This window comes from Pleurodeles waltl, chromosome 9 (assembly GCF_031143425.1).
Source record: "Pleurodeles waltl isolate 20211129_DDA chromosome 9, aPleWal1.hap1.20221129, whole genome shotgun sequence".
Taxonomy (NCBI): domain Eukaryota; kingdom Metazoa; phylum Chordata; class Amphibia; order Caudata; family Salamandridae; genus Pleurodeles; species Pleurodeles waltl.
In genome coordinates, this window is record NC_090448.1 from 992,532,318 (window position 1) to 992,652,465 (window position 120,148).

At 44.9% G+C, this 120,148-nt stretch overlaps 1 protein-coding gene across 1 annotated transcript; it reads left to right on the forward strand.

Moving 5' to 3' along the window:
• The first annotated feature begins 621 nt into the window (after positions 1 to 621).
• Positions 622 to 81,412, forward strand: ALDH6A1 (aldehyde dehydrogenase 6 family member A1). The gene is made up of 12 exons (XM_069208504.1): positions 622 to 725; positions 12,095 to 12,157; positions 15,915 to 15,989; positions 19,421 to 19,582; positions 19,699 to 19,777; positions 28,125 to 28,427; positions 29,134 to 29,255; positions 29,646 to 29,835; positions 30,484 to 30,665; positions 60,666 to 60,845; positions 77,196 to 77,294; positions 79,631 to 81,412. The coding sequence occupies exons 1-12, from the start codon at positions 702 to 704 to the stop codon at positions 79,733 to 79,735; spliced, it is 1,584 nt and encodes a 527-aa protein (XP_069064605.1). The 5' UTR covers positions 622 to 701; the 3' UTR covers positions 79,736 to 81,412.
• Positions 81,413 to 120,148: the final 38,736 nt, after the last annotated feature.

A 120,148-nucleotide genomic window follows, 5' to 3' on the forward strand; every position in this document is an offset into this window, starting at 1 on the left:
ACAGATAAATTACTTTTAATTATTTCATACTTTACTTATGCTTCCCTACATGATCTGACATTTGTCCCAAAAACCAAGACATTTATTTAACGATCATTTGTTTAAAATTAAGAGAAGCGTCGGGACACCGGGCAGTCTGCTAAAAACCTGGACTGTCCGGGGAAATCCAGGACGTCGGGTCACCCTAAATGGAGCCACTTTTATCTGGGTGCCCGTGTCCTATCTCCTGCCTGGTCCGACGCTATTCCTTGCCGTGCTCCCCTTAACAGAAAAAAACGGCTCAACCGACTTCGAGTAGAACGGCACTACTATCGAATTCGACAGAAACGTATACCCCGCCCTCTTTCTTCTTCTTCAACAAGCCCCGCTGCACTGCAAACATTTGCTGCGAGTCATACTGTTACGGTCACGTGGTCATTCCTGTAAGTCTCTCCTTTGCCTTTCTCAGGCTTGTGACAGTACGTCACACCTAAAAACCAATCGAAGTTTGGGAAAGGGAGGCGGTGGCTGATTTACCCAATGAAGACATAGGAAGTGCTACGCAGCTCCTTATACCCGGTCAGGATTGGGTCAAAGCTGTTTTGTTTTAGACCAATAGTAAGGGTTCAGTTCTGGTAAAGACTTCAAGTGTCCAATAGGAAGGAAGCAAGTCGGGTCAACCCGATGAAAGGTTGAATTGAAGATTAGAGTCTGGAAGCAAGATGAGGGCAGCGCAAGCACTGAGGGTAACTATGCTCAACTCCATATAGGAGGTGGCTGCTTTTGGCCGGTTCACATCGGATAGTGGGGGAATATACCAGTCTTTGTAATGCAGCTATAAACTGGGCTTAAAGTGAGGGGGGCGGTGAAGACAGGGTGCACGGCGGGACGCAACATACTCTTTCACTATTTATACACGTGTAAAGTTTCAGACACGGTCGTTCATGTAGGTGAAAAGGCTGGGCCGATTGTAAAGAGATACTCATCTATGTATAGACCACATGTATCACATGGGTTTGAGGGCTGGGGAGGTTTGTACGGAGTTGATTATAAAACGACTACCGACGTCGAATGGTTAGGGGCATGCAAGGTGGTTATAACTGCCAAGCGGCCCATGTCCTGCATGCAGCCACTCTTAGCTTTGTAACGCATAGCACATTGCACTCTGTCTCCTACATGCACAAAATGCTACTGGATAAAAACTGCATAAGGGGTCGCATATGAAATAGTGCCAGCTGGCAGCACTGTTAGTGACATATACGGTTCTTATATCAGAGAAGATTGAGAGTAAATTTTAACGCTGGTTGTCTTATGCACAAGAACCCACATCACAGAGGGACCAGATTTTGAAAAACAAACCAAGGATGTTCCACAGACATTGGGTAGGACTACAATTTTGCATTCACATCCCCCCATCGAATGACTTTACTGACAACATTTACCGGCATAGAAAACACAATGAGGCACTAAGTGGAACGAAATGCATCTTTAATATACAGTATCATCGGTGTTACTTAAAATGTTTTCTGCTCGGGCTGCTGATTAATTCAGATTTTAATATATTTACTCTTGCCTCTATTTGTGTTCAGTGGAACTGATGGCCTTTTGCCAGTTCCAAGAAAACCTGCAAAACAGTGGCCTGCTCAAGCCAGAAACTCGCATTTCTGCTGGGCTTCGAGGAAGCTGTCAGAACCAACACAGAAAGAAGTTTCAGGGCGGGCATGCCTCATTTTTAGTGCCACCCTACAACGGTGGCTTAGAAAAATAAGCATCTATACTTCACAGTAGAATACTGGAGAGTAACTTCACCCTAGCAAGGTACATTACCTCTAGGCCCATCTGACTGAAGCTGACCATGAAGGGAAAGAAGCTGCAGGAAACGTTCCAGAGCTACAGGTACTCTTTCGGACGTTTTGGTTCCTTTTATGTTCTGTTACAGTCAGTGAGGATTTCCCCCTTTGCCACTCTAGTTTAATCGGGGTTCCAGTGGTTAAAGTTGGTTACCAGTACACCAGTTGAAAAGGTGCTTCTGGATATCCGTTTTAAATCCAAGTTCCCATCGGCAGCTGGCTGGGAGGGTGCCTGGAGACTCCCAAGCACCCGTTCTGTATTTGCATTTGAACCAGTTGTAGCTCTGGCTACACCCGCCCATATCTAAAGAATGACCAGTGCAATAGAACCTGTCTAACAGATCAAAGACTGTAGCTTTAATCTGGACACAACGTCTTTGACATTTTCATAGGTACACTTTAATACTTTGGAACTTGATTGGCTCATGTAACAGTTTAGGCAGGGGTTACTTAAATTGTTCTGTGTTTTTATTTCAATGTGTTTCCAGGAAACTTGACCACAAAAGTATAAACCTATTAGGTGGTCCTACACTTTCACAAAATTGACCAAGAAATCAGAGCAGAGAGAACATACATCTCGTCCAAACTTGATGAATTGTATTTCTGGTACCTCGATCCCTTTGATAGGTTGGACATACATTATAGAAAATCCAACCTTCCCAAATGTTATTCAGCTACACCCGGGCCTGTCTCTCATAGCTCAAGTTGGCCATACAAACCTACAATATTGACATCTACTGCATAAGTGATGTATAAGTGTTTTGGGGAAGACGTGTCCTACCTCAGTCCAGTGCCTGCTTTAACGCTAGTGGCTCCCGGTGTGACAATGTTTGTTGGGACCCCCAAAGACCTCCTTCTCCAGAGATGTCCCTCACTCCCACCCTTTAACAGTGCCCATCAAGTCTTCATAATGACTCAGCATCACATGCATTTCTTTTGTTTTATATAGCCACTCATACCAGTGTAGGGTGTCAAAGCACTTTACATCACACCCACATTACACCGAGACAATCATACATGTGTTGGGGCATAGGTAATGTTACATAAGACAGAGGACTACAAGGTGTAGGAGTCACATGTCATCCATACTGGTAGGCACTATAGCTTATGAGTGGCCGGTCTGGTGACACGCAAACTCACAATTTAAAACAACACCATGGTTGGGTGTTGTCTTTACTAATCTAAAAATTGATTTCTATACAGATTAACCCTTTTTGCAACATTAGCATACCGAAAGACTGCAGGAAAAATCATATCACTCTATCTACCCTATAACTTGCAGCTTGCATGCAGCTCTTTGGCAGTCAGTAGCCCACTGTTTTATGTTAGGATTTTAACTTATCAACTGAAAGTAACAAAAGGCGCTCTCAGACAAAATCAGTAATCCACTGAACTACTTACATTATATGTACTTTGTGATCTGCATGGTACACATGCTTTGCAGCAGGCATAGTAACTCTGTGCTACTTTATGAGGAGTCAAAACCTCCACTAGACAAAACTTATTTCTTTCTCTTCAGCAGATCCATTAATCACCAGAGTTATCTTGACATTTTTATTGTTGCTTAAAAATTGCTGAAGGCAAGGAACGGAGCAGCGGATGCCTTTAAAACACAACGCCCCTGAATTCATTATCCGGTGCAGTGGCACCAGTTGCAACCCTAGAGCCTGCTCTGCCTCAGTCAATGCATATAACTTAATTTTAACTGCTCTTATTTACTTGCAAATATAGACCTAAAAATCTTAGCATGGATGGCTCTCTGAAGAAAGTCTGATTTACTTATTGGGGTCGAGCCTGCAATAGCATGCGCATTGCTTACGAGACTCTGTTGTATTTAGAAAAGGGCATGGAGCCCGGCCGTTGCTTATCATTTGTTGGATTGCATGGCACTCTTCTTTACAACTTCGTAACTGGTCACGGCTAGCATATCATCATTTCCGTTCCTGTCTGTGGAGCAGGGACCAAGTACTGATTGATTCAACTTAATCCATGCTGATCGCTGCTCCTGATGTGATTGAGGTTCTATTTTGTTCTTTTTAGCTTCTAGCGCCCTGCAGACAAAAGGCGTGTGACTGGCACAAACGTGTCCAGCAGGACAACAAAATTGCAAAGTTGTATTTTCTATAATTGACTTTTTTTTATTTTGCCAAGTCTTCTTTTCTCACTTTGCACTCTAGTTTTATTTTGTTTTGTTTTTGCTCGTGGGCACTGTTCTCAAAAGATGACTATTGTCTTGATCTAAATATTGCATAGCAACATTGTTTCTTTCTTATGTGTTATATTCATAATTATGCTTTAACACAATTGTACACTACGCCCCAGTACACTCCACTTTAATAACCCCACTCCAATCCTCCCAAGCCACCCCACTCAAATCCAAAACAATGTGCCCCACTGCAATCTACACCACTCCAGTCTGCCCCACTCCAGTCCAAAACAATATGCTGCACTCCAAAACAATCTGCTTCACTCCAATCCGATTCACATCTCTCCATCCAAATTCACCACACTCAAATACTCCCAACCTCCATTCCAATGCTCTCTATGCACCCCACTTCAATCCAAAATAATTGCCCCACTCCAATACAGCAGTCTGCCCCACAGCAATCCGCCTCACTCCAATCCAAAACAGTCTGCCTCGCTGCCATTCCAGTCTGCCTCGCTTCCAATCCCATCTGTCCAAGACAGTCTGCCCCTTGCCAGTCCAAATAGACTGCCACGTGTCAGTCCAAAAGTCTGCCCGCGCCAGTCCAGTCCACCTCAACTAATCCACCTCACTCCAGTCTGCCCCACTCCATTCTGCCCTACTGCAACCCAAAGCAGTCTGCCCCATTCCAGACCACCATGCTCCAATCCAGGCCACCTCACTTTAATCCATCCCAGTTCACCTGACCCCACTCCACTGCACTCCGATCTACCCCAATTCTGCCTAATCCAATCTACCCCAGTTCTCCCAGTGCACCCCACATCAATCCAAAACAATCTGCCCCACTCCAATACTGCAATCCACAGCAATCTGTCTCACTCGAGTCTGCCCCACTCCAATCCACAGCAATCTGCCCCACCTCAATCCAAACCAGCAATCTGCCCCACTCCAAACCACAGCAATCTGCCCCACTTCAGTCTTCCCCCACCCCAATCCAAAACGATCTGCCCCACTCCAATCCAAAACAATCTGCCCCTCTCCAATCTGTCCCACTAAAATCCAAAACAGTCTGCCCTACTCCAAAATAGCAATCTGCATCACTCAAATCTGCCCCACTCCAATCCACAGCAATCTGCCCCAATCCAATCCCGCAATTTGCCGCACCCCACCCCAATCCAGCAATGCTCCCCACTCCAATCCACAGCAATCTGCCCGCCCCACTCCAATCCACAGCAATCTGCCCCACCCCAATCCAATCCACAGCAATCTGCCCCACCCCAATCCAATCCAGCAATCTGCCTCACTCCAGTCCACAGCAATTTGCCCCACCCCATTCCAGCAATCCACAGCAATTTGCCCCACTTCAGTCCACAGCAATCTTCCCCACCCCAATCCTCAGCAATCTGCCCCACCCCAATCCAGCCCAGCAATCACCTCAGAGTGCCATGCCCACAACCCACTGCCTGTGGCATAGGTAAGTCACCCCTCTAGCATGCCTTGCAGCCCTAAGTTAGGGTACACTACCACAGGTGAGGGCATAGTTGCATGAGCACTATGCCTCTACAGTGTCTAAGACAAATCTTAGACCTTATAAGTGCATGGTAGCCATAAAGAGTATATGGTCTGGGAGTTTGTCAAACACGAACTCCACAGTTCCATAATGGCTACACTGAATTCTGGGTAGTTTGGTATCCAACTTCTCAACACAATAAATCCACACTGATACCAGTGTGGGATTTATTGAAAAATGTACACAGAGGGCATCTTAGAGATGCCCCCTGTATACCAGTCCAATTCCTAGAGTTAGACTGACCAGTTTCTGCCAGCCTGCCACATCCAGACGGGTTTCTGGCCACATGGGGTGAGTGTCTTTGTCACTCTGAGGCCAGGAACAAAGCCTGTACTTGGTGGAGGTGCTTCTCACCTCCCCCTGCAGGAACTGTAACACCTGGCAGTGATCCACAAAGGCTCAAGCCTGGTGTTACAGCGCCCCAGGGCACTCCAGCTAGTAGAGATGCCTGCCCCTCAGGACACAGCCCCCACTTTTGGGGGCAAGTCTGGAGAAGACAATGAGAAAAACAAGGAGGAGTCACCCACCAGTCAGAACAGCCCCTAAGGTGTTCGGAGCTGAGGTGACCCCTGCCTTAAGAAATCCTCTATCTTGTTTTGGAGGATTACCCCAATAGGGTTATGGATGTGTCCCCTCCCCACAGGGAGGAGGTACAAAGGGGGTGTAGCCACCCTCCAGAACAGTAGCCATTGGCTACTGCACCCCAGACCTAAACACACCCCTAAATTGAGTATTTAGGGGCGACCCTAAACCCAGGAAATCAGGTTCCTGCAACCTGAAGAAAGGACTGCTGACCTCAAAGCCCCGCAGAGACAACGGAGACGACAACTGACTTGACTCCAGCCCTATCGGCCTATCTCCAGACTCAGAGAACCTTCGCAGCGACGCATCCAGTGAGACCAGTGACCTCTGAGAACTGGCCCGCACCTAAAGGACCACGAAATTCCGGAGGACAGCAGCTCTGTCTAAAACTACAACAAAGAAGCCATCTTTAAAGAAGACTCCAGCGTCACTCAGGAAGAGTGTCTTCACACTCTGCACCCGATGCCCCCGGCTCGTGTTCAGAGGAACCAATACCGCAGAGAGGACCCCCAGGCGGCTCCAACAACGTGGAAACCCTGAGTCTACCTCCCTGCAACCCCACAGCGACGCCTGCAGAGAGGATCCAGAGGCTCCCCCTGAATGTGACTGCCTGGTAACAAAGGAATCTGGCACCTGGACAAAGCACTGCACCTGCAGCCCCCAGGACCGAGAGGAACCAACTACCTGTGCAGAAGTGACCAGCAGGCGGCCCTCATCCAAGCCCAGTCGTGGCTGGCCCGAGAAGCCCCAGAGTGACCCCCGGGTCCCTCATTTCCAACACCTACTTCGCACACTGCACCCGGCTGCCTCTGTGCCGCTGAGGGTGTATTTTGTGTGCCTGTTTGTGACCCCCCCCCCCAGTGCTCTACAAAACCCCCCTGGTCTGCTCCCCGAGGATGCAGGTACTTACCTGCTAGCAGACTGGAACTTGAGCACCCCTGTTCTCCATAGGCGCCTATGTTATTTGGGCCCTACTTTGACCTCTGCACCAGACCGGCCCTGTGTTGCTGGTACTTGGGGTTAACTTGAACCCCCAACGGTGGGCTGCCTATGCCCAGGAGACTGAACTTGTAAGTGCTTTACTTACCCGAGAAACTAACCAAAACTTACCTCCCCCAGGAACTGTTGATTTTTGCAGTGTCCACTTTTAAAATAGCTTATTGCCATTTTTGCCAAAACTGTGTACATTACTGTTATAATTCAAAGTTCCATACTTACCTGTGTGAAGTACCTTACAATCTATGTACATACCTAAATTCTGAATCTTGTGGTTCTAAAATAAATTAAGAAAATAATATTTTCTATATAAAAACATATCGGCCTGGAGTTAAGTCTTTGAGTATGTGTTCTCATTTATTGCCTGTGTGTGTACAACACATGCTTAATACTACCCTCAGATAAGCCTACTGCTCCACCACCCTACCACAAAAATAGAGCATTAGTATTATCTACTTTTGCCACTATCAACCTCTAAGGGGAACCCTTGGACTCAATGCACACTGTCTCTCACTTTGAGATAGTATATACAAAGCCAACTTCCTGCACCACCCCTCTCCACTCCACCCCAGTGTAGTCTAACCCATTCCACCCAACACCAACCCACCTGCCTCACCCAAGTCCACCCCAGTCCAACCCACCTTTATCCACCCGTCCAATCCAGTTCACCTTAATCCACCCCACTTCAATCCAATCAACCTCACCCCAATCCAAATCACCCCACACTAATCCAATCCACCACAATCTACACCAATATCATCTACCCCACTCCAATCCAATTCATCCCAGTCCAGTCCACCTCACTCATTCCTCTTCTCCCCACACAAATTCTCACCACTCAGTACAACTCACCACACTCCAATCCACCCCACCGCAGTGCTTTATACTCCAATCCAAACAGCCCTGTGACACTACACTCCAAATAACCCACACCATGCTAATCCACCCACTCAAATTCTTTCCACCCCACTAAAATCTAATCCAACCCCACTCGAATCCACTCTACTCGAAACCACCCATTTCTGAACTGCCCCACTCTACTCGAAACCACTCTACTCAAATCCAGCCCACCATAGCCCAGTCCAGCCCAATCCAATTCACCTTTACCCACCCCACTCCACTCCAATACAGTCCACCTCACTCCTGTCAATCAACCCACTTCAAACCACCTTAGTCCACCCAAACCAATCCGCCCCACTTCAGTCCAGTCCACCCCACTCCAATCTAGTGCACTCGAGTCACACAGTCCAATCCACCCCAATCCTATCTGCTCCACCCCACTCAATCTAGTTCACCCTGCTTAAATCTAGTGCTCCTCATCCCACGCCAGTACACTCCACCCTACACAGATCCACCCCCCCAATTCAATCGAGTCAACCCCACTTCAATCCACCCCACTTCACTCTAGTCCAGTCCACTCAGTCCCAATCCAATCCACACCACCCCATGCCAATCTACTCCAGTCCAATTCACCTTAAACACACCACTACAGTCCTATATAGTCCACCTTCATCCACCCCTCTCCTGTCAATCCACATCAATCCATTCCACCCCTCTCAGTCCATTCCACCCCACTCCAATCTCCCCCACTCTATCCACTACCTCAGTCCACTCTACTCCAATCCACCGCAATACCTCAGTCCACTCAAACCCACTCTACTCCAGTCCACGCCACAACATTTTCTGCCACCGAATCGGTGAGCTCTACTCTCCTCCACTCAACTCTACAACACTCTACTCCCCCACTCCACTTTACGACACTCCACACCACTTAATGATGTTATTGTTATGTGTCTTTGCTGCAGCTCACACAATGATTTCTGTTTGGAAGGGCCTTAAAGTTTCCTTTTTCTGTTTTTCGTTTTCTCGTTCCTTATGTTCTGCTGAAGAGCACTTTAGCTTTCGAATATAAAGTTGGAGTGATGAGCAGTATAGATAAGAACTATTTGCAAAATCTCATTAGTAACGTAAGACCATTAGCTGGTCCTTGAAATGTTACTGGAGTTGTGTCCTTCACTGGAACAATGCTGCTCGGTGGTATGCTGGGTGTGTTACAGGAATGGATGGACTATGAGCCAGAAATATGTTGGGGAGAGCCCCAAGTCTCTCCCTGTTGTGTGTTGACCATGCACCCATACTTTATCCACACTCCTCAACAGCCTTGTGTTTTAACAGAGAGGATCTTTGACAGGCTGATTGTGTCAGTCTCCCATTTGATATGGTAGAGTTGGTGGTCAGAAAAGGCTGCCCTGTTTGCAGACACCAGTGCACATTACACTTCTTTAGGAACTTAAAAGGAAATTCGACTCCTTGTCCTTTCACAGCTTGGTGTGTGCGCTCAGACACAGCACTTAGTAACTCTGTTCTTGTGAATAGTGCCTTAAGGTGGTGAGAAGTGCTATAGCTTCTCAATCTACCCACCTATGTGCATTACACTTGCTGAGGTTAAGGTCCCATGCCTACTCAACCCAAACCCCTTCTGACAAAATTCAGGCCTCGAAAAATCATAAAAATGTAACTAGACCTGCAAATTGAATAATCTACTCGACCATAACTGTAATGTACTTGACCCTAAATGGGTCTAAAATTCTGTAATCCTAGGCAAATATTTTAGTTTACACAGTCACCTTTTTTATGCTCACATGAGTGCACCTTCAAGTATGTGAGCTCAGCATTTCTGCTGTTAAAAAAAAAAAAAAAAAAAAAAAAAAAAAAAAAAAACCTCTTTAGTTTGATTAGACTACACGTTTGCTCCATGTAAAAAAAAATAAACCAGCCCACATATAGGGGACACATAATCCACAACTTACCTCCTTAGTTTACTAATAGCATTGCTATCTGGGCAGGAAGTATGTCTCAGTTTGTGTTTAAAAACTCACTTAAAAAAATATATTACTAAATCATGATGTGATTGCACACTCATTTACAGAAAGTAAATTTCCAAGGAATGTCCAGAAACCTTCTTACTAATGTGCAGCTTTTCTGATAAAACTATATAGTTTTATTCATAATCTGTGAAGATTGGGTTTAAGAAAACATATTTATTTGTTGCATGTCACAAAGTAAAGTGTTTGATTTGTTTTCATTCAGTTAAAAAAAATAATGTTTTCATCATACAGAAGTACAAACTGTGGGCTTTTAGAGCCACTGAAATATATGATTTTGAAATTATGTACAGTTTAATTAGTTATTTAAATGTTGTGTGTTAGGAAAAACCTGACACCCTACAGCCTTTCATTTCACACTCTTTCTGCAGCAGGTCAGACAGTTCACCTTACAAAATCCTGGAACTCTGCAGTCAGAAGAAAATGTAATTGTAAGACAAACTGCCTTTGACCTCTTTCTGTTAACACAGAGCAAATGTTACAAGACAAACAAGATTTATAGGCATCTTTATTGCTCCTTCACTTTCTGATTGAACAGAACACATGTTCTATGTCAACTCGCCAGAAGGGCTGAGTAGGTCCTAAAAAATAACAAGACCGGATCAAATATGACTTGCCATAGTGAGTGGACGAGTAGATTTTTCAAGGCCTAACTTTCTTACAAAACTAGATTTTATTTGTAATGTGCACACTGCAAAACTTGTTTCCAGGCACAACCACATAGATATGTCACTCATACGGTCAAGACGACGATTGCATTGATTCAACGGCAGTGATTCAACTGCAGTTTTTTTCAAGAAGAGGGTCCGAACTGGCAATAGTCTTGCAGATTGCAGCCATGTCACATAGTTCAGATAAAGTGAATAGGTTACATAGTTTAGGTTCTGCATTAACTAGGTTTCAGTGTGGGAGTGAAGTTCAGGGCGGTAAAGGGTACAATGACTGAATCCTGTATGAAATTGTGTGTTCAAAAAACGCATCTTTCAGACAATACAAAGTTAAACCTGGAATTGTACACTAAACAATGTACAGGTGAAAGAAATTTGAAAAAGAAAAGCCTCTCAAGGTGGATGTAGGACAAAGAAGGCTTGGATCACGTGTTTAGAACAAGTGGGTCTTACATTTCGACCTGAGCTTCTTCATAGATTGGGAGTTTTGGATGTGCCTGGGCAGATTGTTCTGGATTAAGGGGAGATATAAGGAGATGACTCTGAGTTGTCGGTCACCTCTATGCTTCCACCTGGGTGTGGTAGTAATCAGGAGATCTTTGCCAGCTGTGACTAGGTTGCCTGGTTGGGATTCACTTTACAGTTTTACTTTGTAGGTATTTGAGCAAAGAGCCATTGATGCTTTTGTGAAACAGAGACTTTTGAAGGTGGGTCTTAATTTCATTGGAAGTGAGTTTAGGTTTCTGAGGTTAGCTGCTAATCGTTCATGTTTTAGGCCAACTGTTAAACTTCCAGACCCCTTTTGGGCCTTCTGGAGACCTCTGATTTGACAGGCGTTCCATGGTGCAGTGCATTCCCATAATCTAGAACTTAGTTCCATCGGGGATATTAGGGACAGGATGAATGAGAGGGAGTTAACTACAGCTCCCACTTGTGAATCTAGACAGAGGTACGTGTCCTACAACACTCCCCGTTTGTGTGCTTTTCTTTTTATGGCCATTGGTTCAACAAAAATGTTGTTGGGCATCGGAGTATTCAATGTTTTTGGTGTGCGGGGCGGAGGCCAGGATTTCTGTTTTACAGCCCTCATTGAGAAGTAAGCACTTCTAATCCTTAACTCAGTGCTTTGAGACCTTAGTTCATGGTTTCAAGATAGTGGATGAACCTTGTGAATGTTCTAGAAATGTTTCTGAAGACTTACAGAAGTTCACTGATCTCCATTTACTGCTTCTTCTAGAGATTTTCACAACTATCCATTAAAACCTATGTGCAATCTTTCATTTCTTCGATTGATCCCAATTAATTGTTTGAGTGATGGTAATGTGTGGAACAGAGACTTTTCTGGCGAAGTTGTTATATCCTCTAGAAAGAGACAAGTTTGATTGCCTGCTGTCACACCTTTGATCCATCCCTTACAGATTTCGGCTCACGTGAAGCATGCTTGGTATTCTCCTTCAGTGGCTTACTCCTCATCGTCTGTGGTGAGTATAACACTCCATTATGCTCTCCGGTGCTGACGCGCACTCTATTGTCTATGTGCAACAATTTGTACTACTCTCTTCTACCTTAGCGCTCTGTTCCCTTGCACTGACTAATACTCTGTACCGCTGACTGTAGCGAGATCTCGTAGGCTTGCAGAGTGCAGTATGTGAGCTGTTCCTTGTAGGAGGCTGGACTGGCTTGTAGTGAGTACCAAGGGGTACTTGCACCTTGCACCAGGCCCAGTTATCCCTTATTAGTGTATAGGGTGTCTAGCAGCTTAGGCTGATAGATAATGGTAGCTTAGCTGAGCAGCTTAGGCTGAACTAGGAGACGTGTGAAGCTACTACAGTACCACTTAGTGTCATATGCACAATATCATAAGAAAACACAATACACAGTTATACTAAAAATAAAGGTACTTTATTTTTATGACAATATGCCAAAGTATCTTAGAGTGTACCCTCAGTGAGAGGATAGGAAATATACACAAGATATATATACACAATAGCAAAAATATGCAGTATAGTCTTAGAAAACAGTGCAAACAATGTATAGTTACAATAGGATGCAATGGGGAAACATAGGGATAGGGGCAACACAAACCATATACTCCAGAAGTGGAATGCGAACCACGAATGGACCCCAAACCTATGTGACCTTGTAGAGGGTCGCTGGGACTATTAGAAAATAGTGAGAGTTAGAAAAATAACCCTCCCCAAGACCCTGAAAAGTGAGTGCAAAGTGCACTAAAGTTCCCCTAAGGACAAAAGAGTCGTGTTAGAGGAATAATGCAGGAAAGACACAAACCAGCAATGCAACAACTGTGGATTTCCAATCTAGGGTACCTGTGGAACAAGGGGACCAAGTCCAAAAGGCACAAGCAAGTCGGAGATGGGCAGATGCCCAGGAAATGCCAGCTGCGGGTGCAAAGAAGCTTCGACTGGACAGAAGAAGCTGAGGTTTCTGCAGGAACGAAAAGGGCTAGAGACTTCCCCTTTGGTGGACGGATCCCTCTCGCCTTGGAGAGTCGTGCAGAAGTGTTTTCCCGCCGGAAGGACGCCAACAAGCCTTGCTACACGCAAATCGTGCGTTTGGCGTTTTTGGACGCTGCTGGGGCCCAGGAGGGACCAGGAGGTCGCAAATTGGACCTGCAGAGAGAGGGGACGTCGAGCAAGACAAAGAGCCCTCACTGAAGCAGGTAGCACCCGGAGAAGTGCCAGAAACAGGCACTACGAGGATGCGTGAAACGGTGCTCGCCGAAGTTGCACAAAGGAGTCCCACGTCGCCGGAGACCAACTTAAAATCGTGCAATGCAGGTTAGAGTGCCGTGGACCCAGGCTTGGCTGTGCACGAAGGATTTCCGCCGGAAGTGCACAGGGGCCGGAGTAGCTGCAAAGTCGCGGTTCCCAGCAATGCAGCCCAGCGAGGTGAGGCAAGGACTTACCTCCACCAAACTTGGGCTGAAGAGTCACTGGACTGTGGGGGTCACTTGGACAGCGTCGCTGGATTCGAGGGACCTCGCTCGTCTTGCTGAGAGGAGACCCAAGGGACCGGTAATGCAGCTTTTTGGTGCCTGCGGTTGCAGGGGGACGATTCCGTCGACCCACGGGAGATTTCTTCGGAGCTTCTGGTGCAGAGAGGAGGCAGGCTACCCCCACAGCATGCACAAGCAGGAAAACAGTCGAGAAGGCGGCAGGATCAGCGTTACAGAGTTGCAGTAGTCGTCTTTGCTACTATGTTGCAGGTTTGCAGGCTTCCAGCGCGGTCAGCGGTCGTTTCCTTATCAGAAGGTGAAGAGAGAGATGCAGAGGAACTCGGCTGAGCTCATGCATTCGTTATCTAAAGTTTCCCCAGAGACAGAGACCCTAAATAGCCAGAAAAGAGGGTTTGGCTACCTAGGAGAGAGGAAAGGCTACTAACACCTGAAGGAGCCTATCAGCAGGAGTCTCTGACGTCACCTGGTGGCACTGGCCACTCAGAGCAGTCCAGTGTGCCAGCAGCACCTCTGTTTCCAAGATGGCAGAGGTCTGGAGCACACTGGAGGAGCTCTGGACACCTCCCAGGGGAGGTGCAGGTCAGGGGAGTGGTCACTCCCCTTTCCTTTGTCCAGTTTCGCGCCAGAGCAGGGGCTAAGGGGTCCCTGAACCGGTGTAGACTGGCTTATGCAGAATTGGGCACATCTGTGCCCAACAAAGCATTTCCAGAGGCTGGGGGAGGCTACTCCTCCCCTGCCTTCACACCATTTTCCAAAGGGAGAGGGTGTCACACCCTCTCTCAGAGGAAGTTCTTTGTTCTGCCATCCTGGGCCAGGCCTGGCTGGACCCCAGGAGGGCAGCTGCCTGTCTGAGGGGTTGGCAGCAGCAGCAGCTGCAGTGAAACCCCAGGAAGGGCAGTCTGGCAGTACCAGGGTCTGTGCTACAGACCACTGGGATCATGGAATTGTACCAACAATGCCAGGATGGCATAGAGGGGGCAATTCCATGATCATAGACATGTTACATGGCCATATTCGGAGTTACCATGGTGAAGCTACATATAGGTAGTGACCTATATGTAGTGCACGCGTGTAATGGTGTCCCCGCACTCACAAAGTTCAGTGAATTGGCTCTGAACAATGTGGGGGCACCTTGGCTAGTGCCAGGGTGCCCTCACACTAAGTAACTTTGCACCTAACCTTTACCAGGTAAAGGTTAGACATATAGGTGACTTATAAGTTACTTAAGTGCAGTGTAAAATGGCTGTGAAATAACGTGGACGTTCTTTCACTCAGGCTGCAGTGGCAGGCCTGTGTAAGAATTGTCAGAGCTCCCTATGGGTGGCAAAAGAAATGCTGCAGCCCATAGGGATCTCCTGGAACCCCAATACCCTGGGTACCTCAGTACCATATACTAGGGAATTATAAGGGTGTTCCAGTAAGCCAATGTAAATTGGTTAAAATGGTCACTAGCCTGTCAGTGACAATTTGGAAAGAAATGAGAGAGCATAACCACTGAGGTTCTGATTAGCAGAGCCTCAGTGAGACAGTTAGTCACTACACAGGTAACACATTCAGGCACACTTATGAGCACTGGGGCCCTGGGTTACCAGGGTCCCAGTGACACATACAACTAAAACAACATATATACAGTGAAAAATGGGGGTAACATGCCAGGCAAGATGGTACTTTCCTACATTCCTTCTCTCACACAGTCCTCCACTACCAATTGAATCAAAGGCGGCTTTTAAGCACAGTCATAAAATGGTGCTGTCCTGAGAATGAGTATCATCCTGGCACCAGACAAAGCCTACGTGTATAGTTAGGTACCCAGTGTCTGTGCCTGAGACGACAGTCCACAAGATTGAAGCCATTCATCCTGCTGAATCTTGCTTATCGTAGGCACAGACCGTATTTCGCACTCTGGCCTTGTTCGTGTGCTGTTATTCCCTTCATAATCTGCTTTAGGATTACGTTTGTACAAATTATACCCTGCTCTGTTGCTTCTTGTGCATCCCAATCTGTTCTCCAGTTTTTGCTGCTCAGCAGAACTTGCTACATCAAATAATGCACACATCTGATCTTGTACTCGCGCTTGAAGGACACACTGACCCATGAGTTGCTGAAAACATCAGTACGCAGCACAGTGCCGAATGTGCACATCTGACCTTTGTACCCATCCTGAAATACGATTTGATATGAATGTCCATACTTGATAAGGAGCTCCCTCTGCTTTTCACTCTGCACAGAAGAACTGTAACCTTGTTTCACCCTTTCTGTAGCCAACAACAAAGCTGCTGATCGATGGGAAGTTTGTGGACTCCAATACCTCAGAATGGATCAGTATCCACAATCCGGTGAGTGAAGCAAACAAATCTTAGTCATTCAGGTGGTAAAGCTGAGGCCTCGATGTGCAGTGTTACAGCTTACTTTGTCCCTCTTGGTTCTGCGGTGGGAGGGTGTTTGTCTTTGATGGTTTCCTTGTGGTGTGAAGATGGATGTCTCTAGGCTTATTGTGCATTCTGGGAATCGCTTTGCCTCATTAAGCCATGTGCCGCAGGTTAGTCAATTAGTGGTGGGGGCGTGTGCATGTGTGTTGTGCTTGTTTACACCTTGCTTTGTAGCATGAGGTTGTGTTTATGCCCAACTCTGCAGTTTGTAAGTGTCTCCTTGTACCTCACTGTAGTGTGAGGCTTATTTTGTTAACCCAGTGTGTGGTCATGTTATAATTACCATATGTTTCCCTTTTAGGTAACTCCTAGAATTGTATATATTTTTTTTATTTTTATTAAGGCATAAATCTCAAGTTTTAAATGCTTGTTAATTCATGTCATTATTTGTTGCAGCGTAATGTGATAATCAAGTCTGCTTTAATATATTCATGTTTTTCTGTATGATTGAATTCCCTTTTCCAGTGATTTGAAAATGTGTTCACAATTTAGAAACATAGAACATGATCATTTCACTTCATGTTTATTGTTTTTGAACAATAGCCAAGGCTTCACAGAATGTAAGTGAAAGAATGCCGGACCTTTCTACTTACTATTTATTCTGAAATGGTTTATATACATTATTTAAACAAAGAACAGAGTGGAAGGAGATAGAGAAGAGCTTCATACTTGAGACAAAGGCCACACAGATCTGTCAATATCTTCCTTTACTGAAGGCTGAACATAGGCACATCTAGCCTTCTCTCAGTAGGCTTATCTGCCTTTTGCTGACACAGATGAGACTAGCAGATACTTTTACTTTGCTGAACATTGACTGTTGTTCAGAAGCGGTATGAGGGTGTGAACCATCTTTGAAACTGGAAATAGGCTTCTTTAGGTGCTAAATCTTCTCTTAGTCAGCCAAGAGAAATGTTGGTGTGTTGGAAGGCTTTTTGATATTACTACAGTGTTATAATATGTTTTATTATTCACAGTTTTGGGAAACATAGCTGCCACTACTTTGTTGATTTTTATAATAGTTATGATTCACATTGTGTGCACTAGGGTAGATTTTCTATTTTAAAATATATCTTTCCAATATATCCTTGGTTTCCTAGTGTTCTTGAGTGTGCCTTTCCATGATGAAATAGGCCTGGGTTCCTCTAATTATACCTGTCCTATCTCCCAGGATTGAGCATTGCCTAAAACCCTTCTCATTCAGGTAGTGCTCATTGGGTTAGTTGCAGTCCAACTGACTTTCTATCTCTGGTTGGCACAGTGACATAATCCTTGGTGACTGGGCCTAGACAGCCTGTAACCATGCTGTGTTCGGGAAATAAAATCCAGAAAACATATTAGTCCGAGTATGTATTCTGCATATTGTGGCCGTGTGTCTTTCAAATTTGCGTGACAGTGTCAGTGTTTAAGTATCCATGCCTCACTTTAGTTAGACACACCCTTGACTGTGCAAGCAGTAATGAAAGCAATACCTGATCTAGCCACAGGGTACATTCTAGAGACAGATGGCTTGCCCATTGAATTTTAACTTGGGTATGGCGATGTACTGGTACCATGGCCCACTGAAATGAACATGGCGGCAATCATGTAAGGTATGCTCCCCCTCAACTCCCACCCTGCAAATGAAGGAGGCAATGACAGTGTTGCTTTCTAAGCTATGCAGAGGCTCACAGGCTGTAACTTCACATAGGCAGTAGTTGGCACACTGGGTGACCTGTACGAAAATGGTTGGCTCAGAAAATGTGATGAGTCACTACGAAACAACATACCTTCTGGACACTCTGCTGTGAAAAAAGTTGAGCGCCAGCTACATCCACACTGCCCTACAAAACCTTTTGAAGTTGGGTAGCAACGGGAAATATATCACAGTACTATACTGGACACTCATTGAGGTGAGTAGGAATCATCTAGGACGCTTCCAGGTAGCAAGTATTGCAAATATATATGAACGATTTAATGAAGAGGATCAGAAATTGGTGATAAGGTATTGCCTTAGAATATTGAAGAATGCTTCATCTATAGGATTACAATTCAACATATTGCACCGGCGTATCTAACTCCTCATAGAGTGAGCAGGACTTTCCTTAGGAGCACTGACTCGTATCTGTACTGCAGGGAGAGGGAAGTGGGATTTTGCAGGCATGCTTTGGTTGTGTTCTATTATGGCTGAGTGTTAGAGGAAACTATTGATAATTGTGGAAGAAGTGACTGATGGGCAGGGGCTGGAGAGCCCAAAACGTGTGTCTGTTGGGTCTTGGTTCTAGACCTAAAAAGAAAAGCGTTCCTACGAAGGTTATTGATTCGAGATTTGGATCGGCCAAAAAATATATTGCACAATCATTGAAATGCACCACAGTTCACAGAATTATGAAGTTGTGTACGGAGCAGAAATGTAGAGTATAATATTGCAAATGGAATGTTAGAGGCACGACGTTGAAAGTAATATACTAATGGCTTGGGGACACGATTGCTGTAGCTCTGACCCCTCCCACGCCCCACCACCACCACCACCACCACATGAACTAGAAGAAGGTTGCTGCTAAGTTGTATCTCGAAGGAGACAGCCCATACACTTACTACCCAGTCCGTATGAGAGTACTGTACTCTGAAGTATTGAGTAGAATTTAACTGGTTAGGACTAGGAGTTACAGGTTCTGATATTTGCGTGCTTTCAACAGCCGGATCTTTATATTGATGCATAACTTGTCATTTCAAGTTCTTCGACTATGATCTGCTAATGGGACACACTCTCCCTGTGGCATGCCACCATTGACTGCCCCACCCACCTCCGAACAGTAGTTGGTTATAATGTAACACCTAATATAGCCATCCAAACTTAGACCCTAGCTAATTGATAGTGTCAGGTTTTTGAGGGCTAAATAGTTTTCCTTTTCTAATCCTTAGATTGACTTTTGATTTTTGAAGTGTGCTCTGGTTTTTCATCAGTACCAGTGTTTTATTGCTAGCAAGTGTAATCATATAGCTCTGTGATATGTGTAGATACTACCTAGCAGAAATGTATTTTGTGTCGTCAAACTTCCTGATATCTATGCCTCAGTAGGCAGGTGAGGGTATTTATCTCTGCTCTGGGTTGTGAAGATTGTGTATGAAAGCCTTGGTGAAAGGGTACATGTTTGGGTCCCTTTGTGCATTGTCATGGTGTCTGGGGCTGTGCTTTTCCTGTATATACCTTTGCTTTTCTAGGTAACGCCTGTGAGGGTATATATTTCCCTGTAGTATGTACAGTTTGTCTAGACTAGAGTCTGGGCCTTTGACGGTCAAGTTTAAACCTCTGTAACGGTTGCAAACCCTGGGATCATAGCATTTAATTTCTCGCTTAGGCCACAAACGAAGTAATTGGCCGAGTTCCCAAAGCCACGCGCACCGAGATGGAAGCTGCAGTGGACTCCTGCAAGCGAGCATTCGCATCCTGGTCCGAGACTTCCATCCTGAGTCGTCAGCAAATCTTCTTGCGCTATCAGCAGCTCATTAAGGATAACCTGGTAAGAGGAGCAGGTTCCGTTCTTCTTACCACTTGCTCCTTTCTCACCCACTCTTCTACACTCTTCTTTGGTGGAAACATTATTCACTGTTTTATAGACTGTTCATTTATTTGTAGAAAGAAATTTCTAAAATCATAACCTTGGAGCAGGGGAAGACGCTGGCTGATGCAGAAGGTGATGTGTTCCGCGGCTTGCGTAAGTGCTTTCCTCACCCCCTTGGGTTCTTGGATAGGGACAACTCATTTAACAGCCATTGGATAGGGGAGGAGAAACATCAATGCATTGTAACCATATAATTATTCCAATATTACTAGGTGAGTAATGTGATACTGTGCTTGACATGTCGGAGTGTTCCTTTACAAAATTCCTGCCTGCTTCTTGAAATTTGTAACTCTTCTGCTACATAATGCTGGATCCTGGATTTTAACTGAATCTCTCAGATTCAGAGCTTCACGGGGAGCCTCTACACTCACACATTCGGCCAGAATGCTGACGTATCTTTACTTGGCAATGCGCCTGAGCCTTCCATTCATGTACTATCGAGGTGGCACTTCTTCCTTAACAGTAAACCTTGCCAGCCAATAAAGTCCTGCTGCTAGTTAGGCCAAATAGGTGATCAGTGTTACCTTATCATGCACCCCATTGCCTACACTTCTATCTTTTTCTTTTTCTTACTTTTTTGTCTCTTCCCTCCTTTTCTACTTCTCTTCTTTCAATCTTTTTTTTTTTCTCTAGCTCTTTCTTTATATCGCTCTCACTATTTTTTTCCTTTCTCCCTTTTTTCTTTCATTCATATATCTTGCTTTCTTTCTCATTCTTTTTCTTTCTCTGTTTCTCTTCCAATGGATCTGTTGATAAGCGACAAGACTACTACTGTTTTTTACAGAAGCAGAAAAGCCATAGGTTGGATGTATACCTGGATTCCTCCCAGATTGTCTGCTGCCTAGTTTCATTTGGTGCCACTCCCCTCTCTTACATTCATAGTCTGTTTCTTGTGAGTTGTGTGTGTCCCTTTTCTCTTTCATTTGACATTTTCTATGCAAGCTGCTCCGGCACCCTTGTGGATGTGGCCTCTGCCTCAGAAAATGTTATGAATATAAAACAAAGAAGGCTAAATCTAGATTGTTGACTTTGCTGCTGCATTGCCTCTGGTTTTGTCTTTGAGTGGAAGGTGACAAGTTGCATCAAACACTCGTTGGGGTTGATGTCTGCTGCACATGATGCATCTGCTCTAAGTGCTGGTACTTCTGGTATTAAATGTTAGTGGCCTAGTCTCTTTTGATTTTTAGTTGATTGCAGGTCTGTGAGGTAACATTGAGTCAGTCTTGGTATCATGAAGTGGTGTGAACTCTAGTCCTGAAGACTCAATTGGTCTAGGGTTCCACACTTGCTGCATTTATTATGGAGGCATTGAGAGACAACTGTTAAGTAATCTGCTATTTTACAATGATTTTTTTAACTCGAATATTCTGTACATTTTTGCAAGGGTTTTTATTAACTGACGCATATAAAATGTACTTATTTACTGTGGAAGAGGAGAAGTGTCCTCACAGGGAGAAGTTTACATTACAAGAAGGAAACAGGAATATTGGATGGAAGGGATGTCCATTCGAAACCTTTGTACTTCGGCCCTGCTTTTGGCACCCTGATGGCGGCAGAGATACTTAATAGACCAACTTTAAACTTTCTCCTCAGTGCACCACATCCGTTGGATTTCCAGAGAGCTCTCTGAATTACAGGTTGCACTCAGTATCACGTAACCTATATAAGCTCAAAATATTATTGTTTTTATACTTTAGTTATTTTTCTTTGAGATTGTCCTTCTTGCATAGAAAAGTTAAAAAAATTCATGAAATTCGATCCTCTTCAATTAATTTTAATGGTGCTAGTGGTTTTAATAGTCTGGCAGACAGTTTAAGTTATTTCTAGAACGGACGTAAAAACTCACTCTAACTACTATGAAGCAGGCCCAAAGCTAGTCAAACACATTGAAATAACTCACCACGCAGGGCATGCAGTTGACCGAACATCACCACTAGTGAGAAAGCTTACAGAGTGAATGGTTTCAACTGTAGATTCTCTGCTCCAGAACCTAGAGTGGCCATGCTTTGCTAAACTGCAAAGTTCCCCTCTTTGGAAAAATCCGAAGTTTGGTAAAGCAGGGACTGGTACAGTGTGGAATAGCTGCCATTGACACAAGTCTTGGTAGTTTTTAGGCAGCTAGCCCTGTCAAATCACCTGCACACGACCCTCAAAACGAATAATTTGTAATGCTCCCAACTCTTCTGCAATATCATGGCACAAACGCTGTGTAGAAGAGTTAAAACTCCAAATTAATTCTAGTTTTTTTTATTCTGCTTTTATCTTCTAAAGAGTTGCTGCTATTCAACTTCATTTGAATACAGCTCCCATTTTTTTCTACATTTCAACCACACAATAGCATTTCAATTGCTTTTAGCTACGATATCACATAGAGATGTTGGTCCAACTCCTTCCTAACGCAGGTTACACATTGATTGATCATGCTATGATGTCGTGTGCTATTTTCTATGTTAGAACATCGCAAGTCGAAGATTTTGTTGTTCATCTTGAAGTTAGAGTGGAATTCGTAATCAACTAATTTGTAGATAGCAGAAAATTAATAGTTGGCATAAAAGAAGAAATTCATTTTAAGACAGTGTTTAACTTTTGTGTCCTTCCTGAGTGCCAGATGTTGGTGATGGAATCAGAACATTCCAACCTATCTGTTTGTTGCTCCACATAGTGCGCATTGATAGCCACCCAAGCGCTAAATCTGAACATACCAAAGCGACCAGTCATGGAAATATCAAGAGAACATTCCGGCAAAACCCATATCTGAATAAACTCTTGGCAATAATATATCACTAAACACTGGAGGCAACAGGTGAGCACTGCTTGAAAATTCCATCACCTTATACTTCTAAGACATGAAACGCCTGCACCATAGACATGCGTAAGCAGGTTATGTCCAGGAGGGAGATGAACTGGAAGGAGGCAGCTGTGGTAAAAGGTAGACTGACTGCACACCTAGCACCTTATTTTTATGTTTTTAATATATATATATTTTTTATTGGCGTTATAAACCCGTTTATGTAGCGTTACTTTGATTACATTGTTTGCTTCTTGTGGTTTTTCGTTGAATTACATAAGTAGTTGTTTTCCACTCATTATTTGTTTGCTTATCGAGCCATTTTGTATTTTAATGCCTATTTAAAATGCACAATGTTAACCTTTTAATACCTCAGCCGCCACACTAACCATCTGTAAATATAACTGTATGTTTCGATGCTCATCCCATTGCCATCTTAACACCCACGCTCTCTCTCTCGGGCATGAATGGAAAACAATAGTCACATTTCGTTTTTAAGGCATGCACATGTCATAGTACGACCACCACATTCCCCCCAGATCTTCCAGTGTTTGGGTGGGTAGCCTCGTGCTTGATATATCGACTCTTCCAGCTTGGCCTAATAGTTCATGACCACCATCCAGTCGACTAGTAAAGGGGTTCAGTCGGACTTGCAATGTCCCTTCTAGCCACAGTGACACCAATACCCACAAGTGTACATCCCCCTCGGCCCCCCCGGAACCACCCACATCATCAAGGTTGTGCAATGTTTGTAGTGCAGTCGATTGGGTGCTCCACAATTTTGGATAATCTGTCAAAGATTTTGTTCCAGTACTTAGTGATAGTGGGACATTCCCAAACCATATGGAAGAATTAACAGTCTTTAGACAGGCTCATAAGGCAGCTCGTCTTCTTCACCACCCCTATATATAGCAAGCAGCAGGGGGAGGTGTAGGCCATGTGGTGCTATTTAAGCAAAATGAGGCAATGACGTGAGGTGATAACCAGTTGGCACAGAGACATCTTTGCATCTCGCCGGCCCATCCAGCTCTCCCAACGATCTCTAAGGGGACCAAAGTGGTCAGGTGCATTAGCTGCCACGGATCTGTAGAGGGTGGAAATAGTGCCACGTCCCAGTGGTCTGAAGGTGATTTTGGGCTCCTAAGGGCTTCTGTTCTGGCAGATCAGTCAGTGTGGATTGGTGTGCCATCAGGGCATGATGTAGGGATAGGTACTTGCAGAACTGAGATGTGTGTAATGTGAAGTCTGCCTGGAGGTCTGTGAAGGATTTCATGTGTGAGCCTACCTACACATTGCCCAGTTTGTAAATGCCAATGAAGTCCCAAAAGGTGAGGACTTGTAGTCCGGCAGGATGTGCAAACCATTTACTGTGCCACAAGGGGGTTCAATATCAGTTTGTGATTCCATTGGATCCAGCAGAGAGCTGCTGTGCAGCATAGGAGAGTCTCTTGTTTTATCTCTGGAAGTGATCTGGGGAGGGGGGTTTACGTACAGCAGCCCCTCTATATGTTGACGACTGATCATGGACACCTCAAGCTGGAAATCCGGATCCTCATGGCCTTTAAAGATCCACTCATTAATTCCTTGGATCTGGGATGCCTAGAAATAGTGACACAAGTTGGCCATGGCCATCCTGCCGCCATTTGTTTGCACATTTCAGAGTTTTGTTTTTCCACAGAAACGTCAGTATCTCCCCAGCAAGCTGTGTAAACCACGTTTGGGGGATGAAGAGAGGGACATTTTGTATTGTATATAGAAACCTAGGTAGGCGCATCTTTTTAAAAAGGGTCACCTGTCCAAGGACATTGAGAGGTAGGATCATCCATCTGGTCATGTTGCGAGTGGCGCAAGTTACTAGGAGGTGAAGATTCTGACTCCAGGTCAGACCCAGCTGCATGGCAATGTGGACACCGAGGTCCTGAAAGCTTAGACGGTGCACTGGGATCCGGGACTGCTAGGCAGTCGTGGAGCTGTCACCTTTAAGAGGTATCAGGAGTGATTTTGTCCAGTTGACCTGTAGCCTGGAAGCCCCACCATAACTCCATATCTGAAGCAGCTGATGGCCCTATGTCTCCAATATTGACGAAGAAATGGGGCAATAGGAGGAGCAGTCCTCCAGCGGTTTTCCGCCCTTATGGATGACAACAATGGTGGGTATATCCAGCTCGGGAACTAACCTCCCTCCCTTCACAGCATCTTGATACAGATTGAGAAGATGTGGGGCAAGCATATTCTTAAACCTGGAGTAGTACTCTGCTGGGAACTGTCCAGTTCCGGCATCTTGCCTGGTTGTATATCTGCTCTTGCAGTAGTGAATTTCTCCAGTGTAAGTGGCTGATCCAGCAAAGCCCTGGTTGCAGCTGACAGAGTAGCCAGGGGGGAAGTCATCGATGAGAGTGTGTGTGTGTGTGTGTGTGCTCTCAGGCTGGGGGCGAGGGTGCTGTGCATACAGTCCGCTGTGGTATGAGGCAAATGTGCACACAGTCTCCGCCGATGAAGTAAATGTGCCTCCCTCTACTCCCCAAATCATTGAAATCAGTTGGGTCAAGGCCTCCTGGGTTGCGAGCCAGTGGAGGAATTTCATGGTTTTATCACCCCATTGACATGCCTGCAGCGAAGAGGCTAAGAACTCAAGCACAGAGTTGATGCAAGGAGGCTTGATGTTGCAAGCCGCCGTTTGGAATGTTCATCCTGTTTCCTGTGATGCTAATGCTCAAGGTGCAGCAAAGTGGTCTCAAGGTTCACTATCTTCTGTCTGACTATGGATTGTCCACTCATGTATGCTTTCGCTTTACCCCACCTAACTGTCTTCTGGGCAGTTCACAGAGTTCCTAGAGTGTCCACAAAGCCCTGATTTAACTCCGTGAGTTTTCAAGCGGTTTGGAACCATCCCAGTGTGGGGCCCTTGCGAATGGAGTCAGTGCACCGCGGGATGTCCGCAGGTCCCAGTCGTTCACCTCTGCGGCCGGAGCAAATCCTTGCAATCCCCAGGTGTCACGCACAGCTCCAGGTGTCACGCACAGCTCCAGGTGTCACTTCAGGAGCTGGGCAACTGTAATCTTGAAATCCTTGCGGTTTCTTCAGGATGCTGTGTACTTTCTGCAGGGTTACCAATGGTCCTGGCAAAACCAGCAGATCCCTCTCCAGTGCCCTTGTAATCGCAATCGCTATGAGATCTGGTGTTTGGTTCCTTCCAGCAGACAAGCGGATCACAGCAGCAAGGCCGGTCGAGGATCTCTCTAGTGAGCCTCCTCGATCTTGCTCAGTCAGGCCACGCTCCCTCACATTAGGAAGTATTTCTTAAAGTATTTTCCTAAAAGAGAAGACGTGTCTGTCAGGGAGAGTTTAGTAAGGGTATTCATTGTATTTGAGCACCTCCTACATAGTATCCCAACTATGGGCAATAACAATTTTTCCTTGGTTCAGGTACATTCTTCTTTTGCAAGTGGCCATTTTCGGTTTCTATCCATTCAACAGCTATCAAGTGCCATCTACTGATAGAAGGGGGATTATAGTGTTTTTCCAGTTTATGGTAATATTTCGACACGCTAATAATAAAGCTTAAGTCATTGAGTTTCCCCGTGGCTTTGTCTTGCCTAGGGTGTGAGGAGAGACCGATTATACATATCCGAGTGTATTATTTACTCCCCCCCCCCCCCCCCCCCACCCCCCAAATAGCCTGTATCAGTGCAGAGGTGATCCAACCTCAATTTAACTGTAGTGAGGTAAGGACCACATCGTATGAGGAATATCCGCCTTAGTTGAACTACATCGAGGACAGATATTGGAAGCTCCAGGATAAATCTTATTCATTCTTTTGGGTGTTAAAAAAAGCCCTGTTTATTACATTAAACTGAAGCAGTTTAAATTTCGCACTATTTTGTGTTGATATGCAAGGATCTTCTCCTAGCACCTTAATATATTCAAGTTCTGAAACATTTACACATTCAAATATGAGTTTCCAACTTAAACATCTGCTGCCTCTGGACGTCAAAAAGAGAGGCACACACTGTGAGCCTGCAAGCACCTCACCCTTCATTTAAATAACACAAAGAATCCCATTCAAACATCGAATTGTGTTAATCATTTCCTTTATATGTTCACCTGCACATTTCTATTACACAGCTTGTCATAGTCCCCAGATATCACAGCCAACGTGTTTCATACTCTGAACTTTATCGAGGCTGGAAAATGAATGTATACATAACTCCCCATGACTCATAGTGTGATACTTGTTCTACAAATTATTGGGCAGTAGACCATATGTACAAATGCAGATTTTTAAATTGGCTACAAAAATTACACAGTCCATTGCAAGAGCACTTGTGAGATCAACATCCATGTTTCTTTGCGGTGGCATATAATTTGATTAAGGTTAGGAGGAATTAGAAAACCTCATTATAGTCAAATACACAATTTAAAAAAGTTATTTAATTTTCTTATTTCAATACATGATATTTATATAGCCTCTCATCATTTACTTGGGTATGGAACAAGTTCCAGAGCGTGAGCTGCTACCCCCAATTCAACATCAAGCCTCCGTGCATAAACTGTGTATCAATAAATGAGTGCAATAAGCTTTTCCATCAGTGAGGTTAGTTGTGCTAAATTTGTAACTTTAAACCATCCTCGTTCAGTGGTAAAATGTTCCACATGTATCATCAAATTGTTACTTTTCAGGCCCGCATTATGAGGGGCCCCGAAAATGGGCCATATTTTCCCCATCTTTGGTGTTACCAATACCATGAGTACCGGTAACTACTGGAGAAAATCCAAACCATTATGAGTTGGACCTTAAGGGTTCACTAAGAAACTAAGTTACCTTGGAATCCATAATTCTGGGTCTGATCGCTCAATCCACCCCATTACCCCCCCCCCCCCCCCCCCGCCCCCCCCATGTAATTCCTCTTGTTTTCAGACCTTCACACAGATTTTTGCTGTTTTCAAACTAAAAAAAATATATTATTTTGATAGGGGCTTGTAACTGCTGTTACTTCCGTCTTCACTGAGTCACATATATATTATGTGCTTATTCCAATAAAATCAGGCTGCAAGAGAATCGCCAATCATAGGGGTTCCATTTTAACTTTATTAAATAGATATACTCCATGAACAATATACCTTGTTAAAGTAATAGGAATATTGTAAAAGAATTGTAATAGTAAATGAAATTCACCTACTAATATCCTGTTCCAAAAAATTGTAGCCTCTAGTTGTCATCCATTGATTAGGTCATCTTAATTTAAGTTTACCTCTCATTGCAGATTATAATGTTAGTTATCTGTTCTGACGCTGGTTGCGATGCCGAGCTTCTAACTGGTAGTATACGTGGATTGAAAACTCTACAATGAAATGATTGATAACAGTGTGTGCTCCTGTTTTATATGCCCTGTGGAGTGGCTCCACACCCTGCCCTTGATGGACTCTCTCCGCTTCTCGGATTGGCCTTGTTCCTTGTGGGTGTGTTGGCACATATGGTGCGCTTACCTCAGGGCTGTCTTAATTTGGACCTCAACCACTCAACTAGGCCTGCATTATAATATATTTGGTATTTACATGCCAAGGTCACAAACAGGGGACACAAATGTGGCTGAAGGTATATGCATTAAACAAAGCATTTGTCTATGTTCACGGGATCTCTTCCTCTTACAGAGGTGGTGGAGCACGCCTGCAGTATTACATCTTTGATGCTAGGAGAAACCTTGCCCTCTATCACAAAGGACATGGACACCTGCACTTACCGCCTGCCACTTGGCGTATGCGCTGGCATCGCTCCCTTCAACTTCCCTGCCATGATCCCTCTCTGGATGTTCCCTATGGCCATGGTGTGTGGAAACACCTACCTGATGAAGCCGTCGGAACGTGTGCCTGGAGCCACCATGCTACTGGCCAAACTCCTCCAAGACTCTGGAGCTCCTGATGGCACCTTGAATATCATCCATGGGCAACATGCAGGTAGGGTGCTCAACACGCATGTGTGCCGGAGGTGGAGTTTCAGTATAGGTGAGATAGCACAGCTGTTGTGTCCTCCTGGGACTTTAAAATGCGGTTACTTGAAAGAAGAGGGCTTAGGCAGGAGGAAACTCTGAGAATGAATTGAGATTGGGGTTATATTGTCAGGACACTGTTGCCAACTACATTAGTGAAGAATGATGGCAGACGTAGAAAGAAGTTGTGGTGTTATGGAGAATGGTGGAAGATGGCACGGTGAACTTGCCTCAAATAGAGAAGGAGATTAGGGGTTGGGATTGTGAGGGTTGGGGGTGGGGGTGTAGGGGACACCAAGTCTATGGTTGGTAAAAGTAGTTTGAAAGTGAGGATTGGGCATTGGTGGCCAAGGTTGGTGGGGGAGGGTGGATGGTATCATTGCTACCAGGGAAGAAGGCAGATGAGGGTGGATTACCACTAGTGAATTGTGATAAAGGAGTTTTGGGGGAGGTTGGTGGATTTTGGTTGAAGCGAAAGCTAAGGTTGCCAAAGTGTTAAGGGGGCATTGTGAGCAGCTGAGTTGGAATGGTTATTACTACATGAAGGAATCGGATGGTTTGTTTTGGGGGGTGGGGGTGTTGGGAGGGGAATGGGACGGATATGTGTTTATTATTACTGGTGAGGTATGAACACTAAGGCAGACATGTAGTAAGTGCTTTGTCTTTTTTCCAAGCTGTGGACTTCATTTGCGATCATCCAGCTATCAAGGCAATCAGCTTCGTGGGGTCTAACCAGGCTGGAGAGCACATCTATGAACGAGGATCCAAGAACGGCAAGAGGGTCCAGTCCAACATGGTATGACATTCTAATTTCTCACTAAATCAGCCTCACCTCCCCAGTACAATTGCAGTACAATTAATGTAAATAAAGTGCTGAGTTGAGTATGGAGCCAGCAGGGTGGAAAGTAGCTAAAGCTGCTTGCTAGATGTTGCAAAATCAGGTACACTCTAGTAATTACTTTAATGTGGATCTAGTTGTAGTTAGTGTGTGTGCTGCTGGCTGGCTGTGGGTAATTCTGCAGTGTGGGCAAGCAGTGTGGCCATGAGTAGTGTTTCAGTGAGCATAGCTGTAGCTGGCTGATCTCTGGGTGAGCTGAAGTGTCTGCACGTGGCCTAGCTTTGGGATCAGCTGCTGTTGTGCTGGCATTTATTAAATCTCGTGATTCAACTGACATTTTTTCCCCAGGGGGCAAAGAACCATGGTGTGGTGATGCCCGATGCCAATAAAGAGAACACTCTGAACCAGCTGGTGGGAGCAGCTTTTGGGGCAGCTGGGCAGCGTTGCATGGCTCTGTCCACTGCTGTCTTGGTTGGGGAAGCCCGGTCCTGGCTCCCAGAGCTGGTAGAAAGATCCAAGAAGCTTCGTGTGAATGCTGGTGAGAATCATCTTGTTGTCATCCTGTCCTGTGCTCACACCTTGTGTCTGATGGTGTAAAAGTTTCACTCAATATTGAAATCCCCATTATTGTGTGGGTTTTTGAGCCTGTAACTTATCTTTGTGTTCAAGCAAACCTGTTTCTTTGGGGGTTGGGATTTTGGGGATTTCGGAGTTACTTTTCCCTGTAAGTAAGACTACCTGGTTGTTTGTAGCTGCCAGGGCATGTAACACGTGGAAAGGCTGGAATGATAAACTAAAGTTGAAACAGAAAGGCTGGGTTTTTAGATCTTCTCAAAAAGGGTGCACAGGTATGGGCCATTAGAGAGGAGAAAGTGAGCAGCAGTTAGTAGTAAGAATGCCTTGCAGTAATTTGTTGATAGCAAAGAGGGTAAGGAACGTTAAAGGCGGTGATGAACTGACAGGGTGCAGTTGGCAAGAGTAGCTCAAGAGAGGAAGGTGGTCGGGGTGGGTGTTTGGATTGAAGGAGATCCTCTAGGTTTTGTTCGAGATTACTGTGGGCATGGTAGCAAAGGTAGACGTAAGTTGGTGAATAGCCATGCTTTTCCTCACAATAATACCTGAAGTGCCTTGGCTCTGTAATAGCTACTGATTTTCGTTTTTGAAGCCTAACCCCTTCTGTTTGTAGGAGACCAGCCAGGGGCTGACTTGGGGCCCTTGATCAGCAAAAGTGCCCAAGAGCGAGTCTGCAGCCTGGTTGAAAGTGGAGTGAAGGAGGGTGCAAGTCTTCTCCTGGATGGGCGCAACATCAAAGTGAAAGGTTACGAAAATGGGAACTTTGTGGGCCCTACGATTTTGGCTAAAGTGCAGGTGAGCAAGAAATAATGAGCATGATGGGAAATGACTTGGTGATCAGGGGACATATTCTTCATATTGAAAAGTTAAAATGCAGAGGTTTCTTGTTTGTCCTCTTCTGCCCCTCTGAATATGATGGAGTGCAGAATTCCCAAGGGAAAAAGTGTAAATGTGAAAGGACTAATGAAAATGTAGGACCCCAGTAGGGGGTCTCAGTTCTGAAGGGGGGACATAGTGCTGGACTTGTGATAGCATACCCAGGCACACGCTGGTGTACTAAATTTTAAGAGCCTGTTTGTAAAAAAAAAAAATGGTGTTGTCAATGGTTGTGCTTGGCTGCCACAACCACAGGACTATGGGGACACAATGGACTGTTCAGTTCCACCAGCATTCAGAGTAGATATGAAGGCAACCACGACATTAAATGCTAACTGTATGCAAAAATGTAGGGGTTAGAGACTTGAGTCTAGTCGTTTTGCACCCTTAGTGATTGGCCCCAGTGAAGGGGGAAGAACTTCAACATCTTCAGCGACGAAGACAAACTTCTGTCTCTCTAGAACTAGATGGGAAGCATTGAAAACTCCCTGTGGCTATAAACTCCACTCCAATAGTACGGGTATAAAGTTCTGCATCACCAGGCCCACGTGGCTGCCTTTTTCCTCTTATCTGGTCATTCACTCAGTTCTGTGGTGCAACTGTATTATGCATTCTGTACCTCTGCTCACTCTTGGTTAGGTTGTTCTGCACCCATTCTGTAACTCTGTCCTCTTTTCTCAAGTCTCCTGTAGTTTTTTTTTTTTAAGTGTGGGGGGCGTGGATTACTTTTCATTTTTATATGCAGGCAGAATACATCATGACGGGTACAACGTATCCCTCCTCTGAAACTCACATTGGTTACCCCTCATTGAACATCTTCATACTGTGTTCATGCCCATCATACTTCGGTTTATCGACTACAGACATTTTTTATTATTATGTAACTGCACTGAGCAACTTCTATAAGGAGTGGCCCAGAGAATTAGCAAATCAGAGGGGTGAAGAAGCAGGAAGAGGCACAGGAGGTCATTGAATAAAGAGAAAAGAGAGAGGGCATCGTGGGGAATGCCAGAAAGGGAGAGATGCACATCATCGAGGTGCCAGTAGTATCAAACACTAGCACTTTAGGAACCAGCTCCCAATCCCTTTTACATCTTACAGTTAGGCTACAAGAACTACAGTTTCACTAAATTAAAACCAGTTGATGCCGTTACATGCACCATCTCCTGTCTAGATAGAACACTTGCCCAGTTTTGCCAAACCATCAACTTTGTAGGATTCTACACACAGGCTTTGACTCTCATATTGCAAAGTTCTTTACGGAGGACCTGAAACTGCTGGCAACTGCATTAAGTCTGCTCAGTAAAGTTTAGGAAGAGGAGCTCTCTATTCCTGTCTAATTGAAGACACTTCTCTAGGGAAGCTGCTTTCTGCATGATGGACTCCCTGAGATCTGGGTCAAGGGGAACAACCATAATCGTGCCCCCATGAGCCTGTGTATCTGGCCTAGTAGAAGTTGATGGAAGACTGAACCCCTTCCCCACCTCTCCACTCTGCCATTCTAGGGTGCATCCTAGTGGTCATCACGACTCAAATACTGGATACTCTTTCACTGCTTTCCACAGCCTCCACCCTATTCTCCCATATAATCATGGTATTCACTGCGGTCTCCTTAAAGCCAATGTGATTCCACTGCTATTATTCAAGATCACCTGTTTAATTCTCCAATTGCAAAACTCTGACATCCATAGTATTCTCTGCTTTCTCTGTCTTGATTACCTTGGGTCCCATCGCTCCCAGATGTAACTCCATTGCTAGATTTTTCAGCCTTGTCTATTTTCTTAGGTCGGAGTCTGTGTGAGCAGCATGCTCAAGCAAGACACTGTATTCTTTACAAAAAGGGCTTGGAGCCTGCCTATTGCTTACCATTCGTTGAGCTTCAGTGTCACTCTTCTTTGCTGCCTTCTAATTGGACGGTGCAGGCCAGGCATCTGTTCCTGTTTCTTCTGACGCATGGACCAAGCACAGATTATTATTATTAAGTGTCTCCCCACTGCTTGCTGTGTGATTTTTTTTTTTTTTTTTTTTTTTTTTTTTTTTTTTTTCTTTAACCGGTGCGGCTTCGTTCTCTCCCCACCACCACTTCTGTGTTGCTGCCCCTCTCCCACTACCCCTTCCCACCATCTTTGCTTGTTTATTTTGTCAAAGGCAATTGCAGACAGAAGGAGAATCTTCCGCCCATGTTTGTGGAAAAGGTTTCATCCAAATACTTCCCTTTTTTTTATTTTTTTTATTTAAATGGCTATAGCCCACCACTTGTCCGCAAGCACCGTGTAGAGGGTGCGTGGAAAAAAACGCCATAAGATATGAGTTTTAAAGATGGGTGTGATTTCTGACAGTGGTGGCTGTCTGGGCAGAGGGCCAACAAGCAATCACGATGGGCATGTTAGCTTGTTGAGAGGGAGCCCTGCATTCACTTCCGCCTTAGTAACGCATTGGACAGTGACAACTTCTGTGTGTTGGGGGCTTCTAAAAGTTCCAATCATGTCCTGGTTTCAATTACCGACTTAGCATTTTTTTTTATTACAGGTGTTTCGCTAATATTCCAATAATGTGAGGGCTGTTAAACTAATACGCCAAAAAGATCCAGACTAAAAGCTGTACCTAATATGACACTTATATGGATAGTGGTCTATGGCAGTGGTTCCCAACCTGTGGTCCGGGGACCCCGGGGGTCCGCAAAGCCTTCTAAGGGGGTCCGCGACTGCTTTGAAAATTAAAAAATATTGACAAATTAGGTCCCATACTTCCATTAATGACTCAGTGGGGGTCCCTGGGTTCCATTAATGATAAAGTGGGGGTCCACAGAAGTCAAAAGGTTGGGAACCTCTGGTCTATGGAGTTTTCAGCACGTTGATGTTTTATCACCAAACAGTACTATTTGGCATATTTATCATAATTTTGTATAGACCTACTCTTCCTAAATGCTGAACTGCAAAACAGTTTTAACCACAAGGCGATTCTTCTTCTTTTTTTTTTTAACTGATGCCTTATAATAACCGTAGCGTGCTCCCTGCAGGCATGGTTGATGCTAGGTGCTTTCATCACCTGTTATTTTGCAGCAGAATGGTGCGCATTTTGTCACTTCTTAGGGTGAGAGTTACAGATGATGCAACCTGATCTTACTAGAATTTTGGTACTGGAGTTAGATCAATAGTGTTTTATTTTATTTTTTAATTTGGGATATTTTTAAGCATGGATTAGTTCCAAAGGGCCCTCAAAGAAACACTAGAACCACCTTCATTTCATCTTGCCACTGCAAAGATATTTCTCCTTTCTGCCAAACTATAGTGGTCACAATCTTTTGGCAACCGCTGACAGAGGTTTGCTTTTGCTTTGAGTTAGGACTAACGTCTAGAAACGTATATTTATTTTCTTGAGCTACCTATCCTGCGAGTAATCAGAGCCTCTCCATTCCATTACTTGTTGGTTATCTTTCTTTTACTTTTTTGGACGACGTTTCACAATTTTCGCACACATGTTGACTCCATGAAATTTCCTTCGCCCTGGTGAGCCCCTTTGGACACTTTGCCTTCATAGGATTGAAAGGTTGCCATCCGGTACTGAGCTGTATATTGGAAAGTAATGTTCAATTAAAACAAACGCAGGCGTCTCTTCCCCCCCCCCCCCCCCTCTCTGACTTTACTTGTACTTTGTATCCAAGTGCATCTTCTTTGGATGCACTGTATATATGTGTATTCACTTTCACACTACTATGCTATCAACACTTCCTGCTTCTTTGTTACAGCCCCCTTTGGAATCAGGATATATTTTGAAATATCCAATGTGTTTCAGAAGGTTCTGAAACTTTACATAGAGGTAATTAAACTCTAACTTTTTTTTATTTTTTATTAAACAAATATTTAATAAAACAAGAATTGGACAACTAAGGTAAGTTAAATCTCGCCAACCAACTAGTTCTCGTTAGTACATGTTGCCCACCTCCATGGATTAGCTGCTCGAGGCAGAGAAACTCAAAAATAATTACAAAACCAGGAAGAGGGCAACAGATTCATCAACGTGAAATAAATCTGTTTATTGAAGAAGTACTCCATAGATTTTGAGTTCGTAGTAAAAATATATTTTTTTATTGCTCTTAAGTTGCTTGATAATAAAGCACATTTGAACAGCCTGCATATTCCGCTCACAGACACAAAAGAGCTTCTTGGGGGCTCTGTATTTCACATTCGCTGTCCAGGTAAGTCCTTCCTTCTCACGCAGATTCCTCATCTATCCGATACTGTTGATGCAACATTCTCAGTCTCAAGTAGCACATTCAGTTTGTCAACTTGATGAACTGCTTTATTTCATGTTAAGAAATATGTTGCCTCTCTTGTTCGGTAATTTAATAAAACATAAGTTTGAGGCTCATTCGTTAAATCATCTTGTTGTAACAGTTCATATGGAGATGGTGGCACAGGAGATCTTCACAGTGGGGTGAAGAGGGGAGTAAATGGTTACAACCTAGTATGGTCTGTCCTGCTGCATGGCAGCCATGCCGCAGAACAACATGGCAAAACGTTGGCAAAGCCAATAGGTCTCATTGCGTAGTTGAGACCTTTTGGCTTTGCTTGTTTTAATAAGGTCTCCAAGGTGCCCATCTTTCTCCGGCCTCTTGCCAGTCTTCCAAGTAACCCTACTTCCACCTTCTTCTTATTGCCAGGAGTACCTTTTCCATGGGAGCTGAAGAAATCTTGTTTCCCTTGTTTCACATGTGTTCTCGTCATATTTTAGCTCTTATTATCCACCGTCGTCCTTCAACAGAGGAACTCTTTCTTTCGAAGCCATTGGGAAAGGCTGCTGCTTCCTTGGGACCTCTTCCCTGCCAAGGCCATCTTCAGACCTAAGCTGGCCCAAGCCAGTTAATTATGCACTGGTCTCTGTTCATCCAGCACCTTCTCCTGCCACTGTATTATCTCCTGGTCTCACAGCAGCCCGTCCATCCCCAGAGCAACCAGGTTGTTCTGCTCTCACTAGAGATGCCACTTCCAGCCACACCGCGCTTCCTGCCTCACTCTTTGGATAACTGTTGAGCGAAAAAAAATAAAGGGATGAGGGATCGGAGTTCCAATCACCCCCTGGAGGTCCCAGCCTCTTGCAGACGGTTGTACAGAGGTTACAACATGGACTCCGTACTTGGGGCCTCAACAGTACAGCCATTTTCTCCCAACTCTCTAGCTCCAGCTTGTGGTTTTATTTTTTTTTGACGCAAGGAAATCATACCCCTGATACTCTGGTTAAAATTAGTCTTAGGCTTTCATGTCCCAGAACGTGCATCTGTTGCCTCCTGTTGTGCTTCATTGTACACAATACAAACAGCAAAAACCCATGTAAAGTAAACGTATTAAAAAAAAAAAAAAAAAAAAAAAAAAAATCCTATCATTTTAACCATCTTCTCTGTACTCTAGTAAGTAAAGGGATTCTGTAGATACCCCAGGGTTTTTTTTTTTCTTAATCATCTTTGGAGCCTTTTTTGCCATTATAATTTTTTGAAAACCCCAAGGATGAAGCATGGCATCTGGCTGGGCATGTATGGGCTTACCTGACATTTAAAAAAATATATATTCACTCTACATGGAAGATGCGCACAGGACTTATAGGCTGTACTCCTTCCACGGGTGATTCCCTTTTGGGCACAGCAGTGATCTATTGTTGTCCCCCCTCCCACCGCTTTTTTTGTATTACGGCTTGGAGGTGGCCATTCCTAATGCCTCACGCCCTCTTGCTTCTTCCCTCAGAATTTCTGAGGGTTCGTGGTACAGTGTGCTTCATTGGTCACCTAGAGGCTAGTTAGTGCCAGGTCCATGGTGTGCTGCTATCTGCTATGCTTAACACAACTATGTATTTATTGCAGACCTCAGTAGTCATGTTCCAATTCCTCACTGAAATATGGCTCTCTAACACAAGCAAGTTCTACCTGACCTTAGCCCCTCCAGATTGCTTTATTGAATGTGTGGACAGGGTTTAAAATGTGTGCCTGGGGCAGGTCAGGGGACATTTGCCATTCATTTTAAGAACCATCTGTCTTTTAGTATTTGCTCATTTCTTTTTAATTATGCTTACTAATCCGTGATCATTAAATGGCTTCTGTCATTAAATGTTGCACCTTACTGTTGCTTGAAATGCAGAGGACAGTTTGCTGCTCAACCTTGTGATCAAATCGTGCCTGTGTCACCTAATTCAGCATGCTCTAGCTCTGGGATGGCCTCGCAACTTTTAAATGTACTTCACCTTCCTGTGTTTGTACAATATATCATATACTTACTTGCACAGTGTTAGGTTGGGTGTAGTCTTGTTAAGATCAAAAATATTAAAATGGTTCCTCCTGATTAGCCAGTCTGTCGTTTTCAAGTTCTGCTTCCCATGTGTTCAACTAGCATGATTTCCTTGTCCACAGGGTTTGGAGCAAACATAACTGCAAACCTGAAGCTTATTGAATTGCTCACCTCTTTGGTTGTGACTTAGACGGTGTCTGATATATTTCCAGCAGTTTGCTCCATTACTCTTGCAGCCCTCTCTCTGGTGCAAAAACAACAAATTCAGGTTCATTTGGACTGCTGTGTTGTGTGTTTTTTTTTTTTTTTTTTTTTTTTGCCTGAGCTGAAATCTTTTGAGAACGCGTGCTGCAGGTTGGATAGGAAATGGCACTAAAATTCTATTGTATTGGTGCTGCCGTTATAAAACCCTCGGAGCGTTATCAAGCAATAAAATTCCACAAGTGCCATTATTAGCGAGATAGGGTAAGACAGTTTTCTGAGTCTCCAGGTTTGTGGAGACATTATATAACTTGGTTAAGATATAGAAAAATTGCTCTTCATTCGTCCAACCTGGTCTTCTTGTTTCCTTCCCAACCCAATAGTTTTGTGATGGCCTCTTTCTTTCATCTGTCTCCAGAGATTGTAGACCAATTGCTGGTATTCCATTTAGCAGTCTTTCACAGCTGCCTTCATGCTCTCCTTGATTGTTTAATTGATGGATAAATTGCACGCTTGCCTTCACACTGTGCACAACAGAGACAGTCCTGTTGAAAATGATAAATCTTCTATAAACCTTTACTGAGGAGAGGAAGGGTTCAGTCCACCTTTGGTTGCTTCCGTAGCCTATGACCCTGTCCACCATGATCTAATAGTTGAGCACTTCAAGCTCATTGTGAGAGTCGGATGTTCCCCTCTCACTTCACTTGGTTTCTTGATTCTTAAGCCAGTGGAAGCAGCTCACCTATTTGGATGTCACAAGTGGAGTCCCTCTAGGCTCTCTTCCATCTCCACCCATTTTTAACAACTACACGAAACCCTTACTGGATCTCACTGCTAAGTCCTGAATGAGATCTTGATCATTCTGTTCTAGAAGACCATTGGCATCCCTCACAGATACATTTCTTTGCCATTAACGAAAACCAAAAATATCCTGACTATGCTTCCATGTAGCTGCACCCAAGGTTAAGACGTCTGGAAGGTAATGTCATACAACCAAGTGGTAGATTTGGACTGAGGGTCAGATCTGCCATTTTATTGATCCACAGACGGGAGAATGGCAGGCAAGTGTTTGCTGGATTCTCAGTGAAAGGTACTGAACAAAGGCAAATTCCCAACAACCCTGAAGGACAACCAGTATATACCTGGATCTAAGATGATCCAGGAATGCACAAGGTAGTCCGTTCAGTCGGACTGGCTGTCAAGCAACCAATCAGATTGACTATGGAACAGGGAAGGACTGGGTACAGTACTAAAAGCTGCCAGTAACAATGGCTTACACAGCTTGGTGTTTTATCTAATGTGATGGGTCTCCTTTCAGCCTGCCACCGTTGGGCCCTCTCTTTAAATTATTCAGATTGACGGCTGGAGAGGCCCTTCATGATATTTGCTAATTGCTGTGAGCATGTTTAGCTTGACTGTGTATTTGCGGAGATACAGGGCATGCAAACATTTCCAGCAGACCAAAAGTAAACGTGGAACAATTAGCATAATGAAAAACTGATGAATACTGCTAATTACTGTTTTGAAAATAACCATTAACAACAAAGATCCCTGAAACATTGTGAATCTTTACAAATTGGCTGACATCTCTACATAAAACATGTCCACATAAAAATAGAAACATACGCTTTCCATGAAGCTGATAAGCAAAGTCACCACTGGACCCTCCAAGATGTAACGAAGGCCAGGGATGGCAAAACATTCATTAAAAGTGTTTTTTCAGTTTCTATTTCAATGGTCCCATTGGACAAGAAATGTAGCAATGCTGTATTTATAGGCTGGAAGGATGTCCTTATTCTAATTGATTAGTTTCGGAAATGTCAATTTCCTTCATACTATTTTTCAGTTTTGATGCAGCGGGCCTGGGGTAAACTAGTACCTTGGTATTACAGTGGCTGATGAGGCAAGAAGTTGCACTAAACTTCATATGAAAAAGGTTACCTACCTGTAACAATTTTACACCTTGAGGTAGTTCTAGCTTCTCTTACTATGGCTCATACTGTTGTTTACTGGCTGAACATGGAAAAACATACGATTTACCTGACTAAAGGAGGATGTCAACCAAACCACAAGCAGAAATAAGCTGTTCCACTCGAGCAGGAGCAAGGGAAAGAAGCCAGCTCTACTGGCACCTGATGTGGGTGCTGGCTCGGGAGCCAGTAGAGGCAGCGGGGCTTGGGGCTCCCCCTGCAGCCCCCAAAAAAGTGTCTGGAGCCATTCGTTATTAGTCTTTGCTACGTGCATGGATTGTCCCATAATGCCCTAGGGCTTTCATAATTATATACAAGGTTGGGCAATTTATATCGCCCGGCGCCCAAGACAAATTGATTAATGCCAGGAGCAAGAAGATTTTGGCCCTCATTATGAACATGGCGGTAAACACCGCACTGCCGGCGTTGACTGTAACTACCACCAACAGGCTGGCGGTCCGGACCGCCAAATAATGAAGCACATGAGAAACAGCCAGTGTGAAATCCACACACCCCCAGCATAGGAGTGCCAACTGTGACGGAAGAGGCTACCCACAGGCCGACGGAAAGGCCCCACCCGCCCAACAAATAATGAAGCACAAGACCGCCGTCAGTTCCGGGGCGGGAACCATGGAAACAAACCAAATAAAAGGAAACCCTCACCGTAGGGATATACACCGAAGCAGACATGGAGAGAGAATTGGAAATCATGCCAGTGCTGCTCCTTGCCATACACCTCCACGACCGTGACCGCCGACGAAGACGACGATGGTAAGTACCGCAACATACGAAACAAGGGAAGAAAGGGCACAGCTACACCCCCACCCCACTTACCCTGCAACACACCCTCAACCCCTTACACCATCACAAGCCATACACACCAGAACAAGAGGTACTTACCTGACACAAGGCCAATACCACCTGGCCAAAGTACACACATGTGCACACCACACCCCACAATGAAACGATGAACCACGTCTCCCGATTGTGCCAACAGCAACACTGGGCACACAAACCTTAATAAAGAACGAAAAATGCGATGTCAAAATAGGGCCATAGGTCAGTCCAACTGTAAAAGGCTGAAGGGCCCAAATAGCCCGAACTTGACTCCCACATGTGCACATGGTACTCCACCATAAAGGGACATCAATGAGGCAGCCAGGCACCTGAGGGAATGGGGGGGGTCGGACTTATGTCTGGGAAGGGGGGGCTTGTGTTTGGGAGGTGGAGGGGGTTTGGCTTTGCTCTTGGAAGGTGGGAGAGTGGGCTTGGACCGGGGGTGGCAGATGGACCTGGGACAGCAGGGGGCTTCTTCATTTCTTGGGAAGGAGCATGGGAATGGGAAGGGTGGACTGGGGCGGACTTTGACGTGGAAGGGGTGGACAGGGCAAGGAGATGGGCATGTTTAGGGATGAGACGGGGTGTGCCAGTGGGTTCGAACAAGTCAACACAGGACAGGAAAAGTGTTGTTGTTTTTTTTTTTTTTTTTAGGGGCAGTTGGGGTGGACATGGAGGAAGGTGTGGGAGTGGAGATAGAGGGAGTGCTTGTAACTGGTGTAGGTGTGCTGGACGTGGATGCAGGTGCCTGTACAGTATGCAGAGGTGTGGTGGATGTGTGTTGGGTGGGTGTCTGGGAACGTTTGAGTGTTTTGGGAGGAGGAGGTGTGGACACAGTGGGACAAGACAGGCTGCCAGTGTACATGGATGTTGTCTGGGTGTCCCAGGTCTGGTGAGTGTGCTGCATGTGTCAGTCAATGTCGTTGTGGTGAGTGCAGGTGTGGTGTCTGGGGTGGATGACTGGATGTCTGATGTTGTGGTGACTGCAAGAATGGGACCAGCAGCAGTGAATGAGGATGCAGTGCTTGTGGGTGTGCCTGTTGAGGTGACAGACAGGGAGGCGGGAGAGGTGGACACACTGGGGGAAGTGGATGTTGTTGTGTGTGCCTTTGTATGTTGGCTGTGTATGCTTTTGGTGGGAAGTGTGATGCTTGTGTTTCTGTGTGTGCTTCTTGTGTGTTGAGGTGTGTGCATGGCTCTCTGAACGTGTGCTTGGGAAGGTGGGGGAACGGAAAGACCAGGGACACTGGCTGCCGTCAAAGAGGAGTCCAGAGCCTGAAAAGATCTCTGTAGGCCAGACATGGCACAGTGAATGCCTTCCAGGTATGCATTGCATTGCTGCATCTGGGATGCCAGCCCCTGGATCGCATTCACAATGGTTGTCTGCCCTACAGAGATAGTCCTCAGGAGGTCAATAGCCTCCTCCGTGAGGGCAGCAGGGCTAACTGGGGCAGGGGATGAGGTGCCTGGGGTGGAGACGCCCACCCTTCTGGGTGAGCGGGCACGAGCAACTGGGTGGGGAGCAACTGGGAGGGCGGTGATGGTATGGGGGAGTGGCGGAAGATGACACAGAATTGGTGGGCCCACTAGGGTCCGCCACCACCAGGGAGCTCCCATCGAAGGAGGTAGTTGCCTCCCCCGTGGTACTCCCCTCGCTCTCCAACCTACTGGTCCCCTTGGTGTCGGTAGACTCTGTCTCCTTGGAACCGTGGGCCACTGCATCCCCACTCGCCAGTGCCACTGCTCCCTCACCAGATGATGCTGATGTACACATACAACACAAGAGTACAGGGGTGGGGAGACAAAACACGAGAGAAAATTGTAAATACCTGGATGTATCTACATACTTGGTGCACACACACTCCCACCCAGCTTACACACCTACACGCAGCACCTACAATGATAGTCATGACTATGCCCTGACTAGTGGCCACTTCCCCAGCATACAACTCATTTCCCACATGACACAAGGACCTGATGAACTGTGAGACCTGCCTCTAATCATCTCCGTGCACATGGGAGGCAGGACTGTTGGTAGACACCTGTCGGATTACCTGGCACTAGACATCATACATACAACAGCACCCAAACACATTCATCAAACAGGCATGAAACGGTGTTGGTACTCACCCCCTTGTGGCTACTGTGCAGCCTTCAAGCACCCATCCAAATCTGGAAATGCCACTGCCATAATGTGGCACATTAAGGGAGGTCAGGGTCCGACGGGCACCCCTTCCTCGTAGGGTCCTCCCACCACTTCCTGCAGTGGGTGCTCTGCTGGTTGTAGACCCCCCCGCCCCCCCCCCCCCCCCCCCCCCCCCCAGGGTCCACACCTCCCTGGTGATGGCCTGCCAGAGTGCCCGCTCCTGATGGGTGTTGACCTGTATGGGGCACAAAGAATAGAAAAACAGAGTTCAGGATATGGCCATGTGATACCGCTGACTATATGTCCCTATGGGACAGATACTTCACAAGATCATTTCACCACCTCACTCGCAGTACTTGACACAAAATCTACGCCTGTGCAGGTACATACCGACCACACATGCATACAGGCATCTGCCACCATCACACACATCCATGCATGTCAACCACCTACTCACCTGCACTTCTGGTCACCCATATATACCTTGGCATACAGGGGTAAGACCCTGTCCACCAGTTTCTCCAGCTCCTTCGTGGTGAAGGCCAGGGCCCTTTCCCCTGTGACTCGTGCCATTTGAGTAACCAGAGTCAGGACACAGCAGCACACTCAGTGGAGTACTTCCATGCAGGGGATCCAGGAGTCAAGTGAATTTGGGGTGACGACATGGTGTACGTTCCACGGCAGTGTGCACCGTCACCGCCGATCCTGATAGGCCCAGGTTCCCCATTGACAACCATGTTAACCAATGAATGGGTGCACGGCGGTAAACACCGCCTTACACCATGACAACAACTGCCAGCTGAATGAGGTCACTTCCACTTCTACATATCTGGATGGCAGGAGGCTGCCATTTTGCTCGATGTAAATATTTCCTGGTCGTGGGCCCAATTCAGGCCCTATGAATCCGAGCCCTTAGTCGCATGCCCACATTAGTGTCTGTTACTCACATCAGTCCACAGTCACTGCATACATGTCCCTACAGTTGTACATCATACAACGATTGTGTGTGTGTAAGCTACATACTGTACAGCATTTATTCTTTCACAACATGTTTTGCATGTGTATGTGTGTCCTCATATGTGTTCTCTCCTCCCCATAGGTACAGACCTATGTGGCGAGGGAGGGCCCCATCTGCACAGACCTCTTGTTGATTTGGAGACCATGGTGGAACGTAGCATCATTGTCACCTACAGACTCAATCGTACAACCATCCGTGAGCTATTGTGCATTAATGGATCCTGAACTGCCCCCACAATCCTATTTTGCAAGCATATTTTGCCGCCTTTAGCAGGCTGATAGTACCAATGCACAAAATGGAGGGCCATAAACCAGCAGGAAACGGAGGCCTGTAATGAAGCTGAGTTTGGATCAAGTTACTTCTCGATTCAGACAGCAGAGTAGAAATATCCTGTAAGTGCGCGTCTATCCATCCTTTTAAAATGTTGCGTTTTGCTGCTCTGTACTGTTTACACAGCATTTTTTAACTGTTCTAAGCTGCCATTCGTCATTCGTTCTGTGAAAAAGAGGCGGTACTGAAAGGACGTGTTGGACTCCGTAAGACTTTTTTTTTTTTTTTTTTTTGCAAACACAGCAAAAAAAAAAAAAAAAAAAGCAAGCAGTGCAAGGTCTCAAGTACATAGTATGAAGAGTACCACATCGACATGTTATGTTATTTCAATATTAAGCAAAATCAAACATAGAAAATGGGTGCCCGAAAGAAGACCCCATGAGTAACAGTATTATACCCAATTCAAGTCCTCGAATCAAGTACATTGTAAGAGATACATCAATATCTCACTTGGCTGTCATATCAATAAAACGTTAACTCGGAGTTTATCAAGTTCATACCACATCATTCGAGCGATCATTTGAAGTGGAAAAACCCTCATCATTAAAGTTATCAAGGAAGAGCCCCCATACCATAATCTTGTCTGTAGCACCTTCATGAGTACGAGTAAGACGCATGTGTGTCTCCTCTGCCACTCCCCATTCAAGTAGATCCTGCAGCCATGTGGATGTCAGTGATACCCTGGAGCAGCTTTTAAGGAATCTTCGGCCCTCTGGGTCTCGTCACCACCCCCAAGAGACAAGTCATTGAGGGTTAGAGGGTTCACTATTCCCGTTACCCTTGCAATTTTAGGTACCACTTCCTCTGAGACCCCTGGATCCCAACACAGACCCAAGCCAGATACCAGAAAGTTGCCCCCAACTCTCCACATCTTGACTGTTTGGAAGGATAGTTCCTATTCATCTGACTGGGGGTCACGTAGGTGCGATTAAGAAAGATAACATGTAGTAACTTAAATCTGTCCGCACCAGCTCACATGCACTCTTCCAATCCACATACGTAATGGGCTCCTCTAGTTACCTCTCCTAGGCCCTATGCACAGCATTAGGAACACTCATCATGTCTTCCTGGATTGCCTTCTAAAATAAAGTGATCAGATGCCTCCCCTCAACCCATTGAAACAAACCACCTAGCATTTGAGAGGACTGCTGCCCTGTGGGAAATGCAGTTCCTACCTCCCTGGCAGTGCTTTGCAGCCTGGTATAGTGTAGGAATTGCCTTAGCCCCACTCTAAAAGCCACCTGAAAGGTAAGGAAGATCTCTCAGGTATATAAGTCACCTGATATCACCCCCACTCTCCATCATTCCATGGACATATCTACGTCAATTGGCAGAAATGGTGCCAGATCCCAGAGTCTTAGTTTATTGTCAAGTGGGGCCCTGTGCAACACCATCCCAACCACTGCCTCCCAAACCACAGCTGCCTGCTGCAAATAGTAGAGGATTTACCATGCAGATCAATGCCTCCCCTGTGTTAGCAAGCATACCAGGGTATTGTCCCCCTGCTTATCAACGAACAGTCTTTTTTTTTTTTTTTTTTTTTTTTTTTTTCCCCAATTAAGCCAACCAGCGAGCAGCATGTTGTGAATTCGCCACATAATAGGAAAATTGCATATCAGGGAGAACAAGACCCCGTTCTCCATGTCGCATTTGAGGACTGATAATGCTACCCTACTATGAGGCCCAGCCCATACCAATGAAATCAGTGAGCTATCCAGTTTCCGAAAGAATGGTGGACCAGGCAGAAACATCGCATTCTGGATAAGGTGGAGGCAGCGAGGAAGAAGGACCATTTTTGCCACTATAGCCCTTTCTACGATTGACGGGGAGCTTGTTCTAGAATCGTAAGGAGCCCTCAAAACCCTCCATGACTCTATCCACAATTCAAGCGCTTGTGCATTGCCTCGGTATGTGCAACCTGCATACCCAAGTATCTAAATCCCGCCATATCCCAGCGTAAGCCTACCACAGGCAGTTGGTCGAGTGGTGTCCCAACTATTCTCCCAAGGGGAAACAGGAGTGGCTTCCGCAGATTAACTCTGAGCCCTGGATACCTTTCCAAATAAGTTTAGTTAAGTCTATCAAGATCGGCACGACCTACTGGGGGAGTGTACATAAACCAACGCATCATCTGCATGTAAGGAGATCATATGGGTGTAACCACCTTCTCAAATCCCGCACGACTCCAATTCCTTGGCAACAGTAAAGCTAATGGCTCTAGGGTGAAAAGGAGCGGCGAGAGGGGGCAACCTTGTCTGGTTCCCCCTTCCAACCGAACATGCCAAGACGTTACCCCCTACCCTGATGCAGGCCATGGGGTTAGTTTATAATAACTGCACTCAGCCGCAAAAGACAGGCCCAGAACCCATCCCTCCCAACACAGCCATTAGATAAGCCCATTCCACAGTATCAAAGTCTTTGTCAAGATCTAGGGAGACCAGGGCCAGCTCACCCTCATCCTCCATGGGTTCATGCATCACATCGGTGAGCCTTCATAAATTGAATGTTGTGCTACGGAGCGACATAAAGCCATATTGGTTCTCATGTACTAATCCTCGAATCGCCTCCCCCAGTCTTGTCGCTAAAAGTTTTACACAGTACTTTTTCTACAGAGTTCAGCATTGTAAGAGGTCTGTACGAGACCGGGTCGGCAACATCACCCCTGGAGTTCAACATAAGGCATATGATTCCGTCCCTCATGGTAGACAGAAGGATTCTACTCCTTTGTGCCTCACAAAGTAAATCCCACACACTGTCTAACAGCAGGGCAGGCAACACCACACCTGCTAAAAATTCCTCCATTTTGCCTGTAGGGCCCACCACTCCAGCACAGTACACCCCCTGAAGTGTTCCACAAAAACATTCAGGAGCACGAATGTGCCATACAGGGTGGGGGGGGGGGGGGGAACCTCCTGTTCCCGCCACAGTATCCAGGCTAGAAGCCTACCAGATTTGTCTCCTTTCCTGTGTAAACGTTGATGATATGTCTAAAGGGCACATCCAAGGTGTCCCAGATCTTTTGTACCACCCATCGAGCCTGAAAGACTCCAGCCCATGTCTCCGTGGAGGAGGCTTCTAAACCCTGTAGGCACGCCAGGAGTTCAGCCTCCAACTGTTGCCGTACACCACAATAGGTTCCAATGCATGCTACCCTCATGACTGCCGTAAGGACATCCCAGTCTGTGGCCCTGGAGTGCACAGTCCCCCAATTGGTAGCTAATTGGTCAGTGAGATGTCACCAATGCATCTTGGCACAATGTGTCTGTCAGGAGTTTAGAGAGCATATGACAGCTGTGTACCTGGTGTCCGGCAGCACTGTTGCATGGTCAGAGAGGAAACGCCCCAAGTGTGTCACCTCCACCAATTTCTGAGTCCACTTCAGCTACCAATATGCGGTCCAGACAGGCGTATGTGTTATGAGTCATTGAGTGACCGGTATGCTCCCGACCCCCAGGATGGAGCCTGTGCCATCCATCATGGAACCCCAGGTTGCACATAACCATAGTGAGGGAGGAGGTCATCGAGGGCTAGGTACCCTGCTTAGGTGGACAGCGGTCCCATTTGCCATCTATGATGCATCTGTAGTCCCTCATAAAATATCCGACACTGTCCTCCAAGAGATCCTGTATTTTTTTAAAAAATAAATAAACAAATAAATGCTCATCAACGCTAGGGCATAAATGTTCAGGATTATGTTATCCTTACCATCTAGTGTACACTGGACAAGGAGATAACGGCCCTCTATATCCGCCTCACTAATGAGTTTACCCTATATCGCTTAGAGTAGCTTTTCAGGCCCCTAGTGTTCCAAGTTAAGAGTCGTACAGTCAGCCATGCAGTGTTACAACTCCTTCCCTTAGGGATCAATCACCCCCGCCAATTGCCTGCCATCGTAAAGGATCCCAACTAATGAAAAATAAGTACTTAGTTTGCACTCTCAACCAGAAGGAGTACAGGACAATGCAACACCCTCACGCACCCCAGATAAACAGTAAAACAGTAACTCATACTGCATATCTATCAAAATCCACGCTGCTGGGACCCACAGCCTAACCATGACCCACAACCATGTCCTACCTCCATCCCTGTACACATTGTAGTACCATATTGGGTATCAAAGAGATATCAGTTCAATGTATGATTAGCCCACCAAACTGCATAGTCCGAGCGTCACACAGCAAAATGAGGCAACCACACTTAGTGGCCTAAATCCTTAGTAGGCACTGGGCCCTGCAAGCCCCCGTTAGCAGCAGGCACAGCGTCATGGGGCACCGATGCCATAGTGCCATCCCTCTGGATCTCAGTCATTGTCAGGCTTTCACCTCTAGGTGACAGGGATCATCCCATTGCGGATTCCCTCATAGACCTCCAATTTAAACTGTGAGCTCCACAAGCACTCCTAATCTCAGCTTCCCATGAGCCTGCCCTTTCTTTGCATACCTTGTCCCAGACCTCCAACCACTTCCAAACATCTTCCGGAGTATCACACAAATGGGAATTGTCCCCGGACAAGACTCTCAATCGAGCCGGGTATAATATAATTTGGCAGAGGCCCATTGAACATAGTTTGGCTTTAACCTCCAGGAAGCCCTTCCTGGGCCCCTGTGTCCTAGGACTCTCATTATTGGAACAAGACTGCCGGATTCCCTGCGGCAGCACAACTGCTTGTGGGTGACTGGGTCAATCCCACACCATCTTGGCAGCTCTGTACACAACATTTTCGGCTAGCTAGTAGCACCTCACCCAACCCTAGGAAGTAAAGGTTATTCGTGTCTGCCTTATACATGACACTAGGTGACCTCTCAGAGAAGTTGTGGTCGAAAAAACTCAACACTTTCTTTCATTAGCATAGGTCTCATACAAGCACATAGGCCAAAGAAAGATGCAGGATAATTTTCAATACATTTATTGAAAAGGACAGCAATATACGATAGAATATGAGCTGCAGTTGTTAGGGCAATGAGACGTAACAAGATTAGGATTGTTGTGATCAGTGAAAAGAAAATGAACAACCCCAGGATATTGGAATAAACGTGCGTAGGAATCTTACCTAGCCCCTATATTGTAGCAACAATATAGTAGTGGTAGATCAATCTGTCTGTACTTAGTCCACGGGAGGAGCACCCTTACCCCTTACCCATTACCATAAAATAGGGCTCTGCCCAATGTATCCATGATTGGTTGCAGAGACATGGCTGAGGTCAGCAGTGAAAAGGCATACAGCATGGATAGGTATCCTGACCGGAATTACCTTCCTCCCAATCCCTGGCCTACATGATGTTTTTATCAAAAACATGTGTTCGATGGCATCTGTCGCTGTAGATACGCATGTTCTGCAATAGCTCGCCATCTGGTGTTGGGCCGGAGTGTTACAAGTTGTTTTTCTTCGAAGAAGTCTTTCGAGTCACGGGACCGAGTGACTCCTCCTTTTGTCTCCATTGCGCATGGGCGTCGACTCCATCTTCGATTGTTTTTTTTCCGCCATCGGGTTCGGACGTGTTCCTGTCGCTCCGAGTTTCGGAACGGAAAAAATAGTTAATTTCGGAAGATTTTCGTCGGTATTGTTGCGTTCGGGATCGGCGTACTTAGATTCCACACCGCATCGAAGATCGAAGAGCTCCGGTGCCCTTCGGGGTAGTTTTTTCGATCCTCCGTCGGGGGCCTGGTCGGCCCGACCGCGTGCTGAAGAACGCCGATGGAACGGACCCCGTTCCGTTTCTGCCCCAAATGCCACAATAAATACCCCTACACAGACCAACACTTGGTCTGCAACCTGTGCCTGTCACCTGAGCACAGCGAAGACACCTGCGAGGCCTGTCGTGCGTTCCGGTCCCGAAAAACACTCCGAGACCGTCGAGCCAGAAGATTTCAAATGGCGTCCGCACCGACAGCCCAACGGGAGTTCGAGGAACAAGAAGAGGAAGGTACCTTCTCGATCCAAGACTCAGACTCCAAAGGATTCGACGATACACAAACCGTGAGTAAGACGTCGAAAACCACACAAAGAAACATTTACAAGGCCCAGGGGACGCCACTGCCACCAGGCCATGGCTCGACCCATAAATTCGGTGACCGACCGTCGGCACCGAAAAAGGCCCAAACAGTGCCGAGATCGTCCGACTCCGGTCGAGACACCGGCACGCAGCCTTCTCGGGACCGAGAAAGTGCTGGAGACAAGCCTCGACACCGAGATGCCGGTGTGGACACGTCTCGACGCCGAGACAGCGGCACCGAAACAGATCGACGCCGAGAGGTTTCGGCCCCGAAAAGGAAAAAAGTCACCTCGGAGCCGAAAAAACACGCAGACAAAGTTTCGATGCCGAAACAAACTGCAAGCGACCCAGCTTCAGGCTCTTATACAGAAGAGCACTCGCTAACCTCCCAAATGCAAAAGCATAGGTTTGAGGAAGAGCTACAAGCAACTGATATGGACCATACGCAAAAGCGTATCTTCATTCAGCAGGGAACAGGAAAAATAAGCACCCTTCCCCCCATTAGGAGAAAGAGAAGGTTGGAGTTCCAGACGGAACAAGCACCACAACCAAAAGTGGTGAAAAGAGTTACACCACCACCCTCTCCTCCGCCCGTGATTAACGTTTCACCAGCACAAACGCCATCACACTCCCCAGCTCACACCACCATGAGCCAGGGTGACCAAGATCAGGACGCATGGGACCTATACGACGCCCCAGTGTCAGATAACAGCCCAGAGGCATACCCTACAAAACCATCTCCACCAGAAGACAGCACCGCGTACTCTCAGGTGGTGGCTAGAGCAGCACAATTTCACAACGTAAGCCTCCACTCAGAACAGGTCGAGGATGATTTCTTGTTCAACACACTCTCCTCCACCCACAGCTCCTACCAAAGCCTGCCTATGCTCCCTGGTATGCTCCGGCACGCAAGAGACATATTTAAGGACCCGGTCAAAAGTAGGGCAATCACACCAAGGGTGGAAAAAAAGTATAAGCCGCCTCCTACGGACCCGGTTTTCATCACAACACAGCTGCCACCAGACTCTGTTGTTGTAGGAGCAGCTAGGAAAAGGGCCAACTCTCACACATCTGGAGATGCACCACCCCCAGATAAAGAAAGCCGCAAGTTCGATGCAGCTGGTAAGAGAGTCGCAGCACAAGCTGCAAACCAGTGGCGCATCGCGAACTCCCAGGCACTACTTGCGCGCTATGACAGAGCCCACTGGGACGAGATGCAACATCTCATTGAACATCTGCCCAAAGACTTCCAAAATAGGGCAAAACAAGTGGTTGAGGAGGGACAGACCATCTCCAACAACCAGATACGTTCCTCCATGGACGCTGCAGATACAGCTGCACGGACAATTAATACATCTGTAACTATCAGAAGGCATGCATGGCTCCGAACGTCTGGATTTAAACCAGAGATTCAACAAGCAGTTCTCAATATGCCTTTTAATGAAAAAGAACTGTTCGGTCCAGAAGTGGACACAGCGATTGGGGAAACTCAAAAAAGATACAGACACTGCCAAAGCCATGGGCGCACTCTACTCCCCGCAGAGCAGAGGGAATTACAGCACATTCCGTAAAACGCCCTTTCGAGGGGGGTTTCGGGGTCAAAGCACACAAGCCAGCACCTCACAAGCAACACCGTCCACTTACCAGGGACAGTATAGAGGAGGTTTTCGGGGACAATATAGAGGAGGGCAATTCCCTAGAAATAGAGGGAGATTTCAAAGCCCCAAAACCCCTACTACTAAACAATGACTCACATGTCACTCACCCCCTCCACACAACACCAGTGGGGGGAAGAATAGGTCATTATTACAAAGCATGGGAGGAAATCACTACAGACACTTGGGTTCTAGCAATTATCCAACATGGTTATTGCATAGAATTTCTACAATTCCCTCCAAACATACCACCAAAAGCACAAAATTTAACAACACACCATTCCAATCTCCTGGAGATAGAAGTGCAGGCACTATTGCAAAAGAATGCAATCGAATTAGTGCCAAACACACAAATAAACACAGGAGTTTACTCACTGTACTTTCTGATACCAAAGAAGGACAAAACGCTGAGACCAATCCTAGACCTCAGAGTAGTGAACACTTTCATCAAATCAGACCACTTCCACATGGTCACACTACAAGAAGTATTGCCATTGCTAAAACTGCACGACTACATGGCAACTTTAGACCTCAAGGATGCTTATTTCCATATACCAATACACCCATCGCACAGGAAATACCTAAGGTTTGTATTCAAAGGAATACATTACCAATTCAAGGTACTGCCTTTCGGATTAACAACCGCACCAAGAGTCTTTACCAAATGTCTAGCAGTGGTCGCAGCACACATAAGAAGGCAGCAAATACATGTGTTCCCATATCTAGACGACTGGCTAATCAAGGCCCATTCGTTAATAGAGTGCTCAAATCACACAAATCATATCATACAAACCCTCTTCAAACTAGGGTTCACCGTCAATTTCACAAAATCCAAAATTCTGCCACGCAAGGTACAACAATACCTGGGAGCCATAATAGACACATCAAAAGGAGTAGCCACTCCAAGTCCACAAAGAATTCAAAATTTCAACACCATCATACAACGCATGTATCCAACACAAAAGATACAGGCAAAGATGGTATTACAACTCCTAGGCATGATGTCATCATGCATAGCCATTGTCCCAAACGCAAGACTGCACATGAGGCCCTTACAACAATGCCTAGCATCACAGTGGTCTCAAGCACAGGGTCACCTTCTAGATCTGGTGTTAATAGACCGTCAAACTTACCTCTCGCTTCTGTGGTGGAACAACATAAATTTAAACAAGGGGCGGCCTTTCCAAGACCCAGTGCCACAATACGTAATAACAACAGATGCTTCCATGACAGGGTGGGGAGCACACCTCAATCAACACAGCATACAAGGACAATGGAACGTACATCAAACAAAACTGCATATCAATCACCTAGAACTTCTAGCAGTTTTTCAAGCACTAAAAGCTTTCCAACCAATAATAGTTCACAAATACATTCTCGTCAAAACAGACAACATGACAACAATGTATTATCTAAACAAGCAGGGAGGGACGCACTCCACGCAGTTAAGCCTGCTAGCACAAAAAATTTGGCATTGGGCAATTCACAACCAAATTCGCCTAATTGCACAGTTTATACCAGGGATACAAAATCAACTCGCAGACAATCTCTCTCGATCACCAACAGGTCCACGAATGGGAAATTCACCCCCAAATACTGAACACTTATTTCAAACTCTGGGGAACACCTCAGATAGACTTGTTTGCGACAAGGGAGAACGCAAAATGCCAAAACTTCGCATCCAGATACCCACACAAACAATCCCAAGGCAATGCCCTATGGATGAACTGGTCAGGGATATTTGCTTACGCTTTTCCTCCTCTCCCTCTCCTTCCTTACCTGGTAAACAAACTCAGTCAAAGCAAACTCAAACTCATATTGATAGCACCAACTTGGGCAAGGCAACCCTGGTACACAACGCTGCTAGACCTATCAGTGGTACCCTGCATCAAATTGCCCAACAGGCCAGATCTGTTGACACAGCACAACCAAAAGATCAGACACCCAGATCCAGCATCGCTGAATCTAGCAATCTGGCTCCTGAAATCCTAGAATTCGGACACTTACAACTTACCCAAGAATGTATGGAAGTCATAAAACAAGCAAGAAGGCCATCCACCAGGCACTGCTATGCAAGTAAATGGAAGAGGTTTGTTTGCTACTGCCATATTAATCAAATACAACCATTACACACAACTCCAGAACATGTAGTGGGTTACTTGCTTCACTTACAAAAATCTAACCTAGCTTTCTCTTCCATTAAGATTCACCTTGCAGCAATATCTGCATACCTGCAGACTACCTATTCAACTTCCCTATATAAAATACCAGTCATTAAAGCATTCATGGAGGGCCTTAGAAGAATTATACCACCAAGAACACTACCTGTTCCTTCATGGAACCTAAATGTTGTCCTAACTAGACTTATGGGTCCACCTTTTGAACCCATGCACTCCTGCGACATACAGTTCCTAACCTGGAAGGTGGCATTTCTCATCGCCATTACTTCCCTGAGAAGAGTAAGCGAGATTCAGGCGTTTACTATACAGGAACCTTTTATACAACTACACAAAAATAAAGTCGTCCTAAGGACCAATCCTAAATTTTTGCCAAAGGTTATTTCACCGTTCCATCTAAATCAAACAGTGGAACTTCCAGTGTTCTTTCCACAGCCAGATACCGTAGCTGAAAGGGCACTACATACATTAGATGTCAAAAGAGCATTAATGTATTACATTGACAGAACAAAGAACATCAGAAAGACTAAACAACTCTTTATTGCATTTCAAAAACCTCATGCAGGAAACCCAATTTCAAAACCAGGTATAGCCAGATGGATAGTTAAATGCATCCAAATCTGCTACCTTAAAGCTAAACGACAGCTGCCCATTACACCAAGGGCACACTCAACCAGAAAGAAAGGTGCTACCATGGCCTTTCTAGGAAACATCCCAATGCAAGAAATATGTAAGGCAGCCACATGGTCTACGCCTCACACATTCACCAAGCACTACTGTGTAGACGTGTTATCCGCACAACAAGCCACAGTAGGTCAAGCTGTATTAAGGACATTATTTCAGACTACTTCCACTCCTACAGGCTGATCCACCGCTTTTGGGGAAATAACTGCTTACTAGTCTATTGCAGAACATGCGTATCTACAGCGACAGATGCCATTGAACTGAAAATGTCACTTACCCAGTGTACATCTGTTCATGGCATCAGTCGCAGTAGATTCGCATGTGCCCACCCGCCTCCCCGGGAGCCTGTAGCAGTTTGGAAGTTACCTTCAATTATTTATATATGTATCATCTCAACCTTAAATAGGTGCATACTTAGTCACTCCATTGCATGGGCACTATTACTACAATTCAACTCCTACCTCACCCTCTGCGGGGAAAAACAATCGAAGATGGAGTCGACGCCCATGCGCAATGGAGACAAAAGGAGGAGTCACTCGGTCCCGTGACTCGAAAGACTTCTTCGAAGAAAAACAACTTGTAACACTCCGGCCCAACACCAGATAGCGAGCTATTGCAGAACATGCGAATCTACTGCGACTGATGCCACGAACAGATGTACACTGGGTAAGTGACATTTTCATTATGTTCTGTGAAATAGGCCTGACGTGAGCATGTGCCTAAATGTGGGACTGTTTACGCAATTTTGTGGTGACAATACTAGATAATCATGTACAGTTCTTGTTCAGCCTTGGGCGGAAGTGCATGGTGAAATGTTGTGCACAAAAATAACGCTCTCGCAGAATCACAGCTGATTAGAAAAATAAAACCTCTCTGCTGCAAACCAGGCTAGTCTAAAATGAATAATTGAATTTAGAGCAGATATCTGGGTAAAGGGCACAGGCCGCAGGCATAAGCTAAGCTGAAGTATATGTGCCCAAACTATGGTGCTAAAATGAACCCACAACACCTGGACCTTATTGGTGTAGTTCAGATAAATATAAATCCATGATTCTTGAAGTGGGCAGCATCTGTCTCTCGAGCAGCACAAAGTATGCAGTCTCTTTTCTTATCGTACAAAAGTCTGGCAATGATAGCTTGCAGCGGTGCCTCAGGTCTCAGGGGTGCCACCAACGTCTAGTGTGCCCTTTCAATTGCAAACAACGGAGATAGCCCAATGGGATTCAAAATGTCCCGGATCCATCATTCCACAAAGGTCTCTGTTGCATTTCCTTCAGCTTGCTTCTGTAGGCCAATGAAACAGACATTGTTTTACGGTGGGACTGGCCATCCGCATCCTCCACTCAAGCCCCCAGGGTCCCAGTCCGGGAGTTGACCGCGGCCACCTGTTTTCTTAATGCAGCCACCTCATATTGAAGTTCAGAAAGTTTTTTCCGTGACCCGTACCTTGCCCTATACCTTATGAGGTCCACTCTGAGCAGGATCACCTCAAGTGCCACCGTCTCTATCTTCCCCTGGAGGGCCCCCCTGGAGCCCTGTATTGCAGCGAGCAGCTCCACTCCAGAGGGCTTCCCAGCAGACTGGCCCGGCCCCTTATCCTCTTTATGGCCAGCCTGACGTGTCTGCCACTGAGAGGGAGACGCCTGAATGGTGTACTGCTCCATGGTGTTCCCCTGTGAGGGAGCTGGCTGCTTGCTCCTCCCCCTGAGGAAAGATCAGGGGTATCCAACAACCCCTCCACCCTGACACATGGGTCACCAGCCCCACCACTTCCAGGGTCACCACAAGGCACCCACTGTCCGTATCGGCATCCAAGAGGGCCTCTATGCCCACCCACCCACCCCGGCAGCCTCCAGCCAAAGGAAGCCGCAGGTGCACTCATGAGGTGGCAAGTAGACACTGGAGTCCGCCCAGTGCCCCCCAGTTCAGTTGATAGTGCTCCCACTGTCCATATGTGCACAGTATTTCAGGGGTCCAGGGAGAAGGAGGTACGGCTAACCACTTCAGGCCCTGCACCATGCGGTCCCCTGCCGAGTGCTGTGGCTTCCACACACAAGGTCCCCCATTCTCAAGGCTGATCCAGCAAATATGGGCCAAAGCCAGTCACTTCAAGTGCTCAGGCGACCAAGCGTCCTAAGAGGGGAATACCTCCCAAGGTCACTCAGGTGCAAGAGTGCCAATGGCATCAGATCCCCAGGGCGCAGGGCGTTCACATAAGTCTGCAAATTTGCCTTGTGAGGCCCGGAAACCCAGCAGCACAGGACCCGCAACTCAGGAGCTGCCCCAAAGCAGCAGCAGCTGCTCAGATCCTGTGACGTGATCCTCCACTTTTCCCCCAGAGGCACAACAGCCACTGCAACGAGGTCATAGTCCCAGGATGAGTCCCATGCGGTCACTCACCGTGGGGGCAGCTCCTCTGCAGGACCACCAGCGAAGGAGGGGAGAGGTCGCTCTGAGCCACCGAGCTACTGTGAGGCCAGCGTCCGAACTCTCCTCTCACGGTTGGTGGGAAGCACCGGTAGTAGCCTCCCATAGGGTCTGGCCCTCCACAAGGGGTCGACCCAGGGAGTAGGACGACTCTGGTGCAGCTTCAAAACCCGCCTTGGACTACCATGTTTTTCTGTCTGGGGAAAGGGCGGCTTCTGCATTTCTGCACCCAACGTCTGGGCCAGGCAGCTCCCTACCTTGCAGAGCCATGCACTTCCTCCAGCAAACCCCCTGGTCGCTGCCGATGCGAGTGAGGCCACCAAGTGCAACCCTGCAGGTCCTCTCAAGTGCCAGGGGCGTGATCAGGTCTTAATCGTGGCTCCAGTAACCGCCGCAGGTAAGGCAGAAACAACTTTCTCCTCCTCCGATCAGCCTTGCTCCTGCACGCCCTGGGCATCGATGCAGTACAGAGCAAGCTGGGTCAGCAGTTTAGGGCAAAAGAGCACTGACTATGGCAGGATTCCATAAGATATAGCAGAGACCGTGAGGAGCCCCTCAGAAGCGTGCCCTGTTGGCCATCTTGTGTTGTCAACCCATCCGGTTCCATAAGACTTAAAATTTGTATTTCTAAGCGATCAAAGATGCCAGCTCAACCCTCTAGGGAGTGATGTGGACTCCACTCCAGTCCAGCACCCAGTGTCACATAGCATTCTCAAATGTGAAAAGTCCAGTCTTTGGCTATCACAATTGGCTATGGCATTCGTTTCAAAATGGGCATTTGACTAGATACATAGACATTGACACCTGATAGTGTGATGGTCTCGAGGTTAGTATGTGCCCTCCCTTTATTGAAACACAGCTGATTTTGTGTTACAGGAACGCTGGGCACCTGTCCATGGTGCTTACAGTTGTGCCTAGAATTATTTTTGTTCCTGCACTGTGGTCTGTATTTCCCAAAACTATCAGTGCTGTGCTATCTACTTTAGGCTCCACTCCATGGCAAGACAGCAGCGACTGAAGAATATCACCCAAATTAAAGCAAATAAATTATAATATCGGAGCTGGAAATGCAGTTCAAAGATAAAAACCTCCAGTTATGTCACTCATCTCCAGCGACTCTGAGCTAGGCAGGCATGACAGTTTGTAGAACATTGCTATTACAAAGCATCCCAGCTAGCAGTGGTTTCCAAAATAGGTCCAGAAAGGTCAAATTCATACCGATTTTCATGATCATCACATAAAATAAACGAACATGAAAATGCAAGTAATCTCATTGTGCCTCATTTGCATAGCCAATGGGTATCCTAAAAGTCTGCCATGGTTCCTGCCCTGTCTTCATGGGCGTTCCTGCCACAACTCTCTATGAACCATTATCCTCCTGCAAGCTCCTTAGGTGGCGGAGTCCTTATCATATGTTTGCAGAATGCCCCCCCCCCCTCCTTAGATTGGCAAATGTGTGGCTTCTTTCGGGTTATGCCACTCCTAGTTATTCCCAACACAAGAACATGTTATACAGACCTTTCAGAGTCAGTCAGTGCATTTTAGGCTCTGCATGGTGCTCTAATGACTTTGCCATTGTTACAACTTGTGCGTTCCAGCCTGGTAGTAAACTTGCTATTTCTCAGTCCGAACGATCTCCAACTGCTTCTGTTTGAAATCTCTTCAGGAACTGGCAATGGCAGACTGTAATTCCTTGGGTGGACAGGGTGAGATGTCCCCCACAACACTAATCAATTTGAAAAAGAGATGTGTAGCGGTATCTGTGAGGCAACTGTGTTTATGTACATGATATATGGGAGGGAGGAGAGTTATTGTATGTGCATGTCAACACAGGGTGACCTTGCAGCGTGCAGTGCGTGTCTCACTGCTGGGAGTCTCCCTCTGCCTCTACAGAGGTTGGCTTTTTGTCTACTGGAGAACTGTGTGTGTGTGTGTGTGTGTGTGTGTGTGTGTGTGTGTGTACACGTGCGCTGGGGCTTTATGCAGGATGTGCTCCTATGACTGAGCAGGGAAATAGGGAAATCGGTTTGTCTGTGCTGGGATGTGTGCCTGTGCAGTGGGTTGTGTTTTTGCGCAATTGGTAAGACAATAACAGAGGAACCAGTTAACAAGGAAGAAGCAATAGATAAATTTGAGATCTGAGCTAGGAAGACATCAGAATGAACATCAGTTCTCCATACAGTTGGACAAACTACTGGTGGAGAGGAAAACTAAAGTCTGTGCTGGAAATATTATCAGTGTAGACACAAAAGGCCTAATTGCATATTCGAAATCAAAGCAGTCTGTTCATGAAGAACATCCATCAGGTAAGTTAAGTTTGTGAATTGTAGATCAAATTGTTTTCAATGCTTCCAGTACACCTTCTTTAAAAAAAAAAAAAAAAAAAAATGGGGCCTGCTGCTCCAGGTGTTTCCTGGCATGTTGAGAGGTACAGGGTGATTTAACAAAAAAAAATTTAACACACTGCCCAGAATGTTCATCATGTGGTACTAGTTTCATATTTGGTCCTGTTCAAAGACACACTGCCAGGCCAAATATTTATCTTCCCTCAAATAACATAAATACATGCATGTGTACCACTGTATTACACTGCTAGGAACCACTCTGCATCATTTTAGACAATGTATTTCAGCACATGTGAATTTGGCATGACACTGTATCTTGGAACAAAGGCAAACAGGAAAATAAAGCACTACACGATGATCACTGGAAACTAAAGCAGGCTTTGTATTTTGACATTTCTGGGTAGCCCTCCTGGTGTGAAATTTAAGCAATGTCCCTGACAGGATGATACGCTGAGCCTTGAATAACGTGCAACATCTTGATGCCAGCATGTACCCTCCACTATTTGAGCAACAGGTATCTCTCAGGCAGCTGTGTTTATCTACATGATATATGGGAGGGAGGAGAGTCATCGTATGTGAATGGTGTGCGCATGTCAACACGGTGACTTTGCAGTGTGCAGGGCGTGTATCGCTGCTGGGAGTCTCCCTCTGTGTTTACAGAGGTTGGCTTTTTGTCTACTGGAGAACTGTGTGTGTGTGTACGCATGTGTGTACGTACGCTTGGGCTTTATGCAGGGTGTGCGCCTATGTCTGAGCAGGGACATAGGGCAATCTAAAAGAAAAACTGATGACTGCTTCTTTCCATTAGCGAATGACTTGGGTGAAGAAAAATAAATGTTTGGAATCATAGTTGTTTCCTATTGTTTCAAATTCACATGTGCTTCAGTTAACACACTGCCCAGAATGTTAATCATGTGGTACTAGTTTCATATTTGGTCCTTTTCAGAGACACATTGCCGTGTCAAATATTTCTCTGTCTCTCAACAAGCAATATTTACCTGATTCTGTTGGGAAAAAAAATAAAAAGTTGTAGGCCAAATGGTGAATGACTGCTGTTAATGATTCAGGAATCACGAATCAGCAATAATTAGGAAACTTGATCAGCCGGTAGCTAGTCATTGCAGCCTTGTGGACCATTTGCTATCAGAGTTGAAGTTTTTCCGTGTGGTGCGTGTCTTAAAGGAAGAACTACTGGAGTCCAGAGAGAACCTCTGAATGTACTGTTTAAAATCATTGTATCCAGATGGACTGAACATCACTGTCCATACCACCTGATGCACCGCATACCTCTAGAGATCTCTGGACTGCATTGTTTCCACATTTCGAATGTAATTGTCACTCTTGATGCTTTTTGAAAATTCAGCAGTCAGCTGTGTAGCCCCTGAGCAAGCATCCTTGTACTACCTGAGCAAGGCGGAAGCGAAAACTTTGTAGTGGAAATATATTTTTGTTCTTTGGTCAGTCCATCTGTTTGAGTTACTACTTGTCTGTCTATCTATCTATCTATCTATCTATCTATCTATCTATCTATCTATCTATCTATCTATCTATCTATCTATCTATCTATCTATCTATCTATCTATCTATCTATCTATCTATCTATCTATCTATCTATCTATCTATCTATCACCTTAGCGTACCTATACTTAACATGTGTTGGACAGACTCCGTGGTAAAGAATACTTTCCCTACCACCTACAGTTACGAAAATTAGAGGTTTGTTCACCCCTCCATGTAACTGGCATTCAGGATCGGCCCTAATGCGACTTTTTAATGTTGCAGGTTTTACAGATACCTTTCTTAGTGAAATGTTTCCCAAAGTAAGAGTTGAGTCACAATGTCTGTGTTTCTCTCTCAATAGCCCAGCATGAAGTGCTACACGGAGGAGATTTTTGGCCCTGTCTTGGTGGTTCTGGAAGCTGATACATTGGATGAGGCAATAAATATTGTGAATAAGAATCCTTACGGAAATGGAACAGCAATTTTCACCACAAATGGGGCTACAGCTCGTAAATACAGCCACCTGGTGGACGTTGGGCAGGTATGATGGTGGCATTTTCTTCACTATTGTGTGGGCTACTCACACTGACCTGCGCTCAGTGTAAATATGCTTAGTCAGAGTGATCTGTTTTCTGCCATGTGCCCAAAGATGTACTCTCTCCTGTGTTTATGCCAGGGGCTTGCGGACACACTTCGCCTTTGAATGTACAAAGTGTTTGTGCACACTGCTGATGTCTGTGTTTGTACTTACAGCCTCCGCACACTGCCATCTTGTTTCTGTATGGGATTTGCTGACATATCTGTAACATGTTTGCACGTGCTGCTCTAATACAAGTTCACTTGTGCACACTTATCTCTCCTTGCTGTTTATGGTGCCTGTACTTTTTCCGTGTCCCCCGCCCATTTGTGTATATGAGTGCTGTACGCTATGCTCCTGTTTATGTATGTGCACTGCCCCATTTGCCCCTCTTTTATATGAGACCTGCACACCTCTATTTCCTGTGTTTGTTTAGAGATCCTGCAAACATTATTTTCACATGCATGCACTTAAGAATCACTCACTTGTGCAGAAGACCCACACACATTGCCATTAACTTTGTTTTCAGATTGCTTACTCACATTTCTTATTCCTAGGTGTGTTCAGCATACCAGCACATAGTAGTTCCTCCCGTAAACAGAGCCTCCGTTGTTATTGTTACTATATGTAAAACAAACAGTGACAACGACAGTAGGTCTAACTTACAACCAAAACTACCCATCCATCCGCCTATGCACTTACATACCTTGCACCTGCGCACTCGTGCATCTTTTCACCCACCCATTGATTCATACATGGACCCCATCATCCATCAGCAATACCACAAACTCAACAATCACTGAAGTGGGATTTTAGGTACCAGGCAGACCTGTTGTCTAGAATGCTAATTCATGAGGCGTGTGAAATTGCGCTTCTGGTAGCGTGACTAATAGTCTGAGGGGCAGGGGAGTGCTGTCAAGCTGTTGGGTGGGGGGGTTGCAGGCAGTAGTGCTTCTGGTAGTGTGTGATTGCTACTCCGGAAGAGGCAAGACTCGACCCCTGGAATTAAGTAAAAATGTGGTTACAGCATTTTCTGCATTATTGTGGATTGCCACATATTCCACATAATACATTATATGCAGCACAATCTGCACATTTTACCAAAACAATTTTGTTTCTAGGTCAAACGCTTCAAAAGTTATAAAAATGTAGAAGCATGTTTCTGCTCCACGGGAGGCCCCTTCCAAAGGTCTACTAGTCACCTGTCTCTTTTATTCTGTATTTGGGGGTTATATCGGTACTAATGGGGTGCGACTTTGGTCCAGAGAGTGGTAACATGTAAACATTTTAAAATGTGGCACATTATGTTATAATTCACCTTTTTGCTGCATAATTTTGTCCACCCTGCTGCATAATGTGGTCCTTTACTCATTTCCAATGGCCCTGGTGTTAAGAGTACTGTCTCTAACACACACTGTATGTGAGGAGTGAGAATATTTCTGGTAGTGGGTGACTGCTGGTCTGTGAGAGGTGTGGGAGTGCTGTCTGCATTTTAGGGTTTTGCGCTTTTTGCACCAAAATGATTTTAACAGTTCCTTCATATTTTAAGTGATGCCATGGCTGAAGTGGTGGTCTCACTCTTGGAAGAACATTACTGGAGTCGTTTCTAAGTAAGGTCCCCTTCTCTGCTTGCGCATCTGTTTGATTCCCTGGTGTGGCTGCCCGAAGATTAAGTGGTGCTTTAATGACCCAAGATGTCCATTTATTTACTTTTAAGAACTGGTGCCAAGTGACTGCTGGCAGACCACTCGTACCCATCACTAGCCCCACTGCTTGGGATATCTAGTCCCTCACAGCTGTTTGTGTTTACTGTTGTCAGCAAGCATCAGTTACATGCATGAACAGTGTTGTGCCTCCCACCCCTCGGACTGCAGCAGTTGCAGACTCCTGCTCTGGACACTGCCTCCATCCATGCTTGCACAGCTATGCAGCAGTTTCAAGACACTCTTCACGATCTGACGCCGCTCTTAGTGCACCAATCCCGAAGCCCCTCCAGCTTCCCTGAGTGCACATTCTGGAAAAAGAAAGTTTATTGACAAGGTTAATTAAAACCATCACAATTCAAGCGTGCATACAATATAAATACTTAACAACTCACTAAATAAGTTAAAACTCTTAAAGACATGATTTGCCTACAAAAAAAAATCATAATAATAATGTTCGATGGCATCTGTCGCTGTAGATACGCATGTTCTGCAATAGCTCGCCATCTGGTGTTGGGCCGGAGTGTTACAAGTTGTTTTTCTTCGAAGAAGTCTTTCGAGTCACGGGACCGAGTGACTCCTCCTTTTGTCTCCATTGCGCATGGGCGTCGACTCTATCCTCGATTGTTTTTTTTCCGCCATCGGGTTAGGACGTGTTCCTGTCGCTCCGAGTTTCGGAACGGAAAATTAGCTAATTTCGGAAGATTTTCGTCGGTATTGTTGCGTTCGGGATCGGCGTACTTCCATTCAACACCGCATCGAAGATCGAACAGCTCCGGTGCCCTTCGGGGTAGTTTTTTCGATCCTCCGTCGGGGCCTGGTCGGCCCGACCGCGTGCTGAAGAACGCCGATGGAACGGACCCCGTTTAGTTTCTGCCCCAAATGCCACAATAAATACCCCTACACAGACCAACACTTGGTCTGCAACCTGTGCCTGTCACCTGAGCACAGCGAAGACACCTGCGAGGCCTGTCGTGCGTTCCGGTCCCGAAAAACACTCCGAGACCGTCGAGCCAGAAGACTTCAGATGGCGTCCGCACCGACAGCCCACCGGGAGTTCGAGGAACAGGAAGAGGAAGGTACCTTCTCGATCCAAGACTCCGACTCCGAAGGATTCGACGATACACAAACCGTGAGTAAGACGTCGAAAACCACACAGAGGAAGATTTACAAGGCCCAGGGGACGCCACTGCCACCAGGCCATGGCTCGACCCATAAATTCGGTGACCGACCATCGGCACCGAAAAAGGCCCAAACAGTGCCGAGATCGTCCGACTCCGGTCGAGACACCGGCACGCAGCCTTCTCGGGACCGAGAAAGTGCTGGAGACAAGCCTCGACACCGAGATGCCGGTGTGGACACGGCTCGACGCTGAGACAGCGGCACAGAAACAGATCGACGCCGAGAGGTTTCGGCCCCGAAAAGGGAAAAAAGTCACCTCGGAGCCGAAAAAACACGCAGACAAAGTTTCGATGCCGAAACAAACTGCAAGCGACCCAGCTTCAGGCTCTTATACAGAAGAGCACTCGCTAACCTCCCAAATGCAGAAGCATAGGTTTGAGGAAGAGCTACAAGCAACTGATGTGGACCATACGCAAAAGCGTATCTTCATTCAGCAGGGGACAGGAAAAATAAGCACCCTTCCCCCCATTAGGAGAAAGAGGAGGTTGGAGTTCCACACGGAACAAACACCACAACCAAAAGTGGTGAAAAGAGTTACACCACCACCCTCACCTCCGCCCGTGATTGACGTTTCACCAGCACAAACTCCATCACACTCCCCAGCTCACACCACCATGAGCCAGGGTGACCAAGATCAGGACGCATGGGACCTATACGACGCCCCAGTGTCAGATAACAGTCCGGAGGCATACCCTGCGAAGCCATCTCCACCAGAAGACAGCACCGCGTACTCTCAAGTGGTGGCTAGAGCAGCACAATTTCACCACGTAAGCCTCCACTCAGAACAGGTCGAGGATGATTTCTTATTCAACACACTCTCCTCCACCCACAGCTCATACCAAAGCCTGCCTATGCTCCCTGGTATGCTCCGCCACGCAAAAGACATCTTTAAGGAGCCGGTTAAAAGTAGGGCAATCACACCAAGGGTAGAAAAAAAGTATAAGCCGCCTCCTACGGACCCGGTTTTCATCACTACACAGCTGCCACCAGACTGTGTCGTTGTAGGAGCAGCTAGGAAAAGGGCCAACTCTCACACATCTGGAGATGCACCACCCCCAGATAAAGAAAGCCGCAAGTTTGATGCAGCTGGTAAAAGAGTCGCAGCACAAGCTGCAAACCAGTGGCGCATCGCGAACTCCCAGGCACTACTTGCGCGCTATGACAGAGCCCACTGGGACGAGATGCAACATCTCATTGAACATCTGCCCAAGGACTTACAAAATAGGGCAAAACAAGTGGTTGAGGAGGGACAGGCCATCTCCAACAACCAGATCCGCTCCTCCATGGACGCTGCAGATACAGCTGCACGGACAATTAATACATCTGTAACTATCAGAAGGCATGCATGGCTCCGAACGTCTGGATTTAAACCAGAGATTCAACAAGCAGTTCTCAATATGCCTTTTAATGAAAAAGAACTGTTCGGTCCAGAAGTGGACACAGCGATTGAGAAACTGAAAAAAGATACAGACACTGCCAAAGCCATGGGCGCACTCTACTCCCCGCAGAGCAGAGGGAATTACAGCTCATTCCGTAAAACGCCCTTTCGAGGGGGGTTTCGGGGTCAAAGCACACAAGCCAGCACCTCACAAGCCACACCGTCCAGTTACCAAGGACAGTATAGAGGAGGTTTTCGGGGACAATATAGAGGAGGGCAATTCCCTAGAAATAGAGGAAGATTCCAAAGCCCCAAAACCCCTACTACTAAACAGTGACTCACATGTCACTCACCCCCTCCACACAACACCAGTGGGGGGACGAATAGGTCATTATTACAGAGCATGGGAGAAAATCACTACAGACACTTGGGTTCTAGCAATTATCCAACATGGTTATTGCATAGAATTTCTACAATTCCCTCCAAACATACCACCAAAAGCACAAAATTTAACAACACACCATTCCAATCTCCTGGAGATAGAAGTGCAGGCACTATTGCAAAAGAATGCAATCGAATTAGTGCCAAACACACAAATAAACACAGGAGTTTACTCACTGTACTTTCTGATACCAAAGAAGGACAAAACACTGAGACCAATCCTAGACCTCAGAGTAGTGAACACTTTCATCAAATCAGACCACTTCCACATGGTCACACTACAAGAAGTATTGCCATTGCTAAAGCTGCACGATTACATGGCCACTTTAGACCTCAAGGATGCTTATTTCCATATACCAATACACCCATCGCACAGGAAATACCTAAGGTTTGTATTCAAAGGAATACATTACCAATTCAAGGTACTGCCTTTCGGATTAACAACCGCACCAAGAGTCTTTACCAAATGTCTAGCGGTAGTCGCAGCACACATAAGAAGGCAGCAGATACATGTGTTCCCATATCTAGACGACTGGCTAATCAAGGCCCATTCGTTAATAGAGTGCTCAAATCACACAAATCATATCATACAAACCCTCTTCAAACTAGGGTTCACCGTCAATTTCACAAAATCCAAAATTCTGCCACGCAAGGTACAACAATACCTAGGAGCCATAATAGACACATCAAAAGGAGTAGCCACTCCAAGTCCACAAAGAATTCAAAATTTCAACACCATCATACAACGCATGTATCCAACACAAAAGATACAAGCAAACATGGTATTACAACTCCTAGGCATGATGTCATCATGCATAGCCATTGTCCCAAACGCAAGACTGCACATGAGGCCCCTACAACAATGCCTAGCATCACAGTGGTCTCAAGCACAGGGTCACCTTCTAGATCTGGTGTTAATACACCGCCAAACTTACCTCTCGCTTCTGTGGTGGAACAACATAAATTTAAACAAGGGGCGGCCTTTCCAAGACCCAGTGCCACAATACGTAATAACAACAGATGCTTCCATGACAGGGTGGGGAGCACACCTCGATCAACACAGCATACAAGGACAATGGAACGTACATCAAACAAAACTGCATATCAATCACCTAGAACTTCTAGCAGTTTTTCAAGCACTAAAAGCTTTCCAACCAATAATAGTTCACAAATACATTCTCGTCAAAACAGACAACATGACAACAATGTATTATCTAAACAAGCAGGGGGGGACGCACTCCACGCAGTTAAGCCTGCTAGCACAAAAAATTTGGCATTGGGCAATTCACAACCAAATTCGCCTAATTGCACAGTTTATACCAGGGATACAAAATCAACTCGCAGACGATCTCTCTCGAGATCACCAACAGGTCCACGAATGGGAAATTCACCCCCAAATTCTGAACACTTATTTCAAACTCTGGGGAACACCTCAGATAGACTTGTTTGCAACAAGGGAGAACGCAAAATGCCAAAACTTCGCATCCTGATACCCACACAAACAATCCCAAGGCAATGCCCTATGGATGAACTGGTCAGGAATATTTGCTTACGCTTTTCCTCCTCTCCCTCTCCTTCCTTACCTGGTAAACAAACTCAGTCAAAGCAAACTCAAACTCATATTGATAGCACCAACTTGGGCAAGGCAACCCTGGTACACAACGCTGCTAGACCTATCAGTGGTACCCTGCATCAAATTGCCCAACAGGCCAGATCTGTTGACACAGCACAACCAAAAGATCAGGCACCCAGATCCAGCATCGCTGAATCTAGCAATCTGGCTCCTGAAATCCTAGAATTCGGGCACTTACAACTTACCCAAGAATGTATGGAAGTCATAAAACAAGCCAGAAGGCCATCCACCAGGCACTGCTATGCAAGTAAATGGAAGAGGTTTGTTTGCTACTGCCATATTAATCAAATACAACCATTACACACAACTCCAGAACAGGTAGTGGGTTACTTGCTTCACTTACAAAAATCTAACCTAGCTTTCTCTTCCATTAAGATTCACCTTGCAGCAATATCTGCATACCTGCAAACTACCTATTCAACTTCCCTATATAGGATACCAGTCATTAAAGCATTCATGGAGGGCCTTAGGAGAATTATACCACCAAGAACACCACCTGTTCCTTCATGGAACCTAAATGTTGTCCTAACTAGACTTATGGGTCCACCTTTTGAACCCATGCACTCCTGCGACATACAGTTCCTAACCTGGAAGGTGGCATTTCTCATCGCCATTACTTCCCTAAGAAGAGTAAGCGAGATTCAGGCGTTTACTATACAGGAACCTTTTATACAACTACACAAAAATAAAGTCGTCCTAAGAACCAATCCTAAATTTTTGCCAAAGGTTATTTCACCGTTCCATCTAAATCAAACAGTGGAACTTCCAGTGTTCTTTCCACAGCCAGATACCGTAGCTGAAAGGGCACTACATACATTAGATGTCAAAAGAGCATTAATGTATTACATTGACAGAACAAAAAACATCAGAAAGACTAAACAACTCTTTATTGCATTTCAAAAACCTCACGCAGGAAACCCAATTTCAAAACAAGGTATAGCCAGATGGATAGTTAAATGCATCCAAATCTGCTACCTTAAAGCTAAACGACAGCTGCCCATTGCACCAAGGGCACACTCAACCAGAAAGAAAGGTGCTACCATGGCCTTTCTAGGAAACATCCCAATGCAAGAAATATGTAAGGCAGCCACATGGTCTACGCCTCACACATTCACCAAGCACTACTGTGTAGACGTGTTATCCGCACAACAAGCCACAGTAGGTCAAGCCGTATTAAGGACATTATTTCAAACTACTTCCACTCCTACAGGCTGATCCACCGCTTTTGGGGAAATAACTGCTTACTAGTCTATGCAGAACATGCGTATCTACAGCGACAGATGCCATCGAACTGAAAATGTCACTTACCCAGTGTACATCTGTTCGTGGCATCAGTCGCAGTAGATTCGCATGTGCCCACCCGCCTCCCCGGGAGCCTGTAGCAGTTTGGAAGTTACCTTTAATTATTTATATATGTATCATCTCAACCTTAAATAGGTGCATACTTAGTCACTCCATTGCATGGGCACTATTACTACAATTCAACTCCTACCTCACCCTCTGCGGGGAAAAACAATCGAGGATAGAGTCGACGCCCATGCGCAATGGAGACAAAAGGAGGAGTCACTCGGTCCCGTGACTCGAAAGACTTCTTCGAAGAAAAACAACTTGTAACACTCCAGCCCAACACCAGATGGCGAGCTATTGCAGAACATGCAAATCTACTGCGACTGATGCCACGAACAGATGTACACTGGGTAAGTGACATTTTCATTATACGTCATAAAAACCTGCTCCACTTATTGCAGCCTTGTTCTTAATCGGTTTTCTTGCTCCCATATTGCAACAGCATTGTTAATTGCTAAAAATACATTTCCCTAACCCATTTTTATAGCTAAAATTTGGCTGCAATTAGCCATTTAAAACTTTTTTAACACCAATAAACCATGCTCTCGTGGCTTAGTTTATTCCCTAGCTCTTTTTGGGCCTGTACCATAAACTTGGTCCCTCAACAAGAATATGGGATTGAGCAACCGTTAAGCCAACTAATAATGTCTGGCCTACATGAACGAATATTTAATGACCTGAGGGTATTTTTCATGTACATTTTCCTGAGGCATAGTAAAGCCGGACACACACACAAAATATGTTCTAATGATTCTAATCTATACCCACACAGTTGGCGAAGATGTGTCTGTAATTGCTGTCTCCATGAGGGGACCATGTCTTTCGTTTCCATCAACCCAAATCGAAAAAGCATAAACCGGTGTTTTAGTGACTGGTTGAAGGATGCAATTAGATATTCCTGAGCACGTAAAGTTTTATATGTTGTTAAAACGGTCCATGCATGCTGTCTTCTTGCCAGTTTGTTTATCAAAAGTCAAAGACTTCATTTTAGTGATAGCGTTTGCCTCCTGATAGAACTCCCCTTTACCCAGGTTCTGCTCTCAAGCACCTCGCAAACCTAGCACATTTATGCAAATATTTAGGTAGTGACCCCCAGGTGCCCTTGTCGTTATGATGCTGTTGCTCCTCAATTTCAGTCCAACATAGGTTGTTAGTGCTATCAGTCTCTGCTGCGCGCATTCTCCAGCATAGTTTAATAAGGGCACATTTGCTTTGATGTTCGTAGTTTTTCAAACCCAATTCTAAGCGAACCGGGGCTGGAGATGCTGAACGTGGAATCCAAAAAAACACTTTGTAGGCTTTCGTCTCGACTCGATTGAAATAAACTGCCTCCGTTCCCAACATAATTTTTGCTCCATAGGTGACGGAAGGGATTAGTCTTATTGCCATGACCGAAAGTAGGTGTGTATGATGGGCAGTTTAATTTTAGTTTGAGTACTTTGAAGCCAAAGGTCAATTAGTGGGCTTTGGCCTGAGCAACAGCAAACTGTGGTTTAAAAGACCAGAGGCAATCAATAGTAAATCCCAGGTATTTATATGTTGCGGGGGACCTCCACCCGGGTTCCGTTTAAGTACCATGAAGCAGATTTAAATTTCTTGTCGACCAAGCGGACAACTTTTGTTTTACTCAAATTCAGTTCCAGACCTTGCTTTGTCATCTGCATATTGCAACCATGCTATTCCTTTCCTGGCCAGTATTGGTGGATGACTATTCACCGGGGCGAGAGCCTCCACTAGGTCTGCAAGATATAAATTGAACAGTGTGGGAGCTAGTACACATCCTTGTTTTAGTCCTTTTGCTGTTGATATTCTGTTGGTAAGGTGGCTACTAGACAGGCTGCATAGAGTTTTGCTTTCACATCTATCAGGGCTATAAGCCTATAATTTGAGGGAGTTGCCGGATTAACTGATTTATATATTGGATGAATAATGCTACCTTTCCATGATTCTGATAGCCCTGTGGTGCCCTGAAGGTCGTTCAAAAGCAATGACAGATAGTGAGCCCAGTATGAGGGGTCCCCTCTAAAAAGGGCATTTGGAATACCATATTGGCCAGCTGCCCCTTCCAGTTTTAGTTTCTTACTGAGATTAGTCCGCTTTTCGATGTCTATATTCATTAGCGCATGTTTTGGTTCGTTATCTGATAGAGATAGATTGATCTGTATTGTCACTCTGAAGCCGAAATTAGTCTTACCTGAGTTACCAGCTGCCTTAATGGCCTCCTCCTTCTCGTGGAGCTCTGAAAGTGAAAACATTGTTTGTACGTGGGCTTTTCATGTAGCAGCATCGATGCCTGCGTTCATATGTCGTTTATTTTCCCTGATTTAATCAGTTTCAGTTCCGAAAACTTCTTATTATTTTTCTCTTTGTTAGACCTGAGTAGCTTAGTCAACAAGTCCTCTTGGTATCTCTGTTTTGCCATCCAGCAATTTTTCTTGTTTTTGTCTCTTTATTCAAATAGCCTTGTGTTTTCAGATTTCCTGCCCCATTGTTTGTCCTTACAGACTTTTTTAAATTCTCTTGAGACTTGATTATTCTGATAATGCAGTGCATTATTATACCACGGCTTTTCAATTCTGCCACTCTTAACTTTTTTGTTTACCTCTGTGACCGAAATTGGGGCATGTTTTTTGATGAAAAATTTGGTAATTAAGGAATCGCTCAATTGTTTCCAGGCTGCCACTTGTTTTCCTGGTAAATAATCTTTTTTTTCCCAATTTCTTAATATTTCTTTAAGCTCTAAAAGTGTGCCTGCATTGCGGTGCACTTCTTCCATTACTTTGCCTAGGCTGTGTCCCTTCCATTTCAATTTCTTTATATCATAAGTCCCTGGAGCAGAAATTATGATATTTGCTGAGGGGCGCAGATTCCATTCGTTCCTAATCTTAATGAGTTGTGGGAAATGATCGCTCTCTGTGTGTAGTTGAATCCGGTATGCTAAAATCGATGACAGTGCGCTTTCATTTATTAATGTGAAGTCAATATTACATTTTTTTGGAACCGCTTGAGACGGTTACTTGTGCGGATTTGGCATCCTCAAAAAGAGGCTCCAGGCAGCACAACCCCAATTTATCAAACTTTGTGTTCACTTATGTTCTGTTAAGATGTTTTGTGCTTCCCTTTCTTAAGTCTAGGTTGAAATCGCCAGACACAATAAAAGTTGCATTCTTGTTTTGCCTCTAACATTTTTATAATGCTGGTCAATGTTTTCGCTGTTTCGTATTTTATTTGGGTGAATGTATACATTGATCAGTAATAATGCTGTATTACTACCTGATGAAACGTTATGTTCCAACTTTATTGGCAGCGGCCAATAGATTCCCAAGTCAATCTGTTTTTATTACCCTGTTGATTTTTGTGAAGCAATATGTTGTAAGGCCCCCTTTAGGGTGTCCATGTTTTTGAGGTTGTTTTGCGGGGACATCTGTCCCAATAAATCCAGAAATTTGTATTGGATCCATACACCATGTTTCCTGCAGCATGATGATTTCAAACTGCTGTAGGAAGCTTACTGCTGCCTCATTAATAACCAGGTTTTTTAGTCCATGAGTATTCCAGGAACATATATGAATGTTTTCTGGATTTTCATCAGGACCAATTATGACTATTATCGTTTGAGTGTTGCCTTCCATCCTGTATGACTGTCGAGGGCATACCAATAAATACCTGTTGGTACGTTCCTTGATGAATCAGGCTTTGGTGCTTTACTATTGTTAGATGTTCCATTCTGTTTTGCAAAGTCTTTTGTTCCGGTAGCAAAGGGTTGGGGTATCGAGATGGTTCTCATTTTTGCAAGATGATGCCCCATGCACTAAACGTTTCTTGATATGCTTAAATTTGGTCAGAAATAGCAGACGTAGCCCAAGATGTCAGCGTTGTCTCTTTGTCTTTATTTCTGGGATGTGGCGTAAACTTGACGGTCACCAATTCTGTTGTAGAAATATGATCCAGGGGCTGAATTGCTTTTATTAACTTCAGTATGGTACCTCTATTTAAGATATCAAATGCCCCCTTCGAGTCGTAGCAAGGAATTAAGAGTAGTTTATTTTCCTATAAAATTGCTTCTTCATGTGGTGTCTGGTGTCCTGGAATTCTTTTTTTTTTTTTTTTTTGCTGCTTTGTTTAAACTCACATCTGACCAAGGATATTGATTTTGGTCTGAAATCTGATTGTGGTTCCCCCAGACTGGTTTATTGTGATCGTGTTATATTCAATGCCTGCAAGTTGGGGGTTGTATTCCCCAGTTTTGACAGTTTCCATCCTGCTATTAGCCCACTGAGTTCCCTGTTCTGGGCACTGACAGATCGTTGTTTTGTGCCCCTGTGGTTCTCTTGAAGCCACCTCTCCATTTGCAGGACTACCGCCCCACTCACTGATGGGAGTTTTAGGTGATTGTTGCTGAGATATTCGCTGATGTCTAGGAGCACATGATTCACACATAGGATTTTCCGGCCGGCAGTTCTTCCACAGTCTGTCTGGCTTTTCCCCTGCTTACTGTTTTATTGCTATTGCCTGTTCTTCCTGATTCCTTACTCTGCAGGCCATTAAATTTAGCAAAAGATTTCCTTATATTACATTGCTGGACCCCAAGGCCCCCCCCCCCCCCCCCCCCCCCCCTTTTTTTTTGTACATGCTTTCCTTTGGCGTTTCTTTTTCCTTTTCGTTAGGGAGGTTTCCTCCACTGTAGAATTATTAAGAGCCAATTCCTTCAATTCGCCCCTGGTTGGGCTTGTTGCTTGTATGCTGAGGTGTGATCTTCCTTCTATGTTGGTCTGAGTCCTTTCCTGTCCAGGAGGACAGTTTTCTCGGAACTTATTACTTTCATTTGGGGAATCCTCAATTTTGTGTTTGCTTTCCTTGTTTGTTTGAGTTCCGAGGGCCTTATTACCGTTACTGCTTAAGAGATCTTGAGTTCTAAGGGTCAGGACTTTTACCTCTTTTAAAATCTCATTTCAAGGGTTCTTTGTGAGTTGTCACCTATAGTGGCACACTGACATGTCACCTGCTGGGCATATGAATGGTTTTGAGCCCTCTTTATCAGATCATTCAATGTTTGAAGCTTATAATCAATGCTCACAATGTGGACAGCCAGAATATTAAGTAGGTCTACCTGAGTATCTTGTTTGTCGGCTTGAAAATGAATGGCTGCCGACATTGCATCCATTGTTGATAGTAGAACCTTCCATGGGTCTCCTGATGTTAATGGATCACCGTTTGACTTGGGTCCCATTTTGTGGACCCTGGAGGCATCAGATTCCTGTTGTTGCTCCTTTACCCTGACTACTTGAGTTGCATGTGTGTCAGGTGTCGTTGGAATTGTTGCTTTACAAACTGAGTAGTTTTTCATTGGTGAGCTTGCGCTGCAGATGGGGCTCAATTTTACTTCGTTATTAGCGATCTGAGTGTCTGTTGGTATACCTGGACAGATATCTGAAAGGTCTATTAGCAGATGTTCCTCTATTATAATGCAGTCAGTATCCTTATCTTCTTGCGAAGGTTGTTTAGGGTACAAGGTACAGCATGAGCTGTCCTCCACCCCACCCCCAATTGTTCCAGTTGCTCAGATTTGAAGTGGAAAAGGCGTCGTTTTGGTGGAATCTGTGGATTTCTGCATTGATCATTAAGCCGGTTTTATTAGGCAAGGGTGTTTGGTGTATTTGTTATTCCCAAATTAGCGCAAGAGCTTTCCACGTCTTGCGCTGTCTCCACAACAACCAAGTCTTTTATATCTGTATCGTTTTGGAAAACCAAGTCTTTTGTGGCGTTGATGGAACTCGACTCCCTGTTTGTAAGCAAGAAATCTGTAATTTTATATCCAAACTTTCTCCCCTGGCTTGGGGATTTGTGTAATGAGTCCTTTGCGCCAGGTTAGGAGGTGTTTTCCTTTCTACAGACTCGCTTTTTGGCTCATACCAGCCTTCGCCTGGGGAGCCTTGCCTTTGTCTCTTTGCCGTTTTTTTCCTTCCACCTGTTAATGTCATCCTTCTACCGCCCCGGGTCTGAGTGTTCTAGCCAACTCCTTTATTAGGTGAAGGACGCATAAATTTGCGCAATGAGTCGAAGTGTTGCTGGTTGCTTCTGCTGAGAGGGCTGCCTACAGCCCAGCGTATTAAGGAAATGCCACCGGTCTCTACACCGCCTCCTTCTTAATTTCAAAGTCTCTGGGGCTCTGTGTTTCTGTGCTCTGTGTGCTACGTTCTTTATTCTTTGTCCTTTTGCCCCGTGGATCTTAACTGTGCAATCTGGAGGCCCCAGGGAGCCTAGAAGCCTTGAAGTGTCTTTCACCTCTACTTGCCTGGGCCTGCACTTGTTGTTGTAATGTTGCGACGTCTGGGCCTTCTGGTATCTCTGGGCCATCCCTGCCTCTACACATAGGGGCCTGGAAGGGACGAGTGATCGTTGTCAACAGGACTGGAGAGGTGGGGGGGGGGGGGGGGGGGGGGAAGCAGATGGCACTGCTGATGGGGGCAAAAGCTGGGGTTGGAGGCTCAATAGTCACAACCAGGAGCAGCAACTCCCCTTGCCCCTTCCCTCGCACCATGCTGCGCTTACCGGCACTTTAGACTTCTTAACAGCCGGCCTGCTGCCACTGCTGCCGTTAGGGCCACGCCGCCGTCCTGCTGCTGCTTTTGAAGACTTTTAATAACTTTGAGGATTTTGTGGCCCAAACTTCTTTGTGTGCCGCTCTCAGGCTTGCGTCCTTGCCCGTGCCCCACATGCGCTCTGTCCTGCCACAAGCCACCTGGTGCTAACGCGTGCTGTGTGCGCCATCAATTCGAAGAAACCAGTGTGCATGTGCGGCAAACTTTCATTCCCATGCTGAGTGTATGTGTGATACGTGACGGGAGCAGCTGGTTCATCACCTAGCAGGATCACTGTGCTGTTGATGTGCCTACGTGCTTGTACTTGAGCATGAATCGAGGAGTAGCATACTTCGACACTAGATAAGCCAGCATAGCCCAGCATATATCCCACCTACCAGTGTCTCTGAGCGCAGAGGTCAAAAGAATACAAAACACAATCACTGCTGGTAAAGAGACAGACTGCACACCACTCCATTTCAGTTCATCCAGGAATGTAAATAACGATTGGTGGGATGGATCAGACAGTCAGAGGTGAGTGGGCTCCATTTGTGACAACTAGAGTATTTTACCTTAATGTCATATGTTCACTTTACAAGAGGCCCCTTTGTGAGCACCCAGTACACCATTTTATTACTTTATCCTCAGGACAGAAAAGGTCAGGGGTGGCTCCTCCATTAGGGCGGAGGAGCGTCCCCACCCTGTCCACCCCCGGCAGCTGCAAACCTTTTACCAAAAAAAAAAAGATAAACTGTTTATTATCGTTTTTTAATAAAAAGGGGTGGGACACAGGCTGTGACGAGCACCGAGGAGGAGTGCACAGCACTCCCCATCAATGAGCATTTATATGTGGCTGGCCGTCTCGGGCCGGGCAAACACACATGCGCAGTAGTCTCACATTCTCCCAGTCTACCTGGGAGCGCCCTGGCTTAGCGCTCCCAGCCAATTGTGATGCTGCTTTGATCAGCGTCAGAACTGGCCGCAGGGCAGGCTGGGAGCCTGTGCCTGCAGCAGAGGAGCAGATGGAGCGGTGCAGCAGCGATGGAGGCAAGTGTTTTTGTTTTAAAATTACTTTTAATTTAATTTTTCTTTTTGCCCACCTAACAGCACCCCAACTTCCTGAAGCCCCACTGCTTCTGCGTGCATGAAAAAGGCAGAGTAGCCCAATGCTTACTAGGGAAGGTGACATGTGGGTAGAGACTCAACCCGCCAAAGCACACAGTAAACATGAGTCAGTTTCCAGCCAACGTTTTTTTTTTTTTTTTTTACTCTTAAAAAGAAAAAGTACTTCAACCTATACACAACTGAATTTCAGATATACTATTGTAAATGTACACAATGAAAGCCTTGCATCTCTAGTCCCTCCTCAGCTAGAGATCTGTGTAAGGCATTTCTATCTGAAGTCCATTCCTATTGTATGTGTGAACAATGGAAACTCTTTTCAGAGCTCCTAGTTTAAAACCCCTTCCTATTGTGAAAGCTTTTCTGTCTTTGACAATAGTGGCAATGTCTGCATTAACTTTATCAGTTATGAGTAAGGGAACAACTTTATAGGCAAACTAATACAATTGTTCCAATGCGTGTAAAGGGGATCAACAAAGGGACAAAGTCAAATCACATTCTAATTGCTACAGCTTTTTTAGTTACTTTTTGAAACTACATATATTTTAGGAGCAGCCAGAGATGTATGTACTCAGTCCTAAAAATGCCTGTTCATTGTTTGTTCTTGTGTTTTTTGTGTGATGCCTGTCCAGGGTACTCCCCATTCTACTCGTTTAAATATATTGGTGCCTAAACCACTCCTTTATTTGTACCCAGTACACACCGATGCCTCCTCCTGTTTGGTTATCCCTGCATGCCCCGAGATATGGTTTTCCTGCACATGTCCATATGTCTGTGGAGTCTGCATGCAATGCCCCTGCTCTGCTGCAGCTATATGCCTGTAACGCCTGCACATGTTGCTGTTGTGCGGACCCATTAGCTTTTCTGACACTGCTCGAGTGCATTTACAGGTTCCCTGCTAATATTGAGCTGTTTGTTCTCTTACAGGTGGGTGTAAATGTTCCCATCCCCGTCCCACTGCCAATGTTTTCTTTCACTGGCTCACGATCATCCTTCAGGGGAGACACAAACTTCTATGGCAAACAGGTAATCTACACAAACATTTGTTGGTTAACGTTGTGCATGGTTGAGTTTAATTATGAAAAATGCAAACAGTAGAATTGTATCCTTTTTTGTACATGTGCTAAGCCCATGGTTGCACGATAAGTCGGCCTTTCGCGTTATTTTCCCAGACACTCCCAATCACCATTATTTCCCCCTCCTACGGTTACCAAGATCCCCGGTAATGTAAATCAGGAAGATGAGTTGGGAGGGAGAAACAGATATTTTCATGACCCTCTTGTAATGAGGCCCTGGTAGGTGGGTGCTTAATTCTTCAGTCTCCTATATGACTGTGGTCCAAACTACTCTGTCTGGATTCATTTGCACTTTTGATCTTGGAGAAGGTAAAGTGACTACAAGTTCAAAGGATAGTTCTTGGCCTATCTGAGCTCAAGCAAAGGATTTTGCCCCAGAAGATTTAGTCTTTCAGGGCACTTCCCACCTGCGATATCCACTTACAAATGTGATGTAGCAGCTATGCTGTAGCCCGGTTTTACCTTTCCGCAGCTGTGCTTGAAGGTCCACGTGACATTGATGGGTTCCATGTCATACCTTTAGTGTTGCTTGATTTGATTCCAAGCGCTGCAGATACAGGGTGCCACAATGTGGTTTGTTGCATAATTGCAGTTAGTTTCAGTTTTTTCCTTCTAATTATGCTTTTGTGACCGTCCCTTTGCTCACTAGCTTTTAGCTAAGCTGAACTAAAACCAAACCATTGAATGGAGATATTCCTGCTCTAGTGTTCATTGTATGCACCCTGCAGAACTTGGCATTATAGGTGCCAGCATGTTTCTTTAAAGCCTCAGCCAGTGAGCCCATTGCCGAAAACCTGTGGATGCAGATGCCTCTGATTGTAGGGACTGGGCATAGGGGACACTGGATGCGAGGGTCTGTTTGACTGGAACATGGGTGGGAGTTTAGTTGAGGTGGGTTTCTAATCCTATGTCCTATCTTGTATTAAACTAGTACGCGTTGCCTCGGAGTCTTTTCTCTGTCCCCCTTGGGATTCTCATGATAGGGCGCTGAGTTGAAACTAAAAGGGTCATAGACGACACTCTCAAGGATCAGCTTTTAGGCCTCATCCACAATGAATACTATGTCTTGCTAACACAGCATGGAGGGAGATGATTGAAAAGATAGGCCAGGTGCTAGCGAGATGCAGGACATATTGCAGCTTTCAATTTGCATATTAAAGAAAGAACTACTAAGTTAATATGGAGAAGTGGTTTGAGAGCTGCAATGCTTTGTCATAACAATAATAGAATTTGCTGAAAAATATGAGGTAAATTAGTAATAAATGTGTTTGAGAAACCCTAAATTTAAGACTAGCCCTGTACGTCCATCAACAGGTCTGTGTGTTATCCATTTTAACTGCTAAGAAGAGTTGGTAAATGGGGATAGACTTCCAGTAAAACCAACATATTCATTTTTCACTGTGATGTGCTCTCAGAACTCCATGAGAATAGGACATCATATGCAGGGTCATTGGAATTATGCAGGAGGTGGGGGTGCAAATTATGCAGCAGGGGTAAGTAAATTATGTAGCAAGAAAAGGCAAATTATGCTGCACATTTTGTGATACTATTACCTAATTATTTTGTTGTTTTGAAATTTAACAATTTCCAGAGATTAGTTGCACTTCATTAGTACCAGTTTAACACCTAAACATAGCAATAAGCTTCAGAAAGTTGACCAGTCATCCTTTGCAAAGGGCCCCTCACTGTGCATCAACACATGTTGCTGCGTTTTAGTAAATTTTGAACCGTTTGAGCTAGATTGTGGCGAATGATAGGTTAGGTGGAAAATGTGTCAAATCTATAATTGTGCGGCTGTGGCTACATTCGCATAATTCCGGTGGCCCTGATCATATGACACATACAGCTGGGCCATCATGCCTCTTTCCTTGATAGAGCATGTGACACAAGGACCAGCTCATTGCAGTATTGAAAAAGGTGTGAGTAATTCATTGGATCGGACACTATGCTGGACTTCAAATTTTGATTACTAAGAAAACAGCAGATTGGAGTTCTTCACCAGATCATAGATTAATAGTAAACGAGATAGCCTGCAGTTTGTTTTTCTTTTTAAGTGTTGCAGTATGTAGTTGGTAAAACATTGGTCTTGCTTGGTACCTGGGGGTGGATGGGTTTACGTCTGGAAGAACCATTGGCACTGTGTAATGATGTGTCCTCAGTTTGTTTCTGTTGCAGGACAGTGGTGTCCTTGCTTAAAAAATACCTCAACTGCTGTCTGTAAGCTGCTGCAGAATGTTGCCCGTCACCTCCATACATTTACCAGCATCTTTCTTTTCCCTTCTGCAGGGGGTGCAGTTCTACACCCAGATAAAGACTGTTATCTCCCAATGGAAAGAGGAAGATGCAACTGTTACTAGCCCTGCTGTTGTGATGCCAACCATGGGTCGCTAAGCCCTCTAGATGAACCAACTCTTTCTACATAGACTGGTGCCGACATCTTAAGGGCAACTCACTAACTGCATCATGCCTATCTGCTGCTCACTACCGACTGTCCTAGCATTCACCTTTCTCTTTGTTCTCCTTTTATTTGTTTCCATGATCCTCATTTTTGGTCTCTCCTCTGCTTCTCTAGATCATGCACTGTGCTTAGAAAGCACGTTGATGTATATGCAGGGGGTGGGGTTTCTCATTGCTACTCCTCAAGTGTTCAGGTTAACCTTACAGCCTAAGTTGAACTGTTTGCGGGGTAGTTGAAACAGAATATAGTACCCTGCTTCGGATAAACCTTATTCCTTGGGGCTTATCCAGCTAGAGGTGCTGTCTAATGTTGGTCCCATTTAAATATTGACTTTGTGTCCTTTTGTACATTCTATATAGTTTTCTACATCCCACTGACTTACAAATGTCTGTGTGCTGCTGATGTACTTCTCCAGCCCTGCTGGATTTTGTAAAGATGCCTAAAAGGCCTACACTAATGGTCCTTTTATTCTGGATTCTAATCAGGTGTTCCCAGGCAGTGATTTGCCACATATTTACTGTTTGTCTAAGTTCTGCATGTATCAAAAAGGATTGGATAAGTACTAGAGTTGATCTCTGCACAGTGATCCCTTGGGGTAGATTATACATTAACATTGTTGGTGAGAGTTGCAACTCCAAACTCCAAAGTACAAATACAGTTTTCTTAATGAGATTCAAAGTCCCTCCTGCTAAAGGCTGCAAAACAGTGGAAATGTAATGGTTACTCGAAAAACCTCAGCTTGGTTGTGGTGTCTGCCTAATCCATTTCTTCTATCAGGACATTGGTTAAACTACCACAGATCTCAAAAGAATAAGAGCCTACATCGCTGTAACCGAAACCATGGTGAAGCTCTGTGGTGTGAGCCATGCACTGCCCTGGTGTGGCTCTCTGCTGAGACTGCTATAGTGAAGCTCTGCTCTCCTGAAGGATCTTTTCCCTGATGGGGCCCAGCCATTATGAAGCTATACCCTGTAAAAGCTCTTCATCCTTGATGGGAGCTGTACCTCGGCGAAGCTATGCCTTAAAAGGGAGATTCCCTTGTTAATCATGCTCTGACTTAGTGCAACTACCCTGCTTCTTGCTGCACATTTTCATACCTCTTTGAAAAGGTTTTGGTTGTACTTCTGGCACAGGACATTCTGAGAATGTGAAATGTTTTTACTCTAAATGAATAGTTCCAAAGTCGTAACCCACTTTTCAGCAGAATGTACTTGGACTCATTTATGCTGACAACTACAGGGTGCTGCTCCTCAGACATCTGCTGACATTGAACTATGTTGTGAATGTTTGGCACAGGCCGCTGATGTACTTTTGTCTCCGGCTAACTAGGTTTCTGTGCACAAAGGGGGTTATTCTAACTTTGGAGGAGTGTTAATCCGTCCCAAAAGTGACGGTAAAGTGACGGATATACCACCAGCCGTATTACGAGTTCCATAGGATATAATGGACTCGTAATACGGCTGGTGGTAAATCCGTCACTTTTCCGTCACTTTTGGGACGGATTAACACCTCCTCCAAAGTTAGAATAACCCCCAAAGTGTCTGCAGGTCATGTGTTTTTTCTCATTTGAACAGTAACTGAAAATAAATCACTGGCACATCTATTTGTGAGACGCAGGCTGATTTGTCTTCTTGAGCATCTAGGGGCAACTGTAAATGTTTGTGTTGGGGCCAATTTTCCAAAAACTAAATAAGTGAAGTTCTTAGGCAGAGATCTGAGAGGGGAAGGTATTTCTGCTGTTTTAAGAAATGGTCCAGTACCTCATCCAATATGCTTAAGCCACCTATCGCACAGGTTACAAAATTCATTTATTTTACCGAAGTTATTAGGCAAGAACAGGTAGCAGTAATGCACACAAAGATAAAAGGCAGATAAAGAAAATTGCCACCTGTGCAACTGATAATGTCATAGCGGATAAGCAAGGTTAAAAATTCTATCTTGTGCTTATTGCTCATGAAGCAAGGTGAAAACTCGCAGAGCAATGCAGAAGCGACAAGTTACCTCTAAAACAGCCTGCCAAGAGGACGTAATGCAAGGCCTGGCCACGCAGAAGAGCCCCAAACCTTCAAGGGGGCCCCATTCACCCAAAGTTCAATAAATATCAGAGATATGGGAGACTTGGGGAGGGTGGGGGGTGATGGCGAGAGGCCCTCATCACATTCTGCAGCACTAAGGAGTATATTTTTCAGAAGGTGACAGCTACTTAGCCAGTTGCCAGGAAAATAGTAAATTTTCTCTGCTGTTTATCCAGCAACCAGGTAAATAGCAAGGATTGTTTGGACTGTTTGACCAGCATCCCTCCAAAAAGCAAAGAAACTAAACCATTTACCTGGCTGCTGTCTAAATAATAGAGATTATGTACGGTCCGGCTAATTGTTATGCAAAAACAGACTTCACCATTTACTCTGCTGCTGGCCTAACATCAGGCATTATTTAAGTATTTGTCCATCAGCTGTGCGAATAGCAAAATGCTTCATTATTTACACTGCAACTGGCTAAATATCAGAGATTTTGTAGGATTCGGTCAACTGCAGTGCAAATAGCAAAGTTCACACTTGACTCAGACTCTGGCTAAACAGCAGAGATTATGTACAATGTGCCATTTAGCATTGAAAATAGCAAGTAAACATCGCAATTATCTGGCTAAATATCATCAATTATATTATAGCTACAGGTCCAATAGGGAAGCAACTTTACTTTTTGCCTGCCTGCTAGCTAAGTACCAGAAATTATCCACTTTGTGACTGACAACCAGTCAGATGGCACAGAAACCTATTTACCTGGGTGCTCGATAAACAGCAGAGATGCTATATGCATTGTTTGTGGTCAGTAATTAATGTAACTTTTACCAGGCTGGTGGCTAAACAACAAAGATTCTGAACGTAAAGAAATTTGTAAATGTGCCAACCTGCACAAGATCACCTCAGTAAGAGCAAAATTTTAGAACAATCCTCACAACTTTACACACCCCTTGTCTATTTTCTCCATTGGAAATTATGGTGTCTGACACCACCATTGTAGACTGGTAATAATCCATTTCTTGTTTCTGCTGCTGTATTGTGCAGTAATGACATGCATATGTCCTGCCCCTTCCCATCAGTAGAAGCTGTTGCGGCCTAATGTTACTGCTACTTATTCATATCAAAAGAAGCTAGTTGCAGACTAGGCACGTTCTGGGAATCAGGTGAGTGGAGAATAGCCCATGCTTGTGTGCTGGAGAATAAATAAAGGTCGGTAAGTGGGGTGCTCCTGCTGAGCAGGAAGCGCTACTGATAATGACAATGGACATCCTGGTCTAAGAAGGATTTCCATATTCGGCTTACATAATACTTGTGGGTCAGTGGTCCTATAGTGTATTATTATTTCATGGCTCTGTATGGATATTCATACCTTGGAGGTTGGAAAAGGCATAAAAGTTGCTTGCAACTCAAGCAGCAAGTGCTGAAAATTGAATTTTGCTCTTTCCATTGTTATTGAACTATTTGTATCCTTTAAAGTTATTGTTGCAGGTTTTTTTTTTTTTAGTAGTATGCTCGAGAGAAAGCCAGGGTTGTGGGAGAATGGTTTCTCCATTCTTCTCCTGGCCAAAAGCCAGTCCATGTCTTTGCCATCAAATCTGTTTCTGTACTTCCTATAGTTGGTCAAACGCTTGCTTTAGTCGGCGCCTATTTTTTCATTTTTGCCCTGTAAAATGTATTCTTTGTTTGTTCCCCTTTTTTTTTTTTTTTCTTTCTTCCAAAAAGAGCAAATTTCTGACTCTGGTCATCTCCGCACATCCGGACTATTGTACTCTAACTAGACCTCTCTCAACGCTCAGAATGTAAGCTCCCACTGGTACAACATTATGTTGCAAGTCTTGCACTGGGCTTAAAGAAAAGTGAATGTATTTCTTTGGCCCAAATGTCCTTGCGCTGGCTTCCTATTAACAAATGGATTATGTTTAGGTTGCACTGCACTATGTAAGCTAACATTCCTTCCACTGTTTTCATGCTTTAAATGAAATAGTCTCACTTGCTTCCTGTGATCGAGGGGCCAACATGTTGATGTCCACAAATTTCATCTGATGTGAGTCCAGAACAGGGCGTTCTCAATGTTACTGCCATGAAATGGAATTTACTTTCACATGCGACCGCTGCTGAAGTTCAAGAAGGTGCTGAAGTCCTGTTTCGTCCATCCTTCCTGTTGGTAATTCTTCCAGTCTGGTTGTTGGGTCTTTTGCTTGTTGGGCATTGGTTTTCTTTTAGTGCCAATTTTGCAGTCTACAAAAAGGTTACCCTAACCTAACACTTGTCCCTAAATTCCATCAATCCGTAGTCATAGGCTTAAACTGCCTGCTTTTACCGACCATACCTCAGGTTCCTCATGGACACCTCCTGTGCTTGTTTGTGGATGAAATTGAGAATGTAGTATATAAGATACAAATGAAGAACATATGTCACCATACTAGTTTCTTTTATTTCTGAATATTAATTGTTTTAGCTGTTTTGGACAACTTATAATTTATCTATAGGAGAGGGGAAAAGCTCACACCCCTAACCACTGTTGTATTAATCAATCCACTTACAGAGCCATTGGCTGCTATAAGTGTCACTCGCTATGTATGGAGTACTGCCTGTTCAAAGACCACTTCCATAGTATAGCAGATGTGAGAGAAGGATGTTCTTCTTTTTTTTTTTTTTTTTTTTCCTCACTGCTGTGCAGCTGTTGTGAAGATCTGTCCGTAATTCCCCAGTGCACTCTTAATTTAGAGTGAAATATGTTATCTGTTATTACTTTGTGAGTAGATTTCTTCTATTTCTTAATTACAGAAAATACATTTTTAATCTTGCGTAAAGGCTAGATTGCACTCAGCATGGGAGGTAGGTTTTGTGGCTCCTTTGGGCTGGAATCAAAGAATATCATCTAACTTCGGTCCTTGGAGAAGAGGCAGAATAAACTCTTCGGGCTTCACCTTCCCCAGGGTCACCTCAGAGCATGGAAGGCTTTGAGGGGGGAGCCATGCCATGAATGAGTGAAGCTTCTCACTGTCGCTGAAGCTTCAGGTTATCCAAGAACCAGTAGAGTTAAACATGACTCTTACTGTGCCCCACGCCAGTCAATGGTAAGTTCATGCACTGCCCATGTGGTGGAGGCTTGCAGGAGATTGTGTGGTAAATGAAGTGATGCGCTTCCCGATGATGCTTGATGAATAGCAGAATATTGCCACTGCCGCTCTCTGCAGGCACTGAAAGCCAACAGCTTGTAGCACCACTAGGTAATACATATCTGGAACATTCAGGCAAGAGTTTGCAGATAAAAAAGAAAGTAACATTCTGCAATGTGCATACCGTATCAATAGAACAGGTTCCATTTAAACAAAATAATCAAGAAATATCCATGCAAAAAAACGGAAATTGGTAGGGACCGCTCTGGAAATATATCATAAAATTTTTACATTTCCGGTCTTCTTGATGAGGTTGGAGCTTTTAACGCGTCCCTTTATGATAATTTGTTACACATCAGGACTTGTTTTAGGCTAATGAATCTTTTGACCCAGTTGAGAGACACCTTAGGACGAGATAGCTACTTAATATGTTAATAATGTCATCAATATTTATCATGACAATACATTTCACTTTAGTCACAGTCATTAATCAGTTCAAGATGCAACCATGACCTTTCAGCCATGAATAACCACACCGGTTTAGTAGAATTTTATGAGTTTTATTCCCTATTGCTTACAAATCTAATAGCAGGTGCGTCAATCTCAAAACCAAGAAACATAATAACATAGTCACAATATGGCAACTTTGATAAGATTTCATTAAAGCGAGAATCACAAACATCAGAACATAACACGCCGTAAACATAGATTAATTTAGCAGAGTGTCAATAACGCGTCAGTTCAACAAAGCATAGTATCGGTCGTTAGTCTTGGTGAACACCTGTCCTAACCACCGATTAGCATTCGCATGTTGGGCTTCATGCAAAACAACTTAGAACACTAATTTAGAAAAAATCTAGCTAAGGTCTCTGTCAAAATAAGCAGTTGGTACCTAGAAAGGAAAAGCAAACAGACAAATCACAATTGCATTGTCATAATTACCCTCCAAAGTTTAGGTCAACGCACAGGTTCAGTCTTCGTCCTCAGGACATCAGTCAATTCGCCATCAGTTAAAACTCCGCTCTGGAGCAAAAGGGCACTTCCCTCATAAGGAGGTAAAGTGTAGCATGGACAAATCTAAGGGCGAGGATGGTTTTAAGTAAACAAACAAGTCACCAAACAGAGTGACAAAGTTTCTGGATAGAATCAATAGCATTCCCTAACCCACCTAAATGACTCCCCGGGACATGGGTTTTTATCCCTTTTCCACTGTACATTCCCCCAAAATTCTATTGGACATTTGTTATACCCTACTGTCTTTAACCTCTCAGAAAATACACTAGGTAACCCAACTCTTCACCCCATATTATTTTACAAGTCTTTGATTGGTCTCCATGATTGACGTCTTCAGTGGTCGCACATCCGGTATGATTTCATCTTTCTGTAATTCTTTGCACATCTTTTGGTCAGCAGCTCCATTGTCTTCACTGGTTTGAATTACCTTTTACATTACATTAATCTACACTGTTTCAGTGTGTTTTAACATTTACTCTGCAAACAAGAAGAAGGCTATGAGAACGGATCTAACATGGTTACATTTGTCTTCTAGTTTGAAGGAAAAAGAACATGCAGGGTCGTGTCCTTTTATGAGTCAGCACACTGCAAAATAGAAAAATACATTTAATATGAGAGCCAAGCAGCTAAACATTGGCTCATGCTAACTTAAGACCTATGAGGATTTCAGCACAGAATCAATAACGCAATCATTAGTATAAACTTATTTAAACACAATATAAACATTTTAGTCATCATTATTAGTCTACGTATACATTGGCGGCCACTCACCGTGGTCACAATTCAGGTGTGCGTTTTAGGCAAATTCATCACTATAGTTTCTATGCAGCATTATCACACACTAATTCATAAACATTTCATGTTAATATAGATTATATAAGCTACGCTCTCTCAGTACTTCTGCGCACATGTATCATTCGTTCTCTTAGGATTCTCTCCACGGGGTCATTAACATCTGTGCATTCAACTTTAACACACCTTTCCATGTTTCACCATCCCCCCAAAAAATCTTTAACAGATTTCCACATATTTCTTTGTAGTAATGAGGCAAGAGGTTGAACTCCATTTTATTCTCTGGTAAGGAGCACCAACAACTGGCTCGTCAACCGTGAGTATAACTGTCCTAGAAGTTCATTTCAACGATGAAAGTGCCCGGGGCACCGCGCTCAGAAACGTGTAAAGAAGGGGGTGCAAGGAGAGGAAAGACGGCATGGACCAACCAGGAATACCATTAAATATACTACACTTTTTTCACTCTTACGGGCTACTTGAATTTGGAATTACCTCTGTTGCAGTATACTGGTTGCTTTCTGGCATCACGCTGACACGCTCCACACACCTGCAAAGAACGCAGAGTGCGCGGTGCACGTGGTGACGTAACCGTTCGAAATCAGCACGTTATTGCATTTTAGCAGAAAGCTCAATACACGATGACGTGCCACGCATACGTCATATGGTGCTCCTTCAAATTTACCCAAGCTATGGCCGCGTGCCGACAGGGTCTAACTGTTTGGACTGGGCAAAGTATAACGAGGTTCACCGCTTTCTGAGTACGACGGTCAGGAAAATTCTCCAAGGTATTCTGGGATTTTTGATTTTTGTGAGTCCCTTAACCGAATGATCCCTTCCAAGAATTGGAAATACCCTTTCTTTATGCGCGGCGTGAAGTTCAGGAGGGTGGACTGCGGTGGTCGACTTGTTGCCAGTGGAATAATATTCTTCAGTGATACTAGAGGAACAGCAGTTAAATATCACCGTCGTCCTCAAACAGCGGCACAAGGCAACCCTGTGTAGAACCCTCAGGTAATTAAAATCTAAAGTTCTACGGGAATGTGCAGAACACAAATTGTGCATTATTCCATACAGTGCAATTAGTAAAGATAAAGCAGATTTCTTGCCATCTTTCCATTGAAGGAGCTCAGAGCTGACATTTGGGAATAATCTGCTGCCGAAAATTAAGACTCTTCTGTGGACGTCGACTGCTCTAGTCTCAAAGAGGCAACCCTTTAAGTTTTGCCATTACTTGCTTAAAGTGAATATTCACATTGTTTAGTGAGGTTGTTTGCAGGAGTATATGTAGAACTAGGCTGATTTTCCGTGAAATGATTCGCATAGCAAAGCCAACGTAAGGGCTAGCAGGCATCATGATGCATTTTTCATTGGTGATTTACTAATCCACTGAAGTTTGATAAACAACGCACACAGATATCCATAGGGTTGCAAGCCCGAACAAAGAAGACTTACTCAAAAAGGGTGTGTGGGAACTAGAAAATGCACAGTGTGGCTTACAGAATAAACCAAATGTCTGGTCAAAGTTACTAGGTAGAAAGGAAAAGGGCCTTAGTTACACATAAGTTCAACATATCAGTTAAAATATAAGGTGTTAGCACCTTATTGGGGGCAGGGTAGGAGTCCAAACATATTTATTGCTCTTTATGCTGTAACTTCAGATTAACCTTTTGTTGAGTCCTGAGGCCAGTGCTAATCTGTGGTTGGGGTGCCACGGTCCCGTTCTGCTATTCTGTCCACTTGTTGAACTAGACTTTCAAGTCACAGTCAATAGGGCAAGTGTGCCAGGTAGAATAGAGCTAATTAACAAATTATATGTCTTTCCCTTAGCCTAATTCTCTGGATGGGCCTGTTTGATAGTGGTGGTAGGGAGTCTGCCCAACAACGGAACTACAGAAAACGTAAAAGACTAACCCACAAAGCCATCACCCAAAGGTATTTGGATCCCCAGAAATCTCTAAAAGGCCTCTTCTGATCAAATTAGGGGAATCTGGAGAAGGTCAAAAAAGTCACTAAACTTTGAAAGAGACCCAATAAGAAAACACCAGGCATCCTGTAGCTAGTATTGTCACTGTATTCATCTGAGGGAGACCAGTCCCAGTCTCAGCCGGACACTAAATTCACCATGTTGCTCCTCACTCTCCATAAACTGCAACTTTTTGTCCTCCCATTTATATCAGTGCAAAGCCCCTTCTACTCTGCAACTCTGTTTGACCCAACTACTGTGTTCCCCACAGCTGTTTGCCACTCAGCCACTGTTTTCCATTGTGTTCCAGTTCAATTAATCAATCAAACTGGATTTGTAGAGCGCAGCTAATCACCCGTGAGGGTACCCAGGCACTAAGAGCATAGCTGCTCCAATCAGTCAAACAGCCAGGTTGAGTCCTTTCCTGAATTTCAGTCAAAGGAGAGGAGGAGGTTGTTCCAAGATTTTGCCAAGAGGTGGGAGAAGTAGCATCCTCTACTGTTGCTCCAGCAGATTTGGGGGGGGGGGGGGAGGGGAGGTGGTGCCCAATGGTGAGGGAGGCAGAGCACAGAAGTCTGGAGAGTTGGTGGAAGTTCAGGTGATGGTTGATGTATGCAGGTCCTTGATTGAGAAGGGCTATGTAGATGTTGGTCAGCATCTTGAATTGGCGTCCCTTCTGAATGGTGAGCCACTGGAGCTTCCTGAGTTGTGGGTGCCCCTCACTAAGGAGCTGTGGATGTGTTCCTGGGGGGCTGGAATTGGGTCTGTAATTACATGTGAGTGAAGATAGCCTGGAAGTGTCATTTACATTCAGCAGCAGTGGCGACGTGAACACCAAGCTCCGCCAGCTGGGGTAGTGGTGGGAAAGATACTCAGACTCCCACATTTGCTTTTACACAGACCTCACACAGGTGTCCCAGAGTATCAGTACTGTCTTTATTTTTGCCAGGTTCCCCAGTCATCCAAGATTCTCCCTTGGCACTGTACTCTCAAACTGAGGTGTCTGCTCTATCCTGAAAAAAGACAGAAGTCTTTCTGCCATCTAAAGTTCTGCTATTAAATAATGCAGCATCGGCTTCCTTTTATTATCCTTTCCCCAGCTTGCCATAAACCTGCTTGCCATTGGCCTGGAAGTTTCTGGTATAGATTATTAGCTGCATTCTGCTGGTAGACCCAGGGCTCTGGATGGGCTTGTGTAGAATGGAGGCTTCCGCAACAACAAAGCAATTTTGGTTCTAGAGCTAAGGCATCACTGCTGCAGAGGCACCTGCTGTTGGCCTCCCCGGATTCCTGGTTAGCTACCATATATAAAGTTTTGTTAGTTGCTCCGCTGTAAGCTGCAGCTAATTTAATATTGTAAAGAAATGGCTCCCTGTTGCAGTTACCCCCCACTTTTTGCCTGATACTGATGCTGACTTGACTGAGAAGTGTGCTGGGACCCTGCTAACCAGGCCCCAGCACCAGTGTTCCTTCACCTAAAATGTACCATTGTATCCACAATTGGCACACCCTGGCATTCAGATAAGTCCCTTGTAACTGGTACTTCTAGTACCAAGGGCCCTGATGCCAAGAAAGGTCTCTAAGGGCTGCAGCATGTCTTATGCCACCCTAGAGACCCCTCACTCAGCACAGACACACTGCTTACAAGCCTGTGTGTGCTAGTGAGAACAAAATGAGTAAGTCGACATGGCACTCCCCTCAGGGTGCCATGCCAGCCTCTCACTGCCTATGCAGTATAGGTAAGACACCCCTCTAGCAGGCCTTACAGCCCTAAGGCAGGGTGCACTATACCATAGGTGAGGGTACCAGTGCATGAGCACTGTGCCCCTACAGTGTCTAAACAAAACCTTAGACATTGTAAGTGCAGGGTAGCCATAAGAGTATATGGTCTGGGAGTCTGTTTTACACGAACTCCACAGCACCATAATGGCTACACTGAAAACTGGGAAGTTTGGTATCAAACTTCTCAGCACAATAAATGCACACTGATGCCAGTGTACATTTTATTGTAAAATACACCACAGAGGGCACCTTAGAGGTGCCCCCTGAAACTTAACCAACTATCTGTGTAGGCTGACTGGTTCCAGCAGCCTGCCACACTAGAGACATGTTGCTGGCCCCATGGGGAGAGTGCCTTTGTCACTCTGAGGCCAGTAACAAAGCCTGCACTGGGTGGAGATGCTAACACCTCCCCCAGGCAGGAGCTGTGACACCTGGCGGTGAGCCTCAAAGGCTCACCCCTTTGTCACAGCCCAGCAGGGCACTCCAGCTTAGTGGAGTTGCCCGCCCCCTCCGGCCACGGCCCCCACTTTTGGCGGCAAGGCTGGAGGGAACAAAGAAAGCAACAAGGAGGAGTCACTGGCCAGTCAGGACAGCCCCTAAGGTGTCCTGAGCTGAAGTGACTCTAACTTTTAGAAATCCTCCATCTTGCAGATGGAGGATTCCCCCAATAGGGTTAGGATTGTGACCCCCTCCCCTTGGGAGGAGGCACAAAGAGGGTGTACCCACCCTCAGGGCTAGTAGCCATTGGCTACTAACCCCCCAGACCTAAACACGCCCTTAAATTTAGTATTTAAGGGCTACCCTGAACCCTAGAAAATGAGATTCCTGCAACTATAAGAAGAAGGACTGCCCAGCTGAAAACCCCTGCAGCGGAAGACCAGAAGACGACAACTGCCTTGGCTCCAGAAACTCACCGGCCTGTCTCCTGCCTTCCAAAGATCCTGCTCCAGCGACGCCTTCCAAAGGGACCAGCGACCTCGACATCCTCTGAGGACTGCCCCTGCTTCGAAAAGACAAGAAACTCCCGAGGACAGCGGACCTGCTCCAAGAAAAGCTGCAACTTTGTTTCCAGCAGCTTTAAAGAACCCTGCAAGCTCCCCGCAAGAAGCGTGAGACTTGCAACACTGCACCCGGCGACCCCGACTCGGCTGGTGGAGATCCGACACCTCAGGAGGGACCCCAGGACTACTCTGATACTGTGAGTACCAAAACCTGTCCCCCCTGAGCCCCCACAGCGCCGCCTGCAGAGGGAATCCCGAGGCTTCCCCTGACCGCAACTCTTTGAACCTAAAGTCCCGACGCCTGGGAGAGACCCTGCACCCGCAGCCCCCAGGACCTGAAGGACCGGACTTTCACTGGAGAAGTGACCCCCAGGAGTCCCTCTCCCTTACCCAAGTGGAGGTTTCCCAGAGGAATCCCCCCCTTGCCTGCCTGCAGCGTTGAAGAGATCCCGAGATCTCTCATAGACCAACATTGCGAACCCGACGCCTGTTCCTACACTGCACCCGTCCGCCCCCGCGCTGCTGAGGGTGAAATTTCTGTGTGGACTTGTGTCCCCCCCGGTGCCCTACAAAACCCCCCTGGTCTGCCCTCCGAAGACGCGGGTACTTACCTGCAAGCAGACCGGAACCGGGGCACCCCCTTCTCTCCATTCTAGCCTATGTGTTTTGGGCACCACTTTGAACTCTGCACCTGACCGGCCCTGAGCTGCTGGTGTGGTGACTTTGGGGTTGCTCTGAACCCCCAACGGTGGGCTACCTTGGACCAAGAACTGAACCCTGTAAGTGTCTTACTTACCTGGTAAAACTAACCAAAACTTACCTCCCCTAGGAACCGTGAAAATTGCACTAAGTGTCCACTTTTAAAACAGCTATTTGTCAATAACTTGAAAAGTATACATGCAATTTTGATGATTTGAAGTTCCTAAAGTACTTACCTGCAATACCTTTCGAATGAGATATTACATGTAGAATTTGAACCTGTGGTTCCTAAAATAAACTAAGAAAAGATATTTTTCTATATAAAAACCTATTGGCTGGATTTGTCTCTGAGTGTGTGTACCTCATTTATTGTCTATGTGTATGTACAACAAATGCTTAACACTACTCCTTGGATAAGCCTACTGCTCGACCACACTACCACAAAATAGAGCATTAGTATTATCTCTTTTTACCACTATTTTACCTCTAAGGGGAACCCTTGGACTCTGTGCATGCTATTCCTTACTTTGAAATAGCACATACAGAGCCAACTTCCTACATTGGTGGATCAGCGGTGGGGTACAAGACTTTGCATTTGCTGGACTACTCAGCCAATACCTGATCACACGACAAATTCCAAAATTGTCATTAGAAATTGATTTTTGCAATTTGAAAAGTTTTCTAAATTCTTAAAAGACCTGCTAGGGCCTTGTGTTAGATCCTGTTTAGCATTTCTTTTAGAGTTTAAAAGTTTTTAAAAGTTTGAATTAGATTCTAGAACCAGTTGTAGATTCTTAAAAAGTATTCCAACTTTTAGAAGCAAAATGTCTAGCACAGATGTGACTGTGGTGGAACTCGACACCACACCTTACCTCCATCTTAAAATGAGGGAGCTAAGGTCACTCTGTAAAATAAAGAAAATAACAATTGGCCCCAAACCTACCAAAATACAGCTCCAGGAGCTTTTGGCAGAGTTTGAAAAGGCCAACCCCTCTGAGGGTGGCAACTCAGAGGAAGAGGATAGTGACTTGGAGGAAAATTCCCCCCTACCAGTCCTATCTAGGGAGAACAGGGTCCCTCAAACCCTGACTCCAAAAATAATAGTCAGAGATGCTGGTTCCCTCACAGGAGAGACCAACACCTCTGAAATCACTGAGGATAACTCCAGTGAAGATGACCCCCTGTTAGCCAGGATGGTCAAAAGATTGGCTTTGGAAAAGCAGCTCCTAGCCATAGAAAGGGAAAGAAAAGAGATGGGCCTAGGTCCCATCGATGGTGGCAGCAACTTAAATAGGGTCAGAGATTCTCCTGATATCCTAAAAATCCCCAAAGGGATTGTAACAAAATATGAAGATGGTGATGACATCACCAAATGGTTCACAGCTTTTGAGAGGGCTTGTGTAACCAGAAAAGTAAACAGATCTCACTGGGGTGCTCTCCTTTGGGAAATGTTCACTGGAAAGTGTAGGGATAGACTCCTCACACTCTCTGGAAAAGATGCAGAATCTTATGACCTCATGAAGGGTACCCTGATTGAGGGCTTTGGATTCTCCACTGAGGAGTATAGAATTAGATTCAGGGGGGCTCAAAAATCCTCGAGCCAGACCTGGGTTGATTTTGTAGACTACTCAGTAAAAACACTAGATGGTTGGTTAACTGGAAATGAAGTGTGTGACTATGTTGGGCTTTATAATTTGTTTATGAAAGAACACATTTTAAGTAACTGCTTCAATGAAAAGTTGCATCAGTATCTGGTAGACCTAGGTCCAATTTCTCCCCAAGAATTGGGAAAGAAGGCAGACCACTGGGTCAAGACTAGGGTAACCAAAACTTCCACTGGGGGTGACCAAAAGAAAGGGGTTACAAAAACTCCCCAGGAGAAAGTGGGTGACACTAGAAACAAAGAAAAAGAGTCCTCTGTAGGCCCCCAAAAACCAGAACAGGTGGGTGGGCCCCAAGACACAACCCAAAACAAAGGTGGGTACCAGGGTAAGAACTGGGATGCCACTAAGGCATGGTGCCACAACTGTAAACAGTCTGGGCACCACACCAAGGACACTTCTTGTCCCAAAAACAAACCCCAGAACAAAATTCCAGGGGTAACCAGTGTAGCCATGGGAGATGACTCCTCAGATGAGGAGGTCTTCATAGCCTTCAACTGGAAACAGGGCCCAACAGGTGAGTTGGAGATTCCAGAGGGAAGTAGACACTTCCACCACCTACTGGTGAATGGAATCCCAACCACTGCCCTGAGAGACACTTGTGCCAGTCACACTATTGTGCATGACAGGCTGGTGCTCTCAAACCAGTACATCCCAGGTGAGACTGCCAGGGTAAGAGTTAGCCTAGACAGGGTCACTAAGAGGCCTGTGGCTTTAGTACCCATAGAAGTGGGTGGCACTCTTAGCTGGAGAAGGGTAGTAGTCAGTACAGACCTCCCCCTTGATTGTCTCCTTGGAAATGACTACCCAGAGGTTAGTCAGAGCCCAAGAGAGGAACTGGTCCAGTGCCAGTCCTCTCCCAAGGATTCTGGAAGTCCTGCCTCTGCAGTAAATGCAAGCAGGCCCCAGAAGAAGAAGAAAAGAAAACAGAGTAGGAAGGGTGGACAACCTTTAGCCAAGGTTACAGCAAGCCAAGGAGATTCTGCTCCAGTAGGGGAGAACTCCAAAAATGGCTCTGATAAAGTCCAACCTGACCCACAAGAAGTCCTGGCTAGTCAGGCAACTGTTAAACCTGAGTGGGTGGCTCCTCAGCTAACAGAAGAAAGAGTGGAAGAAGGGTGTTTACTACAAGATGTGGTAACCCCCCACTCTAATACAGCAGACAGACAACCTGAACCCAAAGAGGCCTGTAACTTAGCCCCTTCCCTTTTAGGTGAAGAGCTAAAGGTGTGGTTCTGGGCACTGACAGCTGTCAGTGGCCTCTGCTGGGTGTTAGCCTTTATGGCTGCACTATCCTTGGCATGGTGGTCAGACCCCATGCCAAATAGCAAGTTAGGCCCCCTGACCCTGTTGGTCATGGTGGGGTTACTCCAGCTCTGGGTAACCTCTTTGGGTAAGCTAGGGATGACCCTGGCTAAGATAAGATTAGCAGAGGTGGATACCTCTAAACCCAAAATAAAAAGAATGGGTGGAGACATTGAAGAGGCAGACAAGAGGCAATTCAGACTAGGTCCTATCACTGTGGAAGTGGGTCAGTTCCCCAAAGGGAATGACCTGAACAGAAGGATGTAAGGCAGAGTAGGCCCTGCAACTAACCAGCCTATTTCTCCTACTCTTCCTCGCCTGACAGACTAGGAAGACTCTCCCAGCTTGGGCTGAGTCTCCTGGCCTGTGGGCTGGGGGGGGCTTGTGTAAAGAAATGGCTCCCTGTTGCAGTTACCCCCCACTTTTTGCCTGATACTGATGCTGACTTGACTGAGAAGTGTGCTGGGACCCTGCTAACCAGGCCCCAGCACCAGTGTTCCTTCACCTAAAATGTACCATTGTATCCACAATTGGCACACCCTGGCATTCAGATAAGTCCCTTGTAACTGGTACTTCTAGTACCAAGGGCCCTGATGCCAAGAAAGGTCTCTAAGGGCTGCAGCATGTCTTATGCCACCCTAGAGACCCCTCACTCAGCACAGACACACTGCTTACAAGCCTGTGTGTGCTAGTGAGAACAAAATGAGTAAGTCGACATGGCACTCCCCTCAGGGTGCCATGCCAGCCTCTCACTGCCTATGCAGTATAGGTAAGACACCCCTCTAGCAGGCCTTACAGCCCTAAGGCAGGGTGCACTATACCATAGGTGAGGGTACCAGTGCATGAGCACTGTGCCCCTACAGTGTCTAAACAAAACCTTAGACATTGTAAGTGCAGGGTAGCCATAAGAGTATATGGTCTGGGAGTCTGTTTTACACGAACTCCACAGCACCATAATGGCTACACTGAAAACTGGGAAGTTTGGTATCAAACTTCTCAGCACAATAAATGCACACTGATGCCAGTGTACATTTTATTGTAAAATACACCACAGAGGGCACCTTAGAGGTGCCCCCTGAAACTTAACCAACTATCTGTGTAGGCTGACTGGTTCCAGCAGCCTGCCACACTAGAGACATGTTGCTGGCCCCATGGGGAGAGTGCCTTTGTCACTCTGAGGCCAGTAACAAAGCCTGCACTGGGTGGAGATGCTAACACCTCCCCCAGGCAGGAGCTGTGACACCTGGCGGTGAGCCTCAAAGGCTCACCCCTTTGTCACAGCCCAGCAGGGCACTCCAGCTTAGTGGAGTTGCCCGCCCCCTCCGGCCACGGCCCCCACTTTTGGCGGCAAGGCTGGAGGGAACAAAGAAAGCAACAAGGAGGAGTCACTGGCCAGTCAGGACAGCCCCTAAGGTGTCCTGAGCTGAAGTGACTCTAACTTTTAGAAATCCTCCATCTTGCAGATGGAGGATTCCCCCAATAGGGTTAGGATTGTGACCCCCTCCCCTTGGGAGGAGGCACAAAGAGGGTGTACCCACCCTCAGGGCTAGTAGCCATTGGCTACTAACCCCCCAGACCTAAACACGCCCTTAAATTTAGTATTTAAGGGCTACCCTGAACCCTAGAAAATGAGATTCCTGCAACTATAAGAAGAAGGACTGCCCAGCTGAAAACCCCTGCAGCGGAAGACCAGAAGACGACAACTGCCTTGGCTCCAGAAACTCACCGGCCTGTCTCCTGCCTTCCAAAGATCCTGCTCCAGCGACGCCTTCCAAAGGGACCAGCGACCTCGACATCCTCTGAGGACTGCCCCTGCTTCGAAAAGACAAGAAACTCCCGAGGACAGCGGACCTGCTCCAAGAAAAGCTGCAACTTTGTTTCCAGCAGCTTTAAAGAACCCTGCAAGCTCCCCGCAAGAAGCGTGAGACTTGCAACACTGCACCCGGCGACCCCGACTCGGCTGGTGGAGATCCGACACCTCAGGAGGGACCCCAGGACTACTCTGATACTGTGAGTACCAAAACCTGTCCCCCCTGAGCCCCCACAGCGCCGCCTGCAGAGGGAATCCCGAGGCTTCCCCTGACCGCGACTCTTTGAACCTAAAGTCCCGACGCCTGGGAGAGACCCTGCACCCGCAGCCCCCAGGACCTGAAGGACCGGACTTTCACTGGAGAAGTGACCCCCAGGAGTCCCTCTCCCTTACCCAAGTGGAGGTTTCCCCGAGGAATCCCCCCCTTGCCTGCCTGCAGCGTTGAAGAGATCCCGAGATCTCTCATAGACCAACATTGCGAACCCGACGCCTGTTCCTACACTGCACCCGGCCGCCCCCGCGCTGCTGAGGGTGAAATTTCTGTGTGGACTTGTGTCCCCCCCGGTGCCCTACAAAACCCCCCTGGTCTGCCCTCCGAAGACGCGGGTACTTACCTGCAAGCAGACCGGAACCGGGGCACCCCCTTCTCTCCATTCTAGCCTATGTGTTTTGGGCACCACTTTGAACTCTGCACCTGACCGGCCCTGAGCTGCTGGTGTGGTGACTTTGGGGTTGCTCTGAACCCCCAACGGTGGGCTACCTTGGACCAAGAACTGAACCCTGTAAGTGTCTTACTTACCTGGTAAAACTAACCAAAACTTACCTCCCCTAGGAACCGTGAAAATTGCACTGTGTCCACTTTTAAAACAGCTATTTGTCAATAACTTGAAAAGTATACATGCAATTTTGATGATTTGAAGTTCCTAAAGTACTTACCTGCAATACCTTTCGAATGAGATATTACATGTAGAATTTGAACCTGTGGTTCCTAAAATAAACTAAGAAAAGATATTTTTCTATATAAAAACCTATTGGCTGGATTTGTCTCTGAGTGTGTGTACCTCATTTATTGTCTATGTGTATGTACAACAAATGCTTAACACTACTCCTTGGATAAGCCTACTGCTCGACCACACTACCACAAAATAGAGCATTAGTATTATCTCTTTTTACCACTATTTTACCTCTAAGGGGAACCCTTGGACTCTGTGCATGCTATTCCTTACTTTGAAATAGCACATACAGAGCCAACTTCCTACAAATATGCATTATGAACCTCAGCGGCTGACATGGGCTGTTTTATAGGTAGCTCTGCTTGGCTTCCCAGATCAGATCTTTGTCCCTAACTGTTCCCTCCTTGTTGGAAAACTAAAGACAGCACAACCGATTACTTTCTAGTGCTGCTCATTCAGCTTATTTGACACCATTATTGTTCCACATGTGACAAACACATGACAATGCATGCTACTACTTAAAAAAAGTACTTTTTGTCAAACATTAAATACAGTTGCTTATACCAATTCTCCTTAAGGTGTAATTTAATTAGTACATTTAGCTGTATAAGTCATGTGGGACACTTCCCCCTAGTTTTGGCTTTAGCCAAAAGCAATTTCATTTTGGCCTTTATAAGTATGTGCAGAAATTGTTTAAAATAGAACCTGACTGCGGTGTACTATTTGTTAAAAAGCCATAATTGGCTAAAAGTGTCACACATGATTTAAAAGCTCTTGATCTAATCAGGAAAGCAACATTGCTACTAGACTGCTGTAAATGCAGCCAATATTGTAGATTATACTTCTCATAGTATTTCTGAGAAATCCTCACATAAGCGCTTCCTTAGTCACAATTCAAAATATCTTTATTTTCAGCACTCCTGCTGTTATATTTCTAGGGTACAAAGACAGCTCTGCCAGTTCATCTCCGTGACTTGTGGTTTTGGTGTTTCAGCACTTAACCCTAAATAACCCTACTGTCACACTTAAATCCTGAATTGCAGAACCACCCCTGTTATTGCACCACTTAACCATAAATATCGCCATAAATTTACCTAAATGCTAAACTGTAGTATCCCTACCGTTTCTCAATGTTGACCTTATGTTACTTTATTTATTACAACCCTGGACCACTGCAGTTCTACCAATGCACAATAGTCTTCGAGATAGCGGAAAATTAGACTTCATTACTTATCTTCATCAATGTGTTGTCTGCTCTCTGAATAGCTTTGACCAGCAGGTTGTGTGATTGACAGAAGAGGAATCTTTTATTGTGGTTGCATTGATTTGGGTAGTAGTAGTAGAATGTATTTGCAAACCAGTACTTAATATTATCCAGAAAATGTCAAAGAACTACCTGGAAAACTTGCTACTTGTTGGCCAGATTCCTGGAGAATTTTGCTTTTACATGTGCTGTATGTCCCAATTTTCTTAATGAGTTTTTGGATGGAGAACCCTTTGAATCCTCATAGTAAGCACAGAATTGCTCTCTCACTTTCTAAAAGCCATTCCGTTTATTGTTCAAGTGTGGGTAGAAGAAGAAAAATTGGTCATTTTATTTGTTTTTTTCTCATCTTCAGGCAACTATAAATAACAAGCATTTGCAATGCAATGGGTCTCGCGTTTGCTCGAGTTACAGCTGTTAGTGTTGTAAATTCCTAACTGGACTTTTCTTGCCACATACATTGAAAATGAAAAGCCTATTCAACGCCCTGTGGCCGCCATGAGTATGAGCGCAAAGGAGACACCCAAAAGGAAAAATAAAAAGGAAAACAGTTGACATAAGTGAGCCGATTCAAAGCGCCACAGCCACCATGAGCGTGAAGGAGAGACACAAAAGGAAAAATAATTTTGCTCACAGTCAAACATATCGACAAACGTGCAATTATCAGGGACAAACATAAAGCATTTACCAATGATAACAAAAGATTTTTGAAAGGCAAGCCCACGAACGAGTGAAAGTAATAGGCGTGAGGTGGGCATGGTTAAAAACCCACATAAATACCAAGACGACGCTGGTATGCTTGCCTTAAAAACATGCACTTACCTCAAATGAAAAATAAATGCAAGTTAAACTAATCAAAGGGAAATAAACTCCTTCAACTTATGAAACCTGTGTTAGCTAATGTGATCATTGCAGATGTCTTCGTGTGCAACCAGAGTCAAATCCTGATTGGTGCAGTGAGGAATAATGCTTAATGCTACGATGTCCCAGTCTGTGACAGAAAGCACTGAGAATGTCATTATTTTAAAATTATATTAGACTTCATAAAACAGGATAAAACACATGCTTTAAAAATATGCATTTTAGTTATAATTCAAACTGTATCTAGTGTAAATATTTTCATATATGTCCATTAAAAGGAGGAACTCCTTTTAATGGACACATATTTTACCCCTCCAGAAGAATAAATATTTGTCACCATGAAGTTGAGTGACACCATTAGGTAAAACTTACATGGGCTCCAACCATTGCACACATTTACATTTCTTTCAGGTACCCTGGTCAGAAGGCCATTTTTTTCTTTCATTCTCTACTATCTGTTTCACACCACAGGAGCTAGACCCCAGTTCTGTCAGTTTTACTGTGAAAAAAACACATGGGTGCATTTTCCTTGCTAGTTTTAGGGCTCAGGTCAGCATTGTGGTGCATGGGACAGGACCAGACCTACCAACTCACACGGTGCCACCATGTGTCACACGATATTGACTCTCTTCACACTGTCACCCAATGAAAAGCCAATGTACTATGGTGGCAAGGAAAACAAGCTGAAAACCACTGTAAACAGAGGTATTCAGCTCGTTTTCGGAAGCTTTTAACTGCTGATGTCCATTAATGGGCAAGCAGACACGCCAAGACATTGGCAGCAGCCTCAGCAAGTTTTTTTTTTTTTTTTTTTTAGGGGAGGATGTTTGGACCCGGAGTGGGGGAAAAAGTACCTTTTAGGAATTTCACAGCACAAGGCAAGGCCCCACCCTCTGAGGTTTTTGGTGAAGTTGAAAGTTCTGCAGGACCCAAGCAACGGGAGGAGGGAGTGGCATAAATGTGCTTTTTGTTATTTATTTATTTATTTTTTACACAAAAAGTAAAAAGCCTGCTTTGGGCATCTGGCCTAGAAGTGATGACCCTGTTGACTGGGCAGAGTAAACATCCTGCTTTGCAGAGCCGTAGGTGTCATTGGTTCTGCAGCTGCATTAGAGACCCATGGCATAGTTCCTGTGCCAGTGTTGTTTTGGATCTCGGAGCCATGGCCCAAGTTAGGGGGAAAATGAAGCAGAGGAGACACCTTGATTTGGGCATCAGAGGGATGATGAGATATGGGAAGGAGAGGGATGTTGTGTGATGAGATCACGTGTTAACAAAGGTCAGAAGGGACAGCAAGGCAGTAGCTAATATTAGTGAAATAGGTGCAGTGACCCTTTTGCCCAGGGGCCCACTACATCACAATTATGAATGTATTACTATAAAAAGAGGTCATGGGAACTAATTTTCCTTGCTAGCAGTAAGGTAGGTAGCGCCCTTGGCACAAAACAGGCATTAGCTCATTTCCTTTCAGAAAGAAAGCTACATGCCCAGCCTAAAATAGACAAGTACATCACCTCCTTGGACCTCCTGCGGTCAACTGCAGAAACCTCCCTGGCCCAGGGTCCCCTGGATTCCACAGAATTAGCCAAAATTGTGAAGGTGATCCAAAACGTCTTGTGAAGCAGTTGAAACAAAATTTGGAGACGTTTTAGAGCTAATGTCAGCCTCCTTTGTCAGGATGTTTGCAGTGTGACTTGCAGGGTGACAGACGCAGAGGGGAGAGTCTCTACCCTGAAAGATGAAGTGGTAGACCTCAAGGCGAAAGTGACCAGCCTGTTAGCCACTACCTGCGCACTGGAAACCAGGGCGGAAGATGCTGAAAATCGGTCCTGGCACAACAATCTACGCTTTGTGGGATTTTCCAAGTCAGATGAGACTCTGAATCCAGAAGATTTCTTGGAGAACTGAATCAAGTCCTGGATTCCAGAGGAAGCTCTTTCTCAATGGTTTGTAGTGGAGCATGCACAGCGATCGCCTGCCTTGTGCCACCCGGGGAGCACCTCTACACCCCATGATCACTAAAATACTAAACTAGTGGACGCATACTGTGTACAGCGCACAACTACGGATTCTACATTTCCAGTCATCTCGAAGCATGATACTTCCTGATTACACCAGGCTGGTCCAGAAGCAGTGCAAATCATTGGACACCATCAAAGCAAAGTTAAGAGAAATGTCTATTCACTATATGCTGATCTTCCCAACGAAGCTCAAGGTCGTCTACGATTCCAGAACCCAATTTTTTAAACCCTGAAGGAGGCCAGGAATGGGCCACAGAGAGGCGGGAACTTCGCTGTTACGATCCCCCAAGCTTTAGAGATAAGAGAAATTCACCATCTGCAGTTGGGAGCTCAATGCCGCTTAAACCACAATGAAGCCTGAAATCCCAAAGAGGGTATAGAGAGCGCAGGCTCTCCCCAGACTCCTCAGACACTGATTGAAGTCGGCCCAAGAGAAGGCGATCCCTGTGCACTGCCCTCCAGAGCCCCACACTGGCTAGGAGGAAATACATATTGCCACCTCCAAGGGAAGGGCTCTCCCAAAGTGAACATCACTGCAATCTTTTATGAACTTTTATCACTGGATTATATGTAGGAGCTCCAAATCACCATGACATGCCTGTCATGAACTATATGTACCAGCTCTCTAATGAAGCCTCTACAAGAGATTAAGCATTTGATCCATCCTCATTAGGAGGCGGTCCACTTCTAATGGCCCGTTATCTATTATTTAGTGGTTGTTTTGTTTGGGTGTTTGGGGCGACAGAAGCTTCTGGGGTGGAAGTGTGGAGGCAGGGAGCTTGGGGGGAATAGCAGAGTTTATAGTTTTTGTGTGTTTTAGTTCTTCACATTTAGTGCTTGTACACACATCAAGACTCGCACATTAGGCAACTCCACTTCCCCCCAGGGATTGCAATTGGACAAAAGTCCTCTCACCTTACTAAGCAACGTTTTTTCTGGCTAACTTTCATGTTATGTCTTGAAATGTCAATGGCCTCCTTGACTGAAAAAAGTGCACTGCCATTTTCTGCTACGCTAAGGGACTTGCACCCGAGGTACTGCTAATGCAAGAAACGCACGGTCTGGGCTCTAATTGCCCCTTCTTTTGTAGATTTGACAATGACTGGCTTTCCCACGCTGGTTTAATCAGGGGCTCCAGGGGGGCAGTGGCCACACTCCTACACAAATGCTTCCCGCTCATGGTGACACGCACCTTCCAAGACCTGCATAGTCGTTATGTAGGAACTGAGGGATTGCTGGAGGGAAGGCACTATAACATCCTAAGCATTTATGTACCACCCCAACTACAGGCAGCGATGCAAGACGCACCAACAGCAGTTATAGCATGCCTATTGTATAGAGTCACGATCCTACGGGGTGTCTTTAATGCCCCTCTGAACCCTGTGGAGGATACAACCCACAAAACAATGCTTGGAAACCCCTAAGCGTTGGGGTAGTGGATGGCCTCTTTGGGTCTCTGTGATATTTGGAGGGGTTGGAATCCACAAGTGAAGATGTATACACATACCTCAGCCTCTGTGAAAAACCCATCACATATAGACCTCCTATTTCTCACAGCCACTGACATGCCCTGTACCACAGCAGTCAGTATTCTCTCTAGAGGGATTTCTGACCACTCCTCAGTCACTCTCTGGATTTGGGCCCTGAGTCATTGTAGGTGGCCAGTTTGGCGCCTTAATGCTTGGTTCCTGGTGGATGAGCAGTTTACAGAACACTTGGCCACAGGCCTCCATTCTTAGTTTGAAACACATGAAGGGATGGTAGAAACAGCTGGCACTCTCTGGGTGACCAGTAAGACTATGATTAGAGTCATGGCCGAAGCCTACCATAAGCAAGTTAACAGGGAAAAATATAGTCAAATAGCTAACATCGAAACTCGTGTTCTGGAGCTGGGGACGCAATGCCTCTCTGCCCCCTCAAAGTTACTCTGTAGGCAACTCGTGCGCAACAGAGCCTCATTGCTATTGCGATAAATGAGGTATGCCAGAGTTGGAGAGCATCCACCAAGTGGATATATAAATATAGGGATAAAAGCTGAAAACATCTGTGCTGATTGGTCACACAGGCACAGGTATCCAAATGTATTCCATACATCACTGATCGAATGGGGCACCAAGTCCATACGTCTACTAAGATAGCAGAAGTGTTTGCAAACTATTACTGTCACCTGTATGCCCACCACCTGCAGCTGAACTGGGAACAAGACAAGCCATTCCTCACTGAGGTCCAGTCCGAACTGCCAAGCCAGGTCCTCCCTGAAACCGGTCCCAGGATGCTTGTTTCTGGTCCAGGGAGGAACCTGGTCTGGCAGTTCGGGCGGGGGACTGTTTCCCTGGGGAACAGAGTCAAGATTGATTTGCATATGGCCGGGGCAAAATGGGGTGGCGTGGTGGGCAAAAAAACAATGGATTAAACCCAGATCTCTGTGACTGGGGGTGAATGTTTGCAATGTCCAGCATTCCGTCCATCATGTGTTTTTTTTTTTGCAAATGGAGCACTCTGCACTGCATCTGACATGTTAACACCGCATTGGCCCGAACCTGTGCTTTACCCAACTCCTTAGACCTGCTGCTTGTCGACTTTGAAAAGACCTTTGATACAGTTGATATCCGACATTGACCTAGTTTTCCAATGCATGGGATTTAGGCCAAGATAGCATGGATATGTCAAACTCCTGTATCAGGAACCCTCTGCACCAGTCCTTATAAACTAAGTGCTCTTGCGCACCTTTCTGATTAGATGGTGTACCAGGCAGGGGTGCTCACTGTTTCCCCTTCTCTCTGCCTTCGCCATAGAGCCCTCAGCTGTGATAATCCATTGTGACAGCTAGATGCAGGGCTTGTTCTGGAATGAATTGTGAGGGAGGACAGGATAGCCCTGTATGCTGATGTTGTACTTCTCTTCCTCTTCAATTCCCAGGCCTCAGGACCTTGGGTGTTGGAAATCATCAAGCTGTATGAAGAGGTCTCTGGACTGTGGGCTAATTGGAACAAATGTCTCTTGATTCCCATACAGTGGGACAGCGATACACCACCTTGCAGACTACTATTGCTATCCCTTGCCTGAGTTTTAGGTACCTGGGGAATCACGTATCCACAATGCCAGTTCTCATGCATAGTCTTAATCTCCTTCCTCTGTTCAACAAAACTAAAATAGACCTTCAAAATTGCTTCTGCTAAACATACTGGAATGGGTAGCCTTCGTGAAAATGATGGGGCTTTTCTGTTTCTTTATGTACTACAGAATATTCTGTTTCATATACGTAACTTCTGGTCCATTGGTGTGGCAGCCCTGATTTGGTCCTTCTTTTGGAGGGACGGACCTCCGCGTATTGTACTGGACAGGTTCCGTAGTTCGGTCTGTGATGGAGGAATGGAGGTGGCAGATATCAGAATCTAATACTGGGTTAATCAACTCTAAGTCATTAATGAGTGGATGCCTGGGGGATGGAGTCACCCTGCCTACAGGCTAGAATTAGACATTTTGGACCTTGATAAAGCATTTGATTTATTACCTGGCAGTCCCATTCCGATGTACCCCTGGACATTACAAAGTCGGTTCTTTTGCCTGTTGGGCAGCAGATAGGTTCACAGAGTGAGATAGAAAAACTGACATGATATAAACCCCTCTATGGAATGGTGCTGGCTGGTTCAGACTGCCAGGCTGTATGGCTTTGAGAAATGGGACAGAATAGGGATCACCACTTTGGGAGACATTTGGAATGGCTCCCACAGCAAATCATTCCAAACCCTACAGGGCCAGTTGTCTATTGCTCATGCGATTCCATAAATATTTGCAGCTCTGGCATGCATTGACTAGTTACTAAACACAACTCATGCACCTTCAGCTTGATGGAGGCCAAATTATTGATAGGCCACCATGGGCGAGATGGAGTCTCCCTAATTTACAGCTTATTGGCCTGCAATGCCCCAGAAACATTCAGGAATCCCAGACAAGAGTGAAAGCAATGGAAGGTTACCCTGGAGGATGCCGACTGGAGAGAGGCATGTTTGGCCCCCAGAAAAAATGGCAATCTCTTCCTGGCTGCAACTGATTCAGATAAATTATTAGCGTATGATGTATCTTACATCACTACACCTTTGGCACACAGGTATTCCTGCCACACCCACTTGCGCCTAATGCGGGGTCGTAGGAGTGGACTTTTTGCACATGGTATGTCAGTGTTCAAACGTTTCCACATGCCAGCAACAGATAGCCACCACCTTCACACAGGTGTTGGTGAGGCTAATTGAACTGTCGCCAAAGCTGCCTTTGCTGGGCCTCCTGGAGGACTTGGAGGCACGCATGGTGACCGTGTACTGGTAGGAATGTCGTCAGTCATTGCCAGAAGAGATATCACCTGCAGGTGGAACTCTCCCAACCTGCCTACTTTGACTGAATGGCGGGCAGCAATGGATTTAGTGCACCAAACAAGAAGAACTGATATATGTCGCTGGTGGCTGTCTCAAGAAGCATAAAAAGACATGGGGGAGATGGTGGGAACTTTAAGGACTGATTAAAATATCTGGAAATGTACATTACATCAAGCCCCACCGTTGCAACCCCTGAAAGATCTTCCTACATCAAACAGTCATAAGCTTTGGGTTCAAGTAGAAGGTACATATTTGGTGACTTAACATATATTGCTTACCCTGTCTTCCAGCAAAAGTGCAGAGAGACGGGTCTCTGTTGCACCCACCTAACATAACATTTAAGTATTAGAATAAAACGGTCAGAAATGTCAAAATATATGTCAACTTTAACCCCTCTACTCCTCAACTGAGACTTCACACCGGGGACGAAAGGAAATTTAGAGACACAGAGGCCACCCTGGGAGATCTTTTTGATATGAACAACCAAGATCGATGGCCTTATGCCAACAAGATTGACACCTCCCTTGAGACGGCCCATAACATACGTCCAAGTAATGCACTGGGCTATCTAAAGGGGGAGGGAAAAATTAGGCTACTGGATACTTGACAGCAATAAATCCCTTTTAAAGGCCCGCTGCACAAAAAGAAGCAGCTTAACACTTTATAGACTAATGAGTAGCATTACAAATAAACCAACATTCATAGGCCTGTGGGAGCATAACCGGAAGTACAAATCTCAGGAGATATTTGAATATAAATATGGACCAGAGCAGCCATCACAGAGAGACTAGCTAAACCGATTTTAAAAGATGATACCTTACTCTAGTGAGCCTACATGCAATGTTTAGCTCTAATGAGCACTTCTGGAGGGAGTGCAGAGGAAGAGGAAGGATAGGGCATGTGATGGGCATGTGAGGTCACACAGAGGTCCTGGAAATATATACCAGAACACATCAAAACCATAACAGCTCTAGATATGAAAATTGAAACCTTGATGATGTTATTCAGGATGTGATTTGGAGAATCTGCTCCACATCTACATGACTGAACTCCATACACATATGCTGTTGGTAGCAAGACTTACAATAGCAAGCACATTTTTGGAAACAACCCAATCCACCTCCAGTACATATGTGGAATCCAAATTGTGGCCCATATATACCACAGAAAAACGAACTGCAATAGTTAGAGATATGATGTGTAGATTTGAAAAGGCATGGGGTCCATTTTGCACTTATATTCAAATAGAAGACGTCATGAATTTGTCAGGGGTTATATTTAAACACTTTTGCACAAATCACGATCGTGTGAGCTGACCTCATCAGACTCAGAAACAAAGTAAAAAATAAATCTACTAATAGATACAAGGGGAATAATGTTTAGGACCCAGTTTTCACTGCTTTTGTAGGAATAGGGTGATGGGGTGATGACAGGAATGTAAAGAAATAGGTATTCCAGTCTGTTCAGCGAATAAACAGGAATAAATGGAAATGTGATCTATGGTAATGTTGGATGTAAAATTAAACTGTTATGTGAGAAGCTCGCTCTGTAGTAAAATACTTATGTACGGTATAGAAGGAAAACAGATGTTTGAAACATGGCAATGGAAGCAAATGTTAACAGCTGCATCAGCAGATCTCTTTGCTTTAACATGGTGATTCCAGCTTCTGTAAATAGTTTAAATCTGTGAAAGTCCAGAAGAAATGAGGAAATGCTGGGAGAATCAGACCCTTTCTCTTCTTGGAGTTAAAGACCCATAAGGCGTTGTAAAGGCCAGGAATAGAGCGCCGTTGGTTAGTGGCTGATCACATCTCCGAGAGGGAGCCCCCCTGTGCGCTAGTCACCTAGTCAACATCTGCCTGCCTGAGGCTTCATTTCATCCAGATGCACTGAAAGAACGTTCGAGTCTGTTCTTCTGTAATATAATTTTCTTTCTCTTCCACACTCTTTATTTTTACTTTATTGTTGTTCAGTAGATGTCGGGCAGGTTAGGAAGGCAAAGTATAAAAAAAAACGCTTCCGGTGTGACATGACGCATGTATGTGCACAACGCACATACGCGAGCCCACAGAAGCCATTTTGGAGTGTCTTTTCGTAAACTCAAAGATGGCTGCAGTGTGTCCACATGTATGTGCATGGGTCACAACGCATGCACCTGTACGTGTAATGCACACCAGAGTGCCAACACAAACAAATACAGGCAAACTCAGTGTCAGTCAGTTAGTAACAACTTAATTCGATTTGAAACAAATCATAAAACTATGCAGTATATATTCATCTGATATAAGCAACATGAAAACAGACAAATAAATATACATACAAATAAAATCACAATGTCAACTAATCGAGAAACATAAAACATGATCAACAACAGGGACACTTTGTTGTCTAGCACAGACAGATTCTGAAACATACATTCGTAAAACTCCTGATAAAAAACAGCTATGAAAAAACAAATATTTGGAGTTGATAAACGCAGCAAATATAAAAGAGCGTGTCTTGCCTGTCTAAAATTCATAGATAACAAAAGCAGCCTAGTAAATTTATGCCAAAGCGTATTACAGTTTAGGCAGATAAAATTGATGTGCATCGTGTCACAGAGAGAGTTATCATCACACTCACACGTAGGGGGATTCAACTTCTTAAACGAACAGCCATTGGGGAGCAACAGCTGATGGAACATACCCAATGTGAGGTGTATCAACAGCTGTCGATGATGGCTGTAGGAGCGTGCAGTAGGGCTCCATCCCACCCACCGACTTCACCAAGAAAACTGTCGCACAGAACACATACAAAGAGCAGAGCCCACGCGGCATGCTGCCGCCCTTGAGTTGAAGGCCTGCTTTTGCCACACAACATTTTCTTTGACTACTCTACCTGGATTGTAGAAGAGTTCAGATCTACTGAGTTCTTTAAAATTCTTCATAATGTAGTGTAGACGGGGGAATGTGCAACATATTATCCAGACCCAGACAGTCCTGAACAATTAACTTATTTAGCTTCAGCTCCTCTTTCAACCTGATGTTTAACCAGAGCAAAAGGAGTTAAAGTTATATATTATCTGTGATATTACCTATGCCAAGTTCCTCATGAGCAACCTCAGAGGGGACACCCTGTGGAATACCCAAGAGACCCCTCAGAAACATATTTTCCACAACCTGTAGCTGTTCATTAGGAACATGCCCCCAAACCTCACAGCATTAACTGGTTACTGGTAAACATTTAGCCTTGAACTCAATAATTCAGCATTAAGACTTTTAAAGGTGAGACCTGTTTACTTTGCTACGGTTTATTTTATATGTTGTCTGTGCCTGGGTGGGCTGTTGTTAAAGTCATGGAATTTTGTGGAAAGGTATTTTCGGCTTTCAATAGTGCCCACTGTAGCTTCTCCACTGTTGTGCCCCCTACGTCAAATTATCCCACCCTCTACCCACTTACCCCCACCACTATCACTGCAAGGGAAGGTGAGGGAAGGAATAGACAAGAGTGCTGCAGAGACAATTCTCACTCATTGCGAGCGAGACACACAATATAGAGGGTGGATTTGGCTTTCACTCACAACAGGAAAAATCTCAACCTGCAGGGAAGGGCTAGAACCTGATTTCTAAATACACTTCTGTTTTAAGCACTGATTTGTGCAGAGCGGCTCCTGGGAGATCCATAAGCTTCAGGATGCAACACCACCTCTGGCGAGGCCTTCTATAGACTCTCCTTTTGACGGAAGGAGCCGCTTTCGGCAGTGGGAGTGCTGTTCCACAACTCTGCCAGCCATTAGTCCCCTTAGTCTGCACCTGGTTTTATTCTATTAAATGTAAACCCCTTCTTTGCATTTTGTTATCCTTGGGAGACTGCACTCACTTCATAAAAACCTGTCTCTAATTTCCTTATTACAGTTGGCTTGAAACTTTTATAGTTATATGTAATATTGAAAGGACAAAATTGCTCAGCTGTAATAACTTATCATAGTAAAGTTGTGACATAACAATATCTACTGGCAGAACCAGCCACTAACGTGAAAGACATGTCACAGCGCAGAAATAGAGCTACCGGTCAAACAATGAAAACCACAACTAACTTCTTCTTCCATTCTGTTTTTCTAAAATGAACAGAACTGCAGAAAGGAGACCTGCATGCCACTTTATTTATATTTATTGTTTTTTGGCTTTCTCTAGGTCATTACAAGAAACATAAAATATCCGCATATTTCTAGACATTCTGAGTTTCAACATTTTAAAACTAAGTTAGCCTGATTCTAAAACGTTTTGCAATAAATTACTAACTGCTTTTTTGGTGTTTTAAATGTAATGATACAGATTCCACTTTTATTCTTCATGTCTGTAAGCGTACTATATTTTTCATATGAAACAGCACGACAGGAAGGATTTCACCAGTTTGTGGAAAGGCTGATACTATTACCAAGTATTATAAGGAATAAAATACCCTAAAAGGCTACTGTAAGTCACCTCGGAGTCACATTACCTTGTAAGAGGACATGGCCTAAGCCTTGTTCATCTCTTTGGCTACGGAACGTCTGCATGACTTGCAGTCTCCTTCTAAAGTACAGCAGGAGCTGCTTTATCCCAGATATCATTTTGACTGATATCAATTCCTATGTCGTCACTTGTGGCAAAGTTCGCGTCACATCTCTTCCTGTGATGTCATTAAATATTCTAATTAGTTTTCACTCCTAAGAGAATTTTCAAAACGTGAGAGCTCTGTCGATGTCAAAGGGGCAGATGCGGCACCTGCTGGATGATGTAGGCATAATGATTGAACCGTTGCCTGTACTATAAAAATACTAAGGCGACACAATAAGAGAGGGCACATTTTCCTTCTTTTATGTTTCTATTCCAATCTATTTTCAGCACTGTTTCACCTAGACAGAGAAATCACTGTTCTTGGTATTCTTGGTCACACTGCCCTCTAGTGGAAAAATAGTAAACATGCAGCTACGTGCCTTTCTTATTCTGTCCAGAAGACTATGCACTATTCAAAACATAAAAGATGCATATCACCTGCTAGCGCACCCGGTCCTTACTAAGTAAACTTACAAGGGGACGAGTATAGGTCGACGAACCTTTTGAATCGCATGGAGTATCCTAGTGATGCAGTGACCACTGAACCAAAAATCAACATCAATAAACAAGAGAAACACTTTATGAAACCACAATAGTAATCATACTAATAAGAAATAACCACTACTCATAGAAAGGGTTAACAGGTTTTATTCCCTATTGCTTACAATTCTAAGTCATCTGTTAGTTCAAAGATTATTCAAATTAACTCTTTAATAATTCATCAGTTGAAAGACATTATCCCTTGAGGAAAACATGTGCAACAAAGCAACACTATAAGCTATGGATATCAGCATTAACAATGTAATTCAACAATAAAGTTTGTCAGTCATTTGTCACCGTCCACGTCATCCCTAACAGCCTACCTAACCAAGATTAGCATTAGCATGAGGGTCTTCATGCGAAAACAATTAAGGGAAAAACATAAATTTGGAAAAATCTACCTAAGAGTGAATCTCTGTAAAACAGCGCAGTTGGTACCTAGAAAAAAGGCACAAAATCGTCAGTCACATTTCATATCTACCTATCTAGGATGGATCAGCAACAATTCAGTCTTCGTCTCCATGTCATCAATTATCTGCTACAGATCAGGCTCACAGAGTATGAGCCCAATATCAGCACCTCGGACAGCGTCTCCTGATGTCATCAACTTTCTTCTTGCAGTTCTGAACCCTCACCCTCTGTCATGACTTTTTCTTAGGATCTCCCAGTCCATCCCACTAATTGCTAATTGGTCAGTCTATCAGAAGTTATGACTCTAAGCTATAGTTTTTGTTTACCAAATCTTTGAGTTTGCATATGTCTTGTGTCCCATAAAACTGATTGGTTCTTCTTGCGATGAGAACATCATCCGGCTTTTAAGGTAACAAAATTGTTGAATATGATTCTTCAGTCAGTGCCTCTATTGTTCAAGTCCTGGGAAAGTACATTCTCCTACACTACACATAATTGTATCAAATTGTCTTCATCATCTCCTGTCTGTTGGTACATTTGCAGAATGTTCTAGCTAAGCGGCCTGAACTCTGAGCGGTTCAAGGTTGCTGTCCCCGGTTACCAGTCCTTTGCAAGGCATTCTAATTCTCCATGTTCAGAGCAAGCGAGGCCCAGTGAAACAGGCCCTTAGTCCGGCTAATTTAAGAATATGAATTAATATAAAACATAGGTTATACATTTTGTTTTGACATATTAGTGCGTTTTTCTCATATGTTTTTCATTATTTTGCATCTTTTAGTTCTTTTAGTACACATGGTGATCACTCCCCGATGGCACATTTTCAAACGCGCACATAATTTTTCTACAATTAATTTCTCCTATGCATTTTTCACACATAAGTCATTGAAAATGTCTTAATTAACATATCTGCTCCATCACACCCCAATGGCGATACACAAACACCAAAACGTCCCTCAGGGCTCTGCGGCACGGCCCTACATCTACCACCGACCTACTAGAAGTCTTTGTAGTTATGTGCTTTTGCAATATGAAAGCTGCCACAGAAAAACTCATTATGCTTCATTTTCTTAAGACAATATTGTTGATTTATGGAGAAAACAATAACCTACTTGTAGAGTTTGGAACCAAGACATACCAAGTAAGGAAAACTTGCGTATTCTTCCATTATGAATAAACGTAAAAGAATGAACACCACTTTGCCGAGGGCTGGCTTCCACACTCACCCCACACCCATCCATCACAGGCGTCACCAGTCAGGCGACCCTGCTAATAAAAGGGGCACCTGCCCTGAGGCCAGTTACCAGTAACCCTACCACTGTGTCTGCAGTCATTATTTATACAGTATATGGGCCTAGGGCCCACGACATAACAGTGGCCAAGAGCAGGCAATGCAGTTTTTTTCATTCATTGGCAAGTTAGCATGTGTTTCTCTAGACGAGTGAGTTGTTGAATGTGAGAAATATTCAGCTAATAGATAAAGAAATAAATGGAAGGATTAATGGATGATGGTCTGTGTACCTGGATTGTGGATCAGGCCCGAATCACAAAAGTTATTCTTTTATTATTAATTATAACATTATAAAATATTTAATATCCTATTTTGAATTAAAAAATTTATGTAACAATATTTCTGTATTTAAATGATAACTACATTATTTTAATTAATTCTGTATATCACTTTTAAAAATTATTGGCACGTTAAAAAAAAAGAAATTCTTTAGGTTGGAATTTATCTTTTATTTTATGCTTTTGAGTAATTCACACTTTGAGTAAGTTTACTTCTATTGGCTATTCACAAAATCTGAGTGTAAGTTACTACAAAAAAACAGTAGTGGTGCCGTTCTGGATTTCGTAGATGACACGCAGTGTTCGATGTCTGCGTCAGGCTGACAGTGGAGAATGTTGGCAGGACGAGCAAGCAAATCCGGTCTGGTTGCATTTGTATCTGTTGCCGGACTGGACAGGAAACAGAAAAGGGAAGTAATATAAAAGAAAGTTTGCTGTTGCCTTCTTTTCAAGACTACTGTATTTTCAGGGATTTTCTCCACGGAAATCTCTTTTTTTGGCAGCATTGTGCACTGTGTAGTAGACATTATACTCAACACCTCAACAATTTGTGGTACAATCTGGGCTATTTTAACGTAATCCAGATGAACCACTGGTAAAATGGAAACTTGGTTTAGGAATTTTAAAACAATGATTGCCTTTAGTGCTAAAACATATGACTGAGAAAGGAAGGTCTTATTGTTTAGTTATCTGTGTGCTGCTTATCAGGAAGTTTTCGATCATCTTCCTGACTTCTTTTACATTACTTTCCCTTTTGTTAGGTTATTTTCTATTTTAAAAGGAAGTGTTTGTTATCCATGAATCCAGAAAATGTGAAATTGTAATCTTTGACAATCAGGAAGAGATAATTGAAGCTCTTTACAGTTCCACTTGTGAAAAATCACCATATTCATCCCAAGTAATGTTTACACTGTGTAACGAGTTGCCTGACCATGCCACTGCTCATTGTTGAAAGAAGCAACCCGTAAAGATGGCTGCAGCCACTACCACATATACAGGGAGATACCCTAACCAGTTAGTTTGCTACCTTCTGTTTCCTTAGAGATTGTCAACACAACTATGCATTGTAACACTCTAATGAATGACGTTGCCTGGCCAAGCCTGACTGGCCCAGCTTAGGCATCAAACAACTTCGCACAACTAGTCTGGCAACAAATACAAATGCAATGTGCTGTGTAGTAGGTGTGTCGAGGAAAGGAGAGGCGAGATGCGAAGAGCGCAAGGAGCACGAGCCAGCGAAGTGCTGAAGTGGCATCGCTTGCCCCTGAGTGGGGTTATATGTGTCTCCAAAGCTGCAGGGGGAAAGGAGGTGAAACGTGGTCCGTGCGACCTTTTGTGCATTTGAGTGCATCCTTGGACATGGTGAGCCTGTGGTGGTGTGATGCGGGCTGTAGAGCGGGGTCCATTGATTTGTCCCCCGCTCCCTTACCCCCGCAGCCCAAGATGGGCTGTCCTGATCCCAGGCCCACCTTATCTTCCTCTTAGTGCCTGCTTGCTGCTTCGTGATCCTGGAGGTGCCGTGGATGGATAATAGACAACCGAGAGGGCCACAATTAGACGATTCAGGATTGCCGGTTGTAAGTTGTTGGCTCCTTCTGCCTTTGCCTACTGCCTTGCTTCATCTGAAAAGTGTGTGTGACCGTGGATGGAGCACATGTTGGAGTGCTCCTTTTGGACTCATATGTTTACTTATTTTGCCCCTGATCTCAGTGCAGCTGCCCCTCTGGCCTTTGGACTGGAGACTGATTAATTTCCTCAGGCTTTTCCAGGCTATGGTGGCGCATTCTGGGTGGTGACAGAAGTAAAAACCAAGGAGTGCAGGAGGCTGAGGAGCACAGCGTTTGCACCCTGTTAAGAGGGGGACCTCACCAGGGAGGTCAAGCGCTGGGCAGCGGAAAAAGCAGGGCCAAGTTTTGGTTCCGCGTGCGGTCCTGCGCACTCCTAGCCTTCACACCCTTGCAACTAGCCATTTCAGCCAACAAAAAAGTGCCGGCAAGTGAACAGCTTAAAAAGAAAAAAATACTATGGTGAATAGATATCCCTCTGCAAGGCACGTGACCTCATAATTGGGCTCAGCTCAGATCGACTCATTTGGCTGATTAACTCAAGCAGGCTAATAACATAGTTACAGATGGAGAAGACTCAAAATGACGGCAAAGAAAGTGCGATCTGGGTGTCTCATTATGTCTAGAGCCAGCACTAAAACCAAATATAACCCGTTGAGAAATCGAGCACCCCACATCAACGTTTTCTCTTTTTGGGGTAGAGAGAAAATGATCTAAGAGGATTTGAATGACATCATTAAACCCTCCCTGGGATAAAGTGTTGATAATCTTCCTGGGTTCTTATTCTCTTAATCCCCCTGCTGGTGAATCTGTGGTAATAATCCAAGAGGAAATGCCCTCTTTATTGTAGGAGGATTTTACTCCTCCGGATATTGATCCAGAGTTTAGTTGTAAGTGCAGTCCACAAGCTAAGGAGAACATTCAACAAACCCCTTTTATGCCTTCATTGACAACTGGCCTGCAGCTCTTTAGTAGAACGCCCTCAGACCACTCCTGGATAATATGTCAAACACTGGCAATTCCAGACTTGGAATTAATTGACAATCGGACATGAAATCCTCCAGGCCAGGAGGCACAAGTTTCTGATTCACTGGATTGCCTACAGAGAATTCTATCTTCCATCTTAGCTTTATTAGAAACTGTTGTAGTGGGGTCTGATACTATCTGAGACACAGTTACCAGGATATTGAAGGTACTAATCAGTTCCCAAAGAGATAGGGCAAAGGTGATCGAAGATAATGTGAGTGTGACTGACCAAGGAACATCTATGGGTGCAAAAGCGAAAAAGGACATTAATGTTTGGATCCCACAAGTCTCAAGCCTTGATTTCTACGTGCATGCAGGAAAGCCTCAAGTTAGAACGCGTGGGGATATTTCCAAAAATGCCTTTGAGGTAGAAAGACCTACTCTTTCAGTAAGATACCTTTTTTGACTCCTGCTCTTTGGATTCTGCAACAACTGGTTTCACTGTAAAATCTTCGAATCCAGAGCATGAAGTGTTTTCTATCTTTGAGACTAAGTCTATGCCAGAGTTTAATGCAGCAGTTTCAACTGGGAATAGATAATCTAAGTGCAAGGGTAAAATGAAAAAATGAAGAGGGGAGAAAAGAGCAAGCTGGCGAATTTCCAAAAAAGGCCCCACAAAACTTTGTTTTAGAGATGGGGTGATCATCTCCCAAAAGACTGAAGGACTCTTCCAAGGTCACCAACTAGAACAGTAAAACCTGGTCTACTATCACTAGCCACCATAACCCTTACAGAGAGACATGATCCGGAGACAGCAGTGGTGCCCTTTGATGTTTCATCCATTCTATGCCCTTCTTCACTTAACCCAGTGGCTGCTCCATTTGCCATCTCATGTAAGGTGAAAGGAGTTCTGACATTATAAGATCAGGATGTGAATTCCCCTGTGCTACACGTTGTCCCTCTTTTGGATTCTGACTTAGGGCCTGATTTAGATCTGGCGGAGGGATTACTCAGTCACAATCATGACGGATATCCTGTCCACTGTATTACGATCTCCAAAGGATAATATGGGATTGTAATATCGCAGATGGGATATCCGTCACATTTGTGACGGAGTAATTCCCCCAGCCAGGATCTAAATCAGGCCCTTAATCTTAATCACTCATCTTTACTTGCATGTTTTGCAGATAGTAAGAAGTTTAATTTAATTCAAAGTGGTAACATTTCATTTGTCTCCCTGTCGTATATTGGGCTAGGTATCACTTCAAGGGTAACTTTTCCTTCTAAAATTGTCGTGACTATGATATTGCAAAACAGTGAATGTTTATTATGCGAAGGTATCGACCATTTGAGTTTTGCATATAACTCAAATGGGCTTTAGACCGGGCCACAGCACTGAATCTGCCATGATTGCGGTTACGGAAGAAGCAAGAAAACGAATGGACCAAGGTCAGGGAACTGTAATAATAATGCTAGATTTGAGCGCTGCATTTGATACGGTCAATCATGATCTACTCATTCAAAGAATGGGAAATAGTGGGATTAAAGGAAGGGCGCTTAAATGGTTAAGCTCATTCTTACAAAATAGAACCTTTCAAGTCCTGGATCGTTCTTTTTTCTCAGGCCAGTTGAAACTTTTATGCGGAGTTCCGCAGGGCTCATCTTTGAGTCCCACTCTGTTCAACATTTACCTGTCCCCCCTAGCAGAAGTCATAGAACCCTTTGGGGTATCCCTGGTGTCATACGCGGACGACACACAGCTGGTGGTTTCCTTCTCCCCCAATAAGGAGGCGGACAACTCGGCCTTGCCGGCCTGTCTCCAAGCGATTGCTGCCTGGATGACAGAAAGCAGGCTGCAACTCAAAGAAGAAAAGACAGAAATTATGTTTTTAGGAAAACTGTCCAACCCTGCTAAAAATATAGGACCAGTAATACATTTAGATTACTTACCCCCCTCCAAAGCTCAGATTAAAGCCTTGGGAGTTTGGTTGGATCCCAAACTCACCATGGAACATCAAGCCAAGAGAACGTCAGCCACCTGTTTTGGGATTCTTAAGCTACTAAGGAAGATTATTGGTCTGCTTCCGCCATTGGCCAAAAGATTGGCCGTACAAGCCCTGATTTTATCCAGATTAGATTATGGAAACAGCCTCTTTTTGGGATCTCCAGGTTATGTGGTTAACAAACTACAGGTGGTACAAAATGCTGAAGCACGTCTGCTCTTTAATCTGCCTAGGACCACATCAGCTAAAAAAGCTCTGATTGAACTGCACTGGCTTCCAGTGGCAAAAGGGATAACGTTTAAGGCTCTTTGCTTCTTCCACAGAGCTCTATATAAAAAGGATCCTCATTATCTAAAATCATTAATTTCACTATATACACCCACAAGAGTTTTGAAATCGGCCTCTAAAGCCCTGGTAGTGGTACCCAAAGTAAAGAGAACATCATGGGGAGGAAGATCCCTGAAGTACCATGGAGCCAGACTTTGGAACTCCCTACCCACAAATATTCGCATGATGAATCAGGAGACAGAATTTAGGAAGGCCAATAAAACCTGGCTATTCTAAATTCTTCTAAGTTCCCCCTCTCCAGGGAAGTTTGAGATTCCTCCAGTATGTTCTAAACTTTTCAAACTGATCAGCGCTACGAGGCCTCCGGGTAGCTGGCGCTATATAAGTCTCAATAACATAACATAACATGTTGATCCCCATTTTTGATGGAGTAAATGGTCAGGACAAGGGGTTGGATTTAAGGCAAAAAACAGGGGGTGTAGGTAGTCTTATTTCCTAAATGGGGGTCCCCTGGGCGATCCAAAGGGGTTAAAAGTTCATATAGGAATGAATGGAAGATGAGTGACCATTGGGAGACCTGTTAATGTGCACGTTGATTATGTAAATGAAATCCAGAAATGGAACTGGTTGGCAGGTGCCTTAAACAGTGCCCGGGCACCACTTCCTGCAATGCAATGTCATAATTAGTGCTCCTGGTTTTTACAGATAAATACAGACAGAAACTATTTTTTTTCCCATCTGTATTTATTTTTAAATACAGAAATAATGGAAAATAGGCCTCCTTTGGATGATTTTCTCTACTGTCAATCATAAATGCCAGGTCAATCGGAGTAAAGATTGAGAGGTGGAGAGATGAAAAAAAGAAAATAGATTTTCTTATTAAGCTTAATTAAGTGCAGCTCTACAATTATTTATGCTGTTCAACAATGCACTGTATACCGCTGAAACCTTTTAGACATTCAATTGCAAATATATATTTATCAGTTAAATAAATGTGAAAAATACCCATAGTAGCTTAATTTATACAGTAAATAAAAAGCAAAATCGGATAAATACAGAAAAAAATAGCAAAAAATAAACATGGCTAAATACAGACGGAAATGTTTAAAAAATAAAAATAAAATAAAACCGGGAGCCCTAATCATAATTAGTAATGAATTAAATGTGGTCTCTTGGAATGTGGCAGGAATGAACAAGTTACTTAGCTTCGGTAACAAATTATTTGGTAGAGACTCTATCTAGCTGCAAGTTCCTTACCTTAGAATTCCCTGAAGTCAGCTTCGAATCTGGAATTTTTCTGCTGAGCAGTACCCTGTGCACTTTTGGGTGTTGTTCGGATCTACGTGCGTCGTCCGGCTCCGCATGGTGTCGTCAGCGTCGTTGGAGCAATCGGTGACATCACGGTCTTCTATATAGGCACCACCCCAGTGCACGTACGTCAGTTCTTTTCCACAAATTCCCACGCCAGAAGCGTAACATCATGGAAGAACCAACAATTATTTACTTTTCTTTCTTGGTGCTTGAGTGCAAAAACATGCCCTTGAGAAAGTGAAAAATCATGAAACACATAACGTATATATCCGCAGAGCAGGGAGGCCTGGGTGGGTGTAAGGAATCTGCAGCTAGATAGAGTCTCTACGAGATAATTTGTTACCGAAAGTAAGTAACTTGTTTATCTGCTAGAGACTTCTAGCTGCAGATTCATTACCATAGACTAGATACCCAAGCTATAACTCCTGGTGGTGGGTTGCGATAATATACTTTACACCAGGAAGTCCTGTAGGACCG

Excerpts from the sequence above, each read along its gene's own strand:
- ALDH6A1 (XM_069208504.1), top strand. The coding sequence starts at position 702 with ATGAGGGCAGCGCAAGCACTGAGG. Across the intron at positions 30,666-60,665 it reads CGATTTTGGCTAAAGTGCAG|CCCAGCATGAAGTGCTACAC; the intron begins GTGAGCAAGAAA and ends CTCTCTCAATAG. Across the intron at positions 60,846-77,195 it reads ACCTGGTGGACGTTGGGCAG|GTGGGTGTAAATGTTCCCAT; the intron begins GTATGATGGTGG and ends GTTCTCTTACAG.